Raw genomic sequence first — 144,179 nt, 5'->3', positions numbered from 1 at the left:
GTTCAAGGACAAATATGTAAAATTTCACTATTTCCTCCATATCTATGCATTGGCTGAAGATATTTTCTTGAAACTTAGTGTATGCATGTATTACCTAATTAAGATTCTCTGGTGAAAGTTTGGGGTCATGAGGTCAAAGGTCAAAGGTCAAAAGGTAAAGTAAAAATATTAAAATTTCACTTTTTTCTGTGTACCTTGGAAATTGTTCAAGGTATCTTCATGGAACATAGTATATACATGCATGTACTGACTGGCAGTGATTATCTAGAGAATTTAGGGTTCATGGGGTCAAAGGTCAGGGGTCAAAGGTCAAGGGCAACACTTCAAAATTTTACTATTTCCCTCATATTTATGCAATGCCAGCAGGGTTTTTTTTTTTTTTTACACTGGGTGTATGCATATAACCCAATAGAGATTCCCTGTTAAGTTTTTTTTTTCTTTTTTTTTTGCCTCAAAGGTCAAAGATGAAGTGAAAGTGCTGAACTAACTGTTTCCTCCATATCTAGGAAAGGGTTCAAGTTATCTTGAAACTTACTACATATTTTTGCATGTTCTGCCTGACAGTGATTATCTTAATATGAATTTAAGGGTCAAATCCCAGATGAAAATGGCAACAATTTACTATTCAATACAGAAATTGCACAAATGTAATCACACATTGTCCACAATACACATGTACTGTAGACCTATTAGGAGAACCATGCATTATGGCGGAGGCATACCAGTCGCCATAGCGACATTTCTAGTTTTCCTTTTTTTTTTTTGGGGGGGGGGGGGTTAAAACACAGAACTGTTGTACTTCAAGCTTCGATACTCCATTTATCCGCCAGTTATATATAATCATAATCGGGGAGGTACAATATAGTTCAGTATATACAACATAACAGCATTCAATATATAAGACGGCATACATGTACACACAATAGCATTCAATTCAAAATATACATGGAATGACGACTACAAAAATACAGTTTTATTGATATTGTTCACAAGACTCGACGAAACAGTCGAAAAAAAAGTTCAGTTTGAAAATGATGCTGTCACTATCAAAATAATAAGAACAAATATCACCACACTATTAAACACTTTCTAAAGTAGTTTATTCTGATGTTATTGATGATTGTCACATTTCAACGTTTAAGATCCAGTCACTCATAGATATTGTACTTGTTTTTTGTATGTACACTGCCTTTTCTTTTCACAGCTTTAATATCACACAAGATCAGTGAAGCTATATTATTAGCATATCCAGGGAGGTGGCATATCTAACTACCGTATGTCCCCCAAAAATTACAACGGTACCCTCCGCAACGATAACTTTAAAAATATTGAATCAATCCAAACACAATTTCAGAGTATGAAACTATAACTCATTGCCCACATCTTACAGAAAACCCGATTCAGTTTGCTCCAGTGGTCGAAGAGAAATGAGGATTTTTTTTTTTTTTTTTTTTTTTTGTAGAGCATGTCAGGAATCCCTCCCCTCCAAGTTCTGTCATTTATGTTTACACATTAATATGCAGTTCCAAGAGCATCCAAGTGCTAAACGGGGAAGAATCAGACTCATGACATGCTTTACGACAATGCGCATTTCTCTGTGACCGCTTAACCAAATTGAATGAGGTTTACTGGAAAATAGAGCTAAGCTGTTATATTTTAAGACCCTGAAGTAGCATTTAGACGGTTTGATTATATTGGGTGTTATCAATGCAAATATCCAATTGTATTTTTTTTTTTTGGGGGGGGGGGACATACTGTACGCCTTGGCAGATACTGTATAATCTCGTGGAATGAGGTAAATGTGAAGCCTCAAAGAAGTAAAAGATGGCTGTAGATAATAATGTTTACATTAAATATCACCTCATAGCCTTGGCTACAGTTTCTGTTTTTTTTGTAAGGGAAAGACGATTATTTGCAGGTATTAGTATCATTTTTATACTGTGTATGATGATTGACAAGTACATGATAATGAGTACATGACACTGGGAATCTTTCCAAGCCTTGAACCGTACTTCGAACTTTGCAACGAACGTTTCGTTTTATTGAGCTGAAATATGGTGTAATAAAAAAGTAGTGAAAAAAAAAACAAAACCTCTCGAAGTCGTCACCGAAGAAGAGCGTGAAAACGCGAGAATAGTAGTTTCTTTTTTCTTCCCAATTCATCCTGTGGATTACTTTGCATGCACGGGGGTATTCGACGTCAATTATGACAGTCTGTATGAAGTGTTTAATTATACCCTGTTTAGTTTGTCGCCCTTCCCGAAGAATTCTTACAGAATATACACTGACTTGCCCTGTCTGAATTGCAGTTTGGGTGAAATATCTGTGCCAACATTGCATGCTCGTTAAGTTTTGGCCCTAAACGTTCAATGCACTCCTTTTCACGTTCCATTCTATGTGCAAGTTATTAGTAATTTTGATATCTAAAGAGAGAATACAAAAAGGACAGTCATGTTATGGTATGGTAATGTTATTGGTCCCCAAGTCTTCTATTGACTTGGCATACACTTTGGCCCGAATTCACGAAGGTGGTACAAATGAAACCATGGTTTAAACCATGAACAAAAACCATGGAGCGCCAAGTGTCGCATGGAATATTTCGTTACAAAATTAGTCATTTCGTCGATGAAATTAGTATTTTGTAACGAAATGACAACAATTTGTATCTAAATGAACATTTCGTTCACGAAATGATAATTTCGTAAACGAAACCGTCATTTTTTTCGACGAAATGACCAATTTTGTAACGAAATATTCCATGCGACACTTGGCGCTCCATGGTTTTGTTTCATTCATACCACCTTCGTGAATTCGGGCCATGTGTCTATACTAAATCGTTTGTCTTGTAAATGAAGAACAACGTAAATCCTTCACGTCATAGCGTTGCACTAGCCAATCAATGGTGACTTGTCAGCACGTTTGAGGTAAGGGCTAGTTACCAGATTATTGCCCAAAACGTGAGTTTCCTATAGTTGTGTGCCCACGGTGCCCAGACCAGGGAACTGCAAGTTGATGACGTCATCACTCCTTCATCTACATTTGCATACTATCGGGGCTACTTGGTTGTAACTAGCTTCGTGTAAACATGTGAAACTCTCATATTTCATGGATGTTTATGTCCAACTTTGGTTACTTCCACCATAAAGTATGTTAAATGCACTTCAAACTAGGGGTGCATGCACGTATGAAGGGGCTTTATGATATACGTAATCTTATAAGGAATGTCTGGACGGACGGGAGATCAGACGCACGAGTATTTTCGATATTCTGTGAGATTGATTGAAGTCGGGGGTGTATTTCAGTATTTAGATATTCCCGTGCAGCGATGGTAGAGAAACCAAGAAAGCAAGAAGTAAAAGATGCGACATTTTTTTTTTTTTTTTTGGGGGGGGGGGGGGGGGACATTGCTTTGCCAACAAAGAGTCACTTTGATCTAATGTCCAGCCCGTTGAAAAGAAAACTAACGAAATGCTGGCCCGTACCGGCGGATATAGGCCGTATCATACTTCTGAAGGATTTCATGGCTTCTTCATTGTTGAAGGGACCTCCAAACATAAAGGAAGACATTACATTTTTGTCGGTCTGTTTCTGCGGTTTATAGTGACCTCGTCTACAGCCACTATGTCTATTTTTCAATTGGTCTACTGGCAAATCGTCTATTACCGATTCGTCTAATACCCATTTGGTCTACAACTTGTTTTGTCCAGTACCCATATTGTCTAATAGTCACTTTGCCCACTACCCGTACTGTCTAATACCCAACTCGTCTAAGGAGCATTTCGTCTACTAAAAAATTGATCTAATACCCAAATCGTCTACACTCACAATGTCTATTTGCCATGTCGTCTAATATCTATTTTGTCTACTACTAGTTAGTCTACTCCCACCTCGTCTACAAGTCATTTCGTCTACATTCACTTTGTCTAGTTATCATATCGTCCAACCCTTAGTTTGTCTATACCCAATATGGTCTATACCTATCTGGTCTACTCCCAACTCGTCTACTCCCAATTGGTCTACTCCCAACTGGTCTACTCCCAACTCGTCTACTCCCAATTGGTCTACTCCCAACTGGTCTACTCCCAATTGGTCTACTCCCAATTGGTCTACTCCCAACTCGTCTACTCCCAATTGGTCTATACTCGTCTATTCCCAATTGGTGTACTCCCAACTGATATAGTTTTACTCTCAACAATTTACCCAAACTGATCATTTCCATGTGGTCATGCTAATAATCTCTCACGACTAAGGATGAATACTCCAAAGCATTGTAAACAAAAATTGAATCCAGATTCCACATGGAATGGCGCTAGTCACATTTTACTGTTTCCTTGAATATCAAGTTTTAATGCCTTTAAATCATGTGTTTACAAATGTTATTGTGAACTTAATTTTGATCAATTTTCAAAGATATGCTGAACAGATTTGAATACTAGGTGGCGGGGCACCTTTGAGCTTATTTAGGGTTCCTCGCGAAACGTGTATTGAGTACATTGCAGGCAAGTAAATTATTCATCTTAGTAGTAGCTATATATTGTACATGAATCATATTTTTTGTGTATATGTTTCAACCTTTTCTTGCGCATTTAACCGTTTACATACATCAGTACGTGGCAGACAGAATAAAGAATACTGATAATGTACTTCTAATGTGTTCCTTTTCATTTTTACCATACTTATGATTGTGTATCAAAGTTGAATGGATGGAGTGTTGAAGTTTGGACATATAAATGCTGCATGATTGCTTCTGATATGAATTACACATCCACCACAAAAATAACACAGCAATGTCACACTGTGACATTATCTTTTTTCCCTTAAAAATTGTCATAATTAGAACATAAAAATTTAAACCAAATGGGGCACCAAGAGTGTTCAACCTATTTCACTGGGAAAAAAGAAACTGGATGAAGTATACTTAAATCAAAAAAAAACACAACAAAAAAATATAACTAGTAGTAGACCAGTTGGGTGTAGACCAGTTGGGAGTAGACGAGTTGGGTGTAGACCAGTTGGGTGTAGACCAGTTGGGAGTAGACCAATTGGGAGTAGACGAGTTGGGAGTAGACCAGTTGGGAGTAGACTGACTGGTTATTAGACTAATTGAGTATTAGACAAGGTGGTTGTAGACCAATTGGCTATTAGACAAAATGAGCTGTAGACTATTTTATTCATAGACCTAATGATTAATAGACGAAATGGTCAATAGACATAATGGGTGTTAGACGAAATGTGACTTCGACAAATTGGACAATAGATAAAATGGTTAGTAGACGAAATGACAATTAGACTAATTGGCATTTAGACAAAATGGTTGGTAGACGAGTTGGTAGTAGACGAAGTGAGTTTAGATGAGATGGCATTAGACTAGGTGGACAGTGGACAGGGTGGTTGTAGACGAGGTGCCAGTTTACCGTTTCTGCTTTTAAAAAAAGTATTGAATTCATACGCCAGTTTCTATTCAAGCTTTTTGGAGCTTCAATAAGTGTACGTACTCTTCGGTTCTAAACCATGTGAATTCGTTAGTGGAGTGGGACCAGATTTCAGGGGACTGGTCTTGAAAAGGCAGTAGTACTTTGGTGAATATGACAGATATTCCGGATTTATGATAATGATTGTTTGGCAAACCGTTTCACCCTCTAAACTAATTATTTCTTTACTTGGGCGTATCAAAATTACGAATGATAGTAAGTGGGTAGTAGTAACCATGGGGGTAGGACCCTCTTGAAGAACAGCGTTTGCACGGAAGAGATTATGAACAGGGATTATCTGATGATGTAAGACCATTTCATAATTAGATTAGTAAAGTGGTTATGTGCATTCATAGTACCGGCCAGTGGTTGGCAATGTCTCTTCATTTCTTTTAGTAAATCTGTCAGTTTATCAGACCAGGGTCACCTCCCTGATCAGACCAATTTTATTAAAGTGTGGAAAACATGTCTTTCTTAAATCGCGATCATAATGATATTGTTTAACTTCAAGTATTCGTACATAGAATGCTTCGCAAATGTTGCGTTGTACTATACATAGAGCTTCTCTGGCAAAGCGTGCATTTAACAGTGGTAATAATGTACATTATTCTTAATTCATTTGAAAGGACACCGGAAATGAATTCCTGAAAGTAGTGAATCATAGATATATCCGTAAGGAAATGGATGACTGGTACCGCCTGTTGTTCGTATTCGTGAATGTGAATTACTGTCGACTAACCTGAAAAATACCATTAATCAGTCAAACGATAATAACAGCTTTGTATTTTAGAGCCAAAACCATATCATGAAAACAGAGTGGAGGCGTTGCTGACAAATTCTCGGGATGTGAAAATAGGTACGCTTACTGCCAAAAGGTATCACATTGCAAATTGAAAACAAATTTAGCATAATCATTGAACCATCAAATGCTCCATAGTTCGAAAGTGACAAACAAAAGTAAGAATGCCTTCTGTCATCAAAACACTCGTATCATGGATCTTTTTCAATTTTTTTTTTTGTCTTCTTTGTTTGATGGCGAGTGGGTCGAGTTGACCAGAATAAGCATTTATAGGGCAAGGCCGATTATACCCCTCCCGCAAAAAAAAAAAGGAATAATTTTATAATTTATCAAGCCCTACATTCTCGTTTATAAAAGTGCAGTTTTAATGATTTTGAAATATGTTATCATTCCATTAAACTCTACCTGTTTTAAATCTTAAATTATGGGGTTCCAAGTTTCAAGCGCATAATAACAAAATGTTTTAAAAGAATATCTATTCAGTTAAGTTTTGAATCATATAGCATTGAAAGCTAGCGGGAATGTCGACATGCAGAACAACAAGTTATTTTAGGGCGCGGCAAGAGCATGTATAGATAATGTACATAGAGCAATGTAGCATATTTATCTGATTGCAGGTTCTGTTCATGAAGGCGGGGGGGGGGGGCGGGGGGGGGGGCTCGAGGGTTGTTGCTACACTGGTAGGAGAGGAAAGTTCTTAAAAAGAACACTAGATAAGGGGGTTCGGAAGCTGAAGTTTTCATTACATCTTCAAGGGTTGCTGTTTTGTCTCTTCGTTTGTTTGTTTGTTTGTTGTTTGTTTGTTTTTGTAACGGGTGTTCATCTGACTTTATAGATGTATCGATGTAATTAGTTATTTTTTGACACTTTAGAAGAACTACAAAGTAATGAGTAATTTCTGATTCATCGCCCCTAGTAATTGTTATTGTCGTGGATAACGTGATATTTTGATGGCGTGTGATAGTAATACTATATTCTATTGGTAGTCATTTTCTTTCTCTGCAATGTTACAGAAATTAGATAAAAATGGAAATGACTTGGTATTTCTCTGTTTGCGTGGGTAAAAGCCAAGTAGTTTGATATTATTTTAATGACAAACAATTTATAGTACAACCTAGGAGACTGAAGGTCAATGGATGTTATCATAGGTTGGGTATGGAACGAAATAATCATACTAAATGCAAGGGTCACTATATTTTGATTGATCGTAGATTGAATCTTCCAGTTCTTGGGGTAATTAGCACAAATATATAGGGGAGACAAAGTAGAATGTCAAGGGTTGAGGTTGATAATAACTCAATTTATATTTCGCTCTTCACTTAGATCAATACATAATTTATCAAAATAATTGGTATTTATTGACATTAATAATTATATGCTAAGATCATGAAAAGAAGGAAAATTGGAGACAGATAGGAGCATGTAATGCCGTGGTACAATTTTGTATGCAAGGAGCAATGCAGAATTAAGAAACAGTATACAGATGGGGAATGCCTTGACGGAGATGCGCAGATACGCATTTCGTACCTGGGGATGGGGGCGGTGGTAGGATGGTCCGGGATTAAAGGTATTGCTGACCACTGGGGACAGTGATTTACAAAGAAATGTTCGAGTTATCACATTTGATGCCATGTGTAGGTCTGTTTCATCACAAAACATCCTACCATATAAAAATTTGCAATAAAGCCTTAAATATAAGGAGATATCACTATCCTTCTCAATAAACCACAACTGTAGACGGTTAATTCTAGAGACAATGTTATGATAACTATTTTTCAAATTTTGTATATTTAACAATATTTAACATTAATAATACTGACTAAAAGTTTTGCATTGGTTGTTTCTATCCCTAACTCACATTTTAGAACTATTTTGAAGCACTTAAGCTGAGTTCTGTTTCATCTGCAAATGGTAATTAATGCCTTTAAGTGGAAGGGCTATAGGTTACGGTAGGGTGGTTACAGTTTGCTATTTTGAAAGGTTTTTTCACCCGAAAGTGAAATACAAGGTTCGCTATTCCGAAGGCTCGGTAATCCGAAAATGAAAAAGCTTCGTTAATCAGAAAATCGGAATTGCGAACCTTATTTCGCTCTCGGCAAGTTGTGTTCGGATTTACAAACCTTCGAATATTGAACCTTATTCATTTACCAATTAACGAAGTTTCGGGATGCCAAACCCTTGGAATAACGAACCTTCGGAATGATGAATAACGACTGTAGCATTAAGATCAGCCCTTCAAAGAAGAACGCCCCAGTTCATATTGAATCTGACTTTCTTGATATCGTATTTATACACAAAGCCAAGCAAACAGATTAGTAGTTCAATTACAATCGTCGAAAACAAGAAAGTTAGAGAATTTTTAAGTTTACACGTTTTGCCAAACAGTGATTGTGGCCTCAATCAAAATGCAACTATACAGAGATTTGATATCATTAGTGCCTCCCCCCCCCCCCAATTTTCCACCTGCTTTGTACGTAAATTATACAATCATTCTTTGTGCCACTGATGACACTACAATGAGCATGCATGTAATATGTGTATATGAAACTTGAAATGTCTGTAACCTTGTTATCTCATTCTTCTACCGATCTTTTCGTGTGAGTTTACTCTGTTATCATCAAAGTAACCTTGAACATGAGGTGACACTTATTTATAGATGGAAACGCTACAAGGGAAACAAAATTCTAATGAGTTGAACGAAGTTTGGGCGTCCCCGTAAATTCTATTTCACTGAAGGCGAACCCTGTGTGGCAACCCCCCCACGAGCACCAGATCATTCCCAACACTATAGGGCGTTTATATGAATTCACAATGGACCGCTAAAGAAAGACTCCCAAACAATGAATAGCGTCGACTAATATGTTTTACATCCAGCGGTATAATCAGTCACGTATTATAGTCTAGACATCACAGAGTAGGTATTTGTAACCATTCGAATGCAGTGACCATAGGGTTTCATCCACTTGTTCGTACTATCTCCACATTTAGTAGCCTATACCTCTGACTGATTACTGATTGCTGTTTCTATTGCCACAAGGCTAAACTGGCACTAGTCCTGATATTACTACTGTATTACAACGTGGTACAACTACCACTATCACGCCCATTGATAACATTATTTTGTTGTAATCATAATTCTTCTTACTGCATGCTGCACTAGTCCTATAGTGGTACAATTTCTGTTGTTGTTTTTTTTTTCCAATAACTACTACTACTACTACTACTACTGCTATTAAACTATTCTTACACTCTAAAAACACAAATGTTGAATTAGCATTTAAAAGGGCGGAGGAGTGACAACATTTTCAAGTGTTGGTTTTCCTGCTAGATTCAACATTTAAAATGTTATTTTAAAAGTTGGACGCAACACTTCAAAAATGCTGTCACTCCTCGGCCCTTTTAAATGTTGATTCAACATTTGCGTTTTTAGAGTGTATATTTCAATTTCATTTCATTTCATTTACTTCCACATCTTGATTTAAAAAAAAAAATTACAAAGATTACAAGAACTATACATAGAACATTGGAAGAATACAGGAAATGTACTACTTGTATAAAAGTTTGACAAGAGACAAAACACAACATGAAAACAATATCCCAATATGTGGGGGATCAACATAGACCGTTGGTCTTTCTATGGCTGATCCAAAGTATTACAGCTAAAATGGTTACATTAATGCAATTCAAAACACTAGAAAACTATACGATGGAAAGAGCAAAATACATGTAAAAAGGCGAGAGTCATCAAAGCGAGGTAAATGTACACTGAATAAAACTGAACATAATGTATAGCATATCTTTATGAACAAGAAATAATATACAACCTCTTTTAAATATTGAAAGTCTATTAGACGACTTTATCGTATTTGGCAAATCATTCCATAATACAGGTCCCATGTATTTGAAAGTGTATCTTGAAATACAGCATTTAAAATTGGGGATATACAAATTATTCATCTGTCTAGTATATATCAGAATTGTTCTTATTTTGGATGAAGGAAATATCAAGACACTTTGGCAAAATATCATTCATTTATGTGTACATGAAAATAGCGAGAAAGAATTTGCTCATATCAAAAATGGTCAATATATTATGTTCTTTGAATAATGGATCTGTGTGACCAAAGAAATTGTATATTACTAATCATACGAATTGCACGCTTTTGTAACAAAAATTTGCACTAAGAGATACTTTGCACAATTTCCCCATACAATGTTACAATAAGATAAATGAGGCATAATCAAGGTATAACATAACTTGACAAGAATTTCAGAAGGTAGGATTGTACGTATACTATTGATTGCTTACAGCTGCACCCATTGCTCTGGAGACTTTGCAGCATACTTCGTTGACATCATATTTCTATGTTAAATGATCAGCTATAATAACTCCACGAAATTTTGTAAAACTAACAACTGGAATTCTGAAATCAGCCATCTTGACATTAAAATCATCAGTACTTACCACTATATTTCTTGGTCTAAATATCATACATTATTATGTTTTATCTGTCTTTAATTTCAATTTATTGGTTATGAACCATACTGATTAACTTTCTCTAGTTCACAACTTAAGATTGCACTGATCGATATTTGTACATGGAATAAAAAACTAGTATCATAGGCACATGAGATCAACTCCAAATATTTGGTAGCATAATAAGAGGTATAAAGAATAAAACGTGATGGACCTAAAACAGACCCCTGAGGTACACCGATATTTACAATCACACGGGGAGAAGAAAAAAAAATCCCTTCAATGTTACATATTGCACACCCTAAAAAGATAACTCTTCAACCAATTATTAAAAGCTGTACCTCTTATACCATAAAACTGCACTTACTCAACAACATTGTATGGTTAATGCAATCAAAAGCCTTCGACAGATCACAGAATATTCCTGCAAACAGGTTCTTGTTCTGTATAGCGTTGTAATTTTGTCAATAATAGCTAAGAATGCCATTTAACGTTTAAAGGGAATGTTTTTGTCGAAACCCAAATTGTTTGTTAAATATATCATTATGGGAAAGATAAGACATAAGACGTTTTTCAAATATTTTGGAAAACGCAGATAAAATGGAAATTGGTTTATATATTGATAAAATACTCTCCTTTCCTTTTTTACATATTGGTATAATTTTAGCTACTTTGAAATCATCTGGAAATAAACCCTTTTGTACTATACTATAATTATACTATAATATAAGTATTATTACTACGTCTAGTACTACTATTTACTACTACTACTACTATTACTTCTATATTACTGCCAAGATACTAGTATACTAGTAATAATTACTATGTATACTACTACAACAGCAACTACAACAACAACAACAACAACAACAACTACTACTACTACTACTATTACTATAACTACTACCACTACTACTACTAGTGCACTACTACCACCAATACTACTTCTACTACTACTACTACTACTACTACTACTACTACTACTACTACTACTACTACTACTATACTACTACTACTACTACTACCGGGGACCTGGGATTCCCTGATTGGGTCAAAGAAACGTGTGTTTCTAAGTTTCCAGTTTCAAGTTTCTGTTTCAAATTCAAATGATGACTTCCTGCAGTCAAAATTGGTAACGATAATTAAGGCCGTAATATCTCAGGGAGTCTAGACTGTCTTCTTTGTCATTGAAGCTTTACGTCAATAGCAGGTTTACATTCTGTGATTGAATTGTGAAAATAGTGTACTGACCATTAATATTTTCAGCAAAAAAAAAAGTAGTAATTAGAAATAGAAAAGCCGAATAAATATTCAAAATTGGACAAGAAGGACGGACTTAGAAATGACAAGATATCGGGTTTCAAATTTGTCATTGAACTGGAAGAAGAGCAAGAACAGCATTAAATCTTGTGACTGAATTGCAAAAAGAGTATACTTCCCGCAACAGTGGCAGCAACATCCCCTCCCAGAAAAAAAAAAGGGACAAGGAAATAAAGAAAACAAAGAAATCGGGCAAAAAGGACGTATCTCGAACATGGCAAAAGTTCGAATTTCAACCTTGCCATTATTTAGTACCACTATATGTTACGACTTTGTAGCCTACTCTTCGACTGCTACCGCTGCTACTATTTCTACTACTACTGCTACTACATACTGCTACTACTACTACAACTACTACTACTTTCTGCACTATTTCGTGTTCTACTTCTACTGTACCTGGTAGATAATCATATTGCAGGATTCTACTCCTCTATTCTGCCATTCTGTAAGATTATTGTTGCTTGTTACTCATACCGTTTTTATTACTGCTATATCTCATTGTCACTCATATCGCTGATAACTAAAATGATGGACAGATTGTGCTGCTGTATAATGTGTTATCTTTGGTTCATGCATGCAGTGTTTTAACGGCTGTGATTACGAGGAATTCAACTTTATTGTTCTTCATGCCGCCCACAACGTGTAATATTGAATACACTCCTTCTGTGTTCTCTCGACACAGATTTCCACCGACATCCGAGGCCCGCGTCCTCAGTGGTGCCGAGTGCTGGGTGCCGAGTGCTGGGGCCCCCGGAGAGATGTGCGACGACTGTACATGGATGTGCAATTGCAGTGTTTTTCTGTCGCAGTGTACTCGTGGTGTGATTCGATTCTGATGGTTATACAGCACACTTGGAGATCTATAACAACTCGTCGTCATCAATTTTTGTGAACTCGAACCATGAGATCAGTATTCGTGACTGGAGCTAGCCGCGGCCTGGGACTCGAGTTTGTTCGGCAGCTAGCCCAGAGGTCTCGGGCGCCGGACCAGGTTGTTTTCGCCTCCTGCAGAAATCCTCACCAGGCGAAGGTTTGATCCTTTCTTTGCATGGCTCTCTGTCCATTCCATCCATCTGTCAATCCATTACACTATCTCTCAATCCCTCAATCTCTGCATTGCATCTTCTTGATATATATTTCATTTGTATTGATGCTTGGTATTCTCCTCTTATTTTTATTCATCTACCTGTTTTCTATTACGTCAGTGCCTACCTACTAAACCTACCAGCCATCAGCTCTGTCTCGGGATCTGTATACTAAGTAGTATTATCAGTTTCTGTCTCTCCCTCTCTCCCTCTCCATATCTCTCCATATCTCCCTCCATATCTCTCGCTCTCTCTTCAGCTATCTGTATGAAGCAATATCTTCCTGATGTATATCTGTGTTTTCATTCATCTATCTCTCTATGATCTTAGTATCTACCTGTCTACAGCTCTCTGAGCGCCTGTCTTGGTATACGCGAAATCAATAAAATGCTTATCTTTCTGGCAATATTATGTATCTATTTCATCGAATGGGGACCTTCCTTTTAGAGAGACGATGAATGATATTGTAAGTGTATAATTTTCGTAAGTCATCGATGTTGCGTAACTTCATTTTTTTACATCTAATAAAATATACGCATATTTCAATCGAAATGTCAGTTATATTGTATGGGTCTGTATGACCGTGTGGGTCTGCAGGACTGAAGTTTATATATACGATGTAATTCGGTTTATTGGACGCGCACAATAGGCGCTTGGCAGGCTATCTGTGGGGGTTTAAAGGGATAGTATAGTATTGGTGGAGATGAGAATTGGGCTTTTAACTTTTTGCGAGATACCAAGAAAACGCTTATAATATAGTACATAACATACCATTTTAAGAGGATTTCAGAGTTTATTTGATGAAAATCGGATTTGGAATGACTGAAACATCCAAAAACAAAGTAAAACAAAGCAATCGTAATAAAGTGTGGGTCCCACACTTTATTAGAATCGCTCTCTTTTGTATATCTCAGCCATTTCAAAACCAATTTTCATCAAATAAATGTTGAATTCCTCATAAAATTACATGCTCTTTCATATTTCATAAGAGGTTTCTCATTATCTCACCAAAAATGTTAGAAACATGAAATTAGGTCTCAACCAAAACTATACGATTTTGTTAGAAAGTAACTATCCATCACTTTGAAGTTCTGTTGGATTGTTTTGACCAGCGAGGTGACCTCACCTCCCTGTTCTGACAGAGTATACCGTATTGCCTTGAGCACACGCATAAGCTGGGCTTTCATTAGCCATTTGTCAAGGCCCTCTCGCTGTATGGTAGAGAGAGAGCCCAGCTGTGTGGGGTTGCCTCGCGCTGTCGCGCTCGGCTGGGCGAGCGAAGCGAGCCCATTACAGCGAGAGGGCCTTAACAAAAGGCTTAGCATTCATTAGAGCAGATCGTTGACTTCTGTACCAGTGCATGGTACCTTGATAATGCTGATGAAATGAGGTTATTTTTTCCACTTTACTTTTTTTAAATTAATCTGCAGGGTCTTCAGAAGCTCGCTGCAGCCTACAATTGCGTGAGGGTAGTGGAATTAGGTAAGTAACCAGATGTAATCAGTAAGGGGGCATAATACCCACATGAAGTGTTGTTTGTGATAGGATAATCTGATGCCACCTGAATGTCATGCGATTCAATCGTTGTTTTGTAAGGCGAGAGTCAAGCAAAGCGTAGAGACTGGGTTGACTATGTTTTCATAATACAGTACCCGTGTGTACAATTCAATTCAGGCATCAGTAACTGGGGCATTGGCTAGCCTCACTTAACCCATTAACCCTTCTTAACTCCTATTGGCCACTTACCTCTTTTAATCCATAAACCCCTCTTGGCCAATATCCCCTCTTAACCAAACCCACCTTTGACCTTTAACCGCTCTTAATGCATTAAACCCCTCATAACCCATTAAACCCTTTTAACCCATCAACTCCTCTTAACCCGCTAATTCCACTTGACATTGACAATCTTAATCCATGAAGCCATCGTAACCCATGAACTGCTCTTCATTCGATAATTTCCCTCAGCCGGATAACCCCGGCCTTTCAAGTCGTTAATTCAACTTCACTGATTACCCTTTTTACCCTACCATCCCATTGTGACCCGCTGCCAACAAATATGGCGGGTCCTGCGCAGTGTCAAATGCAAATCAAGAACCTGGTAGGAAACGGCTTAACTTGCTCATTTCCAAATTGATATTGACTGTTCAAAAATTGTTGTATGAAAATTAGCGAAAGGGCACCATTGCATAACTTTTTTCGATTAATGAGATTTTGATCAATTTTTCATTGCTATGCTTAAGAATTAACTCTATCTTTCCAGACTAACTTTAAAATGGTCCAGAATTCCTCGGCTGCACCAGGGCTAGAACCGTTCTTTAAATCACCCAAAGTTTAACTAGTGTATACTCAAAGAGGTAGGTGCAATGAATTATTTGAATGTGGACACCACTCGATATTCTAGCTGCGATCCTCCCACAGCCTCTCCCATCCCACCCTCTTAACCCTATGAGGACAACTCCCAAGTATACCCGGGCAAGTCATCCGGGCAAGTGTCTATTGGAAATGCATGTTGTAGCAAAATCAGCCCATCCTCAACCCTATGGATCTCTTTCCGTGACCGCTACGAGTCTCTGTCTCCCACAGAACTTGAAAATCGTTTTGGGGAAACCAAGGGCGGGATGTTGAAGGCTCTACATGGTTTTAAACTTCTTACAGTGAATGTATTTCCTTCCAGCAGTTACAAATAACATAGACGAATGTAAGCATATTTAAAGAATTAACTCTATCTTTCCAGACTAACTTTAAAATGGTCCAGAATTCCTCGGCTGCACCAGGGCTAGAACCGTTCTTTAAATCACCCAAAGTTTAACTAGTGTATACCCAAAGAGGTATAGGTGCAATGAATTAACGCTATATATATATATTTTTTTTTAATATATTCATATATTTACCTATCTTTATTAAAAGTCCTCCAGATGTTGCCAGATTGTTTGGGAAATCCATAGGCGCGGTCAGACTGGCAAAAGATCGAGAAGTTTAAGATCGCGATCTTTAAGATCTCGCAGTTTTGCCAGTGTGATCGCGGCTGTTGTCTCCACTACTAACCTTGGGCGGATGGTTTCCCATCGAATTGTACCTGTTTGCATGTAAATAAGCCTTTCCACTCTTAGTGTAAAAATTCAAACTGCTGTTATTGAAAAATCATGACAATGGACGATGTTGTCTTGCTCCACTGGGGCATTGCCACCCCTTGCATCTCCAGTGCATTTAGAAACAGTCCAGTAGTCATCAGAAATTTTAGGGAAACCTGAAGAGTAGTCAATATGTATATTCAATATCGATGCTTTAGTATTTTTTTATTTGCAGTCATACTGGTTGCTTGTTTCTCTCTATACGTTCTCTTCACTCTTCGGGGAGAAAAGAACAGTTATGTCTATTTCTAACCCTCGGCTTGGCATGGAATGCCACGTCATTTACTCAAACAATTACCATTTCAATTAACCACATAAACAGTAAAGTAGCCTTCTATGCCAGGTATGTCACACTGTAATCAAGTTTACTTAAAATCTTTCGTCTTTCTAAGATGTACAGAATGAAGACACCTACCCAGCAGCGTTTGAGTTTGTGCATAAAATAGTTGGTGACTACGGGCTCAACGTGCTCATCAATAATGCCGGAATTAATCGAGGAGCAACCATCAAGTACGGGGCGATGACTCGACGGGAAATCGCCGATGTTTTCGACGTGAACACCGTATCGCCAATCAGGGTCACAGACGTAAGTCTTCTGACAAGTTATGTGTGTATTAAGTATGAAAAGGAGAGAATCATTTGAAAATAAATGCCGTTGGAACGACAGAAATTATCTATCTTGAGGAACACATTCCTTCGCCACGCGTCACTTGTCTGGAGTGATCGTGACACACAAAAACAAACAAACAAACAAACAAACAAACAAACAAACAAACAAACAAACAAACAAGCAAGCAACCAAACAAGAAGAAAAAAAAACAAAGCCACCGTCGATTGTCCTTTCAAGACTTCAATACTAGACTTCTAGAAGTTGAATGTATATAGTTTAAGTCCCCCCCCCAAAAAAAAAAAACAAAAACATGAAAAGGTGGCCAATGATTATCGGTGTCGTGCATTAAACCATGGACCTATGTAGGTCCATGATTAAACTCCGCTTTCAATTCACAATAAACCCATGTCAGCTCTTTAGTTTGGTGAAATTGATGCGGCATCCCACTAAAGTAGGCCTATAAGACACAAAGTGCAAAGGTTTGATCATTACGCACGTTGTTTATCCTTTACGTTTGTTTGTTTACGTTTGTGTGTAAGAATGCCAGTGTTGCCTTGCCATTTGTAATTTGTGTCCATGGTCACGTGATACTCATAATGAGGAAGGTTGAGGATGAAGTGAAGGACAACGTTGAGGACGGACTGATTTTGCTACGACATGCATTTCCCGTATATAGACACCTGCCCGAGTATACTCGCGGGACTTAAAACAGTCACGCAGCCCTAAATGACGTGATTGCCCACGTGTAATGGCTTGTGGTGATAATGGCTACAACAGGCAGCGAAAAGTTGAGCTGCTACACTAATACATGTGCGTTAAATACAAATTGACATCCATTTTGCCATTTCCTCTGCCACCTGTATTGAAGGGAGCGTATAGTTTTGGTTGAGACCTAACTTAAGGCAGGGCTCCACACAAACTTTTTCTTTTTTGGTGGCTCGATGGGGCCACCAAAATCATCAATTTCAAATTTGTTGGTGGCCCGAGAGAAAGATTTGGTGGCCCCCCCCCCAAAAAAAACGACAAAAAACATTAAAAGTCTTTTTTTTTTTAAATGAGTAAAATATTTCAGTGTTATCATAGTAAGAATTGGAAGCTGGACATGTCTACTCATAAATAAACCTCAACATTTCCGGCGCAAAAAGTTACGAATTTATTGACATACTTTTCAAAGAATGTCTGTGGCCCGAGGCGGGCCACCAAATTTGCCCTTTTTTGAAATTTGGTGGCCCGACTTTCATATTTGGTGGCCCTGGGCCACCGGGCCACCGGGCCACCGTTGGTGTCGAGCCTTGCTTAAGGTTTCTTATTTTTTTTTTTTTTTTTTTTTTTTGGGTGAGATAATGAAGAACCTGTCATGAAAAATGAAAGAGCATGTAATTCCAAGAGGGATTCAACGTTTATTTGATGAAAATCGGTTTTAAAATGGCTGAGATATCCAAACAAACAGGAGCATTCCAAATTATAAGCGGGACCCACCTTTTATTAGGATCGCTTTGTCTTACTTTGTTTTTGAATGTCTCAGCGATTCCAAAACCGATTTTAGTCTAATAAACTTTGATTTCCTCATAACATGGTATGCTCTGTACTATTTCATAAATGCATTTTTGGTATCTCACAAAAAGTTAAAAGCCCAATTCTCATCTCCACCAATACTACATACTTGCCAACTAGTAAGATTTTATCAGATTCAGTAAGATTTTTTACGTTAAAAATAGCAAAATCAGATTTTCTGTCAGAGAAATCAGATTTGTACAAAATATTTAGATATACCGTTCATGTGTATTTTCTGAAGATTTGACCAAAAGTAAGATTTTTAACTTCAGTTTGCATATAAAATAAGATTTTTGCAATCCACGAGTAAGATATTTCATCTTGAAATGTTGGCAGGTATGATACTATACAATCCCTTGAACCCTATATAAAAGCTCAAGGGGGTGGGGACTCATGGTGCCCTCATCATATTTTCATTTGCCACTCCTACGCCACTGACCTGATTTCAGCCACGTTTCGTGACTTTTCCTATGATCTTATTGCAAACATTTTGATATATAATTTAGCTATGTCAGATATTGCTGGTTACCATGTCAAATATAAACTGACAATCGTGTCCGTCAGATTTTGCTTGTTTTTATATTTTACAATATAAAATGGATGAAATAGGGGTTTTCTTGTCTGTAATTTGTTGGAGAACTAAGATGTGAAGTAATTATTGTCATGAATAACCCTGAAAAAAAAAAATGGTCTTCATATCATTTCCTTAAATTTCATATCACATAGGCATCAAGCAGTAGATATAATAGAAATAGAAATGATTGAAAATGCAGCATTTTTCATGCGTCATTTTGCGTCATTTTCACACAAATATTTATATTTATTTTATATTTTGCGTCATTTTCACACAAACTTTGTGTGTAGTATCATTTGTTTATATGATACAAATAAATATACCTATCCTATCCAATACATCATTGGTTTTATATTTTGTTTATATTAACACCCTCCCTTCCTCGTTCCACAACCTATTCACTGTGAACTCCAGCGTCCACGCTTACCCAACTCGACATTCCAAAGATTATCACCTTCACAATCCCAAGCTAATGATAGCTCTCACAAGTCAATTAGACACCATGGACCAGACGTTTAGAATGATCTCCCCTAGCAAATTAAGGCAACCACTAAATTATATTCTTTTAAGGCATTTATGAAAAAATATCTTTTATCGAAATATAATAGTATATAAGTGACATGAAATTTTGGGATTTTTTATGTTAAAACAGTTTATATTGGCATATTAGGAGCTTAGTAATTTGCTGTATATCAAAATTGATATCGTAAACAGAAATATGTAACAGATATACATGTGACAAGAAATACACTTGAAACAAACCCAATTATGCATTATATACCCAAACGTTAAATTTCATGATATGCACAGCACAGCACAGCACGGCACAGCACAGCACAGCACAGCACAGCACAGCACAGCACAGCACAGCACAGCACAGCACAGCACAGCACAGCACAGCACTCACCTCACTACAGTATTATAGTAAAGAATGTCTATTGTAAATAAATAAACGATAACTATTTTGAATTTTCCCTCTATTTTTGACCTCACAAATTACTACGATATTTTGGATTTGATTATTGATTCTATGTTGTAGACACGTCTGTCATACGGTTATGTAAATCGAATGTAAGTTTCGAGTTTTACTCCGAGGCCTCGATCCATGTCAAGCTGTTGCTTATGATCGCGGTCTCCTGCTTTCCTGTTATTATAATAGCTATAAATGCTCAATTTCAAAATCGATTTATTTAATTCCCCCTCTTTTATATTTTTTTTCTGAAATTCGTTTATTTTAACGACATGACATACTCTGAATGAATAATCAATCATTATTTACATAATTTACAACTGTTAATTCAACGATTCGCTTCTGAACATTTTTTGTGTGTGATATTACACGTCTTATATATCGAATGCTGTCATGTTCATAATGTGTGTATATATGTACTTTGAATTAATTTGTAAGACAATTTGCTGGCTTATGCGTCGTGTAATGTTAATTTCTAAATATGTGTATTCTTTTGTTAAGTGTTGATTGGGAAAAGGCAGAAATAAAAACCAAACCAAACCAAACCAAACCAAATATATAATAGCATTGTGTTGACCATGGGAAATTTTAACCATAACAGATAGTGAAGGTTGACTTGCTTTTAATTTGTGGCAAGCATAAAAATACTTAGTGTGAAATAAAAACATATATAGTACTTGGGATAAAGAAATGTACAATGAAAAAACACGATTTTAGCATATTTCCTACATGTATTTCTGAATATTTTGGTAAATGGCGTTCTCAATGGGTGACCTTGAGAAATTTCAAATGTTGGGTCAAGTATAGAGTATCAGTTGCTCTACCCATGTGCCAAATATGACGGTGATACATCATATAATGAAGAAGTCATATGGGGGCACAATACCCCCCCCCCCCCCCTTGGGCCTGGAAAGGGTCAAAATACCTTGGGCTTTATAGTAGGATTAAAAGAACAACAGCAACAACAAAATTTGTTTTCTGTCCCACAGCTGTTCCTACCGATGATCAAGCGAGCGGCGACTAGCAGTCCCGTCAAAACGATGAGCGCCGAGAGAGCAGCAGTGTGCAACATTTCGTCCTCCCTGGGAAGTATAGCTAACAATGCGTCGGGGGGATACGCCGTTTTCAGAGAGAGCAAGGTGAAAACCTACCATCATATCCGTCTATCTCCCTCTATCCATCTCTTTACTCTACGACGTGACTCATTAGCCTGTTTGTTTGTTTGTTTGTTTGTTGTTGTTGTTTTTAGCGGGGGGGGGGGGGGAGGGCGGAGAGAAGTGTGTCATCGCAATCGCTACACAAAACTTAAAGGCATTAATTAGCATTTGTAGATGAAACAGACACACAATAAAACAGCTTTAGTGCTTCAAAATAATTCTAAAATGTGAGTTAGGGATAGAAACAACCAATGTAAAAAAAATAATAATAAGCAAAATAATCATTGTTGAGTATTGGTAAGTATACAAACAGTAGTTTTGATAAAACTGTTTTTAGAATAAACCGTCCACATTAATGGTTTGTTGAGAAAATGATAATAAAGCTCATATCCTTATATCTTAGGATTTATTGCAAAATTTTTATATGGTAGGATGTTTTTTGATGCAACTGATCTACGCTTTTGCATCAAATGTGATAGCTTGAATATTTTTTTTTAATCACTGCTCCCAACGATTAGAGGTACCTTTGATTGAGTTGGGCTGCTCTGGGTGTTGTACAGTGGATAATTTGGAAGCGTTGTACAGTTAGTAAAGGAGAAAATCTTTGATGATTGTGGAATTTCTTTTCTTCTCTTCAACATGCAAGATCAGATTGTAACCATAATTGACAGGAATCATTTTCAGTAATCGTTCTTAGGGACCCGAGGGCAGGGTTCCAAGTCAAAATCTGTTTGAACATCCTCTTTTTCTGGATCCAGAAGTTGTACAGCCAGTACTACTTCTGGATACATATATATATATATATATATATATATATATATATATATATATATATATATATATATATATATATATATATATAATTATATATATATATATATATATATATATATATATATATATATACATACATATATATAATCGAGACGATAATGACGACAGAAGATGTCGCCGGATGCCAGCTGGTGGAAGCTTTCGACCTCAGGTCTTCGTCAGCTTTATTGTCTGTTTATACCAAATGAAATAGATATTGTGAGCACAACAGATCATAATCATTATGGAGTAATGAACATAACACATTAAGTACAATTTCAGCATGAATTAACAGTTTCACAGCATACTTGGCAACTTATTATTTAGCAATTGCAAAACATTCAACAATGTATTACTGTAAGTATATAATAATGGGTATATATTACATACAGGTATATCATACAGTGAAAAATAATAAACAAAACTACACCACAATATCATAACTAAACTTAATAATGTAGTTACCTGCTAAGCAGAGGTGCGTGTTTCTTGGGTTGTCTTCAAGGGGTGATTGATCATGACACCAGATGAAATTGATGTCGTCAATGTATCGACGCGCCATGAATCTTCGTACGGTTTGTGTGGTGATGCATGAATGATTTTTTCCTCCAGATCCGCCATGAAAATATTGGCATATATACGAGGGGGCCATTGGTGTGCCCATGGCCGTTCCTTCTACTTGTAAGTATAATAGTGAGTGTCAACAAATTTAAAATTGTTCAGTTTGAGAATCAATTCAATTAGGCGGGTTAAGTGGTCTGTGGGAGGGGATTTGTCATCCCGTTTATCCATATTATAAAGCTCTCTTGCATGCGGCTATAGACCTTCCTTGTGTGGTATATTGATGTAGAGTGAGCTAACATCTGCTGACACTAATATAGCATTTGAGGGGACTGGTCCCTTTCTGTTGATTTTTTCAATGTGACACAAGAAATCTGTGGTATCTCGAACATAGGTTGACGTGTTAACAACTAATGGTCCACAAAGCATCCACAAATCTTGATATCTGTACCGTGGGACAGGAGCAGCCCGATACGATTGGGTGTTGTACCACTTCATGGTGGGGTGGGGGACCTACGGTTGTGTTGAGGCGATACTTTGATCCGAGTTATCATTTTGATCTCCCACTGCATTTTCGTGCCCAGTGTTAGAAGAGTTGTAATGATAGTGGAGAAACATGCGACGTTTGAATACCCGGAAGTCACATTTTAACTGTAGAGGGTCTATTCTCGGAGGGGTGGGGCAAAACCCAAGTCCTTTAGAAAGAAGAGTACATTGATCAGAAGATAAATCACAATCAGACAGATTTACCACTAAATTATTTTTGTGGGCGGACAATAGTATGGGATTCGGTCTCACAATCATCTCTCTGAACATTGTTGTTGGTGTGAGAGATATTCGGAGATGCAGAGTATGTGATGAAATGTTGTCTTCTCTTAACATATGGTTATATCTACGATTTCTACATTTACAGGGGGTTGTTTGATTACACTGGCACACATCATGATTGACAGTAACATAATCTTTCATACCTTGAGCATGACGATCTCTGCTGTTAACGGAAGTATTCCTGTTGGAGTTTGTATGCAGATGTCCGTCTCTGTTCAATATTTACCTACAGTAATACATTATTGAATGTTTTACAGTTGCTAAATATGTTGCCAAGTATGCTGTGAAGCTGTTAATTCATGCTGAAATTGTACTCAATGTATTATGTTCATTACTCCATAATATGATCTGTTTACATATATATATATTGGAAGCCTCTGGGCCGACACACTTTCAATGTAAATGATCTCTTTTATTTTACTTTAGAACAGGCACATGATATCCTTCAGAACGACACATAAAAAAAAGAACGTTTGTGAAACCTTTTAAGAGGTGGGGACAGTTCGGGTGATGACAAATGAATCATCGAGGGGTATGCACCACATAGTGGGGCAGATATGTGAAAAAGATGCTCACATCCGGCGGAAAGTATGAAATTTTGCATATAGGAGTATTTTGGGGCGCTGATCTCAAAAATTGCAGGATCCAAGAAATCTGGCCACGAGGTCGGCCGCCGTCAAAGATCCCAATCTTGAGTTCTGAATGACATAAGCCATTGAAATTTGATACATAAAAGCGTGGCGATATGATGACTTCAATAACAGACTTATTTGATATGTCTGATAAGGTGCACGGCAGCCAATTTGAATTTTCCTACATAGTTATCATGTTGGAGTGTCGAAAATCTCTATCTCGGGTTTGTAAATTAGGCTACCTTATTGAGTGCGCGTTTGTAACTGATTGAGTACGCGCTGCTGTATTTACATTGTGACGTCAGTGTAAGGTGCATTATGCTTCATTTTTGCTGCACTTTTTGACATTCCCGTGAATGTTAGTCGTGATGTTTGTCTTCGCAGCCATATTAGATTTCAAAATAGCGGGCATTGCGTTTGTGAGACATATCACATTAGTCCATTTTTTAACTCAGCATGTTAAATTATTTGTTTGCATCTAATTTCAGCGTCACTCACCACATAGAACTCGAGATAGGGATTTTGAACATTTCGTCGAGGCGGCCATATTGGAATTCAATATGGCGTCCATTCGATGTTTGTCAGACTCTTCAAATTAATCTGTCATCAAATTCAATATGTCAAAACGCTCTTGTGTACCAAATTTTTGTGCCACAGTTCATTCAGAACTGAAGATAGGGATCTTTAAATTTTGTTTTGATGGCGGCCATATTGGAATTCAAAATGGCGGCCGATCCCGTGGTCAGATGTCTTGGATCCGAAAATTTTTGAAGTCAGCACCCCAAAATACCCTTATATACAAACATTTCATACTTTCTGCCGGATGTGACTTTGTGAGCATATCGACCAATTTTTTGCTACATGTATATCTGCCCTATACTATAGCAGCTGTATCAGGGTAGATTTTGTGTTCGGTTGTTTTTTTGTTTTTTTGTTTTTGTTTTTTGTGAGCTTCAGCACCCCGATAGGGCTCTTGCTTATTGAGTCAAAAAGCATTATCTGAAAGCTTTTTGGCGTGAAGTCTGACATTAAAAGAAATCATCCAGGCAAAGCTGTGGTTATCATTTAGACAAATCTGTGATTGCCAGCTTTAGGTAATGTCTCTAACAGCGGCTGTCGCGCTCAGATGAGCGTCAGACTCCCGCGTTTGTTTTCATGCGCTATGATCAATAGCCATCTGAAAAGGAATATCCTACAGTGCGTGCATGCATGACTACCGCGCATGCAAAATTTGAACTTTGTAATTATTTATGCAGTCCAAGAAAACATATTTGTCAAAAATATTTGGACTATCAAATCGTAAATGATATGCGCTTGCAACGCCTTGTTTTTAACTCATTCTAAAACTAACCTGAATATTGCGGTTGTGACTTTGGAAACACATGATGCGTTCTTTTGAGCATAAAGTCCTTTCAAAATAGAGATTGCACTCTTAAAACAGATGAATTTCCCTCAATGAGCGGTATATTTTTTTCGACCTTGTAAAAATAATTATGTCTTAAAGGAAGGAATATGGTAAAGGCAAATAACTATAAACAAGACTAAGTGAAACGCCATTCTGTCTGTTAGATTTACTGAACCCTCGGCCACAACTTCCTGTCACACTTGCTGGTAGCAGTCATACAAGCTATAGGGTTTAAAGGACAAGTCCACCTTTAGAGACATGTGGATTGAGTGAATGAAGCTAGTAGAACACATCAGTGAGAGTTTGAGGAAAATTGGGCAATCCATTCAAAAGTCACTTTTTTCGCATAATAAAAGAGCGCTTGACTTGCCTCTTTCACAAGGCAGGTGGAATGATATTAGACTTACCCTTAACATACGTCAGTGACAAGTCGAGGAAATGTGCACTTTTTTGTTTCAAAAAATAAACATATGTGAATTTTCCCTTATATTTTCCTTATTGTTGTACGCATGTGACATCATACACTGTAGTAGTCTTCTCATCCAGCAGTGACTGTGCAGACACTTTAAAAATATTATTAAATTCATAACTTGTGAACGGATCGTCCGATATCCCCCAAACTTTCACTGATGTGTGCTAATGATATTGCTACATTCACTCATTCCACATATATATGAAGATGAACTTGTCCTTTAAGTGTCATTCAGCTGGGGAATCAAGGTAATCACACCAGTCCTGTCTCGATCGTTTATCCAAAATTCGTGAAAGCAGGACAAGGTGTCTGCTTCAGAGCACAAATTCTTTCAGGGTCACTCTGCACAATAACTGGAAGGTGTCTGTTTCCGCGACAAAGTCTTTTAATTATGCCTGCAAATGCTCGTTAACTTTTGGTCGGCAAAGGCGCAATGTGGTGAAATCTGTCACACACGTATAGATCTATTCCATCACGCTATAATTTTTTTCCATCTGTTATGAATATGACTTTTTTGAAACTATGAATATAATCTTGGAATATTGTTCAGTATAATTCGTTTGTTTATGTCTTTGTTTATGTCTTTTTTTAAGTGTTGTTTTTGCTTTTGTTTCTGTTTCTATTTCCTGTTAGGTTTGCAGTATGTATTTTTCTGTTGTTATTGGTAAACTATACTTTAAGGACCCCAAGGAAGAACAGTGTTATTTTGAAAATATCACTGAGTTTGGGCTATCCTCCGTAATATTTTGATGTACATGATTTTGATATTTTATATATTTTGTATGTGCCTTTTTGTACATGATCGGAAATAAATACAAACGCTTTTCAAGAAGAACTCGGCACCAAAATTTCAACCTGTTTCCGATTTCCTAGAAAAGAGTGTATACTCTGAGGGCTGCCTATGCAACGATAAATACCCATCAAGTTTTAAAGGCTAATAAGTTTTAAAGGTTTTAAAAGCAAAAGGTTTTAATAAGTTTTAAAAGTTTTAAAAGCATCAAGTTTTAAAGGCTTTAAAGATTATGGAGAATGGTCATCCACCCAGCACTATATTCAATTCAATTCATTTTATTTTCATACTTCTCATTTATGAACATTACAACAGAAACCAGACAAGTTCTTTTACCTTGTGAACAATGTGCAGAAAACAAACAATATACATGGTGATAACACTGTAAATACATGTAATGATAACTGGTCAAAATCGAAATCGAAATGGGGTTGATCAAAGAGAAGTATGACGGGACCTACATGAAAGCTAGCTTGTTTGGCTGTAAGCCCCGAGTAATCAGTGTTTGTGAAAAAGAAACGGAGAACGGATAGAAGATAAGACCAGAATGATGATGTAAGGTTGTCAAATTTTATGTAATAAAAAAGAAGAAGAAAAAGAAGAAGAAGAAAAACAAACAAACTATACATTAATATGAACTTACTGTGACCGAGCCATCATTATTATACAGCCTACTTTGGTATATATACTATAAACTATTGTTGCATTAAAACTTTCACCAGGATATGATCAGTAAGACACAAAAAGTAACATGTACAGCTATTAAGCCATTTGGTGCCTGCCGTCACATATAGTACATGTATAGCAATATTGCCCATATAAGCCTACATGTCCGTTTTCTGTTTCTTGTCTAATGTCTTCGCAGGCTGCTCTGAACATGACCACCAAATCCTTAAGCCTGGAGCTGAAGCGAGACAATATCTTGGTCATGTCCCTTTGTCCCGGCTGGGTTCGCACTGACACCGGTGGTCCGTTCGCCATCCAGTCGACCACGGAATCGGTCCAGAAACTCCTCGACATCATTGACAGCGCCGACGACCAGTGTCACGGAAAACTCATAAGGAATACGGCGCCTGCTTCCTTTTACGAATTTTGACGTCAGTCAGTACTTCGATAGAGATGATCTCAAGGAATGTACAATATTTTCGCAGGGCCGAGCAACAAACAGCGCTTTTGCGAATCGAATTCCAGCCACAGGAGAAGACTAAGATGAAGATGAAAGGAAATGAAACTTTGCTCGATTTTGAGGCCAAAAGGACGCGTATACATTATGAAACTGTCTTGATCAGCTGAATTTTCTCAGGACACACGAACAGCTTTGTGGGAAATCCCGCGAAAGAAATGATCAGAATAGATAGGGTTTAAGAAGGCTCCGGGGAAAATGGGAAAAAAAAGCCAGGGATATCAGGTGGTGGTTGAACTTTTTATACTCGACGGTGCTTCCAAAGACCCTCGATGGGAACAGAGCACCATTTTCCAAAATTTACCTCAGATATCATTCGCAGATATCATCCGCAGATTAAAAGTATAGTTGATATGGTTAAAGCCCGAAACGCAGGTGATTGGCTAATTGAGACAATTATGTTGTCATGATATTTGCAATGAAACCGTAATTGCCGCATTTAAGTCTTGATACATTATGTCCCTACCAGGTTCCATTCACACGCCTAACGTACTGAAATCATAACAAAGCCAGCAGAATCCAACACTAGTTTTTGTAATAGAATCCAGACACTTCCAGGATTGTGGTAGATAGTTGCCATATCTATTTCCAGGATTTAGAACTGGTGCAGCTCCGCGTAGGATCACACAAATGGCTTGATTTTCTTTTTTATCATAATGTTTCATCGTACAGCAGATGAAACCTATAGTCTCCTTCGTTCTGCCTCCTGAAAACTTATGCCCAGATAAATCTCTGCATTCTTGTCCAGATAACAGAACTATGAAAAAACAATGCTCCTAATTTGAGCCTTATGTTTTTGTCACTATAGAGAGCATGTGAGGTACAAGCTGGTCAACCTTTAGAATCTCTCTCATGATGAATGTTGGTAGTCCTGCTACAGGCTTTCAATGATGCGAGTCTGCCTGCATGCCTCAGCGCAAGCGTCACAAAAACAATAACAACAACCAAAGCAACCGTCAATATAACTAAAACCCACAAGTAACAACTATCATCAATAACAAGTATGAATAACAGCAACTCAATACCATCAACAAGAACATTAATATCTACAGCAACAACAAATAGCAATAACAACTATTTACTATTCTCATGGTCGGGTCATTTCCGGTATAGCTGGAGTGAAAACATACAGTTCGCAAATTATTGTGCGAGTCGGTGTGAATGCAGTGCATACAAACATGCATGCACTGTGTGAATCTACTAGTATGTGGTATCTAGACGACACGGAGTCGCGTTGGCGCGGCGTTTGAATAATCATCCCTCTACAATCATCCCTCTACAATCCCTTTTCTGTAATTTGTCAAGAACATTTCTTGTGGCTGTTGGATTATTGTTAAGATGCACCATATCTGATAGCTTCATGGACTTACAAAGCCAATTATGGAAGATAATTTCGTCTCAAGCATAATTATGCCGATCGTGGGTTTGTTTTTAGTCCTGCCGCCGTTAAACATTGTTAAATATCCGGATGCTCAACCATGGGAATACGCCACCACCACCACCAACAACAATCAATATACAGTATTGGGATTTGTAATTACAAGGTTAATGATCACATGGACTATATTGTTGTATTTCAGGTCTGACTGTGCCTTATAACCTTGTGTTTTATTTTACTACTTTGTCTAACTAACAGCCAAAATCGGCTGTGCAGACGACCACGCATCCTCTATGAGCCATCATGCTGGTAGCTGTATAACCCATTGCACATAGCCGGGGCACTAGGCTGGGTTATAGTAATTGTGATATTAATCTCCCAGCCACTATTACTAGGGTTCGTAAGAAAAACTTTGGAGTACAGCCATTGAAAGCAGCCAGTTCTACTTTCTTCTTTGGTCGATCTTCCTCATCCTTCTCCTTCTCTTTCATCCTTTTTCTTCTGTTAAAGTACAGGCTTCATGCTTTGAAGATATCCTATCGCACTGGTTTTGTGTGCACGGGTATTAGTATAGGTGGGTAGCACACTTCACCGAGATTATCACCCTGTTTTTTTTTTTTTTTTTTTTTTTTTTTTTTTTGCAATGAATAAGTCACCGTAAATGCAGCGGGATATTTTACCTGCATGAGTTGTGACTCTCTCACACACGGGACCTCCATTTTATGTCCTGTGGCTGTCCGAGGGACAGAGTATTTGGCCTCTTGCTTTAGAGGGGACGGTATGATTACACACAACATTACTCAGTGGGACCAAGGAATCGAATCCGGGTGCCTTGGACCTGGAGGCAGACGCGCTACCGACTGAGCCAAATCAACGCCTTTTCCTTCTAAAATCTGTTTTTTTTTCTCTCTCTCTCTTTTGCACACATTTTCCAACTCTTCACTTGATATTGATAAAGATCATACAGCCAATATATCTGACAGGGATTTGATGTTTTGACTTTGTTTTTCTCCTCTTGTCTTTTCAAATTTATTCATAGGTAAGATGAATTCTTAGAATTTAAAGAATGAAAATAAAGGAAGAAAGAAAGAAGTCTTACCACCGGTCAGTCTTGGACGTGTAAGCCCTTCGACGCTTTAAAGAGACGGCCATACTCATAAGCGGTTATTGAATTACCACTCTTCTTTGTTTATTATTTTCCTTCTTTCCTTATCTTTTCCCTGTTGCTGTTGTTATGGCGATGATTATCATACTGGTGAATTTGTCTCCGCGTGGTGAAAAGCCGTGATGAGCAGTAGATGGGTGTGCACCTATCATTTTGACACAAGTTAATATGGTCAACGTTTTACCATGGAACTATTCGTTGTAGTTCCAAGTAGTTGTTGTTGTTTTGTTGTTGTTGTTTTTTTTTTTTGCCCGGGAGCCAGGAAAATCAATGAGAAAAGTTGGCCTGAGCGTATTGCTATTTACACATTGACGTAAAAATTTAGTCAGATGGCCTTGATGTTTTATCCTTACGTGCAATAATAGAATGCTTTTGTACCTGTGAAGCACTTAAAGAGATCGTATAGTTTTGATTGAGACCTAATTTCAGGTTTCTAACATTTTTTTTTGGTGAGATAATGAGAAACCTCTTATGAAATATGAAATATCATGTAATTCTATGAGGAATTCAATGTTTATTTGATGAAAATTGGTTTTGAAATGGCCGAGATATCCAAAGAAAGAGCGATTCTAATAAAGTGTGGGACCCACATTAAATTTTATTATGATCGCTTTGTTTTACTTTGTTTTTGGATGTTTCAGTCATTCCAAACCCAATTTTCATCAAATAAACTTTGAATTCCTCTTAAAATGGTATGCTCTGAACGATATCATAAGTGTTTCTTGGTATCTCGAAAAAGTTAAAAGCCCAGTTCTCATCTCCACCAATACTGTACCCATCCCTTTAATATCGACGCGCGTCGATGAGTTCTGTAAATCAGTTTATGTCTCTCTACGAGGTATAGGTCTCGCCAGGTTCATTGTCTGCGGGCTGGCGTGTATCACTGCAATACTGCAATACGACGCGCGTCTCCCGCACCCGAGTTATTGTAATCGTTCATTTAATGTTGTCGACGTTGTTTATTGTTCCATTCTACATCGTCTGATATGAGGGGGTTGGGTTCCATTTCCCTCTTCTTTCATTCATTCAAAGATTCTGATCTTTTGTTCGCACGTATTCATTTTATATCTTTAGAAATGACGTACCTATATATTCGTAAATCAAGTTTGAAGGAATTAAAACTGTCCTCTGCGTTCTATAGGTGACTTCAGTGGTTGGTACAATGAAACTGTTTCATCTTAAATCGATAAACTTTGTTGCCACCATCACCACCACCGAAAAAAAAAAATGTTGCGAAATATTCATTCTCGCTTTTATCAGTGTTTACTATACGCTCATTGCAAAGAAGGGGAATGTGATTGTAGAGTTGTGAGAAAACCAGTGGGAGACTTGAGAGAAACTAACGTCATGACTTCGAATTTGCGAATTGAGTTTTTTTTTTCTCTCTCCAAGTTTAATATAATATTGCTTTCTTTGGGATTTATTCTCGAAAGTCAAATTGAACAATAATGAAGTTTTCTTCTTTACGATCGATAACAGGTTGATTTTTTGAGTGGGGTTCAAAGCGGTCAATTATGCTTGAGGATTAATTCATTTTGTTTATTTTGTTTTATCTATTCAGTTTTGATCAGTTTTGTACGACTGCTTTCCAAAGACATCTTTGTTTCGCAACATCGAACTGATTTGCTAAAGCAGACTTGAAACATGAAAAACAGAAGAGCTTTTACCCTCTTATTTTTTCGCCATGTGAGCTGGGTTGATTTTTTTTGTGTGTGTTATTTTTTTTTTTTTGCACTAGTACAGCTGCCTACGGGAAAGCATACAATGGCACGTGCACGTTACTTGTAGGCCCTACTCAGATGTCAGACATGTGATTTGAATGATACACTGTGATCAATCTATTATTACTATTGGCAACCTGCTTACATGCAATGTGAATCGAAAATTGAAAGACAAGTGTGGTTTTTTGCTCAAAGGTTTAATGAAGAAAGGTCTATCTTGTATCAGCAGTTGCCACAAGATTAAGGTCGTAACGATGTACGCATATGTCTGAAAAAAAAAAATACCAGGCCTTTTCAAGATCTCATAGCACTGTTAATTACTCACAAGTCCAGGCATCCTCATAAGGGATGCCACACTTTCCCTGTGCTGGAATGAAATTTACGTGTTGTGATGACACTGTAGGTCTACTTCCACTTCGTTGAAAACTGTAGATTGAATAGTGGCATGATGTGTTGATGTGTGTTTTCCCAGGAAATGCGTTTGAAGTTTGGTTGTTTGTTTGTCTGCTTGCTTGCTTGTGTGTTGCTTGTTTGTTTGTTATTATCTTGATAATAAGGATTGTTGCCGTTTGTCTTTCATCGCTAAAAGCCATCATGTACTGCACATAGGAGACGATAATGAATTGATTCCGAGTTATAGGCAGTGTGGCGTGATTTGCAACTGATGCATGGGGTCATAGAGGGGTCAGTGACTAATAAAGCTTATTTTGCAGTGCATGTGAACGTGAGCATAATTACGACAGTGTCCCGGATATTATAATTCCATCGTGTGCTGCCATTCAAACAATGAATTATAATAGGCCTACACAAGGTGAAATGTGGTAAGCGGTGTGAATCCAAAGTATGTATATGACCTGCCTGACAAATAATAATTAGAATGTTGACGGCATGAGAAGGCATGCAATGAGCTTCCCCTTTCTTTGAGTCCGATTATATTTCTATCGCAAACATACTTGTTAATTTCATTGTATTTATACGTTGATCATGTAGCGGGTCGTCAATTGTTGATTAGATAGCCGGTTTAGGGTCCCTTATTAGTAAAGTGCAAACATCAGCAGCAGAGAGTGCAAAATGCTTGAAGTTTCATCAATGCCTGGATCATGTCGTCTACGGTCTGCTTCTTGCGAGTAGACATAGAGATAATAATATGAAGAGGTGTTCTTTAATAGTATATACATGTATCTCTACGGGTGATGAATGGTATAGTGTCATCTAGAAGAGTTTTGTAGTGGAAGCAATTTGAGCGTCATTTGTTTTATAATTGTTGTCCAGTGTCTGGGACTTTGTGCCTTAATTTCAAGTCTTTCGCTCTTTTTGTTTTGCGAGTGTGAATGAACACTGATGAAGGACAGGATGACTGTTTGTTAATTCAGACCGTCCTGCAAATTTTCTTGTAGTCCCTGGGTTGACATTCCGCCTGTGTGCATCTAGCAGGCAAAATAATGCGAATAATTTTCTCTCTTGTCTTAGTTTGTGTATGTTTGAATATCTATTTTCGACTGCTCAATTTGAGAGCAATGCATGAAAGACAACTTGTCCATTTTTGCAATTTTTACTTTTGTGCTTTGGAAGAGAGAAACGAATGTGTTCACTCATGTGTAAAGTTTGCCTTTTTATTGACCTACCATACCAGGTTTATAGCCAATTAAATTACCTTTAACATGGTATATAAGACTTGAATATTTAGCTAAATTTGCTATGAGAAATATGAACTTGAAAAAGTGTTTACTTTCTTATTTTTTTTTGCTAAGTGTATATATATATATATATATATATATATATATATATATATATATATATAAGTAACAAAACTGGAACAAAGTTCATGCTGTATTCACCAAGAATTTATTTCTGCACACAAATTTTCGAGCGTCTCGCCGCCCTTTCTCAAGTGTTGATACTCAGTATCATGTATATATATATATATATATATATATATATATATATATATATATATATATATATAAACGCTTTCCTCGCCAGGATAAAGCGTTTTAGATCTATTGCCATTTTAGGTTTTTATCATACATACATATATATATAAATATATAAGAACATGTACCAGGTGGTTGCTTGCTTTGGCACATGTCATACCCACTTGTGTGAATGGTAAGAGAGAATGGTAGAAGAGAAGAAAGGGAAGGAGGGGGTGGAATAGAGAGAGAAAAGTGCAAAGGAGGGCATGGAGAATCATTCAACTGAGAAAAATAAGAAACTACTTTGTTTTTCTGTAGCAACCATTTTCATTCTGGGTTTTTTTTTTCCCCCCACAAATTCTGTCCTACTTTCTGTATGTTGTTAAGATGCAGGGTGTTTGAGGAAGAGAGGTTTGCAAGGAACGCCATGTGTATGTAGTCCTTGTAGGTACTGTTGCTTAGCAGAGCCGCCTAGAAAGGGGAAAGTTGATGAAGGAGGCAACATAGAGAGTGTAAGGATGTAAGGAAGGCAAATAGTGACAAGTGAGGGGCAGCAGTGAGCTTGGAATTGATGTTGCACTAGTGGAGATGAGAGAATAGGGGTCAGAGAGAGGAGTAAGTAGTCAGGAAGAATAAGAGTGAATATATCAGGTAAAATGTTCAGAAATCCCTCCAAAGAGTGAATTGCTTGGAGTGAATTACATTTATACAATTTCCTTCTATTTTGAGTGTGGTGTTGGTGTAAAGCAGTCTAGGTGGAGCAGCAGGGACTTACATTTGTGTGTGTGTGTGTGTGTGTGTGTGTGTGTGTGTGTAATACATAGCAATAATACTTGTAAAAAATTAATATATACATCTGACAGATTAATTCACTTCATGAACACATATAGAAATTCTCATAACTCATCTTTTTATTACAAATCAAAGTTATGCGATGGCAAGATAAAATATGTACAGCCTTTATGATCTCTGATCTATTATTGTTTCTATGGTGACAAAACTCGCTGAAATGGTGGTTGGTTCATTCTTGATCAAACAATGTCACCACAATTCAGAAATAGGAATGTGGCTACCAAAATTCTACCACGACTAAGATAACGTACAGATTCATGTACCAGATGTAGTAGAATAGGCCATTCATCATCAGAAATGTATATTCTTTCTTGTAATGTTTTTGAGTAGGAAATAGTGTTTTTCATGCCCACAGAATAACTGATAATATGATTGAACTCTACTTTAAGAAGCACTAATTTCTAATGAAAAGTTCTGAGCCAAGAAACAATGTATACGCCATATATCTAGCGAGTCAAATTTTTCTCTGATTGGCACTTCCCGACAATTTCACACGTGATTAAATTCGTGATCATGGAGTACAGATGTAAACAGGCAAATATATATATGTGTACGTCGCATTCACATCGGGATCAGAGTTGATATTTTCGCATATTGTAGAATTTGCGAATAGCACTTAACTCCTGAAATTCAAAAAAAATAAAAAGCCTGCAACAAAGATAAAGTTTATACAGTAATCTAGGATTATATGACCAAACCAGAGATGGGGGACACTTAATGATTCAATTTCATTTCCTGGCAGTTGTTGTTTTAAAAAGAAAAGGAAAAGAAGAGAGAGAGAGAAAAAAAAATGGGACCCTATTGAAAAACAATTTGCCCCAGACAATACTGACATAAAATCAGGTCATAATAAATCTTAAACAAATCAAACATTATTATTGGATATACAATATAATGTCTCCCTGAGGGAGCTCATACTGAATTCATTTCCTGACAACACATATAGAGTCATACACAGGTTTTCTATTTTTCTGAGAAGCTTCAATATACTACTGCAGTTGTTAAGTGAAAATAGAGGCATCCTGCTTGGGTACAAATATACAAACATATACATATATTCTATATATATTGCAGCAATAGAAGGAAAAAACATTTCATTATGAAGAATGAAAGTATGCCATCCTGCCCTCTGCTGGCATCATAAAATTTGAACAAAAATCACAAGATTAATGAACAAAAGTAGTCCAAATAGCTTTATGTTGTGCAGGATTAGAAAAAAGAAAACCTAGAATATCTAACAAAAATACAGGACTGACTGAATTTTCTTTGACTACAGGTACCACCCTCTCTCTCTCTCTCTCCCTCTCTCTCTGTATGCTGCCATTGTGCTTGTGGCAAAATGTTCTCAGTTATATGTGCACTGAAGAATTTATTATTTTTTTTTTTGATAGTTGCACTCCTTAGTTGTCCTTTTATTGTCCACCTCGGACTTACTACCTTTCTCACTAAATCCTTCTATCCTCTCCTCATTTCTTCCTTTACAAAGAGAGCCATCTTGTGTTTGTTAATTAATGTGCATCCTCGTGTGTGCATATATGTGTGTATTACTCTGTTTTGTATCACTTACGCAAATTGCCTTCTTTTTTGCAATCTGATTTTTTTTTCATTTTTTTTTCTAATGAGGGGACTGCATACTACAAGCTCTGCTTTTTAGCAGTCCCCTCTATTTCCAGCAATTTTGTTTCTGCCTTTACCATAATGATATAACATTTATTTGTATCTTTGTTGATAATTTACCTGTGTCTTTATTACATGTTATTATGTTTATCGCATTGTTGTACTGATTTCCTGACATCTGTATAAACGAACATTTCATTGTATCCCTAATTATTAGTTTGTTGGAAATGAAATAAATCAACTTGGACTTGAACTAGTTGTTATAAAATAACAACAACGACAGAGACATTGCACAGATATTGTGATACCGAAAACAGGGACTGGAGACAAGAACAAAACATATACATACATGAACATAAATACACAGTGAAATAAGTGTACTGAAAAGCCTGTATTATATGGCAATATTTAAGGGAAGTACAGTTAAACTTGCCTAAGTCGACGTCGCATATGTCGAATAATCGCGTAAGTCGATGATTTTAAAAAGTCCCGATTTTTCCCCATTGACTTACGTGTATTAATTCACTCACAAGTCGAATTTTTTAAGTCGAATACTCGCCTAAGTCGATGAAATTCCAAGAACACTTTCACGGAAAAAACCATTGAATTCACTGTGCCTAAGTCGAATAAGATTTTATTGTGTAATAAATCACTGTCAAAATCACGAGACGCCAGTTTTTGTTTACATACAGTATATACAAAAAGAAACTTTGCGTTAATAAACATTAACGTTTCATTAACGCAAGCGGTTTCACCTGAATCGTTATTAACGCAAACTAACGATCGGGAAAATTAACGTTTGTAGTAACGATGAGTAACGATCCCAAGCGCAAATTAACGATGTTTCGTTGACATTAACGATATGTAACGCAAGAACTCACGCGAGATTTTGGTTTCCGTTACCCAGACCTGGTGAAAGGACGATGTAGCCCCTGCCGAGTGTAGCGATCTATGCCTTATATACTTAGCGGAGTCATATCGCGAATCGAATCATGATTTCGCGAATGGTTACTATGCGACCGGGGTCACCAAAAACCCACGCTGGGCCACCAAAAAAAAAAAAGCCGGATGTTTGCCTTCAGTTTTGGAAATGAACAGCGGTAACAATCGGCTCCATAAGATGCTAGAATAAATGTCAGATGTTTGCTCTTAATTTTGGAAATGAATAACGGTAATATTCAATGTGGATAAAGTGTCTTGCTGAAGGGCAAATATCGGGCACACCGCTCCAGCTCTCGGCTCCAGAGTAGACAACATACATGTACATTATACTCATGTGTACGCGTGGTGAACTGTAAGTCGATTTTTTTTTGACTTACGCACAAGTCGAAACTCGCCTAAGTTGATGTGTTTTGCTCAGTCCCAAGAAGATCGACTTATGCGAGTTTAACTGTACATGTACAAGAGTCCATAGTGTAAATATACTCCTATGCAACAACAAATTAAGTTATGAAAATATTGTACATATTTGTGGCAGCCATCCTAATGCACAGAGCTACATAACAACAATTGTGAGACTGCTCTCATGCACATCACTACTAGCATGATCTCTCACAAAATCCTATTACCATGATGTTTTGCTCAATTTCTAAAGCTTTACTGTGTAGTGTTCTACACCCTTGGAGCCTCTCTTTACACACGTTTCTTGTTCAAGGTCATTCTTAAGAGTCGATTCACACTGTATTTCTTCACAGAGCTGATTAGGAAGGCGGCTGGATGGCATTGAAAACTCCCACATGAAAATCTCTCATCTATGACATAATTGTGCCTTGATCCATTGTGTATGATATACGTAGTGTAATATCAGTGCTTTCAAGCAATTTTCAATTGCATGAATCCACTCTGAATGTATTGGAATGACAGATACATTTTGCAACTTGAAATAAATGTCACGCTTTAAGCTCTTGCCATTCTGCAAGTTGAACAAAGCAATGAACGCACACACAAGTACGTGGCCTGCAAAAACAAGGGGCATTCTTCTGCATCATTCAAGTGGAGGACCCTTTGTCACAACATCTAGTTAGCATACAAAGCACACTCGGCGCAGAGAAATCCAAGCTGTTGTTTAGAATTCTTTCCTTCACGCCACCGCCATTAATGCAACTTGTTCTGACCTTCACTATCAGTTCCACGTCTTCCGTAAATTTCAGTTCTCTTCTCTGGTCCCCTTTGGTGTTGTTGCTGTAACAAGCTTTCTTCAATTCCCAATCAGTTTCTAGATTTACTCCCAGCTCTTCATAACTGCTTCATACTGATCCCTGTCGATGAAGGGCTTATCAATGGATCTGAAGAAAAAAAAAAAAGGGAAAAACAGGGAAACAAATAATGACTGAGTGATATAAATAAACAAATCACCATTTTACCTATTATACCATCAATCATATATATATTATACTTATGATTATTATAAAGAATATATGATTATATATATTTATAACTAAAATAACCTATCTGTTTGTCTATCTTTCTATGGGATGTAGATAAAAGAGAAGGTAAAGTGAACCTTCTTTGCTTTAGTACCTTCATTATCAAATTTTTGCTCCTCACAAAAAAAAATGTTAAAATTCCTAAGCAAAACAAAGGAACTAAATGAAGAACTCTGTACCAAGAAGATGATCTATTGATTATTTCTGTTTGTTTGTTTTAAAAAAAAAACCAAACAAACAAACAAACAATGAATTTATCCTTGGCAGTTTCTAAATGGAAATAACATGCAGCATAATTACGAAATTCCCCTTGCCTCCCCAAAGGGACTTAGATAAGCTTAACAAATGCACAAATGCAGGTGGGTGGGGTAGGGGTGCAGTAAGAACTCTATCCATGCAAAAGGAAAATGAGACGATTGGGAACAAAAGTGTGTATTGGGGCCATGATAAACATAACCATCTTCTAACTAATGGGCCAGCATTAGTCTCCTTCGCCTCATTCTACCAAACAAACAAGTAAGCAAACAAACAAAAATTCATTGCTACTGACAACAAAGTGAAAATTCAGGCCACAAGATTATCATCTCTATGTTTTATATTGTTTATTAATTCGGCTATAACGAAATTTCGATATAACGAAAGAAAACTGCTGGTCCTGAGGACTTCGTTATAACAGGAGTCCACTGTTCTGAACACTGAATGATCAGTGCTTATGTATGTCGACGAAGGGCAATTCGTCGATCAGTTGCTATCAAAATGCAGACTCGATGCAAGATTTCATTCATTTGGACACAGAAATCTACATGGTATTCTCCCGCCTAGTCCGTAAGGCAGAGTTAAAGTGTGGCATGATTCCATGAAGGTTGTACATTTGTCCATCTTGTGCATCAGTTCAAGAGCTCATTAATAGTGCGTTAATCTATAAATTTTCTGAGGCAGACATATGATCCTAAATGCTTGTTTGAGGCATTTTTGGGTGATAGATAACCGCAAACGTGTTTAGAAACACCAATTTGAAACGACATTCAAAGGGCGATTTGAAACGTGTTTCAGGCCAGGACTGCCTGCAGTGAGTAGATAAATGCAATGCCGTTTCAAAACGCGTTTCTCCAAGCTGCCAAGGTCAACACCAGTATGCTGTAAACGCCGTCAGATACAAAAAAGTGCATGCATCGGTTGACCTCTACTTCCAGGGACAAACAATGCAAAGTAGCTGTGCAGTGACAACTCTAGTGTCACAATTTTATGATGGGTAAAGGGACTGTATAGTACTGGTTGATGTGAGGATTCAGCTTGTAACGTCTTGCGAGATATTTAGAAACCACTCTATGAAATGTTCAAGAGCATACAATTCTAAGGGAAATCAAAAATTTATTTGATGAAAATTGGTTTTAAAATGATTTGAGATAGCTAAAAACAAGGAAAAACAAAGAGATCCTAATTAAAGCCGTGGTCTGTCAATCTTATTAGGATCGCTTTTTTGGATATCTCAGCCATTTCAAGGCCAATTTTCATCAAATAAACATTGAATCCTTCTTGAAATTACATGCTCTTTCATATTTCATAAAAGGTTTCTCATTATCTCACCAAAAAATGTTATAAACCTGAATCTTAACCTCAACCAGTACTGTACAGTCCCTTTAAATAAATGCGGTACTAGGAGAATCGCGTTTGAAACAACATTCGTAATTCCATTCGAAAGGTGTTTTAGAATGTTATTCTCTCTTAAGTCAGATACATGCAGCCTAAGACCGAAAAACCCATTTCAAGACAAACCAAGAATGCGGTCATTGTGTCCTTCTACCGCTGAGCCCATTGCAGGGCAAACTCACCCTATCATAATGTCGCCGCAGTAGACGCACTCTGCAGCGACGATATCATCTAGCTCGTTGCGCAGCCGGTCCATCTCCTCCCTTTTTGTGGTGCCCTCGGCGGAGGCTGTTGAAGTTTGAGGGCGCTGTGACTGTAGGGCACTGAGTTGAGATTGGATCTCACTCATTCGTATCCTCTTGGCTGGAATCAAATGAGGCTGGACCTAGCGAGGAAAGAGAGAGATCAGGGTCCACTGTTCAAGACTTCAAAATATTCCATGTTATCCCTTCCTACAACAGTCTTATCTACATGTGTAATAGTCACTATCTCCTGGACCTGGTTCTCCACAGTTCTTTGTCTGTACACAATTCATCACACTTCTGAGCTGGTGACCTTTTGGAACTATGACAAAGGGCAAATACTGTAACGAACCAAGAACAAACCATACTATCCATTAGCTTGTACACGTAACAAAGAGGGTGAAGATACAGCCGACATCTCCTACCCGGCCTCCCTTTATCTGGATCTCTCTATTATCTGGATGCGATCTTGGTGTGATTTCCTCTTCTTTTTTTTAATGTAATAAGTACAGGGAAAAGGGTATTTCAAACCCAAACAAAATTCCTACACAAACTCACATCAAGGAGTTTTGAAGCTCCTTGGTCACATTAATTACATTACATATTATTCTCAACACAATTAACATACATCATATCTAATTTCCATGTTAATAACTTGCATTCAGACATTCACTACCCCCAAATCACTGTAAGAACATGGACAGAAAACTTTTCAAAAATTACACTGGGGCACGGTAAAGGCAATCATTTTTTCGGCAGCTGCCTGTATTAAACTCTGAGTCTCCCGCATCCGGCCAAATCCCTTATCCGGATCAGCGTCTGTCCCAACATGTCCGGATAGGGGAGGTCGGACTGTATAACCTTCAGTGTACCAAACTTAGCCACCTGGGTTTTGGAAAGGGTGAATCAAATGACTATATTCCACACATTACAGCTTTTTTCAGTGTTCAGCGAGTACAATATTTCTAGTGCTAGGTGTTACAAAAAACATTTCCCACTTTTGATCGTTAATAGTTTGAAAACTATACATCAGATAACACTGTCATTGATATGAGTAATAGCTGAATAGTGTACAATTTAGTTTTTAGAGGTGATTTGAATATGAGAGCATGTATCAGTTTTGTTAAATCCATAATTACGTAATTTTAAAGTTAAGTTCCAGATTTTCGTCAAATTCGAACCCTCTGTATGAAATTGAATTTTACACAAGGAGCAATGACGTGTATGTGAGTGCGTGCTTACAATGACCCTGAACAATAGACATGAATACCACGAATACCATCTTTTTCAGAACTCCGTTAACTGGGCTTCTGGTCTCTTGCTCCAAGGCACATGAATGCTTTATTAATAATTCATGTTGGATTGCCCTGGGCACTGCTAGTCTGAATTCATGGAACAGGTAAAATGCATTCACATGAAAAGAATAAGCATATGTTTTCATGTGCTTGCAAACACTGCATCTCAGGATGAATAAAGACTAGCTGTGAGCAGAATTTCTCATGAATATGTAATAGAGCATTCAAACCCTTGCCATTGATCAGGACCATTGTCTGGGTGTTAACCACACACTCCCATATATGCCAATTGACCCCTGTGCAAAATTAAAGTTTTGTACAGAGGGTTGAAAATAGAGCAAAATCTGAAACCTAACTTAAAAAGTAAATCTTGAATTTAATGAAACTGATTTATGCTTTCATTTTTGAATTACCTCCAACAAAATTGTACACTATTCAGCTATTGCTCATATCAATGCCAGTGTTATCTGATATATATTTTTTGAACTATTAAAGATCAAAAGTGGGAAAGATTTTTTGTAAAATATAAGTTAGTCTGATAAAAAAAGAGTAAAATCTTACACGAATTCAATGGTAAAAATTTGACTGAAATCGGATGAAAAATAAGGAAGTTACGAAATTTTGGACTGGATTTCCCCTTTAAGATCAGCATTTTACCTCAGTGATGAGACAGTCAGCATGGAACATGTGCTCACAGGGAAAGAGGTAGAAAGACCGGGTGAGTAATGGGAAATTGCAGGAAGCACACTTCTGCTGCCCACTGACTATGCCGTACCTGTGTGTTTAAGACATGGGGGGGGGGGGGCAGGAACAAAATGTGAGAGGGTGATATTCCATGAATTGAAAATGTGGTGAAGATTCACAATTGATTTGTCTTTCGGAAGATAACCAATGACGGAAATACAGCTGTATTACGAAAATTGTTGAAAAGAGTCATATCACGTTGTAATGCCATATTTGTACGATGCTAATGAAATTGCTGAGCATTGATGTACTTGTATAGAAATGCAGTACAGAGAAAAAATCAAATCACATCACGTCACGTCACGTCAAGTCACGTCACGTCACGTCACATCACATCACATCACATCACATCACATCAAACTCAAACTCAAGCTAAAACTCAAACTCGAACTCAAGCTAAAACTCAAACTCGAACTCAAGCTAAAACTCAAACTCAAACTCATTTCTTTCATAACATCGAGTCCCAGAAATGACAATTCTGTGCTTTGGTGCTGCATCTTGAGTGGGGTCAAATAAAAAATATTTGGCTTGAGCCCTATTTTGCTCATATACCACTATTTCTATTGAAGAATTATCAAATACATCTATGTAAGTAACATATTCTGGAAGTTCAAAGTTCACATTTTTCTCTCAATTTGGCAAATTGTGTGTGTCTCCATTTTCAATTTGGTGCAGATTTCATGACTTCTTACCAGGTCCATCAAGTCTTTCTCTAGCTTTTTCCCTAGGAATATTTTGATGGATGAAATCACATTGTGAGTGAGAAAGGGGACATGGCCTGGAGCTAATCACACACACAGTTGTAAATTCCATGCATCTTCTTACATGACTGGTCTGTTTATGAACCAATGTATCGCAGTCGGGGTGACAAAACCTCCTTTCTCTAAAATGTCAAAAGTTCAGGAGAGTGAAGAAATAATATGGCAGCTAAGCACTGTAACAAATGGGAACATCTTTCCTTTGACATGCCATGGTGGCTTCATTTTTTTTTTTTTTTTTGGGGGGGGGGGGGGGAGGGGGTTAGACAGCTAGGATTTACACCAAAATTTGGGATACATGGTCATGTCACTACAGCCATGAGGTAATACTTGTAACATCTTTCAACCCTACTCTGCTTCCCTGAGCAGTTTTGACAAACATCACAACTTCATATGATATCAAATTCAACACATCCTTCATCATTTCACGAAGAGAGACAGACAGAAAGGTGCAAAGATGGTGTATTCTGCAGTTGTACTCGAGAATATTTGCCTTACTTTAGATGCGAAATGTTGACAAATCATTAATCCATTCATCCGATCATCCACATCATAAAGGTTCTTTCTGCTCCACCGCATAACAGAAGATCGGAGCTTCCATTCTGTTTTTTTATTATCTACCCATCCATCAGCTACCAGCCCACGGTCTTCCAATGCTAATAAGTTCCACCAACAAAAAAACAGAGAAAAATGGGTGAATGGAAAAGGTCAAGGTCGGCGGGTTACTTACTTGTTTCTGGTTTCCTGGATATCGGCACGCAGGGCTTTGGCACTCTCTGACGCATCCTCCATGTCCGCCTTCAGGGCCTCAATGTGCTGGTTGTAGTCTGCGAGGGAGCTGCAGATAGCATCCTGTGGATACGACGTACACACATACACACTTTCTTAAAATGATATTCCCTATTCAATTTTCGTTTGATGTCATCATCGTATTCACAATCAAATGAAAACAAACAAACAGTGATGTTATGCAGATACATTCAAAGAGACTTTAACAAAAACCTAGAAATATGTATGCAACAGTCACACAATACAAAACTAGACCAAAGTCTTGCAATACAATTTCACCTCGATCATCTTGACAACAAACTCATTATCATCTGCCTAATTGCACAAAATACACACATGATAAGACAGCATGACACCATAGCCTGCGATAAACTAAAATCTCATAAATCACACTTCAAATGATCAAACAAAATCTGTATATTTTCTGACTTATAAATAACCCTAACCCCCTTATATCTGATGTTATCATCCAAAACAGACACATTTAACACATATGTGCACTTGCTGCATCTACCAACTGATCTATCCATGTCCCTATATTGACCCTAACCAACAATCCCTAAACTGTGATCCCTGAGCTGCATATGGAACCCTTCTACATGCGTCAAACCCATCCCTGCCTGCACACACACCAGTGGCAGATCCAGAGGGGGCCGCACCAAGCGCGTGAACCCTCTTTAATTTTTAACAGAAATAAAAAGAAAAATGGGGGGGGGGGCACGTGGGCCCCCCTTAATTTTGTAAAGACGCCTCCCCTTTACGGCATTCTTGGATCGGCCCCTGCACACCACACACACACATACAAATGGAAGAGTGTGAAGAGGATATACAGTTATGTTCTCTGTATAAAAATATGACAGGAACTACGGTTGGGAGGTCTTTAACCCGTAGAGGATGGGCTGATTTTGCTACAACACGCATTTTCCATAGACACCTGCCCGAGTATATTCGGAACTCGTCTTCAACTGGTTAAAGGACTGTTACTACAAAGAGACTGTCATTTGTCCAATCACGCCCTGGGGAAATTGTGCTGCAGGTGTATTAAAATCATCTTGACAGTACATTTCCACCTCTAAATCTCCCTACACATCTTACATGCTATTTATATAACACCTAGAAAGAATGTAGCCATCCGCTTGGTTGACGGCCCATCACGTGACATACGGATAAAAGTACCATCACATGCTGTCTCTGTCAGTCTTGCATTTTTTTTTGCAATCACAAATGGACATTGCATGGCTGGTGCCATCAATTTTCATTGTCTCCAGTGTTAAACTCACAAGTGACCCGAAGTATTTGTGCCATTGCATGGTTCTGATGTCTCAGTAAACAAACATTTGCCAAGCGCACTCAACAATTACAAACGCACTTACAAGAGCGTATTTTTTCACTCACTTTTGTAAAATTCTTTGACCGATCGATTTCGCATAAGTATGTCTACATGGCTGACTGTGACTGTGCTACTCAGTTGCCTTTTCAAGGAAAATGGTTGCCATTTCTGTGTTAAATTCAATGATCAGTGTGGAATGTGTCTGTTGAAATCTGAGACCCACCATCACTCAACTCGGCTTTGCCTCGTTGAATAGAGCGCCTCTATCTTCCGCCTCGTGCCAAATCTTGTACCATCGCACTCGTGACATTTCACTATTTGTACACAGATGGCACTGCTAAAATTCATTCAATCAGCACAAAATCTGACACAAATGGAAAACTAAAAAATCCCAGTCTGAGAGGAAAACACAATCCTCCCATCAATTTCACTATCAGCTGTAAATAAGCTATTTCAAAGTTACATTCTGGGCATGAGCAGATACTGTATAGGTCAAATGAGAATCAGACATGTCGCTATGGCAACTGGTATGCCTCCGCCATGCCGCATCAATCTCCCATAGGTCTGTTGTACATCTTGACAGTGTGAAACAAGTATTTCACATGATTGGTAAAAAATTGAATTGACGTGTATGAAAGCTTGTGGCACAACTTCAAATATGTTGAGTGTTTACATACATTCAGTGAACCAGATTTCATTTTGATGGCTAAATTGTTTCAAAGACCAAGAATTTGGGAATTTGAGCAATTTCACTTGACCTTTGACCCCATGGCTCACATGTTCTTTCAAATAACCAATATCTGGTGATATATAAATTCAACTGCAATACTTTGTGCTATTTTTGAAACATGAGAAAAAATAGTGACATTTCAACATTATCACTTTAATAACCTTTGACCCCACAGCCCATTCCTTACAGAATCATGTGCAGTATGCATGTACAGGTATATACCCAGTTTAAGTAAGTGTATGCACTAAGTAATATCAAAGGTATGGAGAAAAAGTGTAATTTCAGCATTAAATAACAGAATTTTAGCAATTTCACCTGACCTTTGATATTTGACCCAATAACCCCAAACTCCTCAAGAAGATCAACAGGCAGTATATGCATATGTACTAACCTTCATGAAGATAACCTATGCCTTTTCCAAAATATGGAGGAAAAAAATTGAAATTTTAGCATTTTCATTTGACCTTTGACTCCATGGCCCCAAACTATCTATAATGAATCTTCACCTGGTAATACAAGTACTGTATACGCCAATATTTTCGCGTACAGATATTTTCACGAATCACGGTATCAGCGGCATTTTCACGTGTTGTTAAATTCGCGATTGATATTAGCAGTAGTGTCTACTACCAAGCCCGAGCAACACGTCCAAACACTTGCCAACGTACTCCTAACGTTTTTCCATTTACTAGTACATTGTGACTTCCCAAACATGACAATAGAAAAGACACAGCAGAAGATTTATAAAATGAAACAATAATTACGGGAACTTGCACCGAGACACTCACACACGGCATTCACAAGTACAGAACCTACCAAATGTGGCAACAAACAGATGTAGACGACAAAGTTTCTGAGCTGCGCTAGCGCTAGCGAAAGCTTATGTGTATGCATCCCTGCAGGCCACGTTGAGCCGGTGGACGTGTTCGTTCACGTAGGGTAACATAGCACGGAGATTGCACATTTTAATGCATGTTTCATCGTACTGCACTTCCAGAATCGGTCGCACCCGTACGCACTCCGGGGGGGGGGGGGGGAACTGGCATCGTTCATACGTTTTCGATTTTGTTTTATCACCTCGATAACTTGCTGGACTACTGTATATAGATTTAGGAACTTTACCGATTATAAAAAAAAGGCAGTCAAATTGTACTCACCAATTTGGATAATATTTCCCTCCTCCTGGGGTCGGAAGTCCTTGCTTGATACAATGTACTGGAGTTTCGTTCACAAAACACACTGAATGTTCCTCAAAATGTCTCGGCTCCATCATAAATTCAAACTTACGAAATGTGGCATGTATGTGCATTGCTCTCAAAGAATGTTTAAGTTTCATTATAATTTCCAACACATGAAAAGTGGCACGATGAAAACACAGTGTCAATATCCTCCAAAATTTGAGTTGCAGCGTAAATGCCAACACATCGAACACACGGGCATGAAGAATTTTAAAAGCTCAATGAATGCAAATTATTAAACCATGGCATAACAAATTAATTCCAAAGCGCATCATGAAGACATGTTAAAACCATGGAACATCGAACAGCTTGGGTCAGAGTATGAAAGTTACTCCTCCCAGTAACCTTCCTCGGCATCGCTGTCTTCCAGCGCGGGAACAGGTTGGAGTCGTGCATCTCTTACTGCTGTAAGAATTCCAGTCTCCTGGAAACCTTTCACGATCAGATCGGGATCATTGCACACGACGTCATGCACCCTCATCATCCATGTTGCGTGGACTGGCTTGATGGCTGATGTACGAAGATCGATCGATCTGACGACATCACCAACCGTACCCCCATCCTCGATGCCCTCAGCCACTCTCGATGCATACCAGTTTGCAAACTGCCCCTGCATCTCTTTTTTGTACACGTTGTTTACGGTTGCATCCAACGGCTGCAAGATGTCTGTGCAAGCTGCGGGCACAAAGACATAGAGGAAACCCAACGTATTCAAGTGATCCAGGAACTCCTTGGTGCGGTGGGCCCTAAAGACATCAAAGATCAGCAGTGGCTTGGTGTCTGCTGGTAGGTCATCCGTCTCCTTGGTGTGAGAGACGTAAGGGACGATGACTTTGTCCACATACCGGATCATGGTTTCACTGGTACTCCAGTGGCTCTCTGTGTGCCATACATCCCAGTTGGGTGGGAACTGCACCGGTGGGTGACATTGCACTGTCTTCCCCTGGTAGATCACCTGTGGTGGGAGAAAGCGACCGCTGAGTGTGCATGCCAGCAATGATGTGTATTGGCGCTTGTCATCGCAACCTTTGATGGGCACTTGTTTGTCCCCTTTTGGGTGCATAGTCCATGACGTAGCTGGGATAACATCCACAGCAGTCTGGTCCCAGTTGATTACCAAGCTATCGGGGATGTTGAATTTTCTCACGCGGCGCCCTATCCGACGATGAAATCGGCCAGCAGTTTCGTCCATGTCATCAGGACGATTTTTTACGCCTTTGGTGCCTTTTCTCTTCGAGTAACCCATTCTGCCTAGCAGAGATCGAGCCCAAGTCGTGTCTAAAGACAGAGTTCCTCCGTATTCTTTCAGAATGGGTGGCTTTGCTCCCTGCAAAAGGCCCTTCGTGCCCGCAAGCACCAACTTTGTACTGACGCTACCCCCACTCTTCCGAACAGCATTGATGAAGCTCTTCGCTTTGTCGTCCCACTCTCTCCCAAGATGGAGTGGCCTTCCCCTCGTTCCTTTGGGCAGTTCGGAGGGAGACTCAGATGTAGCATTTAGGACCTTAATGTACGCGTCTTTCATTCCCCTGATGGTTGACTCGTTGACATCCTTCTCGAGCTCGGCTGAAAACTTTCGTCTGGCAGCAGCCACGCCGTTCTCAGCAGCAAACCGACCAATTTTTGCGCGGAGTTCAACTCCATACACACCGTATGGGCCACGTCGTTTCTTAGTCTTACTGCTTCCAGTAGACGAAGTTGATGATGATGTCAATGTGTGTCCACCTTCGAGGACTTCATCGATCTTATCATTTGCAGCTCTGACAACAGGAGGTGGTAGACCATGATGTGAATCATTGGGCAGTGGTAAATTCGGAGGTCGCTGGCTCACAGGCTTGAAATATCGAAGCATCTTGACTGTTGATAATGAAACCCTACCACTAGAAAAGTACAGATTAACGTAACCAGAGCAGCTAGCTAGCTCTAATACAGACAATGTGTATGCGCGCAACGCGCATGCTGTGTAAAACAAGAATCCGCGCAATACAGTAATCACATGCACAGTCGATGATCAGCAGAACCACGCACATGCATGTCATGTTCAGTTCCTGTGTAGCATGTTAGCGAGGTGAAACGTTAAAAACACAAGCAACTTTGCGAGTAGCAGTGCGAACCCCCCCCCCCTACATTTAAAGGAAATGTAAACAAAATTCTTCGTCTGACCAATACTGCGCGTATTCGTCGGTTTGCTGCTGAGAATGGCGTGGCTGCTGCCAGACGATAATTTTCAGCCGAGCTCGAGAAGGATGTCAACGAGTCTACCATCAGGGGAATGAAAGATGCCCACAATAGTAAGGTCCTAAATTTAAAAGAAATTATGTAAACAATTACATTTACATTTACTATTGTCTCGGATGGAAAAAGAAATCCGAGGATGAAAAAACAATGAAATTCATGCACACATTAACAATTAAGATATCTGTATAATGAAAATGGTATTTATTGTTGGCAATAATTCTAGCACAGTTGTCAATGGAGGTGATATTTAATGATTTCACTTTTTGAAGCGCTTAATAATAACCTTGGAGCATACTAGTATATTTTTTCACAGGTCCATATCTACACCCCATCATATTCTGATACGCATGTTTTTTTTTTTACTTGGAGAATGTTAAATTATGCCTTTCTTTGTGGGCCTATTGTTAACCAAAAAAGAAAAAAATCTTGTCCAAAAAAAAATGCCTCGGATAAACACAGGCTACGACTACTGAGTATTCTAATAAATATACATATGTATAGTAAAAAAAACCCCAAATGATAACTAGCCCTAGTATTGGAAGTTAAAATTTACTAGTATTTCCCTAGTACTTGTAGGTCAGTTTGATGGTTCACTGTTCAATGTATCTTCAGTCTTAGCGAGTACTAGTAGTCCGCGGCATGCAAAAACTTGCCATTTCCAGTACTAGTAACTAACGATAAAATGTCACGATTTTCCCTCAGAAACTCGTCTTTTTACGAACACACACACACCCGCGCCGCACCCATCGGATTTGCACACATCTTGCAGTCTCGATGATCAATTCCCTGGCTACATACAGTGTCAGAGTAGACACACACAGTGTTAACCACGTGTATGGAAGAGCCACACAATCGGGTACGCCCATCAAACTGAAGTGGGTATACACCTTAAATAAGCGTTGGCGACAACATTGTATTTGCTGTGTTGTTATGAGTCCCTCTGAACATGAAGAGATTTTTTTCACCTGCTGAACAAAAAAGGCATTGACCGCACTAGCCTGACCGACATGCAGGGCGAGTCCACGATAAGACAGGGAAGCACACTGCAATCACAGTGAGCGTATACCGTAGTTGTAAAAACGTAAACCGGAGCCCTGCATGCAGGCTGTTGTCGTACTAGGACAGTAGTTCTAACGTTAGTAGGCTTACTTTGAAGTGAAGTGTGTACTAGTATCTCTCGGAAGAGGCTAATTAACTCACTGTGGCTTAATTGAATTGCCCAAAAGCTGGCGAAAAGCACATACTAGTAAAAATTACCAAGGCATGATTACTACAAGAACGTACTGGCCGTTATTACGAGGTACTCTAGTATGTATATGTATGTACTGGCCAGTGTAACAGCCGCTCTCTGGTCGTCCGGCGCGGCCAGCGTGCGTTGGATGCATTTTGTCATCGATTTGTACATAAGGTATGAGGGGGTAATATTTTCGCGTGTTTTTAATTTCGCGATCAGCCCGAAGCTCGCGAAATTCGCGAAAATAAAACCCTCGCGAAAATAACCGCGTATACAGTATACACTACGTTTCAAGAAAACACCTTCTGACATTGCAGAAATATGGGGAAATCAGTGAAATCTTGTGATTTTTTACCTCAACATACATTTGACCTTTGATCTTGAGCATGTGTATCCAAAAGTTGATAAGCACAGCTTCCTCTAGCGCTTTTTATGTTTTGCTGTCCTAAAAATTGATTTCAGATGCAAGGATGGACAACCCAAAACAGGGGCGGATCCAGGAATTCCTTTACAAAATTAAGGGGGGGGGGGGTTGCATGCACCCAACCCCCAATTTTTCACATCATTTCTTTTGTTTTAAAAAAAAAAAAAAAAAAAAAGGATCGCGCGTGCCCGGTGCCCCCCTGCCTGGATCTGCCACTGCAAAAACAATGAAGCCTCAGGCAACACCTTGTGGCGAGGCCATAAAAACAATTCAATGTAACACAGAGTTGTAATGTGCAATGTCCTGGAAAGCAAGCAACTGAATGGTTACTTTTCATTGCAGTGAAGAACATTCTTGACCGTCAAGTGAGCTTGGTAACATAAAAGCAAGCTGGATTAGTGATATCTAGATTTACAACTGTTTTGTTTCTATGGTTTAAAATCTGGAGTCAATTTGTACCAATGGCTAGATGCAAACTGGTCTATTTAGTTTATTCAGTGTACTGGGATACTTTTGAAAACTCTACTATGAAAACAGACTTTTAGACTTGAACAACCAAGGGCTTTAAAGGGGATGGCTAGTAACTGATCAGTGGGAATCAGTGGGAATGCTGGGGGATGATTGTTCCAATTCTTATGGGATTCATTTAAGAGTACATTATGTATCTATTGTTGAGTGAAAATTATTTGTTTCAGAATGGTCCCATATTCAATTAATGTGCAGTTTAATGTTTCCAGGTTAGCATGCCTGTACAGTGACGGGGCAATTAAACTGCACATTACTTGAATACGAGACCATACTGAAGCAAGTAATTTTCACACAACAATAGATATATAATGTACTCTCAAATGAATCCCACAAGGATTGGAACAATCATCCCCCAGCATTCCCACCGATTCCCACTGATCAGTTACTAGCCATCCCCTTTAAAGAAAGGGATTTTTCAATCTTTTGAAACCCACTTAAGAAACACCAACAATGATGAGCAAATATCAAAATAAAAAGATAAAAAACCTGTTGTATACAGAGAAACCATTGACAAATAAGTGGATTTCCCAAAGCAGTGCTTCCCAACCAGTGGGCCGTGAAACTCTTGCAAGCGGACTGCAATGTCTTTCCATAATAAAAATAAAAAAGACTTGGATTCAGTCTACACTGTACTCATGTAACTGGGCCTCCCAAAACTTTGCAGGAGCCAAAATGGGCTTTGGGTCAGAAGAAGTCGAGAAGCGCAGTCCTAAAAGCACTACTCACATGAGCAATTACGCCGAGGTGTGTGGGAAGCAAAGACAATGAACATGAACAGCACACAATGGCACAAGGTGATTCTTTGTATGATGCAGGGATGTGTGGAGGATGTCAGAAAAATGATATTCTATTCATCATCAATCGAGCAGAAATGTGAACTGTGAAGACAAAGAAAAATTCAAGGACAATCGTTTAAGATAATTGGTGTTACATACACAAGGCGTGATTACGCCATTTGAACAAAAAAAAAAAAAGAAGCTATTCATTGAAACTAGACAAGGACATATCTCTGACATGAATCCAAGACCCCATTTACATATGGGCCGGCTTTATCGAGTCGGCCTCACGCCGGCGTCTAGCTGCCTCCAAAAAATGTCGAAAGTGTGTTTACACATAGCAGAAAGGTCGGCTGGACACCGCCTTGAAGTCGGCTTGACTACCCCCCGTTTACACATACAGCGGCTTGGCCGGTCTGCATGGCGAGGCTTTCAAGAGTCTCTTCACGTTATTTCTTTTCGTGCGGTCATCGTGTTCGATCTCAAATCATGTGATTTTCATGATGCAATTTCGCCATTAATATAGTACTTTAGCACTTTTCACTTATCTGTTCTCCTTTAACGGATGCATTGTCTTCATAGCTATGAAGTTCGATGATGTTAATAAGGAGCTCATACGAAGTAAACAATACAAACCTTACAAGATAGACTCTACACATTGTATTGTTTACTTCGTATGAGCTCCTTATTAACATCATCGAACTTCATAGCTATGAAGACAACGCATCCGTTAAAGGAAAACAGATAAGTGAAAAGTGCTAAAGGTCAATTCCATTGTGACTTATGGGACAAAGTGACAATTTTCAGCAATTTCAAACCAGTATTTTGAGAAAATAGTTGCATCAAATGCATTTTTCTCAGTTCATGGTTAGATCCATCATATCACAGTTTATGAAAGCACCATACTTAGTTTGAAAAGTATCATTGCATTACGTACAGCAACGAAAAATTGCTGTCGTGACTTATGGGACATCTGAGGACCACCGTTTTTCACATGGGAAAGTAAGTTTTGAAATATTCTTACACACAGAGTTTCTGGAAAGATATTTTCTTTCCTGAATGCAGCAAAGGGTTGGTGCTTACCCTGAGCCAAGTGGTATGAATATCTACTCATTGGTACAGTAGCAGGATAGGGAAAACCAGTGTGACTGATGGGACACAAAAACGTGACTTATGGGACGCTATCAACTACCACATTTTGAGATTGACAGAATAATATTTACTCATGCCGGAACAAGTTCTAGAACATCATAAAACCAATCTATGACCAAAGAACATTCAGAAAATAAGCCATCTGAGAATTACACGAGCTGTATTATGGTCATAATAGTGTATCAGAAATGATATATAAATTCTGCAAAAATTGGCAATTTTCATGAAAAATGAAGTTTTTCGGACATAACTCCACTCCACGTTCACCGATGTTCACAAATGAGGTATCAAAATATCCGTTGTGAAAGGCTGCTTTGAGTAAACAATACCTATTAATCATCTATACTCAATAGTTTGATTTTCATAAAATGCAACCTTTCGGTGGAATTGACCTAAAGTACTATATTAATGGCGAACTAACAGAATGTTGGGATTTTACAGCTGCTGTGACATCTGCTAATTCCCTTGTTTTTATATAATGCAATGTCTCAGTGGACTCATATGTATGCTTAATTTTCTCCCCCAGTTACAATCCTAATTTTCTGCACTCTGTTGAGTAAGAGGAAGTTCAAATACAAATGAGGGCCTTGTGGGAGGCAGATGCACAGTGCATAACACCCTTGGGTGTGTGGTTTCAATTATTGAAGACGCTTCTCTCCTTTGTATTTAAACCCACTGGGATGAAAAACACTCATTTACGGGAACAATGCACTGTGTGTCTAGTGCATGTTTAGCCTATGCCAAAGCAAGCATGTAAATGTAAGGAAAAAAAAAAGAGGGGAAAAAATAGACTGAATACTACACTCACAGTTTTAACTTTGTGCTCATGCCCCTGGGAAAAAGGCCAACCCTCCAATCATAAAAGACTTCAAGAATGTTTGGCACAAGAAACAAGTCTCGCATTCAGCATTTTTTTCTTTTTTCTTTTTTCATACAAGCTTCTGGCATGTGTTGGAAAACGTGACCTGAAATGTTTTGCAAACTCTCACACATTAAGCATTAGATTCATGAAAGAAAAAAAAAAAATCAAATATATGTCAGAAAGAATTATGGCATTACTGTCATGAAAGCAAGACAGATCACATATCAAAGAAGGAATAAGCCTGATGAATACTGATGTCTTGTGCTGTGTGTGTGACCTTCAACCCTTACTGCACTTTTATAAGCTATTAGAAAAGACATCCTGAAACTATCTATCAATGACAAGAGATTATGTGACCCTCCTGGTCCCTACTGTAGCACCATGATTGCGTGTGGGATTTTCACTTGAGTAGGTTGACCTAATTTAGAGTACACAATGTCTTGCAGGTAATCAACCAAGTCCCAATACACTACGGCAACAAGTTAAGCCAGGTGTGCATGACCACCTAAGAATTAAAGGAAGGTATATAAGGAAAAAAAAAAAAAAAAAAAAATATATATATATATATATATAAGCTTCTTTTGAAAACTCTATCTTAACCCTAACCAGGCTGGGCTTTTTGGGCTATTCTGTAGCCGGGGGAGACCCCCCCCCCCCCCCCAAGATCTCGGCCGTCAATCGCAAAATCTCTATGAATATTGGCACATACGTTACATTTTAAAAAGTATTTTATATCAATTATATGCTTGAAATCATACATTTTGCTCTAATTCACAAAAAAAGCTAATAGCATCCTAATTTTGGGTGATTTTTTTTATAGCATTCCTAACAATGTACTACAATCCAGTATCACAATTAATTTCTCTTGTATTCTATTGTTTTATGAATTTCTTATTTATTTCTTTTTTTACTGTTGTTTTTTTTTTCTCTCTCTTTTTTCCACAAAATTTATTACAGAACCTATTCTAAGCATAACTATGCTAAAATTAATTGATATTAGCCATTGAAAGTGAAAATAATCATATCTTTTTGAGTAAGGTGAGGAAACTCTATTAGCATAGACTTGGGTACACAAAATCATATTTTTGAGCCATTTTCGGTCTACGTGTATCAAGCATACGTATAAAAGGTCATGCAGCATTGTAACGGTATGCCCGTTTTTCATGAACGTGGTGTCGTAAGATGTGCCAGACTTGAAAGTGGTCGTGGAAAATGTCGTGGGGGGGGGGGGGGTTTGATTCAACCTCCCTCTCCCCCCTCCCCCACTCTGAGCAAAAACATCTTGACCAAAGATGCACTAGGTAGGACTTGGACTCCGGAATCCATTTAAAAGTCACGAGTCTAATCCCCTATCTATACCACAGTGCCCATACATGCAAGCACAAATGCCACATGGCTATCAAAAACTATTGAGACATAGATAAATCTAAAAACTAAAAAACACTTTAAATGTTTGTTTGTTATCATTTCCATCAGAGAAGATGGCTGGATAGCCCATATTCAGCTGCAAAAGTTGGTCTTCCATGGGGTCCAGTAGGATGTAAGGCGGCACCACTTCACCGGGTCAAACACCCTGTTCTTTGTCATGAATAAATGAAGTGGGATCTTTTACATGCATGAGTTGTGATTCTCTCACACACAGGACCTCCATTTCATATCCTATAGGGACAGAGCGTCTTTTGCCTCTTACTACAGGAGACAGTATGATTAGACACAACATTGCTCAGTGGGACCCAGGAATCGAATCAGGGTCCTTAGGATCATGAGGCAGATGCGCTACTGACTGAGCTAACTCATCATCCTTTTGAGAAGGCAGCGAGTGGCCTCACCTTGAAATGATCGATGGTGACGAAGTCTGGGAAGAACGGGAGGATGTCCTCGATCTTGAGGAGGGGGCACTCCTGGAGGACGGCCATGGCCTTCTTGATGTCGTTCTGCTCGGAGACGACGTGCTTGGCGATGCGCAGCCACAGCTTGCGCCGTAGCACCTCGTCATCGTCCGGCTTCTCGGCACTCTGCTTAGCTAGCTCGACGTCCACCTGGGCGGGGGGGCGAGGGAAGAAATCAGCATCAACCGCCTGGCGTCAGCACCAGCGTGCCTTTTCAAGTTGTGTGTACATCTAGCATCAGTTCCTACATACATTTACAGACCTCCACAGACTAAATCACATCACATGTGGTAGCATGCTTCTTGTAAATATGCAATGCCATGTTTGCACCAGTTGCACATAATGGACATGCCCATTACATCAAAGTCAGACACGTCTAGAAATTAAACCAAGGCACTTGACTCAAAGTAGATTCTTCTTCAAAGACAAAATATTGCCTTCGCATTGAATTCTACAACAAGTAAGAATACTCCATATTGTTTTCCAGCGAATCTGAATGCTATTCACTTAAAATCATAAATTCAACCATTCATCCTTGACAACTACATCAATGACAGCATCTCTTTGTTGCTTTGTTATTCTCTGCTTTTATTATGTGTGCTTTAGAATCAAACACTCCCCCTGTAATCTACATCTGACACTTAGAAATACCAATACAAGACATGGCACAGAAAATGCATGTTGTCATTTGTTCAGCATGTTGTGTCATCTGTGCTCTTCCCCACTTTGCACATTCCGTCTTTGCACACGTGAAATAGGGCAAGGCTGCTGCTAATATTGCATAACAATGAGCCCCAACTTCCTCCTGTGGCATCACATCATTCAATTTACCAGTACCTCATCGGTGCAGACCAACACACACTAGTGTGCAGAGGTGCAACTTTAAATTTTCTGAAGACATGTTCTTCCAACTCCGTAATGATGTCCAGTATAACATTCAGTCAACTTCTGTTTCATTTAAATGAAAGAATTATTTCCAGATTTCATCAGGCAGCATTTTTTACATGCATTATTCAACGTGGCACCACGTTAGCATTCTTGCAACAGTATGTACATTGCTTGATTAACACATATTTGCATTAAGTTTTGATGACATATTGCTCAACTGATGAGGTCAAGCTACTCCTGCACTCATTTCAGACGTAGTCCAAAAATTCACATTCAGCTTTATGAATGGCATAGCATGTGAGTCTGCCAGTTTGATAGTATTCAGATTTAGTGTAGTCGTGATTTAAAGGCATAATTTACCATTTGCAGTTACTGGTAAGTATTGTTAAATGCACAAAATGTGAACAATAGTTATGAAAAAAATGTTCCCAAACTAAACTGTCTACAGTTACGATTTATTGAGAAAAATACTGACATCTCTTTATATTTTTGGCTTTGTTGCAAAAATCTTATATAGTAGGATGTTTTGTGATACAACAGAAATACACATATGCATCAAATGTGATATCTTGAACATTTTTTAAATCACTGCTCCCAATGGTAAATGGAAATGTCTCATCTCAAGTCAGCTTCATTCATTTTTTTAGCAGTGAAGATTCAACCGGTGATGGCATGATTCCCACTGAAAAGCATATCAGTTATGAATGGATCTACTTACATTCATACTCCACACCTGTGCCTATTCCAATATACTTCATAGCAAATATCTACACATGTGAAAAAGTTACAATTACCTTTATTGCGAGATCGACAGCTTCCTCGTATAACCCCATGGTGGTGTAGATATGTACACACGCTTTGAAGTGATTGCGTTCGGCGCACAGCCTGAGTGCATATTTCAGGTCGTAGTTCACATTGTCAGCAATCTGTAACAAGCAAGGTAGTGTGAGTAAACATTTTAATTGGAAGGGCTTTACAATGCCCCCTACCAACTGCTTTATAATAAGAATCAGGGTGGGAGTGTGAAGTGCATATTACTGTAACAGTGGAAATTTTTGTGCAAGTAATTTTTCGCCTTCCACCAAGTAAGATGTATTTTGCATGTTTTTAACTCCGTGGAATCAAGATATAAAATAGTATTTTAATATACATAACAAGCCAGAAAATTTGTGTGCTTTTATTTTCATGCTTGTTTCGTGTTGCGCTAAATGCGCAAAAATTGCCACACTGCAGATGTTTCCACTTTTACAGTACCATCTTCAGGACTGCTAATCAATACAATCATGTCACACTCAGTAATTTCTTGTCATACTTGAAGCTGATTTTGCTCGCAAGTTTATCCACTGCATCATAGTTGGGTACAAACAAACACAAAGGTGTAAGAGATCATAATGATTATGGCCATTAAAGATAATATAAAGTTTTGGTATTACCTCAAAAGTTTCCCTGAATTTCCTTGTTTTAGTTTGTGTTTCAGGTTAAAGTACCTTTCATATAACTAACACTGTGAGATTTACTCGCCCCAAAGTGCTCTCATGTCTTAGTAATCATTCAATAATGGTTTCGTACCAGAGCCGCCGCCGTATGGCGGCGGCGAGGTAGTACACGTATTGTGTGAGATAACTGCGACCAGCAGCGTGCAGCCCCATACGCATACTGTGTAGCGAACTGCGACCAGCAGCCCCATACGCATAGCTAAACGGGGCTTCGCATTGTAGCTTACAGGATCATGACAGATTTAGTATCGCGGGTAAATATCAACTTAAAATCCAAAAATTTCTTCAATTTGAAGACTTACCAGTTAAGTTGAAGTATTGAAAACAGGTTTTGGGCAACGTTTGGTTTTGTCAATAGTCCCTTTCTGTTCGAATTGATGACTGAATGTGACTCGGTCGAGAGAACCTTGGGAGAGTTACGCTGAATTGACGGCCAGCGCATGCGCACACAAACATCTTATCCGTTCATGGATTTGAAATTTGTTCGCATGTGATGTGTGCGTATGCGCTGGTCGTAGTAATCAGTGTATGTAGCTCTCCAAGGTCCTCTCGACAGAGTCACATTCAGTCATCAATTCGAAGAGAAAGGGACTATTGGCAGAACCAAACGTTGCCCGAAGCCTGTTTTCAAGACTTCAACTTAATTGGTAAGTGTTCAAATTGAAGAATTTTGTGGATTTTAAGTTAATATTTACCCGCGATACTAAATCTGTCATGATCCCGAATGCTACAATGCGAAGCCCCATTACGCTATGCGTATGGGGCTGCTGGTCGTTATGCGTATGGGGCTGCTGGTCGCAATTAATTGCATGATTACTAAGAAATGAGAGCACTTTGGGGCGAGTAAGTCTCACAGTGTTAGTTATATGATAGATACTTTAACCTGAAACACAGAAATTCAGGGAAACTTTTGAGGCACAAAAACTTTTTATTATCTTTAATCTCTTAAAAGTAAGTGGTACATCTTTGGAGCTGGGCAAATTTCTGCGAACTTCACTTGTTTAAAATTTTGCAGATAAGAGTATTTTAGTACACACTTTGACAGCTCAAAAAATACCAGTATGCACATGTTAACACATCTTTATACCAATAGTATCATTATAAGATGCCAGTTTAGAGAGGAAAGATTTGAGAGACAGAGAGATCTGGAGAAACAGAAGGCACACGATACCTCTCCCTGCCTCGCCAAATACCCCATGAGGTTGGACGGCTGGTGCTGACAGTAGAGTGAGAGAAGGTAGTTGTGAATGGCCTGCTCCTTGTTACCAAGCTTGCCGATGCAGAACTCCAGATACCGGATGGCCTCATTCACCTGTCGGTTGGAGATGCAGCGAGACACGTTGTCACGGTAATGAGAGAATCATGGGAGCTTTATGACATCATTCTCACATCAGTGGCCACATTTCATTTAAAAAGATTGCTATGATAGCAACTTTTGCTGCAACGACAAGTGTCATGGTAATGACAAGACATGTGCTTCCTGATTGGCTGTGGCTACGAGAAGCTTCGAGAAGTTTCTAGCAAGAGTTGCTATCCTAACATCTTTCATGGCATGGGGCCCTGTTGTTACATGAGCACAGACCATACAAACTGTCAAACAACCAAAAAACTGACTGGTACAGTATGTCAGTGGTAGCATATCAGGTCACTCAGCTAACATAAGCCACTAACACCAGTTTGCATCCCACCTACTGAGTACTACCTTCATACACTCCTTTTAGGTACAGAAGAGTTATGTCAGTAGATTGTCTCGTCAAAGGAGAAAGTGTGAGGTACTGATAATGAACTCTGCTGAGCCCAGCATACAACGGAAAAAACACTGAAACATAGCCATATTCATGATGACATATTTCTTTCACTGAAGCCGTACATCAAGCCCGGTAACTCACTGTGGGCATTACTAAACAACGCCTAACCCTTTACCTCTGAAAGAGTGTAAGTCCACACTGAGTTCATACATTGTGCTAAAGATTAATGTGAGCTGAAGGTTAACATTATGTTGATAAATTATATTGCTCCCCATGTCACTCTTTATTCTCATCTTAACACTTCACCTCCTCAACCTGCTGCTGCTGTTATTCATATAGAGAATCGGAGAATATGGTTCTCTGACCCGCAGATGTTGCTCAGTTTATTTTTGTGTGTTTTTTGTTTGTTTATTTTTAAACAATGGAAATGATCATAATTCTTGTTATTTTAACCCGTTGAGGACGAGTCCTGAGTATACTCGGGCAAGTGTCTATGGGAATTGCGTGTTGTAGCAAAATCAAACCGTCCTCAACGGGTTAATGATGAAGAGAAATTAATACCGCTAGAGTGGGTATGTCTAACAGGCAACACAATTATGTTACAAATGTTATTGTAGAATACTGTGGGACTGCCCCTTTCACAGCATGTCAGCAACAGCCTGAAGGAGCATGTATAACTGTACTGGCAAATCTCACCAAGGTAAGAATATATCATACTGTAGCCAATGAACTAATTCAATCAACTGAATGTTATTTTGTTCATTTCTCTTTTTTTTTTCTTCCCCCCCCCCCCCCAATCAATATTTGAGCACAACCTTTAATGTATAACGACAGAAACAATTTCCAGTGATTCACACATGTGCCCTTTGGGCTGGGGTCATCAACCCTTCACGTACAAAGCTTTCAACCAGTGCCAACATGTCAATTTTCCGATGCAAGATTCAGGTGAACACTTAAGATAGAGAATAGCTGTTGACAATCAGCCAGGATTTATATGCATTTATGCAGTGACTGTATGACAATAGCGACACAACATGAACATGGAAACTCCACTGTGAGCTAGCTATTGTGAAAGCGGCACTCCTAAATAGTCGAGTAGACAGGACTGAGGCACATTGAGGAGTAGGTGCTGGGGTTGCCAAGATCCATGTTTCAAAAGTCAGAAAAGTTCCAAAGAGGTACCATGGAGATAGATAATTATGCATTACATGGAACTCAACAAGGAACACGAATTCCCAGAGCAGGAAGACTCCCATATTCTTTTGCCAGGAAGTGAAAAAATAAACAATTATCTATAAAATATTTTGTATTCAAAGAATTTCATTATGGTTTGAGAAATATATTTAAGAATTTAGAATTATCAAGATCTTGTACAAATCTTAAGAAAAAAAGTTTATCTATTCAAATAGGGGAATTAAACAATGAAATCAGCTTCCTGTACATTAAAAAATTAAGTCATTTGCTGAATTTAAGATGAGTGTTTAGGTGTTAGACTGAAATGGTGTTAATTTATGAAACATATTTGACGAATACAGCTAAATATTATGCAAATATTCAGTATTTTGTTATGAATAGCCGGGGGGATGGGGGAGAGTAAACATTTGGGATATTCTTTGTATTTCAATCAATGTATTCCATTTTTGGTTCTGTTTGTATTGTTCTTTCTGTTATTGTACAATGTGTAATGATGTATGAGTTTTTATGTGGCACAGACCAGCTGAAGAACAGCCATGGGCTGACGGAAGTTCCGTGCTAAAATAAAGTAAACTGAACTGAACTGATCAATTCTTCTGGGAGCTTCCTACCAATACCAGGGAGCCAGGGTTGCTCTACAGGCAGACAGACACCTGCCGTGGGGGTTCCCCCCCTCCCCTCACCTGATGCTCGGAGGGTCCACTGTCACACTGCACCAGGGAGGGGATGAGTCTCTTGGCCTCCAGCCTCTTGCCCTGCTCGATCCAGGCTGACACCAGCTCGTGGGGGATGTGCTGCATCAGCACCGGCGAGAACTTGTAGAAGAGCCCCCGGCTGTCGCTGGGCTTCCTCAGCACGTCCAGCGCGGCGATGTAGTCCTCGTTCTGTATGTGGTGTCTGATGACCCTCTCAAAGTCTGCTCCAGGAAGGGAGAGAAGAATGAGACATTCATAAGTATATTATACATGAAATGAAGAGTATTGATAATGATTTTTTGTTGAATTCTTCAAAAAGTTATTTTCTTTCAAATAATCGGTGCAACTAATCAGTTATCTTAATATTAACTTGTGATGTTCACCTTAAAAAGGCTTTACATTGATTGATGTACAAATTCAAGTTGTCAATGACTTTTTGATTAACTGGTTGCAGTTTGCCTTTGCTGTAATACTACATTATCCATGCTATATCATCGATCCATCCGCTCATAGTATCAACCAAGAAATCTTGTATTAGTTGAAAGCAGTAATGTGCTCTATAACTACTTCCCTCACTACCATTGCTACCTACCATTGCTGCTGAATACATGCATATCATGACAAGAGACCAAAAATAAAAAAAAAAAGAGAAAAAAAAATGCATTGCACTTCCACTTTTTAAGCTACATCCAGTTTGACATCAGTCAGAACTATTCTGATATTCCAACAGGTGAAGATCGTATATGTGACCGTGCATCACAAAACGAACAAAAAGTCGCACACACTGATTTTGTGTGATTGGTGAAATTGGTCTACCCAGCCAATATTGAGATTTTTATATTTTCTGAAAGAGCAAGTCTTCTTTTACATTACACTACAGTTTGGGAGAATAAAATGACAAGGAAATTGTGTTTTTAGCAGCTTTTTTCTTGAACTCTTTTTGGTAGAACAGTGTGATGAGTTGTGTTTTATATCTATACTCATCACTTTCAACTCTACTAACTTTAGAAAAGACGATGCTACTGCTTTGAAAGTTGGCATTAATCATCTACAGAATGTGTTAATAAAGTATGCTCAATTTCAACTTAATCTGATAATCCCTTCATTGTTGTTGCTACAGTGGTTAACACCCTGTTTTTTTGTTCCATTCATCACACAGCCAGCACAGCTTGCTGAAGATTAGTTGGTTGAATAGACTCTGTACTTCAAAGCCTCTTTTCTCAGTTTACACTTTCCAGCATGTGTGCTTTCTTTCCCAAATTAGGATAGATTAGGAGAGTCCATTTGAATTGAGTTATACATCATTTTGAAGCTTAAAGTCTGCTCTTTCAGAATCTGTTCTTAACTGAAAATCCATGTCTGGAGACTTTTTGTTGGCTTTGTGATGCAGGATCACATATTACTATGGTTCGGCGTTCCCGTGAAAGATCAATGTGACTTCGAAATTGCAGAGGTCGTAATGGCATTCACAAACCTTGCATGAGCATGGCAAAGTACACCATGTTCTCCACATCGCCGTGGCTAGCAATCAGATCGTACACTGTGTTTACATTGCTGTTCAGACATTCCTGTACGATGGGAAAGAGGATCAAGAAACAAATACAGCGGAAGTGAGTCACGGTGTTTTCCCTTGTCATAACTACCGTTTGTTTGTCATAGGGAGAGAGGCCCCTGCCTTTAAGTGTTTATCATTTAAAAGATTCTGACTTCATAATTTGGAAAAGGCATCTGAATTCCCCGTAGAAGTAGTTGAAAATTTCATTCCAGTTTGCTCAAAACAGTGGTAAATATTTTGGAAATATCCATGCAATTGTATGACATATTACAAACAACATTTTGCATTTACATAAATTTAAACTTCAAGGTGATACAAATTGCACTGAATTCAACAGCAAAGTTAATGGAAATTGTGTTTCAGAGAAAAAGAAATAATCAACTTCAAATCAAAGGGAGAATTTCACATACATAACTTTAAAATCAATCCATGTCTTAGGAAGGATGTATCTCTATATGATGGTTTGAATTACTGTTTGGTGAAATTATTGCACTTGTAATTATTACAGTCGCTGTATTGATTACTTAGGAATTTGACAGCAATGAAAAGATGGTAGAATTCTGAACTTCAAGTTGATTAGTGGTCTGCAGGATGTTTGAAACTATAGATGAAAGCAGAGTGCATTGCAGTTCGTGTTCTACAGCTAAATGTGATTTTAGTCAAAATTTTAAATTACATATCAACTCAAGGTACAACAGAACTATGAATCTTCAACTTCCCCTGTTAAACAATAGTAAGTGATCACTTGTGCTAGCTTGGAATTATTGCATAAGATTTGTGCTTGTGAATAATGCTTTTGAGCTAAAAATATTGTTTATATTGTGGTTGCTACAAGAAGAGAAGCACTTGCTTCTTTTCGGCATCACATCTGCGTAGATTCTTATATATGACATCTGCACACATGTAGAAAATCAAAAAGGATGACAAATATGAACAGCAACTTTTATAAGGGTCACTTGATAATGTACCATGTAAGAAAGAGTTAATAGACCACTGCCATCACCACCACCAATACCAACACCAATATCACTCCCACCACCATCAACACTACCACCACCACCACCACCACCATCACCACCACCACTATCACTCCCACCATTACCACCACTTAAACTACATCACCACAACCTGCAGCCACCATCGCCACTACCACCATCACCACCACTTCGACCGCAATCGTCACAACAGTTATCAACCACTACCACCACTACTACCACCACTACCACCACCATCACCAATACCATTATCACTCCCACCACCACCATCACTTCGACCACCATCATCACAACCACTATCAACACTACCACCACTACCACAATCATCACTACCAAAAGCACAGCCCAGCACAACCAATACCACAACTACCACCACCATTGCAACCACCACTACCACCCGACAAAGAAAATAAAAATGCCCCAAACCAAATTTAATCAGAGATTGAGATGGAGAGCTTAAGCCCAGCCTACCATAACTCTGGTGGTTGCCAGGAATCTCTGGAACTCGTCCTGCTGTTCCCGGAATCTCTCCTGGTTCTCTCCTTTACCCCTTAGTGCTCCCAACTGGTTCAGGTTCAGTTCTATCAGCCACATCACCAGCATCGTCAGCTGCGTCTTGTCCTAGAAATGAAGAAACGGAGCACAGAAATCAAGGTGTAAATGACCGGGCATTCTCCCAACGTGCAGAAATATGATTTATAACTCAGCATCTGTCTGAGACATCACAAGTAAACTGTATAAATGAAAAATGAAGCTCTACATCTTCAACCTCACACACATTTACAAAAAAAGGGGCAAATTCCTGCTTTCTTTTTCTAAGATTCATTTGAGTTCTAGAGTAGCTACATTTGGACAACATTTATAATTTTCCACAAGCAGAGAAATATTTCATATCAAAATGAATAATTACTTCAGGCCATATTTGCATGGTACTGCCTGCAGTGGGATAGACTTAAATGTGAACATAACATCTGCCCCTTCACAAACATTCTGTGAAAAAAAAAAAAAATTATACTGAGCCAGAACATCAGACATTTGCCGAGCATATCAGCTTACGGTCTCTCTCTGGAGCAAGAGTAACAGCCTCAATGGATGAATTCACTGACTCGATACAACAATTTTACCAAGTGTGTTGTACAGGTTTCTTCTTCAATTTGCAGCAATTACATACAAAAGTGACTTGGGGAAACAAATACTGTTCAGAAATGATGAAGGAACGACCAACTTGAACACACACCTCAGTCTTCAGGGCACCCAACTTTTTCATGAGGAAGATCTTGAGGGCATCTGTCTGTTTTGCCTCGATGAACTTGAGCGAGATCTCCTCAAAGGACTTCTCCGTCATGGCATAGTAGATGGCGCTCTTCTCATACCTTTGAGAAAAAGGGATACACTGTGCAGAGCACAATCCTTCCAAACTCTTCCATATACAGGTATGATTCAGAGTGCCATTTTCACTGATTTTACGGCAAAGATTTTGAAGCGTATTCGTAAACTTAAGTATCAAATTAGGTATCAATAATAGAGCTTATTGAGTCAAAGTTGGAGTCTCTCCAAAGGAGTTTGAAATTGGCGCAGACATAAATGACCCTAAAAAGTAAAAAAAAAAAAATCATTATTAACCCTTTGAGGACGGTTTGATTTTGCTACAACACGCAATTCCCATAGACACCTGCCCGAGTATACTCGGGACTCGTCCTCAACGGGTTAAAGAATGGAAATGCAATAAATTGTGATCAAATTTTCAACCAATAATCATTTGCCAATTGAATCTGTGAATACTCAATGCAAGTCATAAAATATTTTTCAAGTGAACTCACTTCAAATAGCACATGAGTAATGTGAACAGGAAGAATTTTTGCAGAGACAATTGCAAATGCATCACGTGGCCCTTCAGAATGCATGGGCAGGGAATCTGATTGCTTGGATGAGCAAAACTAATCCTCAAACAGATCTCGATGAAGGAGAAAGAAGAGCTCACTTTTTATTTTCAAAGAAGTGCTCAGCCTGTCTGCTCATGACTTGGTCCAGGTGGGCGGGGTTGTCCTGTACAAACTCTTTGGCTCGATCAAAGTCTCCTTTGTCCAAGTAGATCCTCCACACATCTCTACAGGGGAACAATGAACAAGATTAGGGCTGGGTGGTTTTGATGGTTATGTTTGTTGTAATTGTTTTGGGTGCAAATCTTTGTTTGCCTGGTGGTATGTTTTTGAAGGCAGCAGCTTCCAGCAACAAAAAACAAACAAACAAACAAACAAACAAAACTGAAGAGGAGTGTTTACACAGACGTAAACTTTCAATAACAAAAGTGATAGTAGTAGAGACTTGTTCAATCAACAAATTTAAAGATAGTACTGAAATAGTATTCTGCTACTTCTGTAAACATAGCTATGCTAATTGTAGCAAAACTGTTTTTGTGTATGAGCATTGTGGTACTTCACAGCTTGTAGAACATCTAAATGTCCCTATATTATCATCCTTTTCATAAGGCCAAAAAAAAAAAATTGTTTGTTTGCCCTTAATTGTCAAAACCCAAGAGGGTCGGTAGGTCGTTTTTTTTTTTTTTTTTTTAATACAGGGTACCCTTTTTTCCATGTCAATGCACTCAAAACTCCAAGAGATTCATTCAAATTTACGTCTTGCCAGGGCCCGGTACGCGAGGCAGAAACACTCACTGACAAACACTTAATAACCTTCATCTTTGTTAAATTTTGCAAACAGCTCCAAAAAAAGTACCTTCCAGTGAGATGCTGGCAACTGAACTCCAAACAGTTTTGGTGCCATGACAGCTGGTAACGGATGCTGCAAAAGTAGCCATCTTGTGAAGGGCTGCACACTAACCCATTTTTTCTGCCGGTCCGACCTGTCTCTGTCGGACCGGTAAATGCCCCGTTTTACCATTTTTTACAGGTCCGAACAGAAAATCTACCGGTCAACAATGACAACATAAAAAACATTAAATGACTTGCAAACTTATTTTCTTGTTTTTTTATGGATGTACCCCCCCCCCCCCCCCTCATGTACATTTTGCAGATTAATATCTTCTTTAAAACTTGCATTATGTTTATTGCACAAGAAATTTAAAAATAAAGACAGGAAAAAATTAGAATGTTTGTTTATGAATTAGTGTAAAATGATAATGAACAAAATCAGATTGTATCAAATGCGTTTGTGACTTTTTCTAAACATCAGTGCACGAACTTGCTGCGTAACCTGCTCTTGGTGGTCAGTTGGATTGCGATGATTTAATGAATTATTTTAGCTGTGATATTTTCTGATGCACGCGATACAAAGGGTTCTTTATTTTTCTCCCGATAATCTGTTCGCATTAATTTTGTGCATGCGTTCTTGAAAGGTACACGACATGCAGGGCCGAATTCGCAATCCTTTTTGCGCCCATTTCCACCTCAAATATTAGCGGGATTGTGACAATTTCATAAATTACTTCGGCTGTAATATTTTACGATGCACGCGCCAAAAGGGGTTGAAAATGCGTCCTTTATTTTTTCCCGATAAACTCTTCGAATTTCGTAAGTGCCTTCTTAAAAGATGTACCACACGGCCGAATTCATAATACTTTTTTGCGCCTATTTCTACCTCAAATGTCAGCGGGATTGTGACAATTTTATAAATTACTTCGGATATAATCTTTTGTGATGCACGCACCAGCTAGAATGGTTGAAAATGCGTTCTTTATTTTTCTCCCCATAATCTCTTCGCATTCCGTAAATGCGTTCTTAAAAGATATACGACACGGCCAAAAATCATGATTCTTTTTGCGCCTATTGTTTCCTCAAACTTCAACGGGATTGCGATGATTTTATGAATTATTATTCGGCTGTAATCTTTATGATGCACGGGCCAAAAGGGGTTGAAAATGACAATGTGTCCTGTATTTTTCTCCCTATAATTTCTTCGCATTTCGTACATGCGTATACGACACGGCCGAATTTACGATCCTTTTAGCGCCTATTTCTTCGTCAAATATCAGCGGGATTGCGATATTTCGTTAATTATTTCGGCTGTAATCTCTTGTGATACATGCACCAGAAGGGTTGAAAATGCGTTCTTTATTTTTCTCCCGATAATCTCTTCGCATTTGTGCATGCGTTTTCAAAACTATACACTGCATGCAGGGCCGAATTCGAGATTTTTTTTGCGCCTATTATTGTTTACTGAAATTTCAACGGGATTGCGAAATTTTCATGAAATTACTACTCCGCTGTAATCTATATGATGCAAGCGCCAAAAGGGGATGAAAATGTGTCCTTTATTTTTCTCCCGCTAATCTCTTCCCAATTCGTAACGCGTTTTTAAAAGGTATACGACACGGCCGAATTCACGTTCCTTTTTGCGCCTATTTCTACCTCAAATATCAGCAGGTTTGTGGCGATTTCATTAATTAATTCGGATTTAATCTTTTGTAATGCACGCACCAGAAGGGTAAAAATGTGTGTTTTTATTTTTCTCCCGATAATCTCGTTGCATTTGTGCATGCGTTTTGATAACCAACACGGCATGCAGGACTGAATTCAAAATCCTTTTTGCGCCTATTATCTCCTCAAATTTCAACGGGATTGCGTTGATTTCATGAATTTTTATTCGGCTGTAATCTTTTATGATGCACGTACCAAATGTGTCCTTTATTTTTTGTTCTCCTCTATAATCTCTTCGCATTTCGTACATGAGCTTTTGAAAGGTGTACGACGCGGCCGGCCGAATTCATGATCCTTTTTGGGACGATTTCTACCTCAAATATGTAAGCGGGACTGCGATGATTTCATGATTTTTTTTTCTCCCTAGTATTATCTCTTCACATTTTGTGCATGTGTTCTTAAAGAGTATACGGAAGGGCCGATTTCGTGATCCTTTTTGCGCCTATCTTCATTGTGAGATCATTCTGAACGAATGAAAATATTCATTTGTGAAATGACTATGTAAAATGAAACTGAACGCAATCAGATCCATTTACTGTATCGCTGAATATCGAATATGTTTTTACTTTTCTAAAAAATCGACACAAGTAAATTAGTTCTAACATGTCAACTGCCACGCTGCTGCGAAGCCGGGATCGGATCGTGAGTAAAATGACCCAGAAATGCGTGCGCTTCTAATTCTATCAATGCTTCTTGTCTGGCATGATCGCCGATCGCAAGCAAACGAAAAGCAATTACACTGTACATGCTGTGCATGTATTGCATGGCATGGCAGTGCGTGAGCAGCGCCAATGCGCAAGCTAGCGCGAATAACTGGTCGCCAGTGTGCAGCCCTGTACTAAATACATGCATTGATTGGATTTCGTGCGCGTGCACGCATGTGAGCCAAAAAGGTAGCTACATTGTAGCATGCAATACATGCTATAAAACGTAGCCTGTTGACCCGCGCGGCCCGAACACAATTACGACGGGTCGATGAGATGAAAAAAAAAAAAAAAACATTTTTAGACTTTTTTTATTCTTTCTCTAGCTTAAAATGAATGATTTTGGGTTTAAAACCATTCACAAATTTGTAGAAGATGAAATTTGTGGAAAAAAATAAACTTGAAAGAGCAAAAAAAAAAAAAAAGAAAAAAAAAACGCGACCCGAAATTTCCGTGATTTTCGGTCGGTCGCGAAGGGCAAACAAACCATTTTTTTTTTTTGGCCTAACTATGACAATCACCGTCATAATAAAACATTATTACTGTAATCAGCATCCAGAAAATAATGGTTAACATTAAAATGTTAGTCAGTATTCTTTTCTCAAGTACCACATGGCCTTATAGTTGGAGAATTGCCATAATAATTGTTATTAATTATATTACCATTTATTCTCAACATCATCATCATCAGGTCTTCATTATCATTGTTATCATCATCATTACATTCATTGATATTTGGCAACATCTGAAGAAGAGCGATCAAAAGGAGACACATTACCTCAATTACATTTCATAATAATTAATTGCATCGTGTACACTGCAAATAGTCTCAGGCTAAGGTATGCTTGGATGGGCTGCCTGGTTATGGAGAAAATTAACTACATGTAAATCACTCTGACCAAATGGTCTCCTTCCCCATGCAGCCAATAGCTTGGTTACAGTTAATAAAAAGGTATGACAGCATAAAATCATCTTGAACATGGAGTACCATTTCTGGGAGCATCTTTCCATGATTATTCAATGGCATGGATAGAGGTTATATTGTTCTGATATATAGAATGGTGTGTAAAATTAAAAACGCAGTCTTGCCTGCTACAAATGAAAAAGATTTTTGATACACACCTTGCTTCTTTCACCACTTTGTACATGAAGACAGACTGGTCAGTGTAGGTCCATATTGTACCCTTCATTCTGTCTCGACACATGCCAATCAGCCGACCAAACCTCTGCAGAGACAAAACATGTGAGAGAGAGGATAAAACAAGCCCAAAATATACCAAGGTAAAAGACTAACGAGATCAATGATGACCACTAAAGTACTGTGTCACAATGCTGAATTTCTGTTACACACATAACAATATGTTCTGCAGTCATACCTTTACAATTGCGGGAATAATACTCTTCAAACTCAAAAGACACAGTAATTCCACCATCTAACTCTGAGGGCATCACTTAAACATATACAATATACCCACAGTGATATGTGAAATGAAATATTTAACTTTCAACCTTAGCTTACCATCATAACTACTTTTGACATATCTTACACACATTCTAATATAACTACCCTGGTATGTAAAAGAAAAAAGTACTATGTAATAACTTTCAACCTCAGCTTATCATCAGAACTACTTTTGACATATCTTACACACATTCTAGTATTATTAACCTGGTATGTAAAAGAAAAAAAGTATGTGATAATCTTTGTGGATCATGCAAGACTATTCTGAGTAAGAAAAAAATGCAGTTAGAAGACTTCAGGTTACAGAAGAGTACAGACACAAAACCAACTTACCGGTTGAAAGACATCTTCGTCAATGAGTTGTTCATTCAAGACACATAGAATCTTCACCCTTTGGAATTGAGATGACAAAACAGCGTTGCTTATTTGGAAAAGTGGATTCATATTTTAAGTAGAAGGCATACTGTAAATGAGGTATAAAACTACACAATGCATCACATACATTTAATCATCAGACACTCTGCTGACATCTCAAATTAGTAATAGACAGTACTGTTAAAACATAGCATACACATTGCTATTCAGTTGAATGTCTAAACGAGATAGAAGTGTTAATTGTAACCATCCTGCCACGTATACATTCATTCAGTATAAAACCTCTTCTCCTTCTCTTAACCTGTTCCATACTGAAATCCCAATGGGGTTGATATATACATGTAAATCACCAGGTTCCTGTATGAAACGGATTAAGATCATAAGGTGAGTTCATGAACATCACAGGCTTGGAGGAGTACTGAAATTTTGAAGTGGTCTGAGAGACATAGTAGGAAACTCTGACCTGTCTTGGAAGAGGAGCAAGACGTGGAACTCGGTGAGAATGATGGCGATCGGCCTCATGAAGGGTTCCTGGTCCCTGACTGGGTATGGCAGCAGCCGACTGTCCTTGGTCAGATTGTCCCGAGACTGCCCGCTGAAGTCAAAGCCACCGAAGTACACACCTGGTCCTGTGGACACAACGAGAGAGCAGGAGAGATATGACAGAGCCAATTTTAGAAATGACATTGTGGGCAGACAGACAAGGAGCCATCAACAGGATAATTTGAAAATTTTTGCCACTTGCAGATGGAGAAACATTCCCCTACATTATGAAATACAAAAAGTTTTTGAAAGGGGCTTTAAAAAATGACATATATGGAGTAAGAAAGTTAACTAGACGGAAAAAGCAGCCGGAAAAGAACCTGTCAGGCACTCATGCACGTGCATTAGCATTTGACAACCAACTAACTAACCAACCAATCGACAAATTGACAAACAAACAAATGACTTGATACAATGGAGAACTGCAGATTGGCATGGTATATCTGTTTGAGGCAGCATAGAAAAAACACCCCAACAACTTCCTACGTGTACATGCCAGCTGCCATGCTCGCTGAAGAATGAACATCATTCTTACACAATCCCTTTAAAAATGAATAGGGCTTCATATAAGTGACACCTCTAACTTACTAAGAGCCAACCATGGGGATCTGTGATAATTTTGCCCATCGTTGCAGAATTTGTGGACACAAGGGAGATGGTGGTGATCCTCGATGCTTCAGAAGGGCTTACAATAAGATGAAGTAGATTTGAAAGATCAAGCAACAAACCACCAAGCCTTTCTTTCTTCTTTTTTTTTTTTGGGGGGGGGGGGAAGGGGAAGGGTTGTAGTAGAATAGTCTTGTAGTGAGGTGGAGGTAAAGCAACATGGTAACATGCAGAAAGTGAGAAGAAAAGGGTTAACCTGTCATCCAAGCAAATGTTGCTGGCAATCCACGAGATTTCTGGCAGTACTGCTCCAGTTTGCTGTAACCAAAGTTACCAGGAAGTTCCAAAAAGCTTGCTGTAAGAAAAGGACACAGAAATATCACATGGAAGACAGAAATTATATTTCTTCATGTACCTGAATCGCGGTTAATAGCAATCATTGGCCCAAATTGGATTCACGAAGGTAGTTAAAACTTAGACCATCGTACATATTTAGACCATGGACTAAAATAAGCATGAAATAGGCGCACCTTTGATATGCAAGTATCAACACGCGTTTGTTACTGGACGTCTGTTGGCGTACCCAATCTGTCAATTGTATTTATGCAGAAGAAATTTGCATAAACCATGGTTTAGATTTAAACCAACTTTATAAATTCGGGCCATTCAGTTGAAGACATTCAAACATTTTGGGAGTAGATCAAAATAATTCTCTGACTTGTGTACTTGCGATACAACTGTGATCAGAATCAGGAGTCTTCTGAATATTACATGGTCACAATACCACATCTGATGATAGCTGATAATGACAGCTAGTAAATTGTGTTCAGTTGATGTTCTTCACTATTGTCACAGCTTACAACCTTGCTCCACAAGAAGAAAATGTAATGTTTTGATTTTTGTTCTGCAGGTTTACACGCTATGATATACAAGTCACCCGAGACAACAACACTCTCTACCTAATCAATATTTACATGTACATACATGTATATCTCATGTAAGAAATTGAACATCTACATCAAAATAGAGCATTCAGCAGTTTACTCACGCGTGATTTCTTCATACTTCTGGAACACGTTCAGAAAGATGGGACTTTCTGCCTGAGCTGGCACTATGCCAATAAACTGATAGAGGCGCCTGAAGAATGAAAACAAACATCAAATTGGACATGTGACTTCTGACAGCTCAATGGATACTTCCTTTTTTGATCTCACAAGAATGCAAAGAGTACTTTCAGTCTGTATTTACTTTTAAAACCATTTATTCATTTGTTAATTCATTTATCTTGCCATTTAGTCACTCACGTATTTGATCCGACCTGTATTATGTATTTATTCACCCTTTTATTCATGCTGCTGATAATTAGTATCATTGTGTGTCAATAAAAGCAAGCCAAAAATCTGTCTTAAAACGATCAGCTCACACTTTTGAGAAAGAAAAGTCTAGCCAAAGAATGGCTGACATGTATGAGAAAGTTCTCCTGTGCTGACCGTAGCCAGTTGTGGCAAATTCCCAACATTTTCTATTCCACTTTGTTTGAAAATGGGTATCAAAGTGGAATGGAGAGCCTCCATCAGACCATGGCATAGAGCAAACTAATGGTATCCCTAATCTTTTTTCTCAAATGAGGGATGCAACTCATAGAGAGAATGTCATATGGACACCAGTAATTATTGTTATCAGCATCATGCATACCAAATACAGGGCTGCCAACATTCACACATCAAAGTAAGAGAGATTCAAGAGAGCAATCAGGGAGATACCTGTGTTACGTGCATCTCGGGCAAATGTAATTTCCCAGGGTGGCCCACAACTTTAAGTTTAAACATGTTGGAAGCTCTGAATGTGAGAATATTGCAGAAATTGTCTGTGCACAGAGTGCGCAATATTTTGTGACTTTTTTCCTGTTGTCCTGTTCATCAATGTTCTGTCTCATGTTCTGAGCACAAAAATAGTATTTTTTTTCACAAAGTACCAATAGTAGTTTGATGTTTTTCAAGTTTTGCACATGTTTTGCACATGTTTGATTACATTCTATTTTGAGCATGTAGTCAATTCTCGAGGATGTTGCACAGCATGTTACTGGCTTTTGAGGTTGTTGCACAAGCATTTGAGCATGTTGCAGTGACATGCTCAATTTCCCCCCCCCCCCCCCCCCCCCCCGCATGGACCACCCTGATTTGGGTCAGGGTGAACTTTTCCACTCTCTCATCTGGACATGAAAAGATATTCAAGTTTTCAAGGAGCCTCCTATTGAATGAGTGAGACTCGGCAGCTCTGCATATGAGCTCTCATCTTGTGCTACAATAACCCTGTTCCTCCTGAATATCCAAGGGATATTTCACCCATGAGAAGTACACCATTTGACTAATATGGAAGTGACAGTATTATGCACAAGAGACAAATACTACCACAGAAATCAAAGTTTTGCTGTGCTACGATGTTTGGTTCATGAGTAGATTGAAAAGGACCATTCTGGCAGATGAAATGAGCAATAAAGACTGAAAATACATAATCTGTAGCAATATTTATATGACAACACCAGACAATCAAGCAAAATGAAAATGCTTGATTCTAGTAAGCAAGCATTCAGCATCACCCAACCTACCCAGGAGTGGTTGCCATGACAAAGATTCTTGCCCTCTCATTCTGTTTGGATGCTGGGATCCGCTCCACCTCGATGGCTGTCACAGGCACGGTGCCCTCCTTCCCTAGGTTGAAGACCTTCAAGAATGATATACTATTTAGTGAAACTTACGTCAAAGGGAGACATGGTCACACACAATATTGGGTATAAACAAAACTTTATTAGCCTTTGCTCTTGTAGAGTACAAGCAAAGGACAGATAAGGATACTCAAATGACAATACGTATCTTTTATTGTACTAACATCTTGCACAGTACAGGAGTAACCTGCCAAGGCATACATGTGTATACCTTGGCAGGAACATGGAATGTGATTGACAGTGTGGGCGTGTCTCCCAAGACTTAAGTTGGGCAGTCAGCCCAGAATATAGGAAATTCACACAAAAGAAATTGGTTCCATACAGGTGTAATATGACACCAACAAAGATCCTGCCATTTGGCCGATGAAAGATGGAGCCACCTTGTAAAGGTTATTGTAATTCCAACAGTATCCCCAGATACGTGCATATAGTGCTGATAACATTATCACGTAGCCGTTTCTTGTTTATTTGTAATGAATATCCAAATACCAAACAATAAGCAAACTTCTTCTCTAAAGACTTTTGTCATGTCATGCTTTGTATACTGACAGAAATCAATGTCATTCAAAAAAAAAAAAAAATCATCATAACAAAAGGGAACTCGCTGCTGATGGAAAGCAGGTATGCCACATAATAGAAATTAAAGACAACAGTTTAAAGCCCAATTGATGCTATGGTTTTGGTTGAGATGGAAATACAGGTTTTGACTTTTTCTGAGATAATTAGAAACTTCTTATATGAACTTTTAAAGAGCAAAGTGTTCTAAGAGGAATTCAAAGTTTATTAGACGAAAATCAGTTTTTAAATGGCTTAGATATACAGAAACACAAAGGTCCTAAAAAGGTGGTTCGCACCTTTTCTTAGAATCACTTTGGTTTACTTTTTTTGATATCTCAGCCATTTCAAAACCAATTTTCATTAAATAATTTTTAAATTCCTCTTGGAATTGTATGCTCTTTTCATGTTTCTTGTCAGCGGTTTCTAAATATCTCGTAAAAAATTACAACGTGAATCTGCTTCTCAACCAAAACTACACCATCCTTTTAGTTGACATCCACTTTTTTTTTTTCCACTCACTTGTTTGAAGTATTGATCCAAACTCTGCTGGAAGAATCGACCATCTTCCCCAGCCTGAATCTCTGCTTCATAGATGAGACCTGTTGGATATGAACACAGAGGAGAGTCAGAAACACTGTAAAACCACAAAATTTTTGCGTGTATGAAATTTTCATGAATTTCATACGGAACCATGATTCGTAAAGTTAAAATGCACACAAAAGTTCATGTCTACACTATATATGTATTGAAGGCCAGTGCCAATTTGCGAAAATTTCATGCTGCGAAAAAGGCTGTCAGCTCCAATTGTCCAGGTGCAGTGTTTTAACTTTTCGATTACCATATTGCACCTATACCATCTTGTGTTTACCCTTGATAGAACCGTCCATTGTAAAAAAAATAAAAAAAAAAATAAATAAATAAAACAGACACACACAGCACTTATGTGTCCTTAATGACTATCTGCAGTATCTAACTTTTCGTATCAATGAAACCCTTTGTTTGTTTGTTTGGTTTTTTTTTCAATTCTTTATAATCAGGGTCCTTTTGTGAAACACAGCCAGAATTATTCCACTGTTGATACCATCTGCCCAGAGGGGCTCCTTACCTTGGCTCGTTCCCAGAAGAATTTCTGATGTTGATGACTCACTGGTATTGGACTTATTCCATCCCACAGAATCAATCAGGTGACCCTTTACAGAGAAACACACCAAAAAAGACTAATCATTTTTTTCTTCTCTTTTTTAAAGTCATTAAGAAACAAAAACCTTCTTGTGCATCCCCACCGTAAAATCAATGCAGTTGTATACATGACATAATCCCAATGCTATCTGCATGGTAGGTCAAATAAAAACTTGTATCATATTTGGACTATTTATGAAATCTGCAATCAGGCACATTATTTAGTTAGAGAAAGCATCTCAGAAACAAAAACTTTCAAATTAAAAGAAAGAGAATGTATCAAAAAGAAAATTAGACACATTCACTGTTTCTTAAACAGATCTTTATAGTTGCCTTAATTATCAAGTTATGAAAAATGAATCAAAATGCAGAAAAAACTGCATAAGATAACTATAGAAGCACTCGGAGAGTGCAGACCTCCGCCAAGCACTTCATTTCCACTATACACGCATGCTGAAAATCGCCCAATTTTCCAATGACAAAGCCTTTGTTTACCTCATCAGCATCCTGCATGCTGCGCGGCGCCTCAAGCACAGCACATGCCTTAGTGCGCGTATGCAAACCTCAAGTGCGCGCAGCTTGAACTCCCAAGTTCATTGACCCTATTTGCCAAAAAGATAAAAAATCCTTCAAAAAATTATCAGAATTCCCAGATCACTACCAAAATCTAATCATTTCTTCCTTGTGCCATTACCAACTTTTCCTGGAAGTTTCATCTAAATCTGTTCACAATAATTTTGAGTTATTTTGCACATAGACAAACACAAACCAACATTGATAAAAACATAATCTCCTTGGCGGAGGTAATAAAGATATGCAAAAACTAAGCATTTTATTCAGCTCTTTCTGAATTATTAAGCATTGAGAGCATGGTCAAGGTACTAGTCTCCCAATGTTGGTCAGAATTGGAATTTGGACAGATGATTCTTGACCAGCTTTTTCTCTTTGTACAGATGCTAACCTTTAACAATCATGTATCATTTGAATAAGAAAACTTGTTTACACACATAACAGGCATAACAAGGAATGGGTGCTTCGGGTAGGTGTTCTTACATTTCAATAAATTATACTCACTTATACTACTCCAGCAAAATACTCTCAAACCGCAAGAACATTAAGAACTACAGGTCATTTCTACATCACGCAGCTAGCTCTTCCATCGTGGCAAATGGTAAGCTTTACCTTGAACTTTGTAAGATTTCTGCACTTCTTGCTGTTTCTAGAGAGGAAGAGGACCTCCTGGCCCTCTGTGCTGATCAGGAGGTGACGCCCCGTGGGGTCCAGGAAGAGGCGATGGATCCGGTCCTCTCCTACTTTCACCTCTGAGAGCACCAAATGGCAAACCAGAAAAAGGTTTTACTCGTTTATATTCTATCTTCTTTGACAAAGTGAAGCATATATTTCTGTCTCCGTGAGTTGTGGTTTCACACTACTACAGACAAATTAAAATGTGCAATTCAAACAAAGGTGAGGTAATAGAGGGTTTTACATTTGCTTCAATTCCACTGAAAAGGTGGGTATTCCAAAGAAATGAGATATAAGATGTGAGTTGACTGCTATCATATATGTGGTGACCTACTCGAAGAAATCACACATCTTCTATCACATATATGGTGATATGCTCAAAAAATACAATTTTATTAGGAAAGTTCATCTGTAGGCTATAATGTCACCCAGCATATTACTCTGTACCCTCTCTCTAGAAAGTTCAACTGCAAAAATCAAGGGACATACGATGTACATACAAAGTTTTCCTACTCTATAAACACCTTAGTCCACAAAATGACAAAAACTGCCAAAGGACTTAACCCTTGAAATGGACCAAAGATGGTCATAAGATGAGTTTATTTCAATAATTATGTTTCTTTTGAAGTTTTTTTTTTTTATATATTTCTGTCAAAAAATGAAAATAAAAAACATTGAATTGAATTGAATACGACAACAGGTAGAAACTAGAAATGTCACTATGGCGACTTGTATGCCTCCGCCATAATGCATGGTTCTCCGAATAGGCCTATAGCACAATGTCTTGACAATGTGTGATGACAGTTTCACATAACTGGCAAAATATTAAAAATGACAGGTTTGTCACAAATGCATTGAATGTTCACTTTCCTTGAACTAGGTTTATTTGGATGAATGGCTATACTGTCTAATAAGAGTGCAGGTATTTAGGGATTTGTACCCAACTTTTGACCCTTTTATAAATTTAAAGAAGAAGTGAAATTTAGCACTTTCTCTTGACCTTTGACCTTTTGACAAGAAACTTCCAAGAGAATCTGTATTGGGTAATACATGCATACACTAAGTTGCAAGGAAAAATTCTACAGGCATTGCATAGATGAGAGGGAAATAATGACAATTTGATGAGTTGACCTCGACCTTTGACCCCCTGACCTTTGACCCATGACCTATAAATACCCTAAATGATCACTGTCAGTCAGTACATGCATATATATCAAGTTCCATGAAGATATATCTTGAAATATTTGTGATATGGAGAAAAAAGTTAAATTTTAACATTTTCACTTGACCTTTGACCCCGTGACCCTAAAATCCAAACAAGGTATTATCCCCCCAGGATATACCCTCATACCAAGTTACATGTAAAACCACCACACGGTTCTTGAGATATCGACAAAAACAAAACGGGACGGACGTACGGACGGACTGACGGACGACCTGAAAACATAATGCCTCCGGCCATTTCGTTGGCGGAAGCATAAAAAATGATACTCTCAAATTTTTTATTAAAGTCATGCTCATTGTGTGACCAATGTAAGCATATTGATACAGATAATGTTAGCAAAGCTGAATAGCTCCCTCCTGGTTGATTCTTCTTATGACCATCACATTCTACTCCCAAATGTAAGTCCTTACCTTTAAACTGGCAACAATCATGTTGATCTACCAAGTGGCTAAATGTTTGTGCCATCTTTGTCAACTAAAATAAGAGTGTCAAATTCAAACAGTCTTCATAAATATAAGCCCATTTCATGTGGTACATCGATCTGGGGGAATGAAATTCCTCACCATCGGGCTGGTCTGGATGTTCTCTGTCGATCCTGAGAAGTTGGTTGTCTCTCATGGCTATGATGAGGATGTTGTTGTTCACTACCATGTGAGTAATCGGTTTGGGTGGCCTGTGATGCAAGCAGGAGAGAAGACAGGGGAATTTTAAATGACAAATTTGTGCTATTCACAGTGACCTCATCATACTGTAAAACATGAAATATTAGCGGCATGAAATTTTCGCGAATTGGAGCCGAAAGCCTTTTTCGTGGCATGAAATTTTCGCGAATTGCTACTGGCATTCAATGCATGTAGTGTAGACAAAAGCTTTCGCGTGCATTTTACTTTCGCGAATTTTGGCGCTCGCGAAATTCGCGAAATTAAAATGCACGCGAAAATTTCTCGTTTTACAGTACACAACAGTCACAATACTTTTACAATCCTTTACATAATATGTTTACACTTGAAACAAGATAAGAATGAAGGCTTCAATTTGCATCTTACATGTGTGCATCCTAACACTAGTATGCTGAGAGTAAAAAGAAAAAAAAATGTATCACATATCATACAGTAAAGCAAGGGATACTGTAATGATTTTGCAGTATACTCGTGCTTTACACAAATATTGCATAAAGATTTCATGAATATGGTATCACTAACACTTTCAAAAATGCTGCAGAAAACATTGAATTAATTATAGTTGCCCTACTTATCACATCCTGTGAATGTCTTTACAACCAACCATGGCACTCTCATTGAACCAAACCAAAAAAATAATCTTTTTTAAAGGTTCATTATTAATCAGCTGAAAGGCAAGATGAGCTCTATTAAAGCCAGGCTTGCACATTTAATACTTACGTGAAATTTATTCTGTTTTTGGTAAATATCCTCACATCTTCCTCCATTGTAGCTGTCACATAACCAGAGGATACCTGGAGAAAGTAACATAGAAAGAAACACACAAACATAAAAAGTGAATATTGTGATGGTGGATTAAACAGATGTAAGGATTGTGCAAGAAATAAAGAAGGGGAGGGGGAGATTACATGAAGGAGGAAGAAGAAAACAGAGTGAATCCATCAGTGTATTTTGGTGAAAAATGAATCTATTTCATCAGTCTTGAACATATCTTTTACCTGTTGAGGACGGGCTGATTTTGCTACAATATGCATTTCCCATAGACACTTGCCCGAGTATACTTGGGACTCATCTTCAACGGGTTACACCAATTATTACATACACCACGGAATATACAAACAAATGGAGCAGAAAATTTCATATACAACTATACCAGCTGGTGGTGAGTATTGAGAATGATACCACAAGCATTGTTTGACAACTTCTCCCATTCATATTGCTGTGTTTTCCATTCCTAGACGTTTTTTTCAGTCTCACCGGAGCAGCTGAAGTCTCTCTGAGCACAGGCTGTCGTACGCTGGAGGACTCCCGGGCCGTGGCCTGCTCATACTGGTCAAACAGGGACGCCATGCTGGTTGCTGGCCTTCTGTGCAAAAAGTGATGAAGAAAGAGATGAAGAGAGAGTGAGAGATCTTAATTACACTTACAGGAATGCCAAGAGACTGGTATGAAACAAAATTGGGGACAGTCTCTCTTATCTTTTCCTGTTGCCTCAAATAAATAAGAGCTATTCCGGACTATATCCGTGAGTCAAAATCATCTTTAGTAATTGAAAATTAAATATCAACTTCTAAAGGAAATCAGTAAATGTTTATTGATGAATTTTTTCATACCTTTCAGGCATTTTACATTTTCAAGTTTACCATTGGTGATGTTAATGTGGTGGTTCTACTAATGGACATATCAAGGACCTTAGCTAGAATATCAAGATAGTGAAAGCAACAACCATCCTAACCCCAGGGCTATCCACTGTCTCCACTATATGGGAATGCCCCAAGTGCTCTGCATAGTGCACCCAAACTCAAGGTTATGTCCTTGATGCTTATGTACAGGCAATGATGGCTAGCACATGCAGAAAGGGTCCAAATCACTTATTTCATGTAGTTGAAGTGGAGAAATTTCATGGCACTTTACATGAATTTGGACAGGTAGAGACTACTAGACTAATGGCATGGGCTTGAAGCCCTGAACAAAATTTCACTCATCATCTGTATTCAAATTAAATTGCACAATAGGCCCCACTGCAGTGTGTGTGCATCCGTGCATTTGGTTAGGTAAGTTTTTGGGTTAGGGTTAGGTAAGGGTTGTATAAACCTACAGTTAAATTAGTCAAGCTGAAGGGAAATTAGGAAGTCTTTCTAAGAATATTAAAAAAAGGAAGAAAGAAAAGAAAAAAACAAAGAAAAAAAAAAGGAAGGAAAGAAGTATGACGAAAGATGCCATTCTGCAGAAATCAGCCCCACTGCTGTATCAGTGGGGCCACATTCACAAGTAGTATACTACTGTGGAAGAAAACCCCAACGCTGTGCTTACCTTATGTAAAGTTGAATGCCACTCACTACACAGTGTTGTGGACTGTGACTGCTGAGTGGGGCTGAATCCATACAAGAGTAAATATAGCAGGAAAGCAGCCATATAAATAATAAACTCACGCAGCTGGGGTCTATTTCACGAGTAGATCATTGAATGGTTCTATGCCAATAATTCAATTTTGAAAGCTTAATTTTATATCAAAACACCGACACACAACATGATACTGTATGAGCTGAAATTTTCGCAGTGGTTTTATTTTCGCGTATCGACTTTGAATCGCGAAAATAACAACACGCGAAAATAACAATGCGCAAATATATAAGCTCAGTTAGACCCTCGCAACCACGAAATAACAACACGCGAAAATTTCAGCTCGTACAGTAGATTGTAGTAAGAGATACAAGTAAATTAAACTACTCCACCAGGATCCTATAATAATATTCCTATACAGCTCGCACTCAACCAGAATGCTTTTCGTTCAGGCTGGCTGTGGATGTGGAACTGTGAGTATTGGAACTAGTGAGTAGTGGTACGAGTGTATTTAGCCCAAAAGCTTCGCGTTCTGGGCTGTTCGCCATGGTCGCAGTTTAATAAACAATGATAAAATAAATAACTACACACACACACACACGCACGCGCACACACACACACACACGGCCACAGTCGCTGCTACAGCAGCGACTGGGCTGTGTATAGTTAGGCCACAGGAAGCACCAAGCATAAACAGTCAGGCCACGGCACGGGTCTTCATTCAGCCTAGCTAGCACATGTAGCAGTAACTGCGACCAGCCCCAACGTGCAGCGTTGGGGCTGCGCCGTTTTCGCATTCAGATCTTAATGTTGTACAAAACGGGTGCCGTTGCGGCGCTATATTTCCTTAATTTTTCAACAAAAACTACTAGGAATACTTACATGGGTCGATTAAACCTAAATGATTCAAATCGGCGACTTTTTGATGCATTTCGTTGCTTATGATGCAGAAAATGTTGTCTTATAAGGCGAATTGTCTTCAGCTCGCCGATGCTCGCAAACGTTGCATGCTAGCCTTTGGCAAGGCCCTCTCGCTGTAACGGACGAGCGAACGGACGAGCGAAGCGAGTCGCGCTACCTTACTCGGCTGGGCTCTCTACACCACGCAGCGAGAGGGCCTTGACAAAAGGCTACGTATTACTCGCTACATGCGCACATGCTTACTAATGGATATACACGTTCAAAATGGTAGCACGGCTCTCCCACTACTGCACTAGGGCAGGCCGCTTACTCCTAAAAAATGTGGAAAATTTTGCAGTTTCCAGATAAATTCGTGAAAAGAACCAAGGCAATGGGGTAATGTGTATTTCATTTTTTATTGTCACTGTGTTTATGATAGAAATTTACCCATGATTTACTCGTGAAGTCGCCGTATGTGGCAATAGGGAGTTGTTCGTGGTTCTCACTTTAGCGAAACTGCGAGGTAGCCGCCAGGACCCCGCCGCATAGCGGCGCGGTCTCCGGGGCTAATGTAGCAGCAGCTAGCAGTACGAATATCCACACCTAACAAATTTAATAATACATGGGACCACAATATCGGCTCACCAGTGCCAGTGGAACAGAATTATAGAAGGCACATTCTCTTTTATTATTTGCACTACAAACACGCACACGAAACTGAGCTAGCACACAGTGAATTACGCAGTATTTAAAGTTTTCTTTCTTTGTACATACCCCCTTTTTCAGATTTCTGACGTAAAAATCACCAGCTTGCTGCGGCCGAAACAGTGAAACACACCCCTTCCCTCGATGTAATCGATGATAATGAGATGGATTGGGCGCTTGATAATCGATCACATTCAAACTCAGCGCGTCTACACGTGAGCAAAGTATATTTATCAGACGAAAATGGCAAATTCATCGTATGAGGTACGAATTGTATATCGTTATGATAGCAAAGATTGCTGTTTTTAGGTTTGTTGTACATTAGAAGGTAGATGAAGCAGGATAAGGTAAATATCACATGGCAACATTGCAGCCAACAGTTGGTTCAATTACTAATCATAGTCCCATACCTGTTATTTTGTGTTATTTCTTTCAAGCCGTGCGCCTGCCCATACGTAGCTGTAGCCTAACTATTTTACACGCAGCGCTGTCGCGAATCAGTGTCTGGTCAGGCTAGCTGTAGCCATGCCATACCCATAGGCTATGCTGCGAGGCCATTCACACTGCTGCTTGCTGCCATATGATGCGCCATGCCTCTCATGCCTCTCATGCCTAGAGTCTATCTCAGTTCGGGAAACCCACTCACAAGGGGGGCCCCTCCTTATAAGTAACCCGTCCCCCTTATAAGTAACCCCGTCCCCCTTATAAGTAACCCCCGGGGCACCCCTTATAAGGAGTCTCCACTTTTTTTTGCAATGCAACGCGAAAATGAAAGGACTGCGGCAATTCGCTTGATTATGTCCATAAAGCAGACGTGGCGACTGATCCTGATCATACCGTACTCAGTCGCCACGTCTGCACTCAAGCATTGCCGCGCCGCCGTGCCTGGCGACACTCACGCCAGTAATCGCTCGCATTTCAGCATTCGCATGGGTCGTTTGACATCGCATTTAAATCCATGATTTTAGATATGATGCCTCGAACCGATTTTGCTCAAATTTTGTGAGTAACTAGGAAACCTGTGAAGCTTTATGGACATAATCAAGCGAATTGCCGCAGTCCTTTCATTTTCGCGTTGCATTGCAAAAAAAAGTGGAGACTCCTTATAAGGGGTGCCCCGGGGGTTACTTATAAGGGGGACGGGGTTACTTATAAGGGGGACGGGTTACTTATAAGGAGGGGCCCCCCCTTGTGAGTGGGTTTCCCGAACTGATCTACAATAGGCAATAGCTAATCATTCCAGAGACTCCAACCCCAGGCACCTTCTGATCTGGAGATTCTCCCGCCTGAAACCCGTCCCCTTGCTTGCAAATGGGAGACTCCAATCACTTGCCAATGATCAAATGATGATGAATGTTCAACTTGTTGGCGCACATCACAAGTGCGAAGCGTGAATTAAAGTTCCTTGCAGCCGGGTCCGGTCCAGAACCTGCTTTGATTAAGCCTAAGGGCCCTGGAAGCTCTAGGGTTCTAGATGCTCTCTCGTGCTATCTAAGGCTTATTTTTCAACATACGATGACACTAACGTTAAGTAAGAAATCATTTCAAGCGGGAGACACAGAGCCAGGGCGGGAGAAATTAAATCTCAAGCGGGAGAACGGGAGATTTTGCGAAAATGGGCTTTCGGCGGGAGATCTCCCATCGGAAGTGGGAGAGTTGGAGTCTTAAGTCTGTCATTCAAACATTCATACTACTAGAGAGAGAGAGGGAGAGAGAGCTCGTGCACAAAGCCAGAGTCTAGAGAGGTTCCACCAGCAACCTCTAGAACCCATCTACTGAAGCTTGTTAAGGAATCGTGATTAGCCAGCCATGCCATGATCACGCTTTGCTGGGGCTTGACCGAAAGATCTGTCCAGACTCTATATCTTGTCGTCAGGGATTATGTTCCACGGAGACTATGTCTGGCTTCACAGAATCCCCTCCAATATGGAGGAGAGCCGTAAAAGTTAAACAAATTAGGAAAGACTCCTCCGGATAGTTAGATTTTTCTGTCTATTATACTACCTTGGTACTGAAAAAGTGGAAATTTTTGTGGTGTTGAAATTTTTGCGCATTTCACGCAACCAGAAACTTGCGCAAAATTAAAATCACACAAATATTTTTGCTTGCCATATGTTCCAGTAGTTGATGTCTTTATTCCATGGAATTAAAGACACGCTAAACCCTTCTTACCTGACTGAGCATGAAAAATTTAGTCGCACGAAAATATCCACGTTTTACAGTACGGTATTATACGCTTGTATAGTACCAAGTAGAGGTAACACCTAATCAATGCTTCAATAAACATGATAGTGTGACATAAATGCTACAGAAGTGTAAATGGAACATTTATATTAAACTCTTGTATTGTCTGTGCCTGTGGGCAGGCAGTGTTACCATGATCATTGCACCGCCACGCAGAAAAGTTTGTTATTGCTTGGCCCCTCGTATCTGGATCTATAAGTAATTTGATAATCTAAGCCTTAAACTTGAAGGGAGAGCATTTTAGTTACTTGTTTTGTGTTCATAGTAGAAAAAAAAAATGTCGCTGAAATAGAAAATGTGTCAAAGCAAAGCCAAATGGTAGATTTAGAATGATATGTCTAAATGTCCCTGTGTAGTGCAGTTGATGAAATGATTTCTACACAAGACTGGACCCTATTTGATTCCTATGCAATGCTTGAAAATGGGATCACCCCAGGCCCAAATGGTTTGCAAAGTGTGATTAAATAAAGATCAGGCATTGGCATAAAAAGTAACCAGAATGAGCCAAATTTTCCAACCTCGGGGTTTAAAATACACCAATCCTCAACTTTTTAGATCCGTGCTTCTAAATTTTTTTTTTTTTTTTTTTTTTTTTTTTTTTTTTTTTTAACCCAAGGCTCACTTTGGCTCCTAGTATTTTTTTTTTTTTTTTTTTGATGCCCATGATAGATCACATATACAATATCAATCTTTTTTTATTTCATTTTTGGCCAACATTGCAAGCCCACCTTCAAGTGCTTCACGACCCACTGGTTGAGAGGTGCGAGGGCTAGATCAATCTGTGTATCATTATGTTAGAATTTTAAAATGTTGTCTGCTTTTTGTCTTTTTCTTCTCTCAAACTATTTTTTAGGAGCAAATCATTGAGCAGAGGAAGCAGCTTCACATGTCTGTCTTTGCACAGTGCATCTCTCCAGATGGGAAATACCTCCTGGCTGGGAACAACTATGGAACCATTGCAGTCTTCAGGTATTCAAAGATAAGGCAGATAAAGACCTGGAGTGCATTTGAATTGATCTGATCCAAGGGTTGAATCCCATCTTGATGCAGGCTTTCATAGATGAAGATCTGATCAGACAGGAACACTTTACTGATTGACAGATGGAATTGCACATACCAGAATTGAGCAGAGAGTACATACATACAATGTAAACACACACTCTCTATGACATATCTTTATATAAATTATCACAATTTCATATAGTAACATGTACTCATGCTTGCATTCAGACTTTAATGGTTTCATGTGTATCTATGTTTTCTCAGCTGAGCACCAAATGCAATGCTGTGTAATTGTCTAAAACCCAGAATTGAAACTGCTCACCAGTTGCTGTACCCTGTACTTTTCCAATCATCTGTAAATTCACACAGATAAGAACCGTATTGTGTAAGTAGTAGAAATAGAATGTGAAACCAACTGTATAACGCAGTATATTTTGTTGTTATTCAAGTTTAGTCTTAGAAAGACAAAAATTCCAGCCTTTTTGTTATTGTAAATATGAATGATTCTATAGAATTTGAAACTTGTCGGTGCATTTAGCCATTTCAGTCCACTTAACTTGTTTTGAATTTGTTGGATGAGAGGATTTCTTATATATTTGGTATTTCCCCAAAATAATAGTATGTGTTTTTATTTTGCCCAAGTTTAGCAGAGCACAAAATTTATGAAAACTCCTGTCTGAAAAAGTTATATTCACAGTTATGGTGAGTTGAGGTAAAAGTACACTCGGGATGATGATAAAAATGTCACCTCTTTCTGAATGTAGATCCTATCCAATTTAGTAAAATTTTCCTAGTGCACTATAGCATAATATGACTGTTTATCATTGTTAAGCTTATCATGAGCTTTTGCAGCTGGGAAAAATGTATGCACAGAGTTTTACGCTTTACATATTTGATATATTATTAGGTGATCCAAGAATCCTCTCGGATCACCTTCTGTATCTGTACTGATTCTTTGTTTTTCTTCTTCTTCTTTATTTCTCCGCAAAAGTTGTGTAGAGGTTAGCTCAGAAAGTGCATTGCCTATGAATGTCAAACTTGTGCCATATATGTATCATGTCCCAAAGACGACGGGTCAAATAAAATCATAGTGATCAGTCGACCGTGACGTTACTATGACGTCATTATATGAAAACACATTCTCAATCATATCTCATCAATGGAATAGATTTTTTCAATGAAAGTTACGTCACATATATTTCAAATTATGCGCATTTTACTCATATTTTGAAAATTTATATTTTCTCTTAAAACGTGCACGTTGAAATATTTGTATGCTCAAATCGAGCTCAAATTTTTTTTTGCACACGTTTCAGACCATTTGGAGCATTTTATGAAAAATTGAAAAAATTTGACGGACGCGTACGCGCGTGCACATATACGCACGCACAGCTCATATGCAATAGAAATTTCCCATTTTTTCACATTTATCAGATGCCTGAAATGTCAAGGAATATTTCTACCAAGTTTCAAGTCATTCCGACTCAATATGACGTCATACGGGCCCGTCAAAGTTGAAATTCCGCGCGCACGTCAATGGCGATATACAGTGCAACAATGCCAAAAACCCGCCAATTTTAAATCCGATTTTACTCGTCAGGATGGATGGTGACCCCCCATTTTCTTTACATATTTTGAAAGCTGATGAGTTGTACATATATCATTTCATGGGTTGGCGACACTGAAAAATGATTAAAAGATATCAAATTTCTTGATAAAGTAAAAAAAGTAAATTTTCAAAATGACGTCATCAAATTTCAAGTTCACTCGAGCGTATCTCACTTATCCTTTGCCAATTTTCACCCAGTTTTCAGTATGTTGTAGCTTATTAAATGTACTTTCATATTAATGACAACAAAATTTTGATTGGATGACGTCATCACCTCGTAAAAATGGATTGAAAGTATCCTTGTAAAATTTGGCCAGTTTACGTGTTATCTCTATGGGAGAGCAGTTTTTCTGGAAGTGAAAATTGACATGACTATCTTTTTCGAGCACTAGCTCACTTATGCTTCGGTGAATTTTCCCCAGATTTTAATATGTTGAAGCTGAGACTTTGGGCTATCGAAAGTGTGCCCTTTGTTTTTTCATACAACGTCGGCATCACGTCAAAAAACTTGGTTGAAAATGGCACGTGGCTTCGATGCAGTGTCATTTTGCTTGATACACATGGCCTATGGAGCATGAAATAGGTCAGTGCATAGCGCATCCGACTCGTAATCCTGAGGTCCCTGGTTCGAGGCTCACCCCTGCCAATATTTTTTTTTATTTTTTTAGGTGATCCGAGCATCCTCTCGGATCACCTTCTGTTTCTGTACGGATTCTTTCTTCTTCTTCTTCTTTTTCTTATTTCTCCCCAAAAGTTGTGCATCGATTAGCTCAGAAAGTCCTCTTCCTATCAATTTCAAACTTATACCATATATGTATCGTCTCCCAAAGACGGCAATCGAACTAAAATCAAAGTGATCAGTCGACCGTGACGTCACTATGACGTCATTATATGAAAACACATTCTCAATCATATCTCATTAATGGAATAGAATTTTGCAATGAAATTTACGTCACATATATTTCAGGTCAAGCGCATTCTACTCATATTCTCAAAATTCATCTATATCTTAAAACGTGCGCGTACGCGCGCGTTGAAATATTTGTATGCTCAAATCGAGCTCAAATTTTTTTTGCACACGTTTCAGACCATTTGGAGCATTTTTTGAAAAATTGAAAAAATCGGACGGACGCGTACGCGCGCGCGCATATACGCACGCACAGCTCATATGCAATAACAATTTCCCATTTTTTCACTTTGATCGGATGTCTGAAATGTCAAGGAATATTTCTACCAAGTTTCAAGTCAATCCGACTCAAAATGACGTCATACGGGCCCGTCAAAGTTGAAATTCCGCGCGCGCGTCAATGGCGATATACAGTGCAACAATGCCAAAAAACTGCCAATTTTAAATCCGATTTTACTCGTCAGGATGGACGGTGACCCCCCATTTTCTTTACATATTCTGAAAGCTGATGAGTTGTACATGTCATTTCATGGGTTGGCGATGCTGAAAAAATGAGTAAAAGGTATCAAATTTCTTAATAAAGTAAAAAAAGTAAATTTTCAAAATGACGTCATCAAATTTCAAGTTCACTCAGGCGTATCTCACTTAATCTTTTGTTGATTTCGTCCAAATTTCAATATGTTGTAGCCTAATAAATGGTCTTTCAGTAATATAATAACAACATTTTGATTGGATGACGGCATCACCTCGTAAAAGGGGATTAAAAGTAACATTGTTAAATTTGACCAGTTTACGTGTTATCTCTATGGGAGTGCAATTTTTCTGGAAATGAAAATTGACATGACTATCTTTATCGGGCACTAGCTCACTTACCCTTCGGTGAATTTCTCCCAGATTTTAATATGTTGTAGCTGAGACTTTGGGCTATCGTGAGTGTGCCCTTCATTTTTTCATACGGTATCGGGATCGCGTCCAAAAACTTGGTTGAAATCAAAGCCTATCTTCGATGTATTTTCATATTTCTTTCTTTTTCCAACTTTCTTTGCAATAACTCAAGAAAAACATACCCTATCACCACCATATTTTGCACATGTTTAGTTCATGTCACGTACATTATTTCATAAAATAACAACTACTTCATCAGACGCCATCTTGGGTATGTAAATTAGGGTCAAAGGTCATAAATGTTTCATCCTGTATCTTGGTGAATACATGTCCTATCTTTCCCACATTTTGCACACGTAAAGACCATGTTACAAGGATCATTTCACAAAATAATCATTTTTGGCTTAGAGGCCATCTTGTCTGTGCAAAGTGGGGTCAAAGGTCATATGTACTTCTTCCTGTATCTTCGTTATGACGTGTTATCTCTATGGGAGGGAATTTTTCTAGATGTGAAAATTGACCTGATTGTCTTTATCGACGACTAGCTCACTTACCCTTCGGTGAATTTCTTCCAAATTTTAGTATGTTGTAGCCAATTAAATACTCTTTGAGTTTTGTTCGATCAAAGTTTTAATCGGATGATGTCTTCACCTCGTGAAAATGGATATAATGTAACCTTGTCAAATTTAACCAGTTTATGTGTTATCTCTATGGGAGGGAATTTTTCTGGAAATGAAAATTGACATGACGGTCTTTATCGAGCACTAGCTCACTTACTCTTCTGTGAATTTCTCCTAGATTTTAATATGTTGTAGCTGAGACTTTGGGCTATTGTCAATGTTTTCTCAATTTTTTTTTTTTTTCATACGACGCCGAGATCACGTCAAAAAACTTGGTTGAAATCAAACTTATCTTTGATGTATTGAGATATTTCTTTCTCTCTGCAACTTTCTTTGCAATAACTCAAGAAAAACAGCCTCTATCATCCCCATATTTTGCACATGTTTAGTTCATGTCACGTACATTATTTCATAAAATAACAACTACTTGATCAGACACCATCTTGGGTATGTAAATTAGGGTCAAAGGTCATAAATGTTTCAACCTGTATCTTGGTGAATACATATCCTATCTTTCCCATATTTTGCACACGCAAAGACCATGTTACAAGAATCATTTCGCAAAATAACCACTTTTTGCTCAGATGCCATCTTGGCTGTGCAAAGTTGGGTCAATGGTCAAATATACTTCATTCTGTATCTTCGTTATAGTGTATACCGAATTTGGTACCAAAGATGGCAGACCTGACTCTCTTTTCTAAATGAGAATCCAAATATCACACGGCCAATGTCTCTAAACACAGATGAAACCTATATGGTCATGCTTATTGCGATCAGGACTCGAATCATTGATTAAAAAAAAATCGGATCACCTAATTTGTCAGTCTTGACAAATTCCGGGTCTAGTTTTACATTTTTTTTTCTTCTTTTTCTTTAGTTAGTCTTAATCTCCCTTCCTAACTTTATCTTTTTCTGTTTTTTTTTTTTATACTTCTCCTTCAAATTTCTATAAAATAACTTAAGTTTTTCTTCATTTTTCTTTCTTTCTTCTACTTTCTGTGCAATAGATCAACAACAACAATGTCTATCAACCCCATATTTTGCACATGTTTAGTTCATGTCACGTACATTATTTCATAAAATAACAACTACTTGATCAGACGCCATCTTGGGTATGTAAATTAGGGTCATAGGTCATAAATGGTTCATCCTGTATCTTGGTGAATACATGTCATATCTTTCCCATATTTTGCACACGTAAAGACAATGTTACAAGAATCATTTCACAAAATAACCACTTTTTGCTCAGATGCCATCTTGTCTGTGCAAAGTGGGGTCAAAGGTCACATGTACTTTTTTTTCTGTATCTTCGTTATGACGTGTTATCTCTATGGGAGGGAATTTTTCTAGATGTGAAAATTGACACGATTGTCTTTATCGAGCACTAGCTCACTTACCCTTCGGTGAATTTCTCCCAGATTTTAATATGTTGTAGCTGAGACTTTGCGCTATCGGATATGTGCCCTTCGCATTTTCATACGATGTCGGGATCACGGTAAAATACTTGGTTGAAATTAAAGCTTATCTTCGATGTATTTTCATATTCCTTTCTTTTTGTAACTTTCTTTGCAATAACTCAAGAAAAACATAGCCTATCACCACCATATTTTGCAAATGTTTAGTTCATGTCACGTGCATTATTTCATAAAATAACAACTACTTGATCGGACACCATCTTCGGTATGGTAATTAGGGTCAAAGGTCATAAATGTTTTATCATGTATCTTGGTGAATACATGTCCTATCTTTCCCATATTTTGCACTGGCAAAGACCATATTACAAGAATCATTTCACAAAATAACCACTTTTAGCTCAGATGCCATCTTGTCTGTGCAAAGTGGGTTCAAAGGTCAAATGTACTTTTTTCTCTATCTTCGTTATGACGTGTTATCTCTATGGGAGGAAATTTTTCTAGATGTGAAAATTGACATGATTGTCTTTATCGAGCACTAGCTCACTTACCCTTCCGTGAATTTCTCCCAGATTTTAATATGTTGTAGCTGAGACTTTGCGCTATCGTTATGTGTCCTCCGTTTTTTCATACAATGTCCAAATCATGTCAAAAAACTTCGCTAAAATTAAAGCTTTTTGCTCAGATGCCATCTTGGCTGTGCAAAGTAGGGTCAATGGTCAAACATACTTCATTCTGTATCTTCGTTAGTATACGGAATTTGGTACCAAAGATGGCAGACCTGACTCCATTTACTAAATGAGAATCCAAACATCACACGGCCAATGTCCCTAAACACAGATGAAACCTGTATGGTCATGCCTAATGGGATCAGGACTCAAATCATTGATTTTCTAATACATCGGATCACCTAATTTGTCAACTTGATGACAAATTCCAGGTCTAGTTGCTATTTTTGTAATCATGTCCTATACTTATTTTTATTGGTGTCATTACTCACAGCCTGAATGCAGCTCTTGCCTCAGATGCTACAGAAGACTGCAGAAAACCAATCTTCACATTCAAAGGTAAAGTCAGTCATGATGAGTATGAAAACTGTTACTAATTTCTTTCATTTGTGGCCAGCATCGTCAGAACAATATCTTTGTCTTAATTTTGTGATGTGAGCTTACCTGAGCATCTGTGAGTATATTTATGCTTGGAGTATGTTTGTATGAAATCAAGAATTCACGCTGTCATTGGTAATCGTTGTAGCCATGTTTGTATCATTATGTAGTATTTTCACAGAAGTAGAATTCATTGATTTTTTTTGTTGTATTTTGCAGCCTATGATGGTGCCATCTTTGCATTGTTAGCAACAGAGAATTTCCTGATTTGGTAAGAATTACAAACGTATACTATATGTGAGAGTACCTTGTGTTACTATTAGCCACTATTTTTTCTGTTGATATGCTCACAATATCATATATTTGTAAACTTCCAAGTATAGTATGATTCACCCATTCCAGCACATCAAAAGAAAATGAACTAATATTTCATGAGATTAATGTGAAAAAAGACACCATCATTTTCTTGATGTGTTTATTACTTTGTATTTATTATTTTGTTTGATTCAATTTGACTTTGTGTTCAGCAAAGTTTGAAGAGAAAAAAAAAAAAACCAGTAATCATTATTCAACACACGAATACCAATGTTTGTATTGTTGCTATTTACAAGTGATCATTTCAAGACTGTAAAGATGTAATAGTAATGATATAAAAAAATGCTGTTGGTAGTAGCACTTAATTGTAGTGCTGAGTTATGTGATATTTCAAAGTCACGAAATGTTTTGAAATATATCGATGTGTGACAGAGTTGTACAGTAGATAGTAATACATTTATTGTCAGCCCAACAGTTCCTGGTTTCATGAGCCTAGTACTTAAAATGCTTTCTAAGCTCTTTGGGTTCTATCACAGTCATCCAAACTAATGTAGCAAATGCCTGAAACATTTATAGAAGAAGCTGTGAGCATGGGATATGAACAGTTTTAGAGTTAGACATTTTTTGGTAACACCCTTCTACAAGAGTATAGATTTCTTTGTTTATGATTATTTTTGCTCTTCCTTTGTTTATAGTGGAGGGAGTGGTGACATCAAGGCATGGAAGTGGAAAGACATTCAACAAAAGGTGAGAATTCAGATTTCCTCGATAGTTAAAGGGACTGTACAGTACTGGTTGAGGTGGGGATTCATGTTTTGAACATTCCTCAGTGAGATAATGAGAAACCTCATATGAAATATGAAAGAGCATGTAATTTTAAGAAGGATTCAACGTTTATTTGATGAAAATTGGTTTTCAAATGGCTGAGATATCAGAAAAAGTGATAATATTAAAAGGCGACAGGCCACGCTTTATTACGATCTCTTTGTTTCACCTTGTTTCTGGATATCTTGGCCGTTTAAAAACCGATTTTCATCAAATAAACTTTTGACACCCCTTAGAATTGCATGCTCTTTGACATCTCATAGAGTGGTTTCTGAATATCTCACAAAATGTTAAAGGCTAAATTTGCACCTTGACCAGAACTGTACACACCCTTTAATTACATGAGAATTAGAAGAGCGTAAACACACTATTTTATGAGGTGGAGTAGGGGACTGATGTAGTACAATAGAATGGAGTCCAAAAGCCTTATTCTGAAGTGCATTTAGACATTTATTCTGTGTAACACTTTCTGAAGGTTGAAATTGAAAGTCAACCCAGATGGTTTTCATCACTTTCAAATTTGATAAGATGGCTGTTAAAATGATCTTTTCAGAGGGAAAAGACATCAAATGATTGGGTGTTTTGTGTGAAAATAAGTAGAGTATTTCTTTTCCTGGAAGATGGCTGAAATGTTCAGCATCCGATGAACGCTGATGCTGAAAAGTTTTATAACTGGAAGAAAATCTATAAACAGGACTCACAAAGAATCATTGGTTTGTGTTATTCTTTTTGTGCTCAGCCAATTATTTATTCTAGAATATAAACATCTAGTAATATTTTATCAACTACCTAGATAGAAAGCGCATTGCAGATATCGAAGATTATTATTTTTTTAAATTATTGTTGTTTAGTGTATTTGTGTTAGAATTTAGGATGTTACAGTGACTTGATACAGTAATTGACTTTTAAAGGGACATCATTATAACAGTTTAGGTTTTTTATTATTGTCTATTGTAGGCACCTCGTGTGGCATGGTCTTTGTCTGTCCCCCACTCAGCAGACTTTGGGGCAGTGGAAACCAACGGCTTGGCATATCATAAACGGGTAAGAGTTTTGTCTTTCTGTCTGTGTGTGTGTGTGTTGTTGTCTGTGAATGACGTCTAAAGGTGGACCGTTCTCTGTAGGTCATTTCCCCTAGCTACATGGTTGATGGCTTTCTTGACTGCCCTTCATGCTGTACCTCTTTAAAAATATGAGCTTTTGAGTGTGTCAGTTGTATGAGATGTAATTATTGTGTCAAGTATAAAATATGTTTGTTTATGTTTCTGTTGTAAACTACATGGAGATTGTAGTAGAGAAATACCAGGTACTTGGGGAGGAATGATGATATTGATATATATGTGCGTATACACATAAAAACACATGAATTTTGTCTGTGCCATGTGTCTCCTGCTTATTTCTGCAGGCAGCCAAGGTATGGCATGTTATATTGTTTATTGTCCCCGCCGAACGAGTTCGAGCAGGGGACTATGAAACGGGCTCCGTACGTGTGTGTGTCTGTGCGTCCGTGCGTCCGTGCGTCCGTCCGTGCGTCCGTCCGTGCGTTCGTCCGTGCGTCCGTCCGTGCGTCCGTCCGTGCGTCCGTCCGTGCGTCCGTCCGTGCGTCCGTCCGTGTGTGCGTCCGTGTGTGATCAAAATGTTCAATTTGCTACTTCTCTGTCATTTATGAGCCAATTTTGATTCTGTTTGCTTTAGCACTACATGGGAGCTTTGAAACTTCTACACAGAATTTCAGTTGTGACCTTTGACCTATATTGTACGTTTTGTTACAAAATGCTACTCCTTCGCCATTTCTAACCCAATTTCGATTCTGTTTGCTTTATGTGATGGTACTAGGTGAGGGCTTCAAAACTTCTACACAGAATTTTGACCTTTGACCTTTGACCTTGATTTTTGACCTATATTGTACATTTTGCTACAAAATGCTACTCGTTCGCCATTTCTAACCCGATTTCGATTCCGTTTGCTTTATGTGATGGCACTAGGTGAGGGCTTCAAAACTTCTACACAGAATTTTGACCTTTGACTTCTTTGACCTTTTGACCTTGATTTTTGACCTATATTGTACATTTTGCTACAAAATGCTACTCCTTCGCCATTTCTAACCCGATTTCGATTCCGTTTGCTTTATGTGATGGCACTAGGTGAGGGCTTCAAAACTTCTACACAGAATTTTGACCTTTGCCTTCTTTGACCTTTGACCTTGATTTTTTACCTGTATTGTACATTGGCTACAAAATGCTACTCCTTCGCCATTTCTAACCCGATTTCGATTCCGTTTGCTTTATGTGATGGCACTAGGTGAGGGCTTCAAAACTTTACACAGAATTTTGACCTTTGCCTTCTTTGACCTTTGACCTTGATTTTTGACCTGTATTGTACATGTACATTGGCTACAAAATGCTACTCCTTCGCCATTTCTAACCCGATTTCGATTCTGTTTGCTTTATGTGATGGCACTAGGTGAGGGCTTCAAAACTTTTACACAGAAGTTTGACCTTTGACTTCTTTGACCTTTGACCTTGATTTTTTACCTATATTGCACATTTTGCTACAAAAACTATTTCCGGCGGGGACATATATTACGCACTGCATAATTTCTACTTTTCCTTGTTGACATGATGAAGAGGGCTGAACAAAAAAAAACGTATGAATGACTAGAAAAGCCCTCAGAGAGCGCAGACCTCCAACAAGCAGCTTATTCCCGCCCATACACGCATGCTGAAAACCCCCCAATTTCCCAATATAGACAACTTTTATTCACGTCATCAGCTTCCAACTGCAGGGCACCTTGCCCAAGCAGAGCACACGCTTTCAAGTAGTGTATGTATGCAAACCTCAAATATGTGCAGCTTGAACTCCCAAGTTCAATCACTCTAGTTGCCAAAAGATTAAAAACTTCATAAAATTTCCCAGATGACTACCGAAATTCAATTGTCTGTTCCGTGTATCAATATTAACTTTTCCTGTAAGTTTCATCCAAATCTTTTCACAACTTTTGGAATAATTTTGTACACAGACACACAAACCAACACTGACAAAAACATCACATCCTTGGTGGAGGTATAGATATAGAAACTGAATTAGAATGCAATCATCTATCAATGTTTCTCATACAGGATAACACTCTGTTTTCTGGAGGAGGGGACAGTGAACTCCATGTGTGGGACCTGGAGTCTGGGACCTGTAAGGTGAGTCCATACCGTATGTCCCCCCCCCCCCCCCCCCCCCAAAAAAAAAAAAAAAAAAAAAATTACAAAGGGACCCTCCGCAACTGAATCACTCCAAATACAATGTCAGGGTATGAAGCTATATCGTATTACCCACATCTTACTGAAAACTCCATCCGATTTGCTTCAGTAGTCACAGAGATATGAGGATTTTTGTAGAGCATGTCAGGAATCCCTTCCCTCCAAGTTCTATCCATTGTGTTAACACATTATGCAGTTCCAAGAGCATCCGAGTGCTAAACTTGGAAGAAACAGTCCCATGTCATGCTTTACAGCAATCCACACTTCTCCTTGTGTACTTAACCAAATTGAATGGGGTTTTCTGCAAAATATAGGTAATATTTTTAGACCCTGGAATAGCATTCAGACAGTTTAATCATATTGAAAGTTATCAATGTGGAAATCCGGGTGTAATTTATTTATTTTTTTGACACCCACTGTATAAAGCTTGCATCATCATTTAAATTTTGATGCGAGTGTGGGCCAATACATGCCAAAGTGCTAAGTATTCCGAGGTAACAAAAAGAGACCTAATCACAGATCTAACCACAGCAGCCATTTGTGAAAACACTTGTGTCTTGTGTCTTGTTTTTGTGGATCATCAGTAAGGGCAATCATATCTAATATCAGTCAAGATGTTGTGTGCTATGTTTGCTGACCAGTTTTACAGATTGTATGATGTCCTGGAAGAAACTATTGCAGAAGTTGGAGTGCAATGGAAGATGCTCATTCTAAAAGCTTCAGCACAAGTCTGCATTTCAAAGACCATAAGTTCTCCTTGAGTAATGTGTTCATGTGATGGTGTGACTGAAATTTACTCATATAACACTGACATTCCAAAATGATCACTGACTACTTTGGTTTTGGCACTTGATAGTTGCACAATCCCTGGCAGTCATATGTATTTCAGTGATATTGTGTGGTACAATGGTACATAGATAGGTTTTCAGGAATGGTTGAGCTACATAAACATGAGAGAATACCTGTACCTGATGATCAGATGTAAATAGCATGCCATTAGATACTTTTTTCACTCACTGGGTCAGTCGAGCTTAGAATGCAATTGATTATTAAACAGTCCTGCATGGGGGGGCCCCTGATTTGTTTATTTTGTTGTTGTTTTTCTAATGGAATTTATTGTTTTCTCCCCATGTGGCAGCATTCTTACCGAGAACACACAGATTACATCCATGCCGTGGCTCTCTTCAACACCTCAGCCCAGGTGGCCACAGGCTCAGAAGATGGTACAGTGAGAATTTGGGGTGAGTAGCAACATACGACATCAAGCTATGCCTTTATGTGGTTGTATATATGTGCTTTACCAGTGCCCTATTGCTTATCCCACTTTGTTTTCAATGTCAAACGTCCTTTTCCCAGCCCATCTGCGTAGGACATTTTCTTAGTTTTTGTGAGGCAACATGGCTGAAAGTACATGTTCCCCTGTAAGTAGGATGCTAGCCACAGCTGCTATGATTTGGTAAGAAATCACATCATAATTTTCCTCTTGATAAAAAGGGTGTATAGCACTTTGCAAATTTCAAGCAGATATTACTCCTTTAATTCAAGATGCATGTTATCATATCATTTTCTTTTCGGCATGTATGCAGTTTTGGCACATACTTGAATAAGTCAAAATGTGTCTGTAGTTGCAGAAGGATATGAAAGTTCAATGCATTTCCAAGAGTTGTTGTTGTTCTTCTTCTTCTTCTTCTTCTTTCTGTAGTGTTCATATCATTCCAAAATTTATTTTCTGTTAAAGATACGAGACTAGCAGGAGAACCTGTTGCCATCCTGGAACCCAACAAACATGAGGTGAGTGAAGATCAGTCTTAATCTGTTTGGGCTCTTGGCCAGTGAATAGTGTCAAGATCATTCCTCTTTTAAAGTTCTCTTTTTATGTCCTCATTTTATTTCATTAGTACTCTGGCATGGCTTTCCACTTTATTGCTTGACTTGAATCTGAAGTATCATCTTTGTGATGTCCTTTAGAATTTATTTGTAATGCTTTAAAATAATTCACTGTGTGTGTCCTCGTCTTAATGTTTGTTTGCTTGTTGACCTAGGAATGTGTGAAGAATCCCAGGGACAAGTGGATCAGCTGTGTGGCCGTGGATCCAGCAGATGACTGGCTGGTAAGTCATGCTTACGCCATCAGGAAATGTCCTACATGTACTACTTGTATCAGTTTATGTGCAGCTACTATTAATGCAGCAAGTTCTCCTGCAGATTGTCCCCAGATTTCAGGCAAGTGAATATAGGAGCACCAACAAATGTATTGTACGTGACCTCATAATAAGACATGCATTGTGGTCCTCATCTATGAAAGCATTGCGGGTGGTCATAATCAGAAATTTCCTGAAATGCAGACAAAAATGGTGGTTATTGTGATAAGTGGACAGCAGCCTATAAAACAAATAACACATAATTTGTGTGAGAAAATGTAATGCATTTTGCCAAGGTGAAAAGAAGATGCCAAATGTTAAGATAGCCTTGAAAGAACATGATGCTGTAGAGTACTTGGAATCATCCTTGCACAGTTTGGAGAGGCAGTTCCATGAAAGAATTAGACCTGTGCTCCTTCAGTTACCAGATGTAATGTAGATATAAATTTCATTGATGATAAAGAGGGTGCTCACAGAAAGATGTCTTCTGTGTAAGAGCGCCACCCACAGCATGGAGAGTTAAATCAACTTTAGTATTAACATTGATAAAAACAATTTTAGAGCAATATGGCAATAATATTAAAGTAAACATAAAAGATTAATTAATTTCCGCCTGTAAAAACCAGATTTTGTATTTCATAACAACTGGAATCAAATTTTTATCATTTAGGTTGTTGGTAGTTGTTACTCACATGTGTATTTCATATTATGTATTATGTACAATGAATTTCACTTGTACCTGAATATTCTTATTTGAATAAAATTTCTTCCTAAATAAAACTCTCCAAACTGTAGTAGGAACAGTAACTTCAGTAGCAGGTGAAGCAGTAGACAGCAACGAACAGCAGTAGTTGTCATGGTGATGATGTCATGAACTTGAGAAGAAATATTTAGGGTGTGTTCACACCTCTATCTCTTGCATTGTTCTCCAGATCTGTGGTGGAGGCCCATCACTAAGTCTGTGGCACATGAGGTCCCTGTGCCCAACGGCAGTCTTTGATGCCCCACAGTGCCAACCCCACGTCGTCTGCTACCATGACGATGCGGTGAGTGGGCTAGTCTTTCTATCAGACCGCCTTTATGATTTCTTTTCTCATCACGCTAGTGAAATGACATCAGCTGAGGTCATTGTGCAACACAGAGAGGAGAGTTTCTGTGACCACAAGGGCTTCACATTGCATATGATTAAAAGTAAACTTAGTGCAGTAATTATTCAATTCATGAAATTCTTCCGTCGAGATGTTTTCATTGCAACTGATTCACAAATTGCCATCGATGTAGGGCAATTTGTCAATCAGTTGCAAACTTAGTGCAGTTCGCAATTATATGGCTCTTTGATTTGCTGCACATATTTTCAAGGCTTTCCTTCATGCAAACAGCTTGTATGCCATTAGAATGTGAACTCTGTTGACCCCAAGGGTGACAGCATGGAAAAGTGCCACACACAAAACATTGAAAGGAGGGGGTAATGTTCACACTGAAACCATCAGTGAATTAATTCCCATTAAATGGCCTGAAAACCAAATGAAGATCACCCAGTGAGTAAGATAATCCACCAAGTCAAGCATTTTTGGTAACCAATGTAGTTATGTAGGCAAACAGGTGTATCAGCAAGCACAGAGGGAACTGTACTGTAAACCTTAAATAGAAATGCTTAGTTAATGTGTTTCATATGACGTAAGCTAATTTCACCAAGACCAAAATGTTCAGCTATCATTGAATAAATTGACGAAAAAGTGTAGACAATGATATTTTGTTCAATAGTTCAGAGCAAAGATGAAAGCTGTGATGTCAGTACAGGGAAACCCACTATAACGAGCTTGCCTACAACGAGGTACCATTTTTAATGAGGTGAATTTGGTGGTCTCAGTTTTCAGTTACTGTATTTAGCCCATCTTTTTAATATGTTTACAGCAAGGTGATGGGTATAATGAAGTCATATGGGGCAATCCAGGCGGCCTTGGTATAAAGAGCTCTCCCTGTAATAGTGAAACATGTTGTCTTCCATGCCTTCACATTTGATGTGCTTTAATTTCTTTTGCAGGTTATATCTGCAGGCACATCACCCAGCATCTACCACTGGCATGTGAATGGAGACCCCAAGCTGATCACACCCTCGACTACCGTGGATGTGTACAGTGTTGTGATCAATACAGAGTCAGAGTCAAATAAGGTGAGCTAGGAGATAATTGATAGGGGTGAAGAACGAAGATAGGATACACTTTACTGTAAAACGAGGAGTGTTTGCATGCATTTTAATTTCGCAAATTTCATGAGCGCCAAGATTCGCAAAATTAAAATGCACACGGAAGTTCTTGTCTACACTGTATGCATTGAATGCCAGTGGCGATTTGCGAAAATTTCATGCCGCGAAAAAGGTTGTCGGCTCCAATTCGCGAAAATTTCATGCCGCGAATATATCATGTTTTACAGTATTACCCTCTTGACGATCCCCTCACGCAGGAGATGATGTACAACACATTTGTGTTACCGGAGGCAATATATACGGAAGTTCATAATTTCGCAAATTTCAGTTGACCTGCTAAATCCTCGGAAAATTAAATCTCTGACAAATACCTGGTACTGCATGTAAAATATGGTACTATTATACTTTGTATGTTGCATTCAAAAATATGTTGTGTGTTTGTGATTTAAGTGTTCTTTTTTTCTTGGTTAAAAAAACAACAAAAAATTCTTTGGGTGTGTCAATAATGATTTCCTGAGAAAATCAGTGATGTAACATGAAAACAATAACAACAAAAATCTAGGCGTGCTTGCATCAATGTTATGTACATTACAAACTGCAGTGAAATTCTCACATTTATACGTAATGTCATGTTGATTGCGTGCTAAACATCTCGTGCTTACAAACTCAATAATCCTGATGTAAAGATGTAAAAATGTTATTTCAGCATTGGCATTGAGATCATTTTTTTTTTCTGACTCTCTTTCATTGCTTACAGGTGCTATGTGCATCAGGGGCGGGGTCGGCCATCGATGTCTACACAAACTTTGGCTACCGGGCATTCTCACTGAATTTCTGCTGACCCCATTTTGAATAGTTCTGCTCTCTATTTGGCTGTTACCAGAGATTTAACAAAAGAGGAAAGAACTTCTTGACTGAGCTACAATTTGATGGAGCAACTGTCTTCCAGTTACAATGGCCATAAGGCAGCCTTTCTGCCCTTGTGAGAAACCAGAAGACAAACTTTGTGGTCATATTTTTATGTTGAACTTCTTTATGTTGAACACAATTGACCTACAGGAAGGATTCCGATTTGAAGCAGTCAGATTGTGTTCCGATGAATATTGGGCATAAATGTGTGAAAGTTTGACTGTGGTTGCAGTCCTGCCAACATGTTCAACGTCCTGTCAATAAAGAAAAGACCAGCTAGAACTGGAATTTAAGACTCCAAATCCCTTGACTTTGGAGGGAGATCTCCTGCTTTGTGACCATCTTCTCAAAATGACTATAATCTTTGCCTTCTTATGAGCTGTTTTGTATAATTCACTGAGGACACTTCATGTGTATTGGAAATTGTGACTAAATGTGATGATAAAGTGCCGGTACTATAGATTGTTTTTTTTTTTTTTTTTTTTTTAACTCAAAATGTAATGTGCATCGTGGTTATCAATTTTTGATCCAGGTTTATCCCTGATAATGGGGGATGGCTGGATTTACCTCACTTCTGTTAGCAACCACTTTCACACCTTCTCTCCATCTCTCCCGACTTGGGGCATCCTCCTTTCTCAAACCAACCTATCCGAGCTCCTTCTCCACCTGTCTCTTCCATATTTTCTTTCGTTGTCCTTGCTTTTGTGGCTCATTTACTTTACAAAGACAGGAAACAGGGAAGTGATAGGCATTGTTAAGGAAAAATGATGACAAAATAAAGATTAAAAAAAAAAAAAACAAACAATATTAGCCAACGTGTCCTCGTGAGAGATGCTTTCAAATAATGTTCGTTGTCTGAGAATGTTTGGCTAATACTTTAAATATAATTAACTTAAGTCAGAATTTGCCTGATATCTGTGACCTGTATAACATCCAGAGACCAGTGAAATTTTGTTGCTATATTTGTTACATTAGCATCAACATAAAAATGGGAACATGAGATAAATATCCACCTGTCTCTTGTACCACCGAGCCCATGTTGTTTGTGACTTTTATGGATTCTTTTACAGTGGTGGGGGGGGGGGGGGGGGGGTTAGGGCTCATGGTGATGTCAAGGAGCAATGCTCCCTGGATTTGTCAATTGTTCCTTCTTTTTTTTTTTTCATCCTTTTTAAGAGCCAAAGGTGTTTGTGGATGGGGGGTTAGAGGCCCAGCCTCCTAGATGCCCTACCCGTCCCATGGTTACCGTTCATGCGTGAGCTGTCATCGAACAATTCCTTCCCCTCTATTGTAAGATGATCAGGCTTTGTACAGTTGTACATGTTTGAAAGCCACACTGTATATATTTTGTACAGTGTTTTGTATTAAATGAATGAAAGTACAAATTGCCCAAGTTGTATTTTCCTGTATGTGTCATTTGCTTATACATTGTACTGAATATATTTGTGTGTGTGTGTGTGTGTGCACATGTGTGTGTATATATATATATATACTAATACATTGAGTACCAAAACTAGTAGCTTTGGTTGGAACCAGGTGCAAGCATGGTTGCCAGTAAGTGTTCACAGGAATGGCCAGGTGAGGTTGTTAAGAATCAGTTTCCACGATGATGACTGACTATAACATCACACTTCGGTACTCTATACTTTTTATTGAGATTTATTGCAAAAACTGATACATTGTACAACTGTGTATCTCCTGTTATCAACTGAGACATTTGTGGTTGAAGCTGCTGTAAAGCAAGGAAAATAAAACAATTTTGATAATACAGTGTCTCTTTATTTTCGGCGTATTGGCAGTACTAGAAATAGCAATAATAATGTCACAAAAGAGGAATGCATTAAATGCACTGTCATCCCTGACGAAGGGGGAGGCCCCCAAAAATTCGCATTTCGAATAAAATCAAGGCAATTGGCATTTAATGCATTCCTCTATTGTGACATTATTATTGCAATACATATATATAGAGTGTTTCTTCTGATTAAGTCTGCCTCCTTCAATAGGCTGAATATATATATATATATATATATATATATATATATATAGCGAAGAATCAAGAAATAAACTAGTAATGCATTATTTCGCCAATAAGAATGAGTTTATTGAACAACTCAAATTTTCGGTGGCCTCCACCTTCTTCAGGAGTCTCGACGCGGAATGTCAATACCAAAACATTTTTGGTATTGACAATACATTTTTAAACATTTTTGGTATTGACAATGTTTTGGTATTGACATTCCGCGTCGAGACTCCTGAAGAAGGTGGAGGCCACCGAAACTTTGAGTTGTTCAATAAACTCATTCTTATTGGCGAAATAATGCATTACTAGTTTATTTCTTGATTCTTCGCTATATTGGAGCCAATACGTGAATTCGCAACATATTTATATATATATATATATTATATATATATATATATATGCATACATATAATCGTTAATATCTACGATATACGATGAGGTGGGGAGTTCTCCTTGAGCAGACATGAATGACAGACAAGACCAGTAAGAAGAGGGAGAGGAATACTTCAGATATTTACATTTATGATTTTTACAAATTTTATTCAAATTTCAAATTTTACACATATAATCAAAAATCGAGATAAAATGGAAGAGTGATCAATAATACTTGTGTAATCAAAATAATACAGGCACATGTTTAGTCGATATAAATTTTGTGACAGGTCACTGATATAAAAGAATTTATTTCAAAGCTCACTTTTAATCAAACGAGATGAATCAAAATCAATAATGCACAAAAAGGTATACCATAGTCTCCACTAGTCATGGAGTATTCCTTCAAATGTTCAAAAACTTTATACTTGTGCACGGTATAAAAATCATGTTATGTACAAAATTAAAAAGTGTTTTGAAATCCTGCATCATTTCGTGGATACGATCTGATACGAATTTCGCGTGACTTGTGTTTGTGGTCGGGACAACTACAAATTCTTAAGATTAAAAAAAAAGTGAATAATAATCCGATATTTTATAGCTACATAACAGAACTTAGACAACCAAGCACTATATGCCATTGTGACTACGAAATGTATGAACTCGTAACATCCTAAAAAAAAAATCAAAACAAACATAGGCCACGTTTGTGTTAATAGTGAGAGATGATGGCCGATATTCGTGTGCTCAAGATTATTATGCTGGATATTTGAAACTTCGAAAGAAATGAAGTTCAATTTCACCTTAAAAAAAAGTGGATAGACATGGTTAAGTACAATAGTAATCACAGAGATTTGCATATTCTTTGCAAACCTTTTTGTGAAAACGCGACAAAAAAGGGTAAATGACAGTGTTTGGTTGTTGATGTTCTCTTCTTTATTTTTTTTATTTATCTATCTGTTTATGTATTATTTTCAGTGGCGTCAATTGAAGAACTGAGAAGTAGCTCGTAGAACTAAGGTTTACCAAAAAAAAAAATGGTTTAGTAGAACAGAAAATATCAACGCGTGTGGAATATACATTTATGTATATCGGAACTTACAACTTTTAAGTCAAGGTGATATGATCTGATTTGTACCTGCCAAAATAGACACAGTCATCGTTATGTAGACGGAAGACGTATCAGAGAATTCCAGAGTACGTACGAAAGAAACTCCGGCACCATACCCATCCATCATAATTTAACATAGCGGGAGGTTATTTATTTATTACTTATTTTCTTAAATTATTTTCTCAATAAAAACTTATTTTCTTAATAGAACCTTGATGAACAATATTGAAAAAATTGCAAAGTATAGAGCCTCTACGGAAAGATATAGGCTCTTAAGTTTTCAACATAACTTGAGAAATATCATGGTCCTACTTTGATACACATATACTCCGTGTAACCTTTTCGGTGTCGGTACTGCATATTCTCCCAGTACAGGGATTCCTGTCATCAATACCCCCTTTGCTTTGCCGTGTACCCATTTATCATAAGAGAGACTACTGCGGGTAAATCTATACTGTAGTTGAGTGTATGCACTATACAGTGTAGGCGGGAAGAATTGTCACACATACCAGCCGACAAGACTTCACTTTTTTGATGTCTTATGCGCACGGGGAAGGGCCTAATCCGTCATTCCAGGAGCATACGACCATCGTAAATTCACATGTATTGGTATCGTAAGCCCGATCACCGGAATGGAAGAATCATCCGGTTAACAGTATCAAACATTATTGTATAAATCTTCAGCATTACATTATAGTTCTCCGTACCTCATCATACATGTACATTATTTACAGTCTTTGGTTCGTTATGGGTCAGGTTACAACTTAAAATGATAATAGATGTCACAATCTCAGAGAGAAGCAAATATAATCTATGATTCGTACCATCGCTGTCGTTCGAAGTTGCTGAATCAGTAACAATTTCTTGCTAGAGTTTAAAATGACAGTAAGAGAAGGAGATAGAAAAGTCTAGTGATGGTTTGAGCTTAGAACACACTAGACAGCCACAATAAATGTACAGTCAAAATTAATAATCATTCAGTTGCATCGAAACATAATAAAAGAAAGGTCGATTTTTCAAGTTATAACAAACAAAAAACAACACTGAGTAAAAATGCGAGAAGAGTGACGTGAAGCTGAGGATGATGATGTATCGCGGCGCCGAAGGTTTTAAAGTTGATGATTTCTGTCGTAAGAAAAGGGAGAAAATGATAAAAGAGGGATATTTTAATTCAAGGACATAAATTCATGATATTCATTTTCGTATTATAAATTGTTAGTATTGTTATCTTGGTCTGTTAGTTGTTATTTTCTTCAATGACATTCTCACTCATGTTAAATAAAACGGAACGAACTTTTTTTACATGGTTTTTTTTTAATGATTTGTAGTTTTGCAAACATGAAACGAACTCTGGTTTCAGTAAACTAGATAATCTACTCCATTCTGTAGGGAATTGCCAGTCATTTCACAGTTTGATGGCTCACAAGCGTTTTCGGTTTTCACTTCACTTTACATACTAATTTACAACGAGAAAGAGGATCAATTGAAAAGCCCTTTCAATTTCTCCTTCATCATAATAGCATACACGTGACTGATGCACGTTATTACAATGTAAGTACTATAGAGGGATAGAAATGATAAGGATTGTAGCATTTGACACAGCTGAGCGTCTCTCTGACTTACTAGTTTCACAAAATTCTCCCCGGTATCCCCTGGGGCAGAAGCAGGCTAGTTCCCCTCCAATCCTTGCACAAATGGCGCCGTTTTGGCATGGATTTGGGTCACAGGGATGTATGGCTGCAGAAAAGGTATACGACAGGTGTAAAACACACAAAGCCATGACGTCATAGCTCAGTCAAATTTTCCCGCCTCATTGTGGTTATATAGCTCTAGACAGTTTTCATTTACAACATGGTCTCCGAGAGCAGTAATATGGTAATAACACATAACACGATCTGCCCACAATAAACTCTTCACCATCTCTCCCTCTCTCCCTCTCCTTTCGATTTTCTTTTCCTCTCAAGGTTTTATCCTTCTTCTTTCTTTTTTTTTTGCCGTGTATTTTTGTCTCCTATTTACAACCACACACCATGTCACTTACATACCCTTTTTCTAAATTTTGGGAGTTTGATTTACAGTTACAGACGTGCTATGTGTGAAAACATTGCGTACTGCTGAGTCACCATGTAGATATTCACCAAATAGTGGTTGCCTACATGACGAAATTTCCGCTTTATTGACAACAGTTATTGCCTTGACTTTCATCGCAAAATTGATGTTATTAGGATATCCTCTCAGTGAATCAATGTAATAAGCTTTCAAGGGTAAGTTTGATGCCATTAATTACGTTTATTGTCCTTTCATGTACATTCAGAGATGAACATTTTCGACAGTTACAAAATTTACATTCACAAAAACAATGTTGACTGTGCTGGAAGCGAAGCACACACACACACACACACACACACACACACACACGCACGCACACACACGCACACACACGCACCCACCCACACACACACACACACACACACACACACATACACGTAGAAGCTCATACAATGACAGTATCCGAATGACGGTTGATATGCAGTATAGAGCGAACTACATTTTATATATTTCTAAATGCGATATTTGAAGCTATCCTTGGGGGAAAAAGCCTTGTTTTAATTGTTGACGGACAATTTCATTTCAGTTGCTAGTTTCAGCAGGGGTAAAAAATTCGCTGTGGGCGACCTTTAAAAGTCTTTTGTAACATGAGAGCAGTAATTAAAAGTCCATCTGCTTAATGACAACTAAGTGTTACATGATTAAAATGAGCAGTTTAACGTCCAAGGACTATATAGGGAAGCAATCACATGACAACGTTAATATCAGCGCCCAGAAAGCAATGCCGTGAAAAATCTAACGTCTCGAACGCCATGCTTCGCCTATACGGAAAGATCGGTTATACATATCATTGATGAATGAAATATGAATGGGTCAGTTCATACGCATGCATTGTTTCGAATCGATAATGTTGTCCGTCAACTAGCCCTTTTGTATCTAATATCATTTGGAATCGTATTTATATTATTTAGACGTTTTGTAGCTGCCTGTTAAATTTGTATTATTTGTCTTTATGTATTGTACGTGACATTTATTTTGTGCTTGAATGTTTCAGTGAATAAAATTTCTTTGTGGAAAAAAAAACTAGCTCTTACTGCATGGTCTACACTCTAAAGTTCAAGTGGTTCTGCTTATATGCAGTGCAGTTGTCAGTGTTACGGATAGGGTTAAAACAATAACAACAAAAGTTATCCATAATGTTTGCTGATCTGGCTCGTTCATGGCAAATGTTTGATAACAACATGTCTGATATGAAACTCACCCAATTCACAGAAGGAACCCGCCCAGTCGTCTGGACACAAGCAGTACCTGTGTTGTTTGTACTGCAGGCAGGAACCGCCATTTTGACACTCCACAATGGGACAGGTTTCTGTACGGACATGACAGAAAATGACAGATAGTTCATCATTCTGAGATGTTCATCATGGCACCCAAGAAAGGGAAGAGGAGAGATGGGAGGGGGATAGGCAGGGAGGATGAGAAAGTTGAAGTTGAAGTTAAAGTTTATTAATATCCATATTCACAATTATGTTTACATGGCATAATACATATAACGAGAGACATATGCTTGAATACAGGATAAAAGGTACCAGAAAAAAGCATGGATGCTAATCAAGTCTGACACCCGTGTGATACAAAGGTTTTAAAGAGGTAGTACAGTACAGTACAATGAATACCTCTATAGTAGTTTGAAAATACATGAAACGTGAACATACATACAACTATTTACATCATAATACATTCGAGTTGAAAACCTGACACAATGATACATGCTCTGGAATACGTGTAAATCAAAATTTGGGTCTGAAATAATGTAACTACAATAGGCAAGGAAACATTTGTATAATATTGACTGGCCTCGAGGAAGATACCAGAAAATATTGCCCAAACTGAAAGAATATTGCCCGAGTCGAAGACGAGGGCAATATTCTTTCAGTGCGGGCAATATTTATCTGGTATCTCCCTCAAGGTCAGTCAATATTATATAATTATTTTATATATTCAGCCGTGAAATTATTCATCATTATGTTTTGGTTTCATTCAAACATTATACCCTCGTGAACAGAATACAACACTCTTTTCGAAATGATAGGAATTCCCATATCTCGGGGACTGCGTGTGTGAGAATGAAGCCTCTATGTCTCGAGCAAAGATTGGTGGGATATTTTACTTTGTTTTGTTTGTTTGTTGGTTGTTGTTGTCGTTTTTTATATCGAGAAGTTTTTTGTCAACCAACATCACGTCACATGTGTACGAGTTCTGCCCTCGCGTTTCCAGGGTCACGTGATCAAACAGTATATTTTGTGCTGTGGATCACAGCCCTTCCGCGATGGCCACAGGGCGCCATCTACGGCTACTTTCTGATATTAGGAATTAATGGCCATTACACCCCTATTCACCCCTTTCTACATGAATATTTCTTAGATATATTGCGTTGGTTTTATGGCACGATTTCCTCTGAAAATGATCCTATCGAACTTCCTTACTTAAAAGTGGATATGAAGGATAATGTTGTCATTGAAAAGAGCCGCAAATAGTTAAGTCTCAGACAGCATATCATTCACTGACACAAATTTTATAAACCGATCCGAGAATTATTACTCCGTGGGGAGAGAATGCCTCTTACATGTCATTTGAATTACGGTACAGCCATGTAAGGGACTAAGACCCTATAGAATTAACGTAACCATATAATTTCTCTTCGCCTTCCAGCCTTTCTTTTTCATTAGAGGTTAGGCAAATTTGATATTCTGTTGCTATGGGATCAAGAATCCTGGGATAATTCCCCTTTCCATTGCCATTACGGTGAACGCAGACGAATTCATACATCGCCTGCCCTGTTCATATCTGGCGTTTCAACCTTGAAATGTGAAGTGCACACGCGTATACTCTGGACTCTTGTTCATAACGAGACGTCATATCCGTTTAACCTCAACATAACGGCGTGTACATGTGAAATTCTGGCTGTTATAGTCCAAAAATTGAGACCTTAAATGCACACAGGAAACGCTGGTTTTTCTGTTCATACAACAATTACATTTTGAAGTATAAAATACGCACACACGAAACTGGCTTCTCTATTATAGTTGAAACTAGAAAAAGGGTGTTTACTACTGAGAAGATACACGAATGGGACTGTATAACGGGAAAAGCGTTGACAACATTTTGTCACTTTAGAGTGACTATTACGCCTATATATATATATATATATATATATATATAGGCATATATATATATATATATGTATATATATATATATATATATATATATATATTATATTATATTATGTTATATTATATTAATCACAATTCAAAAGGCTGCGAGAGTGGTAAACGCACACATTTCTGCCTTTCGTTCTAGACATATGTCTCGTTTGTATTTACCATCATGTTTTACGGTCCATACACTTGTTGTGAGCAGTGATGGAAACAGATTATTTGTGTCAAATGCCAGTAATTACCCAGGATCTAATAAACTTCCAGTCTTGACACACTTTATCCTTGAAAGATGAATAACAGCGCTAGGATATTATGCTTAATATTCCAACTATCTCGCTTAATCCATGGAGGTGACTGGGCTGCATACGATTAAATTCCAGTTCTGGCGGGATCCAAAAATATCCCTATAACCCATCCCGGCTGAAGCAATTCTTTCAATGTTGTTAGGAAGGGAGAAAAAAGGGCGCGTTGTTCGCGGGAGCTGTGGATTAAATCGCAGAAGGAAAATGAGGGGGGAACAAAATTTGTTTCACCCCAATTATGGCAAAACGTGTGGATTACGTGGGAGCAGAACATTGCGACGATCGATGCAATAAAATAATTTGAGAGGGAATTAGTGCCAGGCTGGATGTAAAAAAAAGAGAGATTCTTCCTCTCAGAGATACGGTATTTGACGGATATTCCTGATTACATCATTCCCGTTCCGCTCCCTTAACGTCTGAGGCGCAGTCGCGTCTCGACGTATATAACTCGTATATCATGGGCGGTAACGAAGAGGTGTTAAACAAAAAGTGTGCCATATGTATCTTCTATGTTCATCTATATTAATTGTCTCCTTATGCTTCCTTTTGCTCGTTCTCTCTCCCTCTCTCTCTCTCTCTCTCTCTTATAAGTTATTGGTTCTTCCTCATTTTGATTACGGAGACATTATATACGGGTCATCGTTTAAGAAACACCTAGATAAATAACAAAAATTACAGAATACGGCCGGCCGAATTATATTAAGATTACAACCTGATTCTCATGTTTCTGTTCTCGAAATGCATAACGCTTTAAACTGGCAACTCCTTGACCAAAGAAGGTATCATCACTCCCTTACCTTTATGTATAAGATAATGAATAATTTGACCCCTTCTTATGTAAAAGATGAATCTGAAATTGTAACTCATTCCTATCCCTCCCGTTTTGGACAAAAATTAAGACTTCCCTAACCTAGAACTGAATATTTGAAGAAATCATTTAAATATAGATATGCTAAGGAACATATTAATCTTCCCATGGATATTAAAATTTCCCCAAGTGTTTTTGTATTTAAATCTAAAATAAGTATGTTTAAGGTCACTGCCCCGTTGATTTAATTTTCTTTTGTTGTTGTTGATGAAAAAGAGTTATTAAAGAATTATTTAAATTAGTACAGGTATTGTAAGTTATGATTTATTATCTTTCCCCTTCCCTTTCCTTTGTATCATTTTCTTTTGCTATTCGCTATTCGATGTTGTTGTTGTTTTTCTTTCTCTCAACTTATGTATTTCAAATATCTCCATTTTTACAAGTTATGTATTTTATAATTTCACATTGTATTTGTATAACTTCCATACTCTGGACCCCATGGAAGACCAGCGATGCCATGTTGGCATCGCTGAATATGGGCCATCCAGCTGTTGTTGTTTTTATACCGAAAATAAAAATCAATCTCTCTCTCTCTCTCTCTCTCTCTCTCTCTCTCTCTCAATATCTGTCTGTCAGTCTCTCTCTCTCTCTATCTATCTATCTCTCTCTATCTATCTATCTATCTATCTCTCTATCTATCTCTCTCTCTCTATCTGTCTATCTCTCTATCTCTCTATCTATCTTGTCTCTGTCTCCCGTTATCTCCTTATTTCTATTTTGATATCTACAATGCTTACTCTAACTCTTCAATCAACAGATATTGGAGTCAGCATTATCATTGAAGCTATAAGCTTTATAAATTATCATCGTCAATATCAGGATCATACTCGAGTGATCGTTGTTAATATCATTGTCATCATCGTTGTCATCTTTATAAAATTTACCAATCATCCCAACGTTCACTGTTATTAATAATGCTATCACCACCATCATATAATGATTATCATTTTTTTCCCCCATTAAAACCTTTGCGGTCATTTTTGAGAAAATCACCATGCTACCAACATCACAAACTGCAGCTGCGTATGAACACCAACTCTTTGGGTACCTTTCCATCCACACAGGATGACGTTCTATTCGTGTCACTGAAAGGTTGATAAGCAAATTATGGAGTGCCCACTTGTCGGATCGACGGGCTGTGATGGCACTGTGCGAAACAAAATAATTACGTCGCGTTAAAAACAAATGCGTTAATGTCTTGATGACCTGGCACGGGACCAATAACCTTATACACAATAGTCGCAGGTAAAACACTGTTGACAGCCATAGTGATTGTCATACATGTATATGGTAGAGTGTTTTAACATGATGTCTCTTGTTTTTCATTCTTATATTTCTTTTCTCTTCAAGTATTATATCATATTATATTATATTATATTATATTATATTATATTATATTATATTATATTATATTATATTATATTATATTATATTATATTATATTATATTATATTATATTATATTATATTATATCATTTTATATCATATTATATTATTATAAAATCATTATGTACCCTAACTTTACTGAGCAGGCAGGGATGGAAAGATGCAGAATTAGCCATGAATGCTTGCGGAACCCCCTGGGATATTTTATGGAAATCCTAACTTTGACTGCCTTCTCTGTGTCGTCTCAGCAGAGGATATAAGCGGATCGCGGTTGCCATTTGACGGTGTGCTGCTATAATTAGCAACTGGAGTCATTCACCGGTGATTCACGTGAGTTGTCATTTCTTACAACGTGACAAGTTCTTGGCTGATGTTGGTTTTTGGTGGGTTTTTCTTTTTTGGAGGAAAAGACCTGGTCTTCATCAGTCTGGATCCTGTCAAAATGGCGACAGGATCTCACGGCAACATACTTTCTCATGTGCCCCGAAAAGCTGGCTCCGGTAATTGTCCCCTTTCCTTCCTTCAAGAAAAGCTGCAGGTTCTTGTATAATGTTTGCCTAAACGAGTGACATCCAGATATCGGGCTTCATACAAAGCATAACGCGAATGTTTAACACACCATGGACAGTGTCATGAAGTTACGCATTTATACATTACGCCGAATGTTAATTAATGTAATTAAGGGCGATGTATCCAATTATCTCAAATTCTTCTGAAAGTGATTTTCTTGATATCTCTCCGGTAAAAGAAAAGGGGGAGAGAAAGGGGAGGGGTGAGAGGGAGAGAGAGAGATTGGAGAAGAGACGGGAAGGGAGGATAAGTCTATTCTTTCGATCAGAAATTATGAACTCTAAAGGGTGACATGAACGTTGCACCAGTTCGTGAATTTCGAATCTCTTGATGTGTTAAGACGGTATTCATAGTTGACTCTTCCTGATGTGGGGAGCAAGAACTGGAGGAGACAGGTGGAATGTGGCATATTGTACCAGCCGCTAACCATGTTACTACCAGAGATTTTCCCGCAGCATCCTCAGAACCCCGCGAGATGCTAATATGCACCTGGCTTTTGTCACGCCAAATATCAGACACACCACCACCAATAACAAGAAGAACATCAACAAAAGTAAAATATTTCCGCTGCCTGTAAAGTATACACCATAGACCTATCTTCATGAGGGTATTGACACATTCGAAAGATGATTTTTTTTTTTGAATGTTGAGATGAGCAAGGTGTGGCGGCAGTCCTGGACCCCGTTTACAGTGCGAGGCTCGGCCGCGGCCGTGCCCAGCCCCGCTTCAGTGTAAACGCGCAAAAGGCCAAATGCGAGGCCAAAATTGGCCTCGCATTTGGCCTCGCTCTGGAGGTGGTCTCGGCCGCGGCCGAGCCGCGGCCGAGCCCGGCCTTTTCTTGGTGTAAACGCAAACTGGGCCAAATGCGCGGCCAATTGCGCGGCCAATTTTAGTCTGGCTACCAAACCCTCTGCCTGTATCTTTCGCTATTCAGGATATTAACCCCCTCAACGTTGAAAACTAGTATAGTTTAAGGTGGTTTTGTTCTGCAAAGGATTCTTTCCTTCGTCAAAGGCCTTTGCCCGAACGGCGACTTCGTCGCCACGGAATTCATTTGGCAAAGGGTCTGAAAACCAGACAATACCAAATTGCATTTGTTTACAAGCAGAGCGCCACTACGACAAAATATTGAAAGGTTTGAATCAAAAGCGCGGCCGAGCCCGGCAGTGTAAACGGACAAAATTGCGGGGCCCGGCCTCGCATATGAGGCTGGGCTCGGCCGCGGCTCGGCCGCGGCTCGGCCCAGCCCCGCACTGTAAACGGGGTCCTGGTTACCATGGTTACTCACCCACTTGGCAGTTGATGCCCTCGTAGCCGTCCTGACAGGTGCACACGTACTTCGATGGGTCAGAGCTAAAACACGTGCCGTTGTTCATGCAGGGGTGGCTCAGACACGGACTGCGCTCGTCTGGTGGTGAGATTAATGCAGGAGGCTAATCAAATCAGATTTCTAACCACTCATTATACACAACGACTTGTGTTCCTTCCTTCATCCAAGATTTACAGCTGATTCACGTGGAGTTCTATACTTGTGATCTTTATTTCATCATATCATCATTATACATGTACGTACTCTACGGAAAACACAGACACACACACACACACAAACATGAACACATGATCTAAGCTGGGGGATGGAGACAAAAATATCTCTCATATAGTGACAATGTTATATTCCGATACACACGTGCGTTTTTACCGCAGCATTGGATTTATTTGTACACTTCCTTTTTCTTGCCTTGCTTAAGTTTTACTTCGCAACTTCACTTGCGGGTCTTGTCAGGAACAGGTATATGATATAACTAAAGAATGACAGAAGTTATTAACCCTCCGTGAACACAACACTTCACCTTTATTCTATCTCAGGATGATAATTGTTGCTTCGTATAAGGATTTTCCCGTATCATTTTTTTTTCACGTAACCAGTTACCGATGAAATCTCTGAATCATTAATAAACACTGTCTTACACTAATGACCCACTCCCTACCTGCTGTTTATTCATCAACTTGCTACATGCTTGCCCGTATTTTGTGAACATAAGCCGGACAGGGTGCATTTAAGCATTCACTTGTCGTAAATGACATGGTCAAAGACTAGTATGCCAGATATCTTGACCGACACACATAAATGACGCATTAGCTTGTGTCACAATGAATGAATGAATGAATGAATGAATAAATAAATAAATAAATAAAGGAGTGAATAAATGAATAAACGAATGAATTAATGACTGACTGAATTTATGAATGAATGAAAGAACGAACGCATGAATAAATGAATTATGAATGAATGGATAAATGAATAATCGAAGAATAAAGACATAAATACATGAATGCATAACTCATGGAGCTAGGCATGAATGAGTGAATGCATAACTTAGTGAAAAACGAATAAATGAAGGCGTGAATGAATGTGTACATGCATGAATTAATGAACGAGATGAACAGAGTGGCATACACGTGTATGTATATATATATATATATATATATATATATATATATATATATATATATATATATATATATTTAAAAAAAATTGTAATCGTTGGATCCATGGCGTACTTCAGACTCTTTCTATATATACATATATATATATATATCAAATAATATGCTCGATTTCTGTGTGTCGTGTGTCATTAAGCAACACACGTTTTACAACTTCAGTAAATCCTTGATGTCTTGATTGCAACCAACAGTATTCCTCGATCTCTTTTGTAGAAAGCTATAGCTTGACAAAGCATACTTTACTGAAACATCTGTATGTATTTTTTGGTTTGAAATAGGGAGAAAGGAACAGAGGGTTCGTGCTCACTTGAATGAACATGCAGATATTGATGCTACACTCACCGTTGGCGCAAAGTTTTCCGTAGAAAAACGGTTGGCAGACGCAGGTGAAGTCCTGGGCCGTCAGACCCCCGATACACTCGGCACCGTTCCTGCATTGGTTGTCCGCCAGACATATGCCCTCTGTATCAGAAAAATGAGGGCGTAAATTACAGCGAATGAATTCCATTGCATAATCTATTATGTTCTGCTAGTGAACTGAACTTCAATTGGCAGTTTTACATGAGTTTTAATTTGTTGGGTAAAAATCGTGACCCGACATTTGTTCCTACGACAATTGCTCCGGTCTTATTTACTCCAAGGACTTAAGGTTAGGTTTGGGATTTTGATAGGTTTTGAAGATTAGTTTAATGTGAGGATGAGGATTAGGGTTAGGGTTAATTATGCTTGTGGGTAGAATTTATATTTTGCTTAGCGTGTAGATATTGCATGGGACCGTCGCCGGAGCAAATGCCATGGAACCGACGCGATGAAAATACACGTTTGTTACGTTGCATGTGAAGGATGGAATGACCAACGTTACGTTTTAGTTTTAGTGTTGTGGTTATTATCATGAATCTTAATCGTAAATGTTTAGAGAAATCAAACTAACAAAAAAAGAAACAATATCCTCAAATATACTTTCTCATTCCTAACGATTCTTGCAACACTTTGCCACTCTATGTTTTCCCTAAACCGACGAAGTTTTTTTTAAATCATTTGAAGAATAAATATGAAGCGTCATTATTTTTGGTGCACTTTGGTTTCTGATAAAACTCGTCTGTTTCGCCTTTCAAGATAATGAAGTAATGAATGTAACTCATAACGAAAGTGTTTGTGCATACAATAAAGAGTAAAGAGAAAGAGATAGGGAGAGAGAAGAAATAGAAAAAGAAGAAGGGAATGAATGCAAAATGTTCTATATTTCATGCAATTTCTTGGAGCTATCTAAAGTCAACAATTTGATTGATGTGAATCCTTGGGTAGGAAAAAAAACCTGCCTCATATTTATTAACTGTAAAGAGTTGATTGATCAGAAAAGCCGCATCCTTTAGAGCCCTGTATCGTTATACCTTGACTCGGCGCACAAGAAATCTGAGCTTAACAATAAAGCGACAGGTGGATTTTTCGGCGCAAGTATATAATTGCTGTAGATCTATAGGCGTTCATGCCTACAATATGCAGCGCAAGGTTAAACGCCTCGGACTAAGCGCAAATTCCCAGCGGATCCAATAAGGGACCGAGCACTGGCTTTATGTATCTTGGCAGCTGCCGCAGTTTCCCGCTCGGTATTAGCCCTTTCTTCCTTTACTTCCGTCAAATAATCATTGTGGTTATTTCTTGACTAAATTTGAACCTAGCGCAACATAATGAGGTGAATTCCTCTGGTAAGACTCAGGGGAATTTATCATTGAGTGTCCGTCCAGAGCGCAATAAGGCGAATCACGCGGAATTCCCAATTAGTCCCGAAACGTGAAAAAAATGCATGTCGCTATTATCAAGTCTTCAAAATTGTTTAAATTGTGACGTTTGGCTGACAGCGATTTGATTCCATATAGTGAAAATAATTGAGCCAGATTAACTCGGCTAAAATCTGCTTGGATATCGAAAACACGAGCAAACACGAACAATCCATCATGACTTGGATGTATCGTATTAGTTTTGTCAACAGGATCACAATGTGATTTTGATATTCGAAATATTTAGTAATAACATACGAAACTTTCAATACATATAGTACACGGACTCGCTGGATCACAGTTTTTGTGTTTGAATTGACAGAATCGACAAGTGAAGTGGATCATTTGACGTAAATATCAACTTAATTGTGATCAATTTTCTTCGAAATGAAGACTGAGTATCAAGCCCAATGTATGACAAAAATAAAATCGCATCTCAGATACATGCATAGCAATTCCAAAATTAAGCTTCGTGCTGGAGACTCATTTTTTCGAACCTACTAATGATTGCAATTTTTATGAAATACGCGTGTATCGGTGAAAACAGCAATATTAAGTTTTGCTGAGCTTGTGATACCCGTTGGGCTGTTGTTTTGTGTGTGCGTTTCATTGAAATGTTGGATAGAGATTATGAAAGTCTTAAATCTAATCGAGGTGAAAATTGACTAACCTGTTTCACATCGGTTACCATAGTAACCGGTAGCGCAGGTGCAGTTGTAGCTGTTTTCATCCACGTCCACGCAGGATGCCCCGTTCTGGCACTCATTGTTCCGACACGCCGGAATACCTGGAAAGTGTTGAGGAAAGCCGTCATTTGATGCAAACTAACAAAATTTATGCTTTTTTTTTTGATACGCAGCATCTTTTTATGTTTTCTTATTGTCCTTTTTTTTTTCACAAAGAAAATTTATTCATATAAACATTCAGGTACAAAATAAAATAATGTCACATGCAGTACATAAAGAGAGATGATCGAAATTTGACAGGTAAATGCGATACAGTTAAACAATATAAATACGATTCCAATTGATATTAGATACAAAACCTTTGGTTTTCTCAGACATATATTTGTCTATTTTCTTTGCTTGTTTTAAGAATTTACAAAATTGGCTAAAATGTAACGATTTCTTTTTATTTTTGACAGAAAATATGAAGTATTTTGCGTACAAATAAACCACGTTGTAACATTTTGGATTTTCTGTCGAACCAAGTATAAAGGAACTTTTAGTAATTTGAATTTTATTCTGTAACATAATTTCTTGTATTTGAGCGATAAATCTTTGGGTAACGTCACATTCCCAAAATAGATGTGCGATTGTTTCTGTGGAGCTCGAACAAAACGTACAGAGGTGTGTGTCAGATAGCCCCATTGCAAAAAGTAATTTGTTAACACCAATATTTCTATGTAAAATTTTGTACTGAAAATAACGAAGTCTTTGATTTAAAGTAGATGTAAAAGGAACATTATATATTTTAGTCCAGTCTAAGTTTTGATTAAAAATTTCTTCCCATTTCCTTTCTGATTTAGGTGGTTGAAATATCCTCTCACATAATATTCGATGTATATATCGACATATCTTAATTCTTTTAAACAAATTATATATTGCTTCTTCTTGTTGCGTCTTTATTTCATTATCATATACTGATTTCTCTTCAATATATATTTTTCCATTCTAAGGGGATTGCATGAATAACTGAAAAATATTCTAAAAAATTACAACAAACACCGTATTTATTGCGAAACTGTTCAAAATTTAAAAAAGATAAACCATCATCACTCAATAATTGTTTAATCTTTATTACACCCCTTTGAAACATCATTTTCTTAAATACAATCTCATTATTTATACGAATTAATGAATTAAACCATATTACTTGGTTTTTCACTTGTTCTACAGATAACTTGGGGGAAAAGGTATAATCACACCAAGCCCTAAGAATTTCACGTATAAAACTACTTTGTATCAAATTGATTTTGTTTTCTGTTCCGGCCATATTACAATACCAAATCATATTGTGCCCTAAGTTTTCTAAATAATATTCAAAGAAACATTTCCACTTTCCTCTATTTTGATCATTTAATAATCTTTTCACCCAAGTGATTTTAAGTCCTGAAATTACAGATGAAAAATGAAACATCTTTAAACCTCCCTGACAGTAATCTCCAATTATTGTGGTCCGACTGATTTTATCGGGTTTATCATCCCAGATAAAAGAAAATACTATTTGTTCTATTTCTTTTATAAATTGTGCTGGTGGAGAAGGTAATACCGAAAACAAAAAAATTGTCCTTGAGTTTCTTTGTGCAATGGAGAAACTGTTGTTGATGCTAAAGAATCATTTTTGCACTGTGTTAGTAGCAGAGATATGAATTCAGCACCGTGATTTATCTACAGTGTAAATATTACAACGCTAAATCGTTGCTCAACCACTTCTTTTTTTCTGGAATAGTTTTCACCCGTCAAAGAGGAGCAGACAATAGTTGCGCAATTTTGACAAACCAGCGACAATGACGTCACAAAACGCAAGCTGATTGGTGGAATGTTTTTGGTGTAAAATCTCTTAGTGCACAAGATGAAATGTGCATGGAGTTGATGCACGCGTCTGTTTGGCGAGACAGCCTGTGCATTCATGGTGTTGATAACATTTGCCCTACAGCAGAACTCAGGACCTTAGTTATGCTTTTCTACCCGAGACAACCCTTCACATCTGTACAGAAGAACGCACTAAACGGCCCAACAAAGTGACACATTGAATTTTGATTCAAAAGAACATGATTGTGACTCACGATTTTCGCACGCGTCTCCTTCGAAGTCTTTGGTGCAGACACAGATGTAGCTGGTCGCGTCGTTCCGGCTGAAGCAGGAAGCTCCGTTCTGACAGGGATTACTCAAACACGGGTTTAATCCTGAAAATTGAATTCCATCACAGATCGGAAATCACTTCAGACCATTTTAATGAGGCATTTGCCGCGTTTGCATCGTAGTGTCGTGCGTGGTCGGTCCGACTTGTTCGATTTTTCTGTTCTCCTCGATTGAACGAGAACGCGTGTAATCTTATTGGTGGTTTTTGTATACCATGTCAAAAGTCAGGGGGTGCAATGTTACAGGTAAAATATCACATGCAGTGATAGGGATAAATCATTATTGACATCAAAAAGGCAAAAATGACATAAGTAATAAACGTAATATGTAAATAAAGCGTCATCTGATCTTTTTAACTCGTACACGTACGTTTCTACTAGTACATCAACTCCAATCTTAATCCTTTCTTAACCTCCACGCTTATTCCCCTAATACAAAATTTTAGCATGTGATTCGATGCACCTAAACGGTTGATAATTATGGTCCAAAAGTCGAAAGTATCCTGCTTGACTTCAAGTCTAAAGCCGCTCACAGCTTTCACATAAAAAAAAAATGAAAATTTTATTTAGGCACACAGATAGGCCGAATAACCGCATTTGAACTGACGATATATATCAAACTTACAATTACTAAGTTATATTACCAGGTATACTAAAATATATAGCTGGAGTTATGAACTTTTTATTTTTTAACAGCCAAATCAGATGTCGGCCGCATGTGCGGACCAAAGGTCAAGAAGAGGTTGGAGGTATAATCAATGCATTTGATGTTAGTTTTTGGCGGATGATGCACACAGCTTCTCTAAGAGTGACAGAAAAAAAAAATTGTTTTCAAATGAAAGTATCAAATTGAGTCGACCTCTATATGAAACTCAAAGTTTGGTCCTGGCAAAGGAATGATCACGACTGTGATTGATGTAAGGATTAAATGCATCAATTAAGTTGCTTGTCATAACATTGTAGCACCCCAGTTTTACTCTGGATAATGTCATTAAAACACAGCAGATGAAATATTACACATGATTCCGCTTTTCTATCTTTTTTTTTTCGGTATCTCGGCTTGAAAGTAGCCACAAACTCACTGGATTCGCAATTCGTTCCAGTAAACTCCTCTCCACACAAGCAGCGGTAGTCGTATGTGTTCTGGGGCTGAAGACACGGGGCACCGTTCATGCAGGGGTCACTGGCGCAAGGGACCATGTCTACACACAGGGAAGTGGGAAAACGAGAAGGGTAATTGCAGGAAACAAGCAGGTATCAAGCCAGGAATGTATAGGTGGCACATATCATCAGAAAATATAAATGCTAAGGCGATGGTGCACGGTTATAAAACAAAAAAAAAAAAAAATGAGAAGAAATTATTACAATCGAATGAATACGCCAACAGACATACAGATTCTGCAATAGCCATATGGATCTAGCTTAAATATCGTAGATATCTAGCGGTTTAACATTTCGGGCTTCCGGTGAATTTCGTCGAAACCCAATCGCATCAGATGTATCATTACGATATCTTCTTTAAGAACAACAACAAAATATTGGGTAATATTTCTTGGTGGTTTCCAAAAGTAACCTCAAGCCTATGCTTCATCCTCATCAAAAGCAGAGTCACTTTTAACCCAACGTCCTACATACAGTCATACGCTCTGCATAATGATATTTATAAAGCTACTGTTTATGTTGCTATTTTTTTTTTTGGTCGAAAAAAAAGTAATATGTTCTCAAAATAGATTAGCTGAACTTTTTATAACTTGAGGAAAGTGCCGCAGAATAAAAAAAAAAAAGGGGGGGGGGGTAGCATGAACTTGAATGACGAAGGGATTTTAGTGTAATGAAGAAGAACCGGAAGTTCCTCTCGAAGACCCCCCAAACAGCTGAGTAATCGAGTTAACATCTCAACTTGACCTGACCTTCATTTGCTACACGCAGATGGAGGGCGGGGTGGGGGTGGGGGTGGGTTCTGTTAGTAGAGAGTCCCTCTCGGATACGGATGTGTTATATGGACATAATGCTTATAGCCTACATTTTACATTATGAGCGTCGCATGAAAACAATGACAACACTTTGATCATAAGGGTGTCTAGAGGATTCAAGGCAATTACAAAGGGATGGAGGGTTGTTGTTGTTGTTGTTGTTGTTATTGTTGTTTTGCTATCGACAGATATAGGGTTTGGCACTTTGACATAGACTGGTTAAAGGCTAGAGGTTTATTCTAATTGCCATCTACAGGCTCTATTTGCAGTTTATGGACATGACAGAGAACGGACATAAAATTATAACACTCATTATAACCCTCATTCATGAATGGATAGATGGATGCGTAGTCATTTGATAATGTGTTCTCGCTTTGGGTGAAACTCACGCTTATTTGCTCGTATTAACCTTATGCAACACTCTCAAAGATTTCAAAAACTATATATAATCAAGCAGCTATCATTTCGTGCGAGTCCTGCTATTTGGATATTGAAAGTTTATAGAAGTTGGAGTTGAAAGTGAAATAGAGACATTGAAATTCTTAAATAGCAAGACTTTCAAATAACTTCCTTTTTTTAATAATCTTCGAACACATTATACATATAATGCTGTTTTACGATTTTTTTTTTTCGTGAAGCCATTGTTGAACATTGCGTGGAATTAGCAAAAGTATGATACTCGGATGTTTGCTTGTTCCAACGATCCATTTTTTTTTTTTTAGCAAGAGAATCACAACAAGATGGAAGAGCTGTCCTTCCAACTTGTGTTAGTCGTTGCAAAAAAAAAAAAAATTTTTTTTTGATTCATGAAAGAGACTCTCTGCCATCGTCTGTAGCTCGGTATCGTCAGTATATCTAAAAGTTTGTCGATGATTATGAAGTTTAAGACTTACTTTATAAAACGCCTACAATGTCGTTTGCTTTATAATTGTCTGATGAAGAAGATGCTGCCATTCATTTATATAATCACGTTCAAATGTAGTTGGTAGATCTACCTCAATACAAAAACAAAACAAAACAACAACAACAAACACAACAACAACAACAAAACAAGAGCGAAAAGAACGCGTGATAAGAAGAGTGGAAATTTCGCCTTTCTATTTCTTACATCTTGTTCGGTAAGATTTATAAACAATCCTCGATGTGATATTTCGGTTCTTCAACTAGGTCAATGAGGGTAAAATGTGATATGAAGAGGAAATTGAGAATCACACGCTAATAACTGTCTTGGCAAAACAGGTTGGGGTGGGTGGATAGGAGGGGAGGGGAGTTGGGAATATGATTAGAAAGCAAATATAATGCGGTGTCTGGCCTGTTCATGCCCTGTTAAAGTGCAAAACCTAGGGAAGCTTCCGGATACGAATTGCCATTTTCAGCTGCAATTATGACGAGTTCATGAGAAAAAGACCGGCGCAATAACTAACATTATGTGGATTTGTGCTTGTAGATGTGTGGCTCGAAAATAAGTCGTAACATATTATGCATATACCTCAGTGGTGAAACTTATAGAAGCACCTCGTTCCAGGATACTTTCTTTAAAGATGATTTGAAATATCCATCTCTCTCTCTCTCTCTCTCTTTTCTCTCTCTCTCTTTTTTTTTTTCTCTCTCTCTTTTTTCTTTTCTGAGGGTTGGGGGAAGAGGTAATCTTAGCTCTAGTTGGAGTTCGACAAGAGCGATAGCAGTCATGGTTAATGTTGTATTTTATCCCAAGATTTTGGCTTGGCTAATTTGGCTGTATGCCTATCACAACAACATCCTTAATGCACATGACTTGTCATGATCGTTATTACTTTTACGTCTCAGATATTCCTTATCGTGTCGAGTGCAACACATGGATAGCTCTGGATTGGGTTTTGGGGTGCCGAAAGGGAAGGACATGGATCTAAACTAGTCGCTGTCTTCTAAAGTTATTCTCAAGCAAGGCGAGTTAGATTTAGGTGAAGGTAGCGAGGGATTTTCTCACTAATTTCGCAGTTGCTTCCAGTAAACCCCGTGCGGCAGGTGCAGTGATGAAGAAGACCGCCTAAGGCAGTGAAACAAGTTCCTCCGTTCTGACACGGCTGACTGTTGCATGCATCAGCTGAAAAAAGAAGGTGAAAACAGTGAAGATGACGACCATGTTGTTAATATCACTTCAAAGTTCTCCGTGTAATCACTAACATTATCTTTGAATAATCACTAACATTATCTTTAAACATATTCCTTGGTATCGATATCATGTTGTTATTTCTACAGCAGTCTAGTTTGTCCCCATTTCTCTTCATGGTATTGCCATTGATGAATTGGACAGGGCTACTGTTAGAAAAGCATTCTGTAATGTTGAATCCACAACTTCACTTTTACTTCAATTTCAGTGTCAAACAGACTGAGAATGAAGTTTACGTATGCATGCACGCAAACACGTAGCACATAATGTACATCAGATATATTATAAAATATACATTGTAGACATAAAGCACGTGCATAAAGACATATTCATAAACAACTTAAAGTAATACCACTCAATTGATGACATTTATAAGTCGAGCAGGCTACGATATACTGAACACTGATTGATTCAGTGTTTATTTACGTCGATATGGGGCAATTTATCAATCAGTTGTAAACTTTATACGTAAGAAGGCATACAATCATCTCACTATCATAAATGAATCGTACAGGACCTTAAAAATATATGCAAACGTCTTTGATTCATTTGTTATTCTAATTGCCAAACTTTGTTAGAAACTCGTGATTTCCCCTCTCCGATCGACGTAGTGATTATCGATATAAAAAGAGTCCAGAACGTAAAGTCTTTAATTTCATATAGATACAAAAGTATGAACACGTGGACATTACAACGCGTTATATCATGTAGTGAGGAGCAACCATTACGTTTGCTTACAATTACGATAGATAAGGTCTGGGCTATACTGCCTGCATCGCAGGAAGTGCGTAGAAGACCATCAAAATGGTGACAACGTACGTGTTTTCATTTGAGGAGAGGGCTAAATATAAGAGAAGGGGAAATTTACACTGGATAGGGATTCCATCATAGAGTTCGTGTTCTTAAAGGGAAGCGACGGTGATTACTTCTCCCAAAAGAATTACATTTTGAGCCGACGCGACGGTTTTAGACTTCTTTATCAACGGAAGAGATAGAATCAAAGACTGATGTCTCTGAAAGTAGGCCTATATAATATACTATAATGAGGGAGGTGGGAGAGAGCTATGATAGAGTCACAGAACGACGCATCATAATATATAGCTGTCTTTCCCGGCCCTTACACCAAATGATGTCGTTTGATCTGGTTATCTTGTTTTCAAGACTTTGCGACTTTGCGATAAGATCCTCCTCTCATACCATTATGTTCACTCTAAAACCTCACGAATGAGGACAATAACTCTCGAAAAGTGACTGGGTCTTGGACAGATTTTAAGACAATGAATTCGATCTCAGTATCCATGTGCGATCAAATGAGAACAGTGAAGATTCCCAGATACTTTTACTCACGTTCCTCGCACAACTCGCCCATCCAGCCGAACGCACATCGACACGTAAAATCAGCTCCGTCAGGGATACAAGTCCCGCCATTCTTACATGGCCTGACCACGCAGGCGTTTTCTGGGGGAAAATAGACAAAATTAACAGAGAAAATGAGTAATCATTGTAGGCTGGTAAAAAAAACAAAAAAAAAAAACACACACACACACACACACGCACAATTTGCATGAAAATTTTTACTACTTGTAATAGAGTTGACACTAATATTGGCATTAGTACTACTAATGCCGAAGTTGATTGTAATCAATTATGGATTGGTCGTTGGTGTATAATAGCAGGAAAAGTGCTCGTGGTAGTAAGTAGTACATGTAAAATGTACATATATATGTAGTTGTTTTGGTGGTGGCAGTGGTATATGGTAGTGGAAATAGCAGTAGTGGTGGTTGTGGTAGTCATCAGGGGAAAAATAGTCGCTAAAAATAGTAGTAAATAGCAGTGAACAATAGTTCAATATAGTTCATATCAATAATTGAGATTCATCATCATCACCAAACTTTCTGAACTCTTAACTTTGCTAACAATCACAATGATGTAAAAATGCTGCTTCTGCCGCTACAAATTCTTAACTATCAACCACAATGAACGTCAACTGCGACTACCACCACGACCACCACGACCAGCACAAAAAAAGCAATAATCCCATAACCACCACTAATACCATCACTGAAATTTCCACGGCAACCACCACCGCCGCCACCACCACCACCACCACCACTCCCACCCATATAGCATATTTACCAACTATCTCGCAGGTAATCCCCGAGTAGCCGGTGGGACAGACACAGCTGAACGTATCGCCTCTGTTGACACAGCCAGCTCCGTTTTGACACGGGTTTGGAAAACAAGGTGTATCTTTTTCAAACACACACACAAAAAGGAGTAAACTGAGAACCACATTGACAAACAAAATTTGCACACGAGGTACAGCTGTAGGCTGTTTACATTTTGAATAGATTAGAAATTAATCTCATCAAGTTAGTGCCGTATTTCAATGTCACAAACTGCAAAAACTGGGGTGTTACACACCGAGCTGATGTTAAAATTTCCTGTGCCCATTTGTGGTGTTCAATTAACACACACGGATGTCACTTCAAAATATAAGACTAAAAATGTACTTAGTAATTAGACTTTGAACTTACACAAGACGAACAAGAACTTCCCGTAATATAGGCCCTATCACTAAATTTTTTAACAAAATGTGAACACATTTACACTACAGTAACACCTAAGAGGGTGTGGTCTCCTATTCATACTGTGTGGGTGTTACATAGGCATTCACGCCATGTAGTGTCATTGTTAAATTAACACTAGTGCCGTGTCATAAATATTTATACCAGCTACAGTGTCAAATCAATACCACGAAGTACCAGGTGTACACTTTTTCAACACCATCACAACATATTACTTTATACACCTGTTGGTGTGGTCCTGCAATTGACACCGGCTTGTGTTCGATTTAACACCGGTATTGATAAATCTAGTTCTGATCTTTTTGCAGTGCATCATCCAAACTGGAAGAGGACCATCCCCCCCCCCCTTGCCCATAAATCGCTCATCATCATCATCTTCTATTTTCGGTTGGATCACTCGGTAGGGTTTATAATGGCGTGCAAGCGGACTCCATCGGAAGAGACCTCTCCGATTCGATTCTCTCTCAAATTGGGTGCGGCACTCATGAAAGATGGGGAGTGGGGACTCCGTAACATCCAATGCATCATACCTCTTTCCAGCTCCTTGAGTACATGCAGCGCATCCTATTAACCCGCTCTACATTTTCGTCCTCTCTACCCTCTTTCCTTAAAGTGACGTCATAATGGTGGCTCTTGGAGTAACAGTATAAATTAAAGTTGACATCAACGGTATAATGTACAAAATGTAGGTTCAAGTGAATAGCATCATGCGGTAAGTCGCAAGGATATACTGTGAAGAGTAATTTGAATATTCATAAAAACTGGTCAAGAAATATTTTCCGAAAAATGTGAAATTTCAAACTGTCATATCATCCATATTTCTTATCCGATTTGATAATTTTTGTGTCGTTCCGTAGGGAATATTTTTTCTCTTTGAAGTTTATTAATTTTTGGAGTGGATTTCCTCTTTAATGGGTTTAGGTATCTTTCAGAAACTGATGGGAGTATAGTTCGACATCGACTGCTTCATCTACAATGTAAGCGCTCGTGAATGATACAGTGGTATCTCAAGTGCATGCTATTTTACCATGTTTTCAAAAATGCACATACATGTAATTTTCATTATCATCAGTACAGCAATTAATACCTGAGCCAAGTTGCACCCCACCCTCCGTCATGGCCTGATCTGATATAAACTGCTGAGCGCAGGGCTATTGAAACGAACACTGTGCATGGACTGGACTGTAGGAATGTAATAAATGTAGGCCTATATACATGCGTGTACGTCCATGTAGTTTGAAGAGAATCAATACACAGTTCTTCTCTCTCCTAGCTCATATAGCGTACCAATCTTGACGAGGAATTTAAGCAAAACCTACTCTTTATAGTATTGGGATTCAGGGTTTTTTTTAATGCAGAAGTAATATTGTACACATCAGTGAAGTGTGAGGAAAATCGGATAGTCCGTCAAGGGTTACGAATTTACGAAGTAATAAGAGGTTCCAACAATTTGCAATGTCACGGTAGTGGAACGATAGACAAAAGAAATATAAACGAGTACCAGATGATTTCACTTTTAACAGAAAATTACACTTTCTTTAGACTTAACACTGCCGTATAAAGGTAATATTATTCTTCTTGTCTTCTATAAGTGGGTTTACTCAAGTGCCCTTTATTATTATGCTATAATATGAAAATACATGGAATTCCTTTTATTTTTTTCTTTCAACATCTATGACATCACAAATTGTTAAAGTCTTCTTGTCCTGCGATAGTGGGATCAAAACTTTAAAATGCCACAACTTTTGAACGGATTGCCCGATTTTCCTTAAAGGGACTGTACAGTACTGGTTGAGGTAGGGATTCATGTTTTGAACATTCCTAAGTGAGATAATGAAAAGCCTCTAATGAAATATAAAAGAGCATGTAATTTTAAGAAGCATTCAACGTTTATTTGATGAAAATTGGTTTTCAAATGGCTGAGATATCCAAAAAGTGCTAATGATAAAAGGCGACATGCCCCAACTTTATTAGCATCTCTTTGTTTCACCTTGTTTTTCGATATCTCAGCCATTTCAAAACCTATTTTCATCGAATAAACTTTTGATACCCCTTAGAACTGCATGCTCTTTGACATCTCATAGAGTGGTTTCTGAATATCTCACAAAACGTTAAAAGCTAAATCTTCACCTCGACCAGAACTGTACACACCCTTTAAACTTACTGATACTGCGGCATTCACTTACAGCTGTAATCCACATGATACATTTTCGAGTAGATTCCCTTTAAGATTACGTCGCTATAATTATGTTACTGTACCTATGGGGGGAAGGGGGCAATGCTGTGTACACGTATTATGTTATATGTCCTATAGGTAATGTTCTGACTCATGATGCTTTTCATTTACGACCCTCGTTATACTAGATAATTAGATAATGTCAGTTGTTTAGGAGGAAGTTGATATAAAGCTATTACATGGATGTGAACTTGACACTGTAACATGTTTCCATGGCAATCTATACGTGACGCTGCGGTGAGCTGTGTGTGTCAGGTTGGCCCATTGGCAACGAGGTGAATCAAAGTTCACGGAAAAACTGAACTTCTGCAAAGGTGTGTCAGGGATGTTAACGAGACGGTCCCTTCCCGCCGCGAAACTCAACTCGGTATGCTTGTAATCAAGATAAGTCATGGATGATTATTATGTGTGATAAGAGGTGGCGCGTTTTTCAAGTTTATTTCATTTCAGTTATAAGATAAACACACATACATACATACATACATACATACATACATTTACATGTACATCATAATTTGATATGTGTGTGTGTGTGTGTGTGTGTGTGTGTGTATTTGTGTATCTATCAATTTCATTGTTTAAAATAAGGCCTTTTAAACGGTTTCTGCCATAAATCTAAACCGATAACGATAAAAAAAAAAAATGTTTCCCCCATATAATACTGCATATACATGTAGGACCCTGCGAAAAACATACACGTAGGCCTATATAATGATTAAAGGCATAATTTACCATTTGCAGATGAAACAAAAACCCAATATTAGTGCTTTAAAATAGATCTAAAATGTGAGTTAGGGATAGAAACAACCACTGTAAAAATTTGAATCCGTATAATCGATGTTAAGTATTGTTAAGTACACAAAATGTGAACAATAGTTATAATAAGAATGCTTCCAGACTAAACCGTATACAGTTATGGTTTATTGAGAAGCATGCTGATATCTCCCCATATTTTAGGCTTTATTGCAAAAATTTTATATGGTAGGATGTTTTGTGATACAACAGACCTACACATATGCATCAAATGTGATATCTTGAACATTTTTGAAATCACTGCTCCCAAAGGTAAACTGGACCTTTAATGTCAAAAATTAAAAGTTGGTTGAATCCTAAGGTCTTGAAAGTTGCTTGCGGAAGAGTGTCTTTCTACACAAGACTGTAGACCCTAGCGAAACGAGAATTGAAAAAAAAAAAACAAAAAACTATTGCCTTCATTTTAAGACGTCCTCCAAAAAGACAAGCTTTCGAATCGACAATCATTTTGATACCAGGTGCTCGTTCTCTTCATTTTTTTTTTTTTGGTCTTTAGTGTGTTTTTTTTTTCTTAAAGATAGAATTCAGCGTAAGAATACGGTCATGTTCATCGTACTTTGCTGAATGTTTTATTATTATCGGTAGTGTCATCTGATCTTTTCAGTCCCTACATTACTACGTGTAGTTATACGAGGACGCCGAGATCAAATCTCACCGGCTGGTCAACCTGTCCATCCAAAAACGCAATAACGTCTATTTTGGGCAACGTTCTTTCACGAAGTCTCTGATCATGTATCACCTACCTGCATATACACTGATGGCATACATGTACATATACAGAACCCAAATCCCCACTGTCGAATATTAGACATCCTCGGCAATGCTCGGTGCTTGTTTGTTTATTTGTTTACTTCTGTTTAGACTTTATAACGAGATATACAGCAAATCATGATTTCATATGGTCAAGGTTGATATCGTTTCTTTCCTGATCTCTGCTTATGCGTGCACAGAATGCGAATGAATGCGAGTACAAACCTGTTGTTTATGGATCTCATATAAATGCGCCTATAAGTGCGCAGGTTGGAGGGTTTTCATACCACTTTCTTAACACATAGGATTGGGCCTTTTGGCATAAGGCCGACGTTATGTAAGATGAATGTGTGTGCGTGTGCGTGTGCGTTGCGTGTGCGTGTGCGTGTATTTTACCATATAACACCAGTAACTACTGGATTTGCAGTGATTATAGGGCTCACACGCCGTCGGGTAAATAATTCCCCATAGAGACGTGTGTTAAAATTAAAATGTCAAAAAATTCTATAAAATAGCTGGGAGAAATGAGGTGTTTCAGCTTCACTAACCTGGATAAGTGAGATATAACCTTTCATCCATCAAATTTCCAGGGTGGATTCTTCGGCTCAAATTCTGTCCAAGGGTCCGCAAAGCCACACTACGAGTTCTTGTCACTCAAAAATCACCTATTTTCCGTACACGTACCCAGTGACATAATAGTCCCCTCAAATTCCATCAGAAAAGCTTTCATCCTCCAACAGAAATGCAGTTTGTAGAGGAATTCATACTCAATAACTATAGCTATTCAGTTTTTGGCCAAACTACATCATTGATTTTTAATTAATTTTTTCTTCATTTATTTTGGTATCTTTGGTACGAATTTGTGAAGGGGTCTGGAATAGTCCATTTTATTTACAGGTGTGAGCCCTATAGCATAGTCCGATGTACCAACATGGAGATTTTCCCTGTTTCCAACGCGCTAACATAATATATTGGGAGGTTATTTTCAGAAACGCTTTTCCGATAAAGAATGTAAAGCAGCATGAAGAAATCAATGGCTGTAATGCTTTATGCCACCTACAGTCTGGAGTGTAATGTGGCTGCAAGCCTGTTATTCGATCCCTAGGCAACCATGACGTCAGCAAAGTCTTCTTTGAATATTAAAGTTTGAAATGCCAAGCTACAGAAATGTTTCTGATTAAAGTTTGAAATGCCAAACTACACTACTATTTTAATGGTATAAACAGATTTGTATGTTTTGCTCGGGCATTATTCCAAGAGAGCAAAAATCTGTCGTATACGATCGTAAGCCAATGCGCTTATTTGTTTTTCTTCGTTCAAAGCGGCGTACGTAATTATTCAAAATTGATCTCCGCAGCAACGTGAACGTCCTGGTGTCTGACAGTAATGTTGTACATCTCTTACGTGTGAATGAACATCTGATGACGTACATGTATTATTCTGGTGTACCAAGCCAAGTGCTATAGGGTTTCTTCATTTAAAGGGATCGTATACAATTCAAGTTTTGGTTGAGGCCTACATGTAACTTTAGGTTTCTAACATTTTTTTTTTTTTTTTTGGTGAGATAATGAGAAACTTCTTTGAAATATATAAGAGCATGCAATTCCAAGAGGAATTCAATGGTTATTTGATGAAAACTGTTTTTTTATCCAAAACAGAGCGATCATAATAAAAGGTGGGACCCACCCTTTATTACGATCGCTTTGTTTTACTTTGTTTTTGGATGTCTCAGCCACTTTTTATCCGATTTTCATAAAATAAACTTTGAATTCCTCTTAAGATATGTAGTATGCTCAGTACTATTTGGTGATTTCTAGGTATTTCGCAAAAAGTTTATAAAAAAGTTATAAGTTAAAAGCCGAATTTTCATCTCCACCAATACTATATCATCCCTTTAATGTGACCATTACACTGAGGTGATGGGGGGGGGGGGGGGGTTAGGGAACCAGCGTGCTTTTATACAAAACATTCAGTGAAGTGTCGGCTTCACATAGTCAAACATGATTCTCCCGGAAACACTGCAAAAGATCATTATATCCGTATGGATTCTGCACAAACACCGCAATTACAAAGTAATGTATTAGTACAATCGGCAATGATCAGAGCAATCATTTTACAATGCTAACGTTGGCTTCTGATTGGTTAAAAGTTTTGAATTTCAGTCTAGGCGGGGTCCTAATCGTGCTTTAAACAAACACACAAGCAAAATAAAAAAACAACACAAATAAACAAACAAACTATGAACAGGACTCACCTAAAGTGCACGTAGGTCCGCTAAAGCCAGCCGGACATATGCATGAGTACTGGGACGGGGAAACGGCTATACACGTAGCATCGCTCACACATGGGTTGGGGGCGCACGGATCTACGCGTAGGATGAGGTGTGAAATGCGTTGATTGGTCGAGGAGAAAAAGACCCATAAAGAGAATTACTGATAACATAAAATAGCTATAGTATTACAAGTTGTGATCACGCTTGTGATCGTAACCTGTTAACCTATCTGGTAGAAGATGTGAGATGTTGAAACATTTGCCTATTAACATCTCCAAAATGTACAATATTTGTACATGAATCCCCTTTGGTGTTTAATTCACACACAAGCAATCACAGAGAGAAAGGGAGAGAGACCTTCTCTGGGGACACGAACGTTACGATCAGTATGGAAAAGACTGACTATTTAAAGGGGAAATACAGCCCAAATATGTTAGTCTGATAAGAAAGAGTAAAATATTACGAGTTCAACGATATCAATTTGATCGAAATCGGATGAAAAATAAGGAAGTTATGACATTTTGAAGTTTCGCTATTTTTGGGGAAAACAGTTCTTGAACAGTCGAAATATGCAAATGGTAGTGAGCATGTCATTCCCTCAAAACTTACTACACTGTATATACATGTAGTTTGTACACAAAATTGTGAAATTTCCAGTTTTTCATCAAAACGCAATTTAATATGCCTGTGGCTCAAATCCTTGTATATCTAACTGATCACTATTCTGAAGTTATTCAACCAAGATTGACGTCATGTTTCAGACGTCAATGACAGAAACAATGTGTTTTCATCATTTTTTTTTTTTTGTACACAATCCGTGGAAAATTGTGAGGGTATGACATGGCTTACTCACTCATTTACATATTCATATCAATTGTAAGGACTGTTTTGCAGAAATTAGCAAAACTTCAAAATGTCATAACTTCTTCAGTTTTCATCCGATTTCAGTCGAATTTTTACCATTGAACTTGTAAGATTTTACTCTTTTTTATCAGACTAACATATATTTTGACTGGATTTCCTCTTTAAGGGATGATACAGTTTCGATTGAGTTTCCAACGATTTTTTATGATGATTTCTTGAGATAATGAGATGTACACGTGTATCTTATGAAATACGAAAGAACACATAATTCCAAGAGGAATTCCAAGTTTATTTGACGAAAATTGGTTTTGAAATGGCTGACATATTCAAAACAAGACGATCCTAATAAAAGGTGGGACCAACCTTTTATTAGGATTGCTTTGTTTTACTTTTTTTTTGATGTCTCAGCCATTGCAAAACCGATTTTCGTCAAATGAAGTTTGAACTCCTTTTAGAATTATATGCTCTGTAACATTTCATAAAATGGTTTCTTCGTATCGGGCAAAAATATAAAAGCTGAACAGTATCCTCATCTCAACCAATACCATACCATCCCTTTAACATCACTCAACTGAGCGTCTATCTCCCCCTCCACCAATCCACCTCAAAAGAGGGGAAAAAGAACGTTGTCTGGTGCATAAGGGGACATGGCGGTTATGCAAATATAAGACATGATTGTTCCTGGACTTACGGAGTAATATCCGACATCGTCAAAAGTGAAATTGTCAGAGCAAAATCTCCTTGTTCAACCGGCAGGATAATAATGGCGGTGGTAGTGATGGTGATGATATCCAAATGATGATGGTGATATTAACATAACTATATCCATGAGTAACTGCTGCACTGCAAAAAGTCCGGTGTTAAATAGTGAACACCGAGCTGGTGTTAAATTTTCGGTGCTCATTTATGGTGTTAAATCAACACCCCCGGGTGTCATTTCCAAATTTTAAACTGTTTTTTGAAGAGTTTCTTAGTAACTGCACTTCTTGTTGATTTTTAATTTAAACAAGACGATCAAGAATTTTACGTTGAAATACTAGATTTTTGAAAAAATGTGAAAATAATTTTACACCAAAGTAACACCAGCTGGTGTGGTCCCTTATTGAAGCTGGACGGGTGTTAAACCATTGATATTAACACCACAAGTATCAAATCAACACCATGTGGTGTCATTTTTAAATTAACACCAGTACAGTGTCAAAATAACACCTGGTACAGTGTCAAATTAACACCACGAAGTGTCAAGTGAACACTTTTCAACACCATTACAGTGCATTTTTAACACCTGTGGGTGTGGTCCTTTATTGAAGTTTGATCGGTGTTAGATTTAACACCCGTGGTGTTAAATCTAACACCCATGTTTTTACAGTGTGCCTATATACTATTGCACTATACAATGGTATAACCACCTTTAGCCCGTCTATAAATACATTGAATGATAGTGACGCAAGTAAGTATATTTGCAGCGACAAAATAATCACTTTGCATATTACGGCAGAATAAGGCAAGACATTGTTGTTGCAAAGATGCACCCGTCATCGTCCAATGTTAAGGTATAGCCCCCATTTTACTCTGGACAATACAGTACAATTCAGTCGTCCGCTGTTTCCTCAGAGTATGCACATTATGTTCACTTAAAAGCTTCTCCGTGACAGCTGTTTAAAACTTGTCCAAGGTTAGAGAGGCTATATATATATACTGCACACAGTGAAAGGGAGCTGATATAACACAATCTGTATTCTACCTACATGAGAAGTGCGAGTTACAATATCTGACGATTACAAAGCTCAGTGTTTATAAACGAACAAAATCTTAAAGAAAAAAAAAACTTTATAACTGAAGAAAAAAAAAAACAATGATAGAGAAACCCCCTGCATGATATTTCGCAACAACACAAAAAAAGTGAACAGACTCGACTCCTTGGTACATAGAGTTAATTACCTTGCGCTAGTATGGATGATATCATCTGTAGCAGACACACGGCTGATATGGAGGTGACCGTGTGAGGCGATATATTCCCGTATTTTCCGGCCATGTTCTGATCAGAGGATCGAATGATAAAAAACTCCTCATTAGTCAATCAAACACTGGTGCTACAGTTGATCCGAACTTCATCCGCACAATCCCGCGGGTAGCGCCAGCACTGCACTCTCACTTTGTCTTGTGGTATAAATGCCGACAAGTTGCCAAGCAGCGCAACTTTTTTCATGGATATCGCCGATTCATTCAAAGGAATATATTTTCGGCTTCTCGGCAGTATCGTCGGATTTTTGAATCCCACTAGCTGCTGGTATCTTTCGGCGAGGATTATATCCCCCTGCCGATGTTGTTTGAAAAGTCTGGACCAGGTGCTCAGAGCCTGGCTCTCCGCTTATCTGTCAATGCCTTGGCTGCGTCTTTACGCGCAACTTCCGCTGTTTCTCACTCGGAGCTCACGCCTTCCCTTACGTGTGGGACTGCGCCTTCAAAGTACCAAGGTGTTTACCAGCCAGAACGGGCGTATGCATCTCCTCCTCAAAACAGTTAATGTCAATCTTTACAGAGGGCTTAAGACGTACAATACAAAGGTATTCATCCTTTCTTCTATTTGTTAAAGCGAAGGTAAAACCTCTTCTGTGTGACCACTCAACTCCTACAAACTATACGGTTGGATGCACTCACTGATCTGGAAGAGAGTAGTATAGTAAGAGTAGAGGTCAGTGGATGCACCGTGAGGACGACATTACGTCAAATGCGCTGTCACACATGACCTCTTCAATTTGGATCCTTTACATTGTTCTGAACATACAGACTATAGCGCAAGATATGAAAAAGGTGCCCCAGATAAGCCTCGTGACTCGGGTGATCAAGCTTATAATCACAAAATCTTGTCGAGGTGAAGACTGTCTCTTGAACAGTTGAACCGAAATGGGCATCTCTGTGTGAGGTTCCCCCGGCCTCAAAGCTTTGGTGTGACACACCGGAACGCGCATGCAGCACGCACTCCAAGCTGACGAGGACGATGTGACCTGTAGACAAGTTCCATGAACGCACACAGTTCTTCTTCTTGATTTTCTTTTTCTTCATCTGTTTTCTTCCCCGTCTACAACCGGGAAGGTCCCCTCTTGATATAAGGGCAGTACCGAAATAACACGTCCTAAATTTAGCAACTGGGTCTTCGACGGGGGCCAGGTTCGGCCAGCTGCCCGCGGAGCTCCCTCCTCACAAACACTCGCAGAGGATGACATTGACGGGAAGAACATCATGGCGAGAAGTGTCGATCGCGAGGCGAATTAAAGTCACTGCCTTAAATCGGAATTAATAGATTATTCGCAAAGTCACTGATTTAAGCCGATGTGCATGATATTTCTTATGTCACTCCTGTATATGTATATTATGTTGTGAGTCGTGCTGACCCGATAGGAGTATTAACCTATGAGATCAAGTAGGAAGGCATAAAGCCTTTCCTTACTTAGCCCCATTGATTTTTATAATAGCACAAAACTTTGTAAATGGACAGTTTGTCTGACGTATGAGGTGACAAAAATATGACACTGCTATATCTACCATGATTTTTTTTTTTTTTTTTTTTTAACCGGGCAAGAAAACTCAAACATTGCTGGTCAAAAGGGGAAACATTGATTCTTGCAACAGAGATAATGTACAAAAGTAGATGGCGTTACATGTCCATAAGCAAATACTTTTTGATATATAGTTACTATCAACGTGGTATACGGACGAGCTAAACCTCCCACCATTTAGTTTATTTGTGAAATTTGGGTAGGGATAGGGACGTATCCCTAGCAGTCGTGCACGCGCATATGAGTAAATATACACAAATCACTTTGAACTGGGATGTATGGCCTATCCTGATGCTCAGTGTTTTCTTTTGTTTTATACTGATTTTTATCTGTGTTGCTTTTGTTATGTTGTTCTTGTTTTGTTGAAGAACATAGATTTCTCTTAAAGCAGTCCACCTCATTGGAGGCCAGACACGTTTTCCTTTAGATTTTTTTTTTTTTTTTTTTTGGGGGGGGGGGGGGGGCAAAAGTTTCATGTCTTTAATAGGAATGCCCGACAGGTGTGAGACCTAGAGCTATTGATATAACATGTGGTTAACTTCATGTAGCCCAGCGGTGTAGGACGAAACGCTTCTTAATAGTTATCTCGAGTTTTTGTTTCCTCTTTGCCAAATTGACTTTCTATCCCATCAATATCTCCACAACCATCAGTGACCATCCTCATCCCTGCACTATCACAACAAAGACGCAATCATTGATTGTCTTCAGACATATTGTTTTTAGTATCAGAGAAAGAAGAGAGAGGGGAGGGTGGGGTGGGTGGGCGGGGAGATAAAGGAAAGGGAAAGAGGGGAAGAGACTGCCACCTGCCGTTTTCTGGATTAAAATCAGAGATTGCCTCTCAGAATGCTTTCTTGGAAATCTACTAAATACAGATTATGTGTATACCATGCCATTGTTGGCCATATCTCATCGAGAAAGTTGACGACTTGTGAATGAATGGAATTATATACTGTATATACAGTGTATGTATCAATCAAATTGTATGCATGTTTTCTTCTCTTTCATCAATTTTTATCAAATCGCTGCAGCTCAAATATAATTTGGCGCATGTTATAGATTTTACGTAAAAATGTACAATCTAGCCCATGAACTCCTGGGCGGAATTTTCTGCAGAAATTTAATCTTTGCCATCATCAAATTGGCAACACTGAATTTCACTGCACATCTTTTATTGGAAAAAGATTAGGAGAAACTGGTTGAATTCATCCAATCTGCACAAAATCCGAAAGAATTTTGAATACATTTGCAACATGAGAAAAGGCTGACTTTAATCCCCCTTGGTAATGTGCAACCACTTGGTGAGTCTGTCATTACTACTAACACTCTATCTATTTAATATGAATGAAGAGGTTTTTACAACTCTGGAACGAAACAAGCAATTACAAAACAAATGAAAGACATAATACTCAACTGAAAACATACTTTTCACTGTACTTTATTGGACATTAATAAAGAATGCTAAAATCATGTTAAAAATCGAGGAAAACAAAAACAAAAACAGATATTATATTTGGTCAAACAACAGAAACGTGGTGCTGAAACTTTATACGTGTTAATGTGTCACCGGTGTGTGATAACGGGAAAGCTACTCGCAACGTGGTACAGGGAGGGTAAGGTTAAAGGGTACATCCTGCGTTGGGTTTTTGTTTGTTTGTTTGTTTGTTTGTTTTTACTTTAAATTTCACCTTACCTGCACATTGATAAACGGTGTAGCAACATTCTTTATGTTCGATGCATTCACAACATCGACAAAGAAGATAAATAATCGGAAGAAGGGGTAAAAACGCAATCCGTTGACAAGAAGCTTAGAGAGACATGGAGACACAGCGAAGGATTTCCTGCGACAAGACACAAAATTAGAAACATCCTCCCTCTCCTTGCCTCCCCCGGGAGCTACCCATCCCTACCCCTCCATCACCTTTTTTTTCCCTCTGTCAAACCTTGAGGAAGAAAAAGAAGAAGAAGGAAACACAATACCTTAATCTTTGCGTAAACACTGAATATTCATTTCTCACAGGTGTATGTTCCACACTACTTGGTCTGCTCTTGATCCTTCCGCCAGAATCTAAATTCTCTATTGTTTCCATTCTCCCTCTCCATCCACTCCGTACGATCCACGTAACGATGATGATGCTCCTACTTATCACTGCTTTCATTCCCAGTTGAGTTTTTTCCCTTTTAAGGATGTCGTTGCCACGGGTAACGAATTGCGTACGACTTTCAAGCACATTATGCACCTTTTTATTTTTTACGAGTGGTGAGGGAGGACGAACCTACATTCCTTAATTCCCCCTGATTACGCCTTGATTTGTGGCCACAAAGCATTCGTACCCAGGCGAAAAAGGCCCTGCTGTCACATGATTCAGGAGTCTCTTTTCAATGGAAGAAGTCGTGTTGAAGTGTGCAGCTAGTTTGTCAGATAGGATGGAGGACCACGCAATATGGGGCAAACGCCCCCCCCCCCCTTTGTGCCTTCCTAAAGAATAATCTTTCCAAGCTGACATGCTCTTCTGCTATATACTCCTTCAACGTCACTGACGCCGTCATGTTTGTTTTTATAATTTCATGATTGATGAATTCCAATATAAGGCATTTCATTACCATCGGTATGAGTAGCGCAATCGTCCGGAAGGTTATCAAAGCTTCGTGTCATTTTAGTTTAGAAGCAGCAAAATTTAAACTTCAATTTCATCCATTGGCCACTGCAAATCATTTCCGGACACGTCGTCATCGTGGAATTACATGCATCTAGATTGTCGTCTCCATTATCGTCATATTTACTGTCATAATCAGCAAAGTCATCATCAAAGCCAAAAAATCATCTTATCACCTATAACATCACCACCATCATTATTGTCGCCATGTCAATCATGAAGATTCTGCATGCGATCATGAATAAAACCACGTTTTATTCTTCCTGACTTCTCACTCCAACTTCTGTTATATACGTTCTCTTTGTTGAAGCGAGTTTAGTTTTTATATTTGCGACGCGAACGCTAAGACGACTCAGCCTCCCAAGTCGGGCAATTGGAAATAGCTGTCCCGCGCATGTGTACAACACATTTTTTTTTCTTTTTGCCTTTATTAGCGTCGTCTTAGCGTTCGCGTCACAGATCTAAAGCTCGCTATAGGTGTAGGAACACACTGTCTGACAGCGGTGTCATCAAATTAGAAGAAGTACAGTGCTCTTACTGTCTCAAAAGACTGCGTAAATGTTGTAAAGAAAGTGATGGATAGTGGAGGTTTGATAGAAACTTGCGAGACGATGACATCACAATACGCAAGCATTCCCTATTCTCGAAATGTCTCGAAATTCATACTTTTCTCGATAGAGACGCATACTTGCGTGATTATAGTCGGGACCAAACAATAATGGAATGTTCTAGAACGTTTTCCCAGATGAGGTTGATTCTATCTTCTGTGAGTGCATGCTCGTGCGTTGTTGTTGTTATT

The 144,179-nt window shown here is 38.3% G+C and overlaps 4 protein-coding genes across 4 annotated transcripts; 2 read left to right on the top strand and 2 right to left on the bottom strand.

Annotated features, from left to right (window-relative positions):
• Positions 1-12,910: 12,910 nt before the first annotated feature.
• Positions 12,911-27,844, top strand: LOC140227061 (C-signal-like). The gene is made up of 5 exons (XM_072307494.1): positions 12,911-13,097; positions 14,583-14,634; positions 16,676-16,869; positions 20,981-21,130; positions 27,515-27,844. Exons 1-5 carry the CDS (start codon positions 12,969-12,971, stop codon positions 27,743-27,745), a joined length of 756 nt encoding a protein of 251 aa, XP_072163595.1. The 5' UTR covers positions 12,911-12,968; the 3' UTR covers positions 27,746-27,844.
• Positions 27,845-38,702: 10,858 nt separating this feature from the next.
• Positions 38,703-82,454, bottom strand: LOC140227771 (vacuolar protein sorting-associated protein 18 homolog). Its single transcript, XM_072308169.1, has 24 exons — positions 82,353-82,454; positions 81,816-81,889; positions 80,979-81,088; positions 79,128-79,267; positions 77,872-77,956; positions 77,286-77,365; positions 76,092-76,207; positions 74,532-74,620; positions 73,740-73,838; positions 72,798-72,963; positions 72,293-72,350; positions 71,620-71,723; positions 67,339-67,464; positions 66,595-66,730; positions 65,829-65,978; positions 64,282-64,375; positions 62,796-63,028; positions 60,342-60,482; positions 58,469-58,600; positions 56,727-56,936; positions 44,327-44,448; positions 42,752-42,869; positions 40,740-40,942; positions 38,703-38,766 (listed from the first exon to the last, which is right to left on the bottom strand). The coding sequence occupies exons 1-24, from the start codon at positions 82,443-82,445 to the stop codon at positions 38,703-38,705; spliced, it is 2,943 nt and encodes a 980-aa protein (XP_072164270.1). The 5' UTR covers positions 82,446-82,454.
• Positions 82,455-85,211: 2,757 nt separating this feature from the next.
• On the top strand, positions 85,212-105,558 carry LOC140227060 (THO complex subunit 6 homolog). Its single transcript, XM_072307493.1, has 13 exons — positions 85,212-85,307; positions 88,141-88,256; positions 94,725-94,789; positions 95,048-95,099; positions 95,839-95,890; positions 96,926-97,012; positions 99,088-99,159; positions 100,358-100,460; positions 100,958-101,010; positions 101,262-101,330; positions 102,293-102,406; positions 103,405-103,533; positions 104,324-105,558. Exons 1-13 carry the CDS (start codon positions 85,287-85,289, stop codon positions 104,405-104,407), a joined length of 1,017 nt encoding a protein of 338 aa, XP_072163594.1. The 5' UTR covers positions 85,212-85,286; the 3' UTR covers positions 104,408-105,558.
• On the bottom strand, positions 105,121-139,198 carry LOC140227770 (uncharacterized). Its single transcript, XM_072308167.1, has 13 exons — positions 139,105-139,198; positions 136,282-136,392; positions 129,777-129,890; positions 128,988-129,098; positions 127,458-127,574; positions 124,601-124,720; positions 123,444-123,563; positions 121,326-121,442; positions 119,220-119,339; positions 117,661-117,780; positions 111,289-111,396; positions 109,602-109,715; positions 105,121-105,191 (listed from the first exon to the last, which is right to left on the bottom strand). The coding sequence occupies exons 1-13, from the start codon at positions 139,196-139,198 to the stop codon at positions 105,121-105,123; spliced, it is 1,437 nt and encodes a 478-aa protein (XP_072164268.1).
• Between the last annotated feature and the right edge of the window lie 4,981 nt (positions 139,199-144,179).

The sequence above is a fragment of the Diadema setosum genome, chromosome 4 (assembly GCF_964275005.1).
Source record: "Diadema setosum chromosome 4, eeDiaSeto1, whole genome shotgun sequence".
NCBI lineage: Eukaryota > Metazoa > Echinodermata > Echinoidea > Diadematoida > Diadematidae > Diadema > Diadema setosum.
This window is presented reverse-complemented; position numbering and strand designations above follow the sequence as displayed.

Bases quoted from the DNA above. Each gene is read 5' to 3' on its own strand.
- LOC140227061 (XM_072307494.1), top strand. From the start codon at position 12,969: ATGAGATCAGTATTCGTGACTGGAGCTAGCCGCGGCCTGGGACTCGAG. The intron at 13,098-14,582 runs GTTTGATCCTTT...ATTAATCTGCAG, and splicing joins GAAATCCTCACCAGGCGAAG to GGTCTTCAGAAGCTCGCTGC. The intron at 14,635-16,675 runs GTAAGTAACCAG...CGTCTTTCTAAG, and splicing joins CGTGAGGGTAGTGGAATTAG to ATGTACAGAATGAAGACACC.
- LOC140227771 (XM_072308169.1), bottom strand. From the start codon at position 82,445: ATGGCGTCCCTGTTTGACCAGTATGAGCAGGCCACGGCCCGGGAGTCC. The intron at 81,890-82,352 runs GTGAGACTGAAA...TACTTTCTCCAG, and splicing joins GAGAGACTTCAGCTGCTCCG to GTATCCTCTGGTTATGTGAC. The intron at 72,351-72,797 runs GTCAGAGTTTCC...TCAATTCCAAAG, and splicing joins TTGCTCCTCTTCCAAGACAG to GGTGAAGATTCTATGTGTCT.
- LOC140227060 (XM_072307493.1), top strand. From the start codon at position 85,287: ATGGCAAATTCATCGTATGAG. The intron at 101,011-101,261 runs GTGAGTGAAGAT...TTGTTGACCTAG, and splicing joins TGGAACCCAACAAACATGAG to GAATGTGTGAAGAATCCCAG. The intron at 101,331-102,292 runs GTAAGTCATGCT...ATTGTTCTCCAG, and splicing joins ATCCAGCAGATGACTGGCTG to ATCTGTGGTGGAGGCCCATC.
- LOC140227770 (XM_072308167.1), bottom strand. From the start codon at position 139,198: ATGGCCGGAAAATACGGGAATATATCGCCTCACACGGTCACCTCCATA. The intron at 136,393-139,104 runs GTAATTAACTCT...TCCTACGCGTAG, and splicing joins ATCATCCATACTAGCGCAAG to ATCCGTGCGCCCCCAACCCA. The intron at 117,781-119,219 runs GTGAGTGTAGCA...TCTCACCACCAG, and splicing joins CGGAAAACTTTGCGCCAACG to ACGAGCGCAGTCCGTGTCTG.